At 37.2% G+C, this 115,122-nt stretch overlaps 13 protein-coding genes and 1 pseudogene across 22 annotated transcripts; 7 read left to right on the top strand and 7 right to left on the bottom strand.

The window, feature by feature from the left end:
• Positions 1–12,365: 12,365 nt before the first annotated feature.
• On the top strand, positions 12,366–15,225 carry LOC119999610 (annotated as a pseudogene).
• Positions 15,226–20,078: 4,853 nt separating this feature from the next.
• On the top strand, positions 20,079–23,131 carry LOC119999609 (protein NRT1/ PTR FAMILY 2.13-like). The gene is made up of 4 exons (XM_038847276.1): positions 20,079–20,293; positions 20,421–20,638; positions 20,849–21,423; positions 22,058–23,131. Exons 1-4 carry the CDS (start codon positions 20,200–20,202, stop codon positions 22,884–22,886), a joined length of 1,716 nt encoding a protein of 571 aa, XP_038703204.1. The 5' UTR covers positions 20,079–20,199; the 3' UTR covers positions 22,887–23,131.
• Positions 23,132–28,898: 5,767 nt separating this feature from the next.
• LOC119999504 (U4/U6 small nuclear ribonucleoprotein Prp31 homolog) lies at positions 28,899–33,960 on the top strand. Of its 5 annotated transcripts, XM_038847114.1 has the most exons (4): positions 28,899–28,989; positions 29,081–29,135; positions 30,610–30,780; positions 31,259–33,960. In XM_038847114.1, exons 3-4 carry the CDS (start codon positions 30,675–30,677, stop codon positions 31,507–31,509), a joined length of 357 nt encoding a protein of 118 aa, XP_038703042.1. In that variant the 5' UTR covers positions 28,899–28,989; positions 29,081–29,135; positions 30,610–30,674; the 3' UTR covers positions 31,510–33,960. The 5 variants fall into 5 exon arrangements, 3 of the variants coding, with proteins under 3 accessions (XP_038703042.1, XP_038703041.1, XP_038703040.1); XM_038847113.1 differs by having other exon boundaries at positions 28,948–29,135; positions 30,595–30,780; XR_005468463.1 differs by lacking the exons at positions 28,899–28,989; positions 29,081–29,135 and having other exon boundaries at positions 30,516–30,780; positions 31,259–32,226; positions 32,302–33,960.
• On the top strand, positions 32,307–37,301 carry LOC120000641. Its single transcript, XM_038848766.1, has 4 exons — positions 32,307–32,409; positions 32,571–32,651; positions 33,958–34,210; positions 36,643–37,301. Exons 1-4 carry the CDS (start codon positions 32,307–32,309, stop codon positions 37,232–37,234), a joined length of 1,029 nt encoding a protein of 342 aa, XP_038704694.1. The 3' UTR covers positions 37,235–37,301.
• A 696-nt stretch (positions 37,302–37,997) lies between these two features.
• Positions 37,998–41,164, bottom strand: LOC120000487 (equilibrative nucleotide transporter 1-like). Its single transcript, XM_038848583.1, has 2 exons — positions 40,531–41,164; positions 37,998–38,992 (listed from the first exon to the last, which is right to left on the bottom strand). The coding sequence occupies exons 1-2, from the start codon at positions 41,075–41,077 to the stop codon at positions 38,265–38,267; spliced, it is 1,275 nt and encodes a 424-aa protein (XP_038704511.1). The 5' UTR covers positions 41,078–41,164; the 3' UTR covers positions 37,998–38,264.
• A 1,075-nt stretch (positions 41,165–42,239) lies between these two features.
• On the bottom strand, positions 42,240–45,774 carry LOC119999292 (benzaldehyde dehydrogenase, mitochondrial-like). Its single transcript, XM_038846777.1, has 11 exons — positions 45,512–45,774; positions 45,263–45,397; positions 45,007–45,149; positions 44,764–44,917; positions 44,438–44,667; positions 44,036–44,125; positions 43,716–43,889; positions 43,499–43,636; positions 42,985–43,122; positions 42,826–42,887; positions 42,240–42,748 (listed from the first exon to the last, which is right to left on the bottom strand). The coding sequence occupies exons 1-11, from the start codon at positions 45,585–45,587 to the stop codon at positions 42,475–42,477; spliced, it is 1,614 nt and encodes a 537-aa protein (XP_038702705.1). The 5' UTR covers positions 45,588–45,774; the 3' UTR covers positions 42,240–42,474.
• Positions 45,775–56,278: 10,504 nt separating this feature from the next.
• Positions 56,279–58,351, top strand: LOC120001036 (5-amino-6-(5-phospho-D-ribitylamino)uracil phosphatase, chloroplastic-like). The gene has a single exon (XM_038849250.1). It carries the CDS (start codon positions 56,932–56,934, stop codon positions 58,078–58,080), a length of 1,149 nt encoding a protein of 382 aa, XP_038705178.1. The 5' UTR covers positions 56,279–56,931; the 3' UTR covers positions 58,081–58,351.
• Positions 58,352–61,183: 2,832 nt separating this feature from the next.
• On the bottom strand, positions 61,184–67,648 carry LOC119999893 (RNA-binding protein 25). 4 transcript variants are annotated; one of them, XM_038847694.1, is made up of 8 exons: positions 66,979–67,017; positions 66,559–66,636; positions 65,422–65,678; positions 65,145–65,297; positions 63,976–64,393; positions 63,082–63,765; positions 62,408–62,994; positions 61,184–61,672 (listed from the first exon to the last, which is right to left on the bottom strand). In XM_038847694.1, exons 3-8 carry the CDS (start codon positions 65,644–65,646, stop codon positions 61,421–61,423), a joined length of 2,319 nt encoding a protein of 772 aa, XP_038703622.1. In that variant the 5' UTR covers positions 65,647–65,678; positions 66,559–66,636; positions 66,979–67,017; the 3' UTR covers positions 61,184–61,420. The 4 variants fall into 4 exon arrangements, with proteins under 4 accessions (XP_038703622.1, XP_038703619.1, XP_038703620.1 ...); XM_038847691.1 differs by lacking the exon at positions 66,559–66,636 and having other exon boundaries at positions 66,979–67,648; XM_038847692.1 differs by having other exon boundaries at positions 65,422–66,636; positions 66,979–67,144.
• Positions 67,649–70,154: 2,506 nt separating this feature from the next.
• On the top strand, positions 70,155–70,802 carry LOC120000640. The gene is made up of 2 exons (XM_038848765.1): positions 70,155–70,481; positions 70,578–70,802. The coding sequence occupies exons 1-2, from the start codon at positions 70,155–70,157 to the stop codon at positions 70,800–70,802; spliced, it is 552 nt and encodes a 183-aa protein (XP_038704693.1).
• A 417-nt stretch (positions 70,803–71,219) lies between these two features.
• LOC119999677 (dual-specificity RNA methyltransferase RlmN) lies at positions 71,220–74,736 on the bottom strand. Of its 2 annotated transcripts, none has more exons than XM_038847379.1 (9): positions 74,420–74,736; positions 74,248–74,327; positions 74,021–74,123; positions 73,726–73,823; positions 73,429–73,559; positions 73,218–73,326; positions 72,745–72,936; positions 72,521–72,657; positions 71,220–71,986 (listed from the first exon to the last, which is right to left on the bottom strand). In XM_038847379.1, exons 1-9 carry the CDS (start codon positions 74,685–74,687, stop codon positions 71,695–71,697), a joined length of 1,410 nt encoding a protein of 469 aa, XP_038703307.1. In that variant the 5' UTR covers positions 74,688–74,736; the 3' UTR covers positions 71,220–71,694. The 2 variants fall into 2 exon arrangements, with proteins under 2 accessions (XP_038703307.1, XP_038703308.1); XM_038847380.1 differs by having other exon boundaries at positions 74,248–74,324.
• Positions 74,737–74,863: 127 nt separating this feature from the next.
• LOC119999888 (pre-mRNA-processing factor 17-like) lies at positions 74,864–80,813 on the top strand. 2 transcript variants are annotated; one of them, XM_038847679.1, is made up of 2 exons: positions 74,866–76,780; positions 80,397–80,813. In XM_038847679.1, exons 1-2 carry the CDS (start codon positions 75,027–75,029, stop codon positions 80,401–80,403), a joined length of 1,761 nt encoding a protein of 586 aa, XP_038703607.1. In that variant the 5' UTR covers positions 74,866–75,026; the 3' UTR covers positions 80,404–80,813. The 2 variants fall into 2 exon arrangements, with proteins under 2 accessions (XP_038703608.1, XP_038703607.1); XM_038847680.1 differs by lacking the exon at positions 80,397–80,813 and having other exon boundaries at positions 74,864–76,784.
• A 248-nt stretch (positions 80,814–81,061) lies between these two features.
• Positions 81,062–83,540, bottom strand: LOC119999887. The gene is made up of 5 exons (XM_038847678.1): positions 83,392–83,540; positions 82,486–83,354; positions 82,190–82,387; positions 82,015–82,106; positions 81,062–81,900 (listed from the first exon to the last, which is right to left on the bottom strand). The coding sequence occupies exons 1-5, from the start codon at positions 83,447–83,449 to the stop codon at positions 81,192–81,194; spliced, it is 1,926 nt and encodes a 641-aa protein (XP_038703606.1). The 5' UTR covers positions 83,450–83,540; the 3' UTR covers positions 81,062–81,191.
• Positions 83,541–90,446: 6,906 nt separating this feature from the next.
• On the bottom strand, positions 90,447–91,262 carry LOC119999400 (transcription factor bHLH168-like). Its single transcript, XM_038846937.1, has 3 exons — positions 91,144–91,262; positions 90,702–91,058; positions 90,447–90,627 (listed from the first exon to the last, which is right to left on the bottom strand). The coding sequence occupies exons 1-3, from the start codon at positions 91,201–91,203 to the stop codon at positions 90,559–90,561; spliced, it is 486 nt and encodes a 161-aa protein (XP_038702865.1). The 5' UTR covers positions 91,204–91,262; the 3' UTR covers positions 90,447–90,558.
• A 14,606-nt stretch (positions 91,263–105,868) lies between these two features.
• On the bottom strand, positions 105,869–106,514 carry LOC120000639 (transcription factor bHLH168-like). The gene is made up of 3 exons (XM_038848764.1): positions 106,461–106,514; positions 106,025–106,381; positions 105,869–105,937 (listed from the first exon to the last, which is right to left on the bottom strand). Exons 1-3 carry the CDS (start codon positions 106,512–106,514, stop codon positions 105,869–105,871), a joined length of 480 nt encoding a protein of 159 aa, XP_038704692.1.
• Positions 106,515–115,122: the final 8,608 nt, after the last annotated feature.

Below are 115,122 nucleotides of genomic sequence, written 5' to 3'. Positions count from 1 at the left end.
TTGAAAAATATTTTTTAATAATATTATTTTTTAATAATATTATTTTTGAGCCAAATAAATTAAAAATTACAAAAATATAAAAGAGGTGGGGTCAATGGTGGGATCGGGGGTGTATAGAGAAAACAAGAAAAAAAAAGTGGGGGGTGTATAGAGTAAAAAAGTCAGTAGTGTATTTAGATGAACCCTAAGAGTGTGTTTGGATTGAGGGATTTGGGGGGAAGGGAAGAGAAGGGAGGGGAGGGGGAGAGAAGGGAAGGGAGGGGAAGGGGGACTATTTTTCCCTCTCCCATGTTTGGATAGATAAAAAAAAGAAGGAAAGAAAATTTGTTTAATTTACTAATTTATCCTTATTTTTATGTTAAAATATTATGTACAAGGATAAAATAGATATTTAACTTATAAATAACTTAATTAGTAATTCCTTCCCTCCAAATGACTCTATTTTGGAGAAAAAGAATTTTAACAAAAATTTGAAGAAATCTTCCTCCCCAATCCCCTCAAATCCCTCCCCTTAATTTTTAATAAACTATCCAAACAAGGGAATTGGAAGGAAACTCTATTTCCCTTCCTTTCCCTTCCCTCCAAATCCCTCAATCGAAACACACTCTAAATAAAACACCTTTCCATAGATTCCAGAATCTGATCCCTTTGACCCTTCCCTTCACTGAAAGAGCAAGGCATTCAGATTTCAGTATTCAATTTAAAACACACCACTGCCTTATTAAACTGCTTCTTTAACCGTATTCCCATTCCACTTGTCGTCTTAATTTGTTGATATATATATATATATACATGCCATATCTCTATGTGCCACAATCAAAAGTTTTGGAATAGAACCTTAATTACGTAGAATTTCCACATATCTTTTCCCACAAAGGATGAAGCAACACTCATTGTGCATATCTTTTCCCACAACAGATTCATCAACTCCAAGAAAGCCAGGAGGATGGAAAGCCGTGCCTTTCATCTTAGGTCTCTTCATTCCCTATTTTTCCTTTTCTTTTTTTTTTGTGTGTTTAAATGAAATACAAAGAGTCTCTCGAACCCTAGGTTCTGAGGGTTTCGGTCTTGCCGTCAAGGAGGGTCTCCCTTGGGTCTTCCAAAGGGGGTTTGTTGTGATTGGGGCTTGGAGAATAAATACAGTGTGATTTGAAGATGGGTGAAGAGATTCATCGGCTGTTGGAACATCTTGATCTTACAAAGGAAGAAACGACAGAGATTGAAATTGGGGATGAGGTACTGGAAAGGGCTCGAGCTTCTAGAGGAGCTTGTTTATATGCAACGGTGTGTACTCCTCGTCCATACAATGTACCTGCATTGAAACGCACGTTGGCCCAGATCTGGAATGGAGAGGAATTTTTCTTGCAAGAAGCTGGTCGAAACAAGTTTCTATTTGAATTCAGGAACACTAGTGAGAAGGAGAGGTTTCAGTTGATGGAGCCATGGACATTTGATGGCCACCTGATTGCATTGTCAGAGTATGACCCTCTTAAGCCAGTTAAGGAGATTCGGTTTGAATCGGTGACGATGTGGATGCAGATCCATGATTTGTCGGTGGGAAGCTTAACAGAAGAGGTGGGCAGATTGATTGGAAAAAAACTAGGTGTGGTTTTAAGGGTGGATGTGGATTGCAGAGGTCTATCTAGGACTGAGTTACTCCGGGTTCGGGTGAGGCTTCCTTTAGCCAAACCACTTTTGCGGGGTACAAAAATTCTAATGCAGGGGAAAGCCCTATGGGTTCATTTTCGTTACGAGCGACTACCCATGTTTTGCTACGGATGTGGTAAATTGGGACATATTGATAAGGAGTGCAGGGATACAATGGGTCTTAGTGGGGAGGTTCCAAAGGAGCTGCCGTATGGGGTTTGGATGCGTTCTGAACCATTAGAAAGAAGGAAGAAGAAGATTGGGAAGGATTCCATGGGAGGATCAACTAGCTATGATTCCTCTCCTGAAGAGGGGGCGAGGTCTGAGAGGTCAAATGATGAAGAGGGAACCAATAGATGGGTAACCAAGGCAGATACAATACCATCAACAAATGACCTAGGACAAGATCTAGGAATTATTCCAGTTGTGGTGGAAGAAGGGGGTACGACTGCTACGTCTCCCATACAATCTCAAGAGGAGCACCAGTTGGAGGAATCTAGCTGCAGTCCAAATAAAGTGAAAAGTGGCAGGGGCCCCTCACTAAGTACTATGAAGAGAAGAGGTCGAACATGGAAGAGATAGGAGAAGGCAATGGAAATTGAACCTTATGAAGTTGATGGGGAACCTGAAAAAAGAGGGACAAAACGCATGACTTCTGATGTGGGGGTGGAAGGTATAATGGGTAATCAGAAAAAGCAAAAAACACAAACAATGGAGGACGATCCTGTTGATATGGCATCGGCGGTGGCTGCTGGACAGCACCGCCGGGACCAATGAGTTGCTTATCTTGGAACTATCGAGGGCTTGGGAACCTTCAAGCAGTTCGAGTCCTTCGTCAATTGGTGAAGGATAAAGGTCCCGATTTTTTGTTTCTTATGGAAACAAAAAAGGAAAGAAGGCAAATGGAGTATCTTAGTCGAGATTTGGGTTTTAAGTCTTGTTTTGCAGTTAGCAGTGTGGGAAGAGGAGGTGGTCTGGCTCTAATGTGGAAGGAGGAGATAGCTGTTTCTTTGCTTTCTTTCTCACAATACCATATAGATGTTGTTATTGGCGATGGGATATTACAGGATTGTTGGAGATTTACTGGTTTTTATGGCTGTCCAGATGCAGGCCGAAGGAAGCTGTCTTGGAATTTGCTGCGTCAACTTTGAACCCAATCAGCGTTACCTTGGGTGGTTACAGGAGATTTTAATGAGATCTTATTTGATTGGGAGAAGGAGGGAGGTAGGGAGAGTCATGGTGGTCGTATGAAGGAGTTTCGAGACGCTTTGATTGAGTGTGACTTACATGGCATTCAATTCAGGGGACCTCGTTTCACCTGGCAAAATAATCGGGGTCAAGATGATTTTATTCGGGAACGGTTGGATAGAGCTGTGGCTAATCCTGCTTGGTTGTCAAAATTTGCTTCGGCCTTAGTGTATCATCTCGTATCATCTGTGTCAGATCATTGCCCCATTTTGTTGCATTACTCTAGGGCTCAAAGGCAACCTAGAAGAAGGAGATACCGTTTTGAAGCTATGTGGCTAACTCATGTTGAGTGTGAGAGTGTTGTGCGTGCGGCTTGGCAGAACCCTACGTTGGGAGATTCTATCTTGGACAGAATTGATCATTGTGGTAAGCAGCTAGCAAGTTGGAATTCTACTACTTTTGGTCATGTGGCTAGATCTCTCAAGGCAAAGCATGCACAGTTACGAAATTTGCATAATGAATTGGTGAATGCAGACTGGTTAGAGAAGAGGAATACCCTGAATAGTGAGATTAATCTGTTGTTACAAAATGAGGAAATTATGTGGAAGCAAAGATCGCGGGTGAGTTGGCTAAAGGAGGGGGATCGCAATACTACCTTTTTCCATAGGAAAGCCTCGCAAAGACAGCGACGTAACATGATTACTGGAGTGGAGGATGTGGATGGTATTTGGTGGGAAGGGGAGGAAAATATTCAGAGAGCCTTTGTTCGGTATTTTGAATTAGATATTTTCCGAGCCTCCAATGATTTATCTCTGGATCCAATGTTGAATTTAATTACTCCTAAGGTCTCTAACGCCAACAATTGTATGCTTACTCGTATGGTTATAGCGGAGGAAATCAAAAATGCTTTGTTCCAAATGAACCCAACTAAAGCGTCGGGACCGGATGGCATGAATGCTCTTTTCTATCAACAGTTTTGGCATATCGTGGATCCCTCTATTGTGACCACAGTGCAAGAATTTTTTCATACAGCTAAGCTTCCGACCAGACTTAATGCTACTAACATTGCTTTGGTGCCTAAGATAAAGGACCCGCGCAGACTAACGGAGTTTCGACCAATAAGTCTATGTAATGTTGTTTATAATATTATTTCCAAAGTTTTGGCAAACAGGTTAAAGGTGATCTTACCCAATTTGATTTCTGAGAATCAAAGTGCTTTTGTTCCAGGGCGGTTAATCACTGATAATGTATTGGTGGCTTCGAAATTAATGCACTCTATCAAAGGCCCCCATTGACGCGCTAATCCTGTGATGGCTGTTAAGCTAGATATGAGTAAAGCTTACGATAGAGTGGAATGGCCTAGTCTGGAAGCTATAATGATACGGATGGGTTTTGATTCTCATTGGGTGCGTATGATAATGGCTTGCATTACCACTGTCTCATTCTCTGTGCTTATAAATGGGACCAGTTCCCCTCCTTTCTCTCCTAGAAGAGGGTTGCGACAAGGTGACCCCCTATCACCCTACTTGTTTATTCTCTGTGCGGAATCTCTTACAAATCTGTTGAATGATGCAGTGGCAAAGAAACTTATCCAGGGTATTGGTGTGGGTCGCAGTTCTCCAAAGGTGACCCACTTGTTTTTTGCGGATGACTCCCTATTATTTTGCAGAGCAAATGCTGAAGAGTGTGCTGAGATTAAAAAGGTGCTGCATACGTATGAGTTAGCCACAGGGCAAAAGATAAATGCAGACAAGTCTAGTGTCTTATTCAGCCCAGGTGTTTCAGATCAGTTGAAAGGGACTTTGCTTCAAGTTCTTGGAGTGCAATCTTTTGTGTTACGTGAGAAATATTTGGGTCTCCCTTCTCTGATTGACCGATCTAAGAAGACCATGTTTAGAAATTTGAAAGACAGAGTGCAAGCAAAGATAAGTGGATGGAAGGAAAAAATGTTGTCTAAGGGTGGTAAGGAGGTGCTGATAAAGGCAGTAGCACAATCAATCCCAGCTTATACAATGTCATGTTTTCAAATTCCCAAATCTACTTGTCAGGAAATTTCAAGTTGCATAGCAGATTTTTGGTGGGGGCAAGTAGGAGAAAAAAAGAAAATTCATTGGCGTGCTTGGGAGAAATTGTGTTGGTCAAAGGAAGAGGGTGGATTGGGTTTTCGTGATTTGGAGTCTTTCAACCTTGCGCTTCTAGCAAAACAGGGATGGCGCCTTTTGACAAATAAATCATCCCTATTCCATCGTATTTACAAAGCTAGATATTTTCCCCATGGTAACATAATGACGGCAGTCGTGGGCTCTAACCCTTCTTATGCTTGGAGGAGTTTGTGGGCTGGGTTGGGGCTATTGAAAAGGGGTATGAGATGGAGGGTAGGTAATGGAAAGTCCATTCTATTAAAAGATGATCCTTGGCTCCCACAACCTTCCACCTTTAAAATTTTCTCTCATCTCCCAGAGAATTGGCACACAAAAACTGTCCACCATTTGATTGATGAGAACTTGGGGACGTGGAAGCATGATCTTGTTAAAGACTTGTTTGATCCACAAGAGGCAAGTTTAATTTTGACAATCCCGTTGGGAGTAAACTCGGTGGAGGATGTGATGAGTTGGCACAGGACAAAAAAAGGGTGCTACAATGTCAAATCTGGTTACAAGTTAGCTGTGCAGTTGAAAAGGGAGCAAAGCATGGTGGGCTCCTCGTCTAATCATGGTTGCGCTTTCCCTTGGAGAGCATTATGGGATATTCAGGTGCCAAGTAAAATTAAGCACTTTCTGTTTGGAGCTGTGCATGGCTGCATCCCTTGTAACTCAAACTTACATCGTCGACGAGCCATTTCTTTGAGTGGGTGTATTCTATGTGGCAAGGAGGAGGAAACTGTAGACCATATTTTGTTGCTTTGTCAAATGGCTAAGGAGGTTTGGTCGAGTGTTCTGCCTACGGAGTACAATAGTGGGGGATGTCGCTTAAAATTTATTGACTAGGCTGCCCACATTTTAGCTTATTCAACGACCTCAGTGAAGGTTATCTTCGCTGTGTTTGCATGGTTTATTTGGAAAAAGAGGAATGAATTTATGTTTGAAGGAAAATGGACCTCTTATGCTACTTTGGTAAGGCGGGGCAATAACTTCATTGAAGATTATAGGCAAGCTATGGCGACCCAGGATGTTAGGCAGGGAGATTCTACAGTTAGTACAGCGACAGTCTGGGCACTGATAGGTATGATAATACCTATTGTTTTTGGTAGAAATATCCCCCTCTTAAGCTTTCTTTTGATAAATAATGAGTGTATTTATGTTTTGATTTGTATTTCTGATAGGTTGATTGCGGTTTGGATGAAAAGTGATGAAAAAAGGGCTGAACTGAAGAAAATGTCCACCGACCTTCGTGTGTTCAAATACTTATAACTTTTTGTCACGTTATCGGAATCAAGCGAAATAAAAGGCATTGGAAACTAGACATCTCAAGCTTTCCGTAGACGCTAAAATCGTGCAAATCGGACGTCGTATGGAGATTTTGGAATCATTCCACGCCTAGGCGCAATATTTGTGCACGCCCAGTATCACTTGTGCACGCCCAGTCCAGCGAGTTGGGCGTGAATTTGAAGTTGTGCACGCCTAGGATTGCGCCTAGGCATGCGCCTAGGCGTGCGCCTAGGCGTGGTGCGCCTAGGCGTGAATACAACGCGCCTAGGCGCACAAGACAGTTTTTTGGTATGTTTTAATTCGCGAACTTGCCGAGCCGCAGGACACTTTTTAGACCTAGAATAGAATTTCTGGGGAGCGAAAGCAGAGGGGGAGGCGACTCTTGGAGCTAGGAGGAGAGATTCTTCGGCTCAACTTGGATCTACTCAACTAATTGGGTTTATTCATGATTTTCTCATCTCTCCTTTTGTGTTTTTCTCTCATTATGTGTAACTAAACCTCTTGTGCCAAGGCTAGGTTGAAGCCTTGGGTTTGATGACTTTGTTTATGACTTGATTTACATATATATGAGTTGATTTGGGTATAAATCTTGTGTTTCTATGTTTGATTGCAATTTCTTCATGCTTGTGGTGTTTGGCCAACACTTTAGGTTTTTGGATGAAATTGTTTGGAGAATTTGCTTAGACAATAATATATCAAGTAGATTATGCTTCTTGAAACACTTGATTATGAATGTGTCTCCCTTTAATTAGGTGACAATTTGTATGAATTCTAATCTCCATAGAACTCCATGAATTCCTATGCATGTTTAGACCAATAAGATGGCTAGAATGTATTTAGGAAGATCCGACCTAGACCAATAAGATGGCTAGTAATCGATTTTAGGGAGATTTGGCTTAAGTGCGCTAAAACCGACTTAGGTACGGATTCGTTATGCCCGAATTAGCAAATATGTGTGTGAATTTGTGTCATTGCAAGTCATTTCCCAAGGGGGATTCCAAAGCCTTGGTGTTCATCTCATTCATCTCATTTGCATTAGTTACATCTTTATTCTAAGAAAATACCAAAAACACTTTGCTATTTGCTTGTTTTAGTTTAATTACCAAACCAACAATCTTGAGTTGAACTTTACTTTTGATTGCATTATATATACATACATACAAATATACATTTGGATTAGACATAACACCGTCCCTGTGGATTCGACCCTTGCTTATCATTGTGCTGTAGTCGCCGACTAGTACACTTGCTAGTAAGGTTAATTTAGACCCAACCAAGTTTATGGCGCCGTTGCCGGGGATGGTAGCTTACGTTTGATCCATTTTTATTATTTGTCCATAATTTTTTTTTTTTTCTTTTCCTTTGTTTGTACATAATACTTGTACATAATATTTGTTAACTAATTTTGCTTTTGTTGGCATATGCTTCAAGATGGAATATCCTCCACCATGTGCTTATCAGGGAGCAGGTTTTTATGGGTCGAGCTTATATTTGCAAGGATATAATGCAAGGACAACTCCTCCAAACCATGCCCCATATCCACCATGCAACTCCTTCTCCAACACTTATAACTCTGGAAGGTGTGAACAACCTCAATTCCTATGGAACAACTACCAGCATCAATTTGTTCCTACACAAGCAGCACCACCACCATTGCTTGAGCAAGCACAAGACTCATCTCTACAAGACGTACTAAATGCATTGGTTACGAGTACCCAAAAGTTGAAAGCAAACACTCAAGCTTGTAGAGAGGAGATGTGTCAATGGGCTTCACCACCACCGCTTGAGCAAAGACATGAGTCATCTTTGGATGACATACTCGATTCCTTAAATGCGAGTACCCAAACTTTAGAAGAGGCAACGCATAGGATGGTATCAAGCAAGAATCAACTTTACCAACCTATGATGAAAACAAGTGAGGGGGAATGTATATGTGAGACAACTCAAGCAGTTACATTAAGCAGTGGCAAAGAGTTGGAGCTTAAAGGAAAAGTTGAGTATAATTATGTGGATGAAGAGGAGTATGAGATAATGCTTCTCACTTCACTTTCGGAGATGGATCCACCAATGAAGGAGGGCATGGATTTCGAAGAATCAAAAAATTCTCCATCAGCTGCAGAATGTGAGATAGTTTCAATCGAACAAGAAATTAGCGGACCTACATGGGTTGAGCAAGATATAGAAGAGAAAGCTCTTGTCGATTTTGAAAAAAATTTGAAAGCTGAAGATTTGGAGAACAAGTATGATGATAAGGTGGAGGAAGAATGTGATAACTTTGTAGAGAGGCATGAGGATAACACACTCCACAATCAGGTGCTATTACCATTTGAAGCACAATTCATTGACTTTATTGGAGTTGAGGAGCCTAATGTAAATCTCAGTGCTTCCATAATGCAAATCCTGGAGGAAATTTTGCCAACAAAGAAAAAATGGAAGCTTCAACAAAGCATGGAGAGCTACATTGCAAGATCATTGAAGAAGCTTCCCCTCTACTCAAAATATCTCTTCCATTGGCATGGAAAACTACAATTTCAACCAAGAGGGCCAAAGGAATTTAGAGATAGAATCTTTTTGATGGGCACATCAAAGAAGGATGTTTGTGCCCTATTTATTGAGCCACTGCAAAGTGGTGGATCTCGTCTAGCTGAAGACAAGAGGAGGGTGCATATAGACATTGAAGAATTGTGGCCAGGCCAGCACCCCAATCCACTCGATGCATGACTCCAACCCCCAGGTTGTATTGTTTCAACTTGTCCTCTTTTTAGTGCATTATTACATTGTTATGTTTTGCATTGAGGACAATGCATTCTTTAAAGTGTGGGGTGGTGGACTGCATATGGATTATCTTGTGCAAAATTTCACATGATTTTTGTAGTAGCTGAATTTAAAAAAAAAAAAAAAAAAAAAACAAAGAAATTGAAAATTTTAAAAAAAAATTTAGTGCTTGAATCTTGCATATTTATGGGAATTTTCTGTTGAATTGAGTGCTATATTGAAATGCAGCTAATCTTGGTTTGTGGAACCCATCATATCCTTCTATATGCTTGACGTCTACTCTATTGCACAATCACCGTAATTCACCTGCACGAGAATGTGTGCTTGTGGGGTATGACTTGGGTGAATAGATGTTGGATGTGGACTTTCTCTAAGATGATCTAGAACACCGTGTTAGTTATATTCTTGGCACTAGTTAATTACATGCATGTTAAAAAAAAAATGAAAAAAAAATAAATTTGATGATGATTAAAAGCATGTTCCGCTCTTGTGATCTTACCGAGTAACCGGGGCTCTTGTCTAACCAACTCGAGTTTCGCGTAAAAAGGTAAGACAATCATGATGAACATACTAGGCTAGCTTAACTTCGAAGCCTTTTCAACTCGAGTGATTGATCCGAGGCGTGCTTTATCACATAATGCCCTAAACCAACTGGTTGGGAGTCATTGGTTGAGAACTCGTTACATGGGTTGACTAGAAAGCTTAAAGGAGTGAGCATTGCACGGGCCTAGTAAAAAAAAAAAAAATTAAATAAATAAAATAAATAAATAAAAAAAAATAATAAGAAGAAGAAGAGAAGTATGTATATAAATAAAAGTGCCTTGGTATTACTACTTGACTGTTCTTGGAATTCTTGGAATGTGACTATGTTTGGCGCCTATGAACTCTTGGAAGCCAAATAATTATACATTTCTTCTTTGCACGCACTTAATGTAGACGAAGTGATTGAGTAGACGGATAATCTTCATTGAGTATATGTTTGGATGAAGTGTGGGGTCTCCACATCTTTTTGATTGCATGGCATTGATGTATATTGTTTCGATTCTAGTGATTTCCCTCCCATATGTTTGATTTGAGTTATCTTGAAACGTTTGTGGGTGTCGTTCTTGTAAGCCCTCAGGAGACAAAACTCCTCCACTAGGGACACCTAGGGGTTTAACGGCTTGTTGCATATGCTAAATGCAATCGCGATTCCTGCGTTAGTGAGTTAGGATGTTAGTTGGTAGATGTACTTTGTTTAGTTTTACTTGAGGACAAGTAAGGTTTAAGTGTGGGGTGTTTGATAGGTATGATAATACCTATTGTTTTTGGTAGAAATATCCCCCTCTTAAGCTTTCTTTTGATAAATAATGAGTGTATTTATGTTTTGATTTGTATTTCTGATAGGTTGATTGCGGTTTGGATGAAAAGTGATGAAAAAAGGGCTGAACTGAAGAAAATGTCCACCGACCTTCGTGTGTTCAAATACTTATAACTTTTTGTCACGTTATCGGAATCAAGCGAAATAAAAGGCATTGGAAACTAGACATCTCAAGCTTTCCGTAGACGCTAAAATCGTGCAAATCGGACGTCGTATGGAGATTTTGGAATCATTCCACGCCTAGGCGCAATATTTGTGCACGCCCAGTATCACTTGTGCACGCCCAGTCCAGCGAGTTGGGCGTGAATTTGAAGTTGTGCACGCCTAGGATTGCGCCTAGGCATGCGCCTAGGCGTGGTGCGCCTAGGCGTGAATACAACGCGCCTAGGCGCACAAGACAGTTTTTTGGTATGTTTTAATTCGCGAACTTGCCGAGCCGCAGGACACTTTTTAGACCTAGAATAGAATTTCTGGGGAGCGAAAGCAGAGGGGGAGGCGACTCTTGGAGCTAGGAGGAGAGATTCTTCGGCTCAACTTGGATCTACTCAACTAATTGGGTTTATTCATGATTTTCTCATCTTTCCTTTTGTGTTTTTCTCTCATTATGTGTAACTAAACCTCTTGTGCCAAGGCTAGGTTGAAGCCTTGGGTTTGATGACTTTGTTTATGACTTGATTTACATATATATGAGTTGATTTGGGTATAAATCTTGTGTTTCTATGTTTGATTGCAATTTCTTCATGCTTGTGGTGTTTGGCCAACACTTTAGGTTTTTGGATGAAATTGTTTGGAGAATTTGCTTAGACAATAATATGTCAAGTAGATTATGCTTCTTGAAACACTTGATTATGAATGTGTCTCCCTTTAATTAGGTGACAATTTGTATGAATTCTAATCTCCATAGAACTCCATGAATTCCTATGCATGTTTAGACCAATAAGATGGCTAGAATGTATTTAGGAAGATCCGACCTAGACCAATAAGATGGCTAGTAATCGATTTTAGGGAGATTTGGCTTAAGTGCGCTAAAACCGACTTAGGTACGGATTCGTTATGCCCGAATTAGCAAATATGTGTGTGAATTTGTGTCATTGCAAGTCATTTCCCAAGGGGGATTCCAAAGCCTTGGTGTTCATCTCATTCATCTCATTTGCATTAGTTACATCTTTATTCTAAGAAAATACCAAAAACACTTTGCTATTTGCTTGTTTTAGTTTAATTACCAAACCAACAATCTTGAGTTGAACTTTACTTTTGATTGCATTATATATACATACATACAAATATACATTTGGATTAGACATAACACCGTCCCTGTGGATTCGACCCTTGCTTATCATTGTGCTGTAGTCGCCGACTAGTACACTTGCTAGTAAGGTTAATTTAGACCCAACAGGCACCGCCACCAAATGGTCTTTTTAAGCTTAATGTTGATGGGGCATGCTTTAATGACAAAGGTACTTGTGGGGTTGGTGGTGTTATGCGAGATGATAGAGGTCAAGTAAGCTTCGCCTTCTCTTGTTATAGGCAAGGAATCCTAGACCCGGTGGCAATTGAGTCTCTTGCTGTTCTGGTGGGGCTACAAGTAGCCCAAGACAGAGGTTTTTGTGATTTTCAGCTAGAGTCAAACTCAGCTATAGTTTGTCGCTTCCTCTCTGACCGTTCTTTCCACCGGACCCCCGCGGGAGCGGTGCTTCAGTCGTGCGAGTTGTTAATGGATAATTTAGGTGTCCATTTCTGTTCTCATGTATCTCGAAATTTGAATCAGGTTGCCCATTTCATGGCTAGAAACTCTCATCGCACTCTAGGTACTAGAGTATGGATCGGGGAGACTCCAGCTTGGGCGATGTCTGGTTTGTAAGTTCTGTTTTCTATTGTGTTATAAAATTTCATTTCCTATGAAAAAAAAAAAATGATCTCGGGATATATATTTAAATCAACTTATAATTTGCCTTTTATGCAGGAAATGAGACGCTTGAAAGGTTGGCGTCTTATGGGATGATAGCAAACTTCATGGTTTATCTGTTAACGTTTTTTCACATGAATCAAGCACCAGCAGCTAACCTAATCAACATTTGGATGGGTGTCACAAATTTCACCCCTTTGCTTGGTGCTTGCATTTCTGATACTTTGATCGGAAAGTTCAAGACCATTGCTTTTGCATCCTTCGCATCTCTTCTGGTACATATCTACTTGCATGACAACATCAAATATAATATAAGACTAAGCTTGGGAAGACGATTCGGGGTTGTTGGAAAGAGCTGAAATTTACAAAATTTTCTATGAAATAATATTTTTCTCAATTACCGCAAATCCTCCTCCGAAAATTAGGTCTAAAAGTGAGTCGTCTCCAACGTCATTAACTGACAAGAATGAATTCATCAATGTTAGGGACTAATAACATTTACGTTAACGGCATGGCTGCCACAATTGCATCCTCCATCCTGCAACTCACTACAGCTACCACTTGGTCATCATTGCAAAGGCCCCAACAATCTTCAATTTGGTATGTTGGTCCTCGGACTCGGCTTCCTAGCCATCGGAACAGGAGGAATAAGGCCATGTAACATCCCATTTGGTGTCGATCAATTCGATCCAACAACAGAAGTAGGCAAGAAAGGGATTGCCAGCTTTTATAACTGGTACTATATCACAGCTACTGTGGTGTCCTTGATTGCTTTAACTATTGTGGTTTATATCCAGGACAACGTTAGCTGGGTCTTGGGTTTTGGTATACCTACCATTCTCATGGTCTGCTCGATTGTTCTATTCTTCGTTGGGACGAGAATATACGTCCATCAACCGCCCCAAGGCAGTCTCTTTTCGGGTATTGCTGGAGTGTTGGTTTCTGCCTATCGTAAGCGTCGGCTTCTGCTTCCTGAGGACGGAGAGAATGATGTTAGTTTCTACGATCCTCCATTGAAGAAAGCTATTTTGTTGAAGCTCCCTCTTACCAATCAGTACAGGTAGAAATTTCAAATTTGCATCACTACACCTTGCTTGATGTTTTGATGAAGTTTAATTCTTTAAAATTCTTTCTAATATAACGATGACATGCATCATTTAATTATCGGAAGCATTACGTATCCTTAACAAACTCAAGCATATTCAGCCATAACATGTAAGAACGAAATTCAATGTAATTAGATAACGTAATACTATTATAGTCGGTTATGGACGAAAATATTAGGGATATAAGTCATTTTTCGTTTAAGTATTGGGTTTACGTGATTTGAGTCAACTATACAGATCACTTGTGTGGTCCACTTTAGGTTTAGATATTATATGCAGTGTTAATATTAATAATTTTCAAGTTACTCAAATCTAGATTTGAGGATATAATAAAATAAGACGGCATCAACTTTTAGTGAGATATGAAGAATAAATTAGTGATATTCATTTTTTGTGTAAGAGTGAATTTTATTTAATTTCTATATTTGTTTGTCGCGGGTATAATCTTACATTGGTCTAGCATAACCCAAGCCGATTGAGTTATAATAAGTAAAGTCAATTCCTCTCAAATTAACAACGTGTTTTCTGGGTCTAAGACTATGGCCCATGAAGAACAAAGAAGACAATATTGGGGACCGATATATTCATACTGAACCGATAAATTCAAATACAATATTATTAGCGTGTTTGGTTTGAGAGTTTCAACAATTTATGGTGAATTTTTTGATGTTGCTTCTACCTATACTATGCACATGCCAATACCACAAATGAACCACATAAATTCTTAGCCTTTGTATTAGTTTGTTTTAGGTATTATTTACTGCATCGAGTTCAATTCCTTATGTACAGTAAACTCAGTAATTTTTTTTTTTATAAGCTACACTCAGTAATTATTAACGATGGGGTTGATGATGTCTCTATTAGGTTCTTGAACAAGGCTGCCATAATAGAGAAAAACTTACCTGTACCCTGAACGTGTTTGTGCAAATCCATGGAGGCTATGCAGCATTCAACAAGTGGAAAAGCTCAAATGCCTATTAAACATAGTACCAATATGGTCTGCATGTATTATTAGCTTCATTTCCATGGCACAACAAAGCACATTCACCATATCACAAGCTTTGATAATGGATAGACACCTCGGACCCCATTTTAAAGTCCCCGCAGGATCCATGATCATCATAACAATGATCACAATCGGGGTTTCGGTGCTATTCTATGACAGAATCGTCGTTCCATTTCTTAAAAAACTTACAAAAATTGAAGGCGGAATAACAATTCTCCAGAGGATGGGAATTGGGGCGATATTCTCAATCCTATCAATGGTAGCTGCCGGAATTGTTGAGAGAGAGAGAAGATCACGGGCCAATTCGCAGCCTCAATCGCCAATGTCGGTCTTCTGGTTGTCTCCACAACTTGTCCTCCTAGGCTTATGCGAGGCATTCAATGTTATTGGACAAATTGAATTCTACAACACAGAGTTCCCTGAGCATATGAGGAGTATTGGTAATTCAATATTCAGCTGCTCCTTTGCTGGTGCAAGCTACCTCAGCAGTTTAATGATTACAATCGTTCATCATTCAACCGGAACTCGTAACCACCCCAATTGGTTAACAAATGATCTCAATTTAGGCAGATTGGACTATTTCTACTTCCTCCTGGCCGGGTTGTGTTCTATGAATTTCATCTATTACCTGATCTGTGCCTGGAGGTATCGGTACAAAACCATTGTACAAATGGAAGATGAACCTTACCTTGATTTCGAGCAGATCAGCGCAGTCAAAGGTTGAAATTATATATTCTATGTATGAGCAGAAGCATGTGAAGGGTGTTAATGGTGTAAATTTTCTTCTGTTTAGGAAGAGATCGAGGAGTGTAAGATCCTCCCCTACAATTAAATAAATGGAACTTTGTTTGTATGGCATTCAGCTCATATGCAATTAAATTTTGCATGAACTGTTAGAAAAAATAACTGAGCTCGTACCTCGTTCAGGGCCAGTTCATGTTCTCCAGTTTGTTTGCTTCCCTTTCTTCACTTCTTCTCTCATAGATAGGTTTGTTTGAAACGTAGACTCCAGGGGTTGAGTCTGCTCTCCATGTCTCAGTCTCCTCTGTTCATGGGCCTCAAGAGATCCAACAAGTTCCTTGGGTTTCAAGACAGTGAGATCATTCGATTCTTCTATAACTGCCACTACCATATCATACATCTCTGGTAGGCTGGTTAGCCCCTTTTTTAACAATCTTCTGATAAGATACCTCTTCACCAAGGGTTCTCATTTGATTTATCAAATCTATAACTCTTGTATAGAATTCTTCCACAAACTCTACTTCCTGCATTCTCAAGTTTTCAAACGCCCTCCTCAAGTGCAAATAAATTCATTGTAGTGCAGATAAATTCACTGCAGAGCAGATAAATAGTTTTTATGCAGTGCAGATAAATCCATTACAGTACAGCTAAATTCATAGGTAGTGCAATTAAATTCATTGAAATGTAGAAAAAATATATGCAGTGTAGATAAATTAAATTTATATTAGATTTTTTCGTCTTAGAATATATAGATGAGTGATTTTGTTTGAAAGAGTTTTTCACGTTGATTGAGAATATATAAATTTTTTTCCAAATTCCTTCATATATTTTGAGAGATAAATCGTTTTGAAGTTTCATTTTAAAAAAGAAAAAAATGTCAAAAATGATGATGGCATGCATATAATTATGTTATTTTATTAAATAAAATGGGGCATATATGTCATTTAATCAACTGTGCTGTTATAATTAAATTTTTTGGTTGTCCCTATTGGAAATTGCCCCAAAAAAGAAAAAGAAAAGAAAGAAAGAGAAAAACACACAAACGGCCATCTCCGGATACTCTCAAAAGATATTATATTACACCCAGACATCGCCAGATGACCGTCAAACAATTTCGTACTCCACTGATCTACACCGGGTTACAAAGATTGAACAAAAAAAATCACATAAATTATACCTTAGATGTACATCAAGAATATTATTTTCTCCTTTAACAAGAGAGGCTGATCTCCCTCAGATCTGAGAATCTCATCACTAGAAACCAAGTATATGTCGCCGGAGCACACCAAAAATACTGATGATCAAAGATCCGTGACGGATGGAAGAGATCTAGAGCCGGAGAAGAGGAACCCTGCAAAATCCTAATTCAACACACAAACGAAAAAGGAAAATTGATATTAAAAAAAAGAATGGGCAGATCTATCCCGTGGAAGGAGGAGGAAGAGGTAGGGAGGAAAAGAAGAATTGAATCTCTCTTCCTCCTGTACTGTTGTTGAAGATGAGAGTTGAGAGGTTTTTTGATGTAGATTGAGATTGAGATATTTCAGTTAAATATTTTATTTTGGTATTTTAAGAAATCAATTGTTTGTAAATCAATTAGTATTATTTTTTTAGTAGTCTAGTATCTTTTTTATGAGGAGTAATATTATATATTTACTTTTAGATATTTGTTTCCGGTTAGAAGTGTCTAGGGTTTGATAAGGGTTTCGTTTAGTTTACTATTTAAGATTGTAACCCTCATTGAGGAATGGAGAGTCTTTGATTGAATAAAATTAAGAGACGGCTAGTTTTTTCTGATTCTTTGGTATTCTTTAGAATAAACAAAGTTTTGAAGCCTTAAATCTGGTATTTGTGTGTCGAATCAACAGATTTAAGTAGACTTGTTCCTAGTATTCGTGTGTCGAATCAACAGATCCAAGTACGTGTTCTTTCCATCACGTCGCGCTGCATCATTTTTATCTTTTAGAGAGTTTTTTTAGAGAGAGTCCGACATCAAAATATTCTTGCTGGATATCATTTATGTAAAAATGAGAATGTTGCTCATCTTGCACATATTAATCATCTAACAATTAACATATATGATTGTACATATTATCATTGTTGTAAGTAATTATAACTTAAAATGTTATATATGGCATCCAAAATAATTTGGTGGCAAGGGATCCTTTGTGGTATTTTTACATGGAAGTCAAACCTTCTATTCATGCCGGAAATGAATTCTCAATTGATCTGGATTCTAACACGGGAATGCTCAACACTGTATATAAATGGACTAGGAATGGCCAGAATTGTGCAACCAAAATTCACCATATAGTTTTCATTCTTGACAAGCACAAAGGTAGGAGGACACATTCTACCAACCCCATCACTGCCATTCCTACCAAGGAAGGAATAACTTTAAACATAACAATTTGCTTGGATAGGCTCTTTGCATCTTTCCAAAATGAATGGTGGATGAGACTAATTGCCCTGACTGGGAAGACAGCATAATTAGTTGAAGGATTGACGTAGGACTGTTTCACGTGATATCAGTCCATTATAATAAAGATAAGTAAGGAGGAATGATGGATACGACCTACATAACAAGGCACAATTATATACTATAAGAATAAATATTTATCAAACAAAAATTTTATTTATTTATTTTGGAACATAACACAATTATTATAATAAATAATTTTATGGTTAGATGTTTATTTTTATTTGTTTTGGAGCATCGAAAATGACATATAAATCAAGCTTTTGGTAGCCCAAAGCAGCCCAATTCTAGGTGGCAAGTCTAGTCAACAATCCTATGTGGATAAATTTTGAATTTTAAATATTAAACACAAATAGCCACTCTCTCTCTCTGCACTTCCCCTCACTCTCGCGTTCCCTCTTTCTCTCCTCTTTTTTCCTCTCACTGTCGGAACCAAGGCCGATCATCCAGTCACCGATCGGGGGAACCGACCTATCGATCTGAAGCGCTGGAGCTTCATAACTCATCCCCAACCTTCGTTTGTTGCCAACAATCGCTTATTTCGCCAGAATCTCGCTTGAAGTCGTGGCCAACGAAAGCTTTGGAGCTCGATTCGACCATCATAGGCCACCCATCCGCTAACCACCACCACTGTTGAACTTGCCTTAATGAGCTCTACATATTTCAGATCTTGGACGACCAAAATAGTCATGGGAAAGTGAAAACCCATTTGTGACCCGGTTTTAATCCCAGACAGATTGTTATTTCACTATTTTTAATATCAGACAAATTGTTATTCCATTCATTTAAAACAACGATTTAGTTATTTTAATTTTTAATTTTATTCCATTGATTTTGAGTGTTGATATATGATTTCTTATGGTTTTAAATAATGATATGGTGGTTAATAATGAAGACATTGCGTTGAGGGATGAATGAGGTCGTTGATGGGTTGAATAACAATAACACCAAGGTGGTTGAACGAATAAATAATATAATTCAAATAAATCACAATGGATTACAAGTAAAAAAAAATGATGATTTAGTTATTCCACTGTTTTAATTCAATGAAATAAGCATTGGTCTGGAACAAAATTGAATGGAATTAGTTATTCCACTATTTTAATACAATGAAATAATCATTGGTCTGAGACAAAATTGAGTGAAATTAGTTATTCCACTGTTTTAATTTATAGAATAAACATAGGTTTGAGACAAAATTCATTATTTTCTAAAAGCACAATCCAAAATCCATTGTTTTTTAAAAGCACAATTTAGAATTCATTATTTTCTAACTGTTTTAAGTCAATGTTTTTCACTGATACGAAATTATATATTCCATTGTTTTAATTCAATGAAATAAGTATTGGTTTGGGAAGAAATTGAATGGAATTAGTTATTCCACCGTTTCAATTCATGGAATAAACATAGGTCTGAGACGAAATTAATTGTTTTATGAAAGCACAGTTAAGAATCCATTGTTTTTTAAAAGCACAGTCCATAATCTTTTTTTTTTTTAAACACAATCCAGAATCCATTATTTTTAGTCCAAAATTCGTTATTTTTGAAATTCCATTGTATTTGAAAACAATGGAATTAAGAACGACCAATTAAAACCCATTCCTATTGACAATAGATCTTGTTGGAAAGAGCTTTATGTCATGATTCTGAATATGTAAATTTTTTTCCCAATCTAACATATATTTTGAGAATCAAAATATTTTAAAATTTTGTTTAAGAAAGCGAAAGTCAAAAAACAATGATGTCGTCCTGAGACTTAAAGCGTGTTGTTTTAAAGAAATTGGGGTATTTTTGTCACAAAAATCATATTTCAATTTTGTACAATCATCAAATGTGTCAACATGCCAAATAGATTTGGACTACCTTGAGCTACGAAGATTGGGCTATCTAGATGGAGCATACCTTCTTTTTTTTGTGACGTTTTTCTTTTTCTATTGTTGACGGAAGCATACCTTTATTCGATCGATGTCCTCCAAGAAATCTTTAGTCTCTATATTCCCTATATATAATTATAATTATCATTATGATGATATATATATATATATATATATATACGCATACACTTGAAGAATAATTTAAGAGACCTGGCAGGCACTCGAGGATGAGATAAGTGTTTATAATTGATTCTCCAGTCCCATTGCCCCAACACATGCATCTCATGGCATGATATATAAATAGGACACTTACCTTTCCATGGATTCCAGAATCTGATCCCTTTTACCCTTCCATTCACTGAAAGTGAAAGTCATTCAGTATTCAACTTGCATGCCACTTCAGACACCAGTGCATCCCTTAATTAAACTGCTCCTTTAACCGTATTCCCATTCCACTTGCATGCGGTATTTGTTGACAAACAGCCTTAGTCTCTCTCTCTCTCTCTCTCTCTCTCTCTCTCTCTCTCTCTCTCTTTCCTGTATATATATAGATAGTCATGACCTCCATATCTCTACATGCCACACCCAAAAAGATTTGGAGTAGAAGCTTAGTTACGAAGAATTTCCACATGCAGGTACCTTGAAATCATTACAAGGGACAAACAATATTTCAAGTTTGGGAACAAAGGATGGAGCAACACTCATTGTGCACATCTTTTCCTACAAAAGATTTATCAACTCCAAGAAAGCCTCAAGGATGGAAAGCCATGCCTTTCATCTTAGGTCTCTTAATTCTCTATTTTTTGTTTTTGTTTTTGTTTTTGGTGTAAATCTCCTTATATATATATATATATATATATATATATATATATATATTTAAATCAACTTATAATTTGTCGTATGCGCGCAGGAAATGAGACGCTTGAAAGGTTGGCGTCTTATGGGATGTTAGCAAACTTCATGGTGTATCTGTTAACGTTTTTTCACATGAATCAGGCACCAGCAGCTAACCTAATCAACATTTGGATGGGTGTCACAAATTTCACACCTTTGCTTGGTGCTTTCATTTCTGATGCTTTGATCGGAAAGTTCAAGACCATTGCTTTTGCATCCTTCGCATCTCTGCTGGTACATATCTACTTGCATAACAACATCAAATATAATATAAGACTAAGCTTGGGAAGACGATTCGGGGTTGTTGGAAAGAGTTGAAATTTACTTATTTTTCTATGAAACAGTCTCTTTCTCGACCACCGCTAATCCTCCTCCAAAAATTAGTCTAAAAGTGAGTCGTTTCCAACGTTATTAACTGACAAGAATGAAATTCATCAATGTTAGGGACTAATAACGTTGACGTTAACGGCATGGCTGCCACAATTGCATCCTCCATCCTGCAACTCACAACAACTACCACATGGTCATCATTGCAAAGGTCCCAACAATCTTCAATTTGGTATGTTGATCCTCGGACTCGGCCTCCTAGCCATTGGAACAGGAGGAATAAGGCCGTGTAACATCCCATTTGGTGTCGATCAATTCGATCAAACAACAGAAGGAGGCAAGAAAGGGATTGCCAGTTTTTATAACTGGTACTATATCACAGCTACTTTGGTGTCCTTGATTACTTTAACTGTTGTGGTTTATATCCAAGACAACGTTAGCTGGGTCTTGGGTTTTGGTCTACCTACCATTCTCATGGTCTGCTCGATTGTTCTATTCTTCGTTGGGACGAGAATATACGTCCATCAACCGCCCCAAGGCAGTCTCTTTTCGGGTATAGCTGGAGTGTTGGTTTCTGCCCATCGTAAGCGTCGGCTTCTGCTTCCCGAGGACGGAGAGACTGATGTTAGTTTCTACGATCCTCCATTAAAGAAAGCTATTTTATTGAAGCTCCCGCTTACCAACCAGTACAGGTAGACATTTGCATCACTACACCTTGTTTGATTTTTTGATGAAGTTTGCTTCTTTGAAATTCTTGCTAACATGCATGGAAATACTGAAATTTTGTCCAACAACGATGGCATGCATTCTGTTAGTCAGTTAGGGTTGGGTATACGTGATTTGAGTAGACTATACAGTCAACTTGATAGGTCCACTTTAGGTTTAGAATATTATATGCAGTGTCAATATAAATATAAAAATACTAAGAATCTCAGTGTTTTTTTATCCCAGTTATACCAAATGCTAGGATGAAAATACATTATTCATATGAAATTGTGAGTTCTACACGTCACATATGATCTATATGAAATCGTGTACACATCTCTCGACATTTGAGATAATTGGGCAAAAATACTATGCACGTCCCAATGGATCTGGGACTCCACAATTCATTTATTTTTTTTGATTTTTAAATTTGTCTGATTTTTTCTCTATCTTTAAATATGAATTGTAAACTCTAGGAAATTGGTGAACCCTCAAATCTTGTGCCGGTACCACATATGAGCCACATAAATTCTTAGTGTTTGTATTAGTTTGTTTTAGGTTTTATTTACTGCATCGAGTACAATTCCTAATTATTAACGATGGAGTTGATGTCTCTATGAGGTTCTTGAACAAGGCTGCCATAATAGAGAAAAATGACGAGAACCCTGAAGCTGGTTGTGCAAATCCATGGAGGCTATGCAGCATTCAACAAGTGGAAGAGCTCAAGTGCCTATTAAACATAGTCCCAATATGGTCTGCATGTATTATTAGCTTCATTTCCATGGCACAACAAAGCACATTCACCATGTCACAAGCTTTGCTAATGGATAGACACCTCGGACCCAATTTTGAAGTCCCCGCAGGATCCATGGTCATCATAACAATGATCACAATCGGGATTTGGGTGCTATTATACGACAGAATTGTCGTTCCATTTCTTAGAAAACTTACAAAAATCGAAGGCGGAATAACAATTCTCCAGAGGATAGGAATTGGGGCGATATTCTCAATCCTATCAATGGTAGCTGCCGGAATTGTTGAGAGGGAGAGAAGATCACGGGCCAATTCGCAGCCTCAATCGCCAATGTCAGTCTTCTGGTTGTCGCCACAACTTGTCCTCCTAGGCTTATGCGAGGCATTCAATGTTATTGGACAAATTGAATTCTACAACACAGAGTTCCCTGAGCATATGAGGAGTATTGGTAATTCAATATTCAGCTGCTCCTTTGCTGGTGCAAACTACCTCAGCAGCTTAATGATCACAATCGTTCATCATTCAACCGGAACTAGTAGCCACCCCAATTGGTTAACAAATGATCTCAATTTAGGCAGATTGGACTATTTCTACTTCCTCTTGGCCGGGTTATGTGCTATGAATTTCATCTATTACCTGGTCTGTGCCCGGAGGTATCGGTACAAAACCATTGTACAAGTGGAAGATGAACCTTAATTACCTTGATGTCGAGCTGATCAGCACAGTCAAAGGTTGAACTTACATATTGAATTAATTGTATGTATAAACAGACGACAAGTGAAGTGTATTAATGGTGCAAATTTTCTTTCGTTTAGGAAGCCAAACAGGAGTTCGAGACCCTCCAGTGCAGTTAAATAAATGGAACTTCTTTTGTATAGCATTGGGTATATGCTATTGGATAAATTAAGTGAGGATTTTCGGATAACTATATATGCTTTTCCCAGATCACTACCAGATCACTACCATATTCAGCAATATGTATAATGATTTATGCCACGATATTTGGAATATATTCTGATATTTTGAGATATATATTGTGTTGTTAGTCAACATTTCTCCTACTTTTTCTTGGGATTCTTTCCTTTGAAGGGGTAATAGATTTGTAAATTAGGGATAACTTCATTGTATGAAACTATTGACTATATATATTATGTTTGTATGTATTCAGGGGCAGAGTCGGGAAGTGGTGGTGGGGTGGACTACTGCATTTTGATTTGCTCGAAAGAAGTTAGCGGGAGTCACTGTCCTTGAAAAAAATTTTTAGGATTATTTTACAATAACTTATTAAAATTATAATATCGATGCATATTTGATCACTTGCCTTTTTTTTTTTCGGTAATTCACTTTGTCCCATCTCAACTAAGTAGAACCTAAAAGGGAATCAAGAGCTTTCGGATTTGTAATACTTAATAGTCCAAAAGGGGGGTGGTTGGGACTTGCTGTAATGACTCTAATACCATTATAAAATTTTTATTTTTTTAAAAAAATTATGAACATGTTTTGATCAGGATTATAAGTCCGACGATATATTTTTTGTCCTAAACAAAAATCAAATTGAAACATGAAAAAGACATGAAAATTGTGAACCATTAAATATAGACGCGAAACATCCTAAGTCTATTTTGTCATGAATTTGATTTTTGTTTGGAACAAGAAATACCGTTAAACTCATAAACACGATCAAAACTCATTTATAATTTATTTTATTTTAAAAATTTTTTGAATAGCTTATATTTATTAAAGTGGTGTCTGCTGTAAAACAAATTACAGCAGGACCCTGCACCCTCAAAAGGCGACGCGTAATAATATCCAATGAATGGACTAGCAATCAAGCAATTCTTTTCTGTGGCCCCATACAACAAGACAAAAGCTATTTATATAATTATATGTAATTTAGGGCACATTTCCAAAAAAAAGAAAAGAAAAATAAGTAGGCAAAAAGTCCATGCATGACTCACGAGGGTTCCCTATCATGTTACACGTTGTGATATTTCATATTTATAAAAAAATCATTTTAGAAAACTATTTCATCACAACTTTTTTATTTTTTTTTTCATTCTTTTACTAATTAACATTTTTTATTAATATATGTTTTTAAAATTAGAAACTAAACAACATGCAATACTAAATTATATTATTACCTGTACTTAAACTTAATAAATTATATTTTTCTTGTAACCAATAACTATTCGAATGCATATACAGTAATTTTAGCGAACATTTTTATTAAAAAGTGATAATTTTATTAATACGTATCTAGTAGATAGTGAAATTAACTAATTCAATTAACAAAATACTACACAACTCATTCAATAGTTTATAAGGTACAAACAATTGCAGTTTACCAAATAACTCACAATTTTTTATACAATTTTTTACACAATTTTTAAGCTAACGTTGAATATCAATGAAACTACCATATCAAATGGAGTCAATTGTCTCAAATAATATTATATTTCACATTCCAACCTCATAAGTCATATTTCCTACGTACATATCACCTATCAGTCTTTTCTACACATCATGTAAATTTTTATTTTTTATTTTATTAAATATTTGTATAAATGACCAATAAATCATGCATTAAGAAATAAATTCGTGATTTTTTTTGTAATATATAATTTATCAAAAAAAGAGCCATGTGTCAATCATTTACACACTCAATAATTACACTTGTCAAAATAATAAAGACTTCTAAAAAGCCAATACATAGAAAGAAAAAAGATACTTTTAAATTTCGGCCCATTTATTATTATATCAATTATCTCTTTATTAATAAAGAATAGTCAGATTTGATTTTACGTTGTGGCTTAATATTGAATCAGATGCTCTCTATCAAAATAATGGTCAATAATGAACTGTATGCTTAACTTTCATGCATTTTGAATAGTAACCCAAAGAGTCATGTAATTCGAAGTTTGAAATGCTGTCTTTCTTTCTTTTTTTTTCTTGAGATTTTGTTCAGCCGAAACTCAAAGCTTCAGAATAAGTTTCTAATACCCTCAATTATGTGATATATATGTGGAGAATATTATAATTTCTTTTATAAGCATAAAGACTTATAATTAAAGAAGAAAGAATGTGATGCTTAGAGTCTTCAATATCAAGCTTTTAATAAATGGTTAGGAGTGGTTTGAATATTGAATCAGATGCTATCTGTATATGTATATCTTTTTCATCCAACAAAATGCCCAATACTAGCTAGAATTGAGAATCCTACTATCAAACGACTTTGCGCAGGTTTAGAAGAAAAGTGGAGCCATGCTACTATTGATCCAGCATATTTTGTTGACTTAAGAGGGTAGCATCGGATTTTGTGGCATTTAGTTGGTGGTTCATGTGGTGGTTCTTTTTCTTTTTTATGATTACATTTTGTGAAGCGGTTGTATTGATTTTCAATGTCAGTTTGAAAGCTGTGGAAAAGAAGTGATCTCATAAATTGTTAAATAAGTCGTAAGGTGTTTGACGAAACTTTAAGATGATGGTAGACTATAAATTATGAAAATTATATAACATATATTATTAAAATTAATTTTTGTATAAAATAAATTTTCAATTTAATTATAATATAATAAATAAATTGAAGCTTGTAATTTGCCATCGATATCGCTGGCTTATTCAACTTTGTTTGGTGGTGCGACAACGTCCCACCAAATAGACCTATATATTCTATGGGGTTGTAAGTAAAGAGTATTATAATGCACATTATACATATATACACACACTAGTAATTAGTTCTGTGCATTGGACAATTTTTTTTTATAACTTGTTAGCTTTATATTTGATATAATTTTTAATGGTCTTTTCTAAGCTCTTTCGATTTAATTTGGAAATTGTTGAGTATAGCGCAGCGAAACCACACCAAGATATGCCACCTCAATGAATAATATCGGCAAAATGAAAAATACATAACCGCCACAAGGGTAGAATAATCAACAAGCAATAACCAAGCACACTAATAAGTAAATAAGCAAGTAGAGAAGATTAACACACGAGATTTATATGGTTCAGTGACGTAGAGAGTGGTAGAATAAAGCGATTTCAATAACAATGACATCTTCTACTACATCAATCCACTAAGAATTGAATAAAGTAGGGTTAGAGAACAATTTTTAGTCTTCCTATAATTCAACAAAATCTCCCTATCTAGTGAGAGTTTACAACCTTAAATAGTATAACCAAAAAAAAAAACCCTAATTAAATAAAAAAATTCTAATTAAATAAAAGGAAATAACAAAATTCCAAAAACATTGGTCTTCCTCGAGCTTTCCTAGGGCCTTCCTCCAAGAAAGGTAATATACCTTCAACGTCCAATCTTCCTCCAGTGCCTGCTCTCGGAAGAGCACTCTGGTCCCGCTGCATCAGCCTCCCCTTATGGGAGAAAACTCGACCTCGAGTTTTAAAGAGCTGTAATAGTGAAAATCTTGTCTGGAATAACATCATTGATACAAAAAAATATGTCTATAACCAACACCTCCTTGAACCCTCAACTTCAATTATCAAAGAGACTAAAGAATCCTCTATTTTGTTAAACCAATCCGGCATGACAAAATCAACGAATTCAATAGACACTTTAATATGGTCAAGATTTGCTACTTGAATAATGTTGTATTTCTTCTCCATTATTTCTTCATTGATCTCTTCTTGCGGTAACAAATCGTCTTCATTTGAATAAACATTGAATATTGACAATAATAGTTCCTCACCTTATTCATCTGTGAACTCCACGAAGGGACCAGGATTCATCCAAAATTGGTGTTGATGGTTCGTCTAATCCTTCTTCAATCTCAAAATAAATGTCATAGATTGGTAATCTTGCCTCCCACTGCATTGGACCAAGATTCCTGACATGACCCCTTCCCCTTATGCCCAGAGTCATCATTAGACTCAACCTTATCTATTGAGAGAAAATACTGAGAGTGTAGTTGTAATAATTTTTCACATAGTGAATATTCTCTGTTTGTCTTTGATAATACCCGTGATTTTTCTTCGATCTTTGGAGTTTTCCACGTAGATTCATGTGTTATGATTGTGCTATTATTCTCTATTTCAAATCCTCCTTTGTTCTTGATATCTTTGAAGGAGGATCCTAGTAAAATTCCCAAGAAGTGGATTTTTTTGAATCTCCCTCTTACTTGTGGGTCGAGATCAAGCTCAACAAGTGGAACCAAAAATCATACATGTACAACCCACATTCAAACTAAACAACCTTGCTCCGATATCACTTGTTAGGAAACAATAATGGACTCCCCAACCCAAACTTGACTATCTTAATAAGATATTATCTGCTTTCCCAAGCCCAATTCAAAGCCCAACTCATCACAGGGCTTTCACGGCCTTCCAGGGACTTTCAGGGCTCACGGTCTTAAAACGCGTCTTACTTAGTCAAAGAAATCATGAACTTATAACCTGTCCATTAGGATGTGAGACTTTTCTTAACAACATACATTAGCAATATTTTTTTATTATGATATGAGACAGATGTGCATTGAATAAACTCATTTATTGCGCAATAATTTACAAACCACGTATACCAGGCCAAACATGATAATTTCGATTCTTTAGTTGAAACATAAAAAATGTCAATTTTTCCGTACAATGTGACCTACAGTCATTATCATCGGGACTATTGGGCAAGCGTACAAGCCCACGAACCATGCATGCTAGGCAAACCATGAAAAGTTCATATGTGAACTCATGCTTCCGAAAAAAAATTGAACCCCAATAAAAAAAAATAACCAGCATACAATTTACCACAAAGCTAACACTATCATTGACCAAAAAAAGTGAAAATTGTTGTTATTGTTTGCCTAATTAAAACGATTTTTTTTTAACAAAACCTGAATGGGCTCTTGCCACTATAATGGGCTATCCAGATGCAAACTGTAATAGGAGCCCATGAAAGAACTAACATCTTGGTAAGCCCAAGAAAATATCACGATGCCCATTAAGTGCATTAACTTAGTTATGAGCCGGTACAAAACAAAGCCCATGACCCTGCAAATAAGGCCCATCAATCATAACTCAAATTCTTACCCTGTAGGTAAAGAGGAAAACGAAGGCCAGAAAGCCGAACTGTATCGTGTAGAGCACTCTCGTTCTTTGCAAACACTTCTCCTCTAGATTATTGTTAAGAAACAGATCAGAAACGCGCACATGCAGGTTAGATGTGCATTTCATACGCACCCAATAAGTTCATACATTTCTTAAAGACCACACAAACCCAACCACTATCCACATATGAGTTAGTTGTAACCAATAAACCCAATAGGTCACTACCCAGCTTTAGGGAGCCGACGCACACGTCAGCTGCCCTCAGTGGGGGTCTTTCACTGGGGCGGGGTCCTTACACGTACCATCAGATCCACTAGTAGCCCTTTTCGTAGCGATCCAATCCATTCTCATACCTAGATGAAGCCGATGACCACATTGACTGCACTCAATGGTCTTTCACTGGGCTGGAGCTTACCCATACCTCCAAATCCATACCACCATATCCATTGGTAGCCCTTTCTATGACGATCCAGTCCAATCTCATACCTGGACAAAGGGAGATCCAAACATGCATATCTGCAAATACCGAACACTCTGATACCATTGTTAAGAAACAGATATGGTGTGCAACTATACGCACTCAGTATACTCCTACATTTATTAACCAACCACGCCCAACCACTATCCAACCACTATCCACATGTGTGGGCTGAAGAAGCACAATAGGCTATTATCTAAAAAACTTATCAGAGCACAAGTCTCATGTCTAAGCAATCTGGACATTCGTATCAGTTATATCTGGGAGGTAATAGTAATACATTGTTCTGTCTCGATTTGGTCTATGATTTCACAATTATTTGCATAGTCCTCTCGCTGATTTGTCCGATTTCTCTCAGGGCTTTGTCTTATACGTGATTTCTGGTTGGATTTTGGGCGTTACGTCTTTTGCTGGTATGTTGCTAATCCGTGATGAGTTATTGGGTTTTTACTTCCTTCTTAACAATCCCGCTTTGTCTGTTGGGTTTCTCCCCCTTTTTTGTTCATAATCTCTGTTCAAAACGCTCTAGCTCTATTTAATTCCTGTATGTGGGTGGTAACACTTGATTTTCGCAAAATCATGTGAGCGTGATTCCTTTCTGAATGTTGCTAGTTGGACTTATGGGGTTTGGTTTTGTTTTATTTGATGAATGGACATTATGGACTTGAACTTGAAGCTTACTTAGATTAACAGGTTGCCACTATCTCCATTTGGCTTCCTTTAAATTTTCTTTCATAAATTCTAATGTAAATCAAATTATAGCAGGTCTTTTTTTACAATGGCTTGGCGAACTCTAAATCTTGGATCTACTGGTGGATGAAAATAGGGAATTCTTCACCTTTTCTCAATAATATTACAATGCTTTGGCCTTTGGTCCTAAAATTAATAAGCACCCGACTCCGTTTAGTTTGGATTGGTTTTGATATAACTTTTCAAAGGCTATTTAGATGTTGTCTAAAGTAGATTAATGTCTTAGAATCTGAAAGCTCTAGATCAGTTCTCTCTTTGATGTTATTACTTTAATTCAGACTAAGAGTATTTATGCTATGGTGTTCATGGTTCTTTGTTACTTTCATAATTTTCAAGATGGCTGAGTTCTTACCCTTGGATTGATTATTTGGTTTCTTCTTCTCCTACCAAATATTTCAATATCTTAGTATCTTATGAGCTTTGTTACTTTTACGGGTATCGATTGGTACACTTGCATGTTGGTGTACTCAAGGTGGCTCATACAATTGGTGATGCAATTAACAGTTACCTTGTTCTATTTATTATTCATCTCTTATTTACCTTTTATGTGTGTAACCGGACATTTAAATTTGCTTCCCCCCTGGCTGTATGTTGGTTTCAGTATAATGAATTTTCTTGTTTGTAAATATATGTAATCAATACTTAACCTACTGGGCCGTAGAGGCATTTATGCAGACACTAAGTGATCCTGCTGAATGTCCTTTGGGTTGTAATATCGTTTTGTTATTGTCACTGAATCTTCTCGACTTAACAAGAAAAAAAAAAAAGATAAAAGAGAAGTGATTCTGTATCTCGATTATAGCTACATCTACATCCAACTTAAACTGTGTCTTGGATCGTGACATGATATATTTTTGAATTTCTTAAATTTTTCTTCGATGGTATTGGCATCTGATACGGGTGCATGTCCATCTATTGCAATAATAACATGTCCAGCATCAATTGTGTGGGCATTGATGCTGCAAAAAATGAGCAGAACCTATGTTTCATTATTTGATGTAGCTCCTACGAACATTTGGGGGAGGGGGGGGGGGGGGGGGGTGATTTGTTTGCCGATTTGTCAACACCCACAATTCGGTTGTTTCTCCAATACACATCGTACGAGAATGGCAACTCTGGCAGATTCTTTTCTTGCAGACCTTGACGAGTTATCGGATAATGAAGCTGATCTTACTGAGGAAAATAATGCTGAGCTTGAAAACATGGAGGAAGATGAGGATGGGGACATGGCAGATCTAGAAGCTCTTAATTATGATGATTTGGACAGTGTCTCAAAACTGCAGAAAACACAGAGATTCATTGATATAATGCATCTCATACTTATGATTTCAATGGGAATCTTTTTTATCAACTTTTGACTTTCATTGTCAGTAGAGTCTAATTTGCAATGGTTTCCACGCTTTTCTATTTTGATGCTCAGTTTCATGCTTTATTGCATAAGAATGTTGGCTGTTTAAGTATATTTTTGTCATTATCATTGTCCTGAAATCAACATATTCAAATTGGCATTGGATTTTGCTTAAGAGCAAACCTTGGCATAGTGGCAAAGTTGCTTTAGCCACAACTTAGTCATCACAGGTTAAAACCCAAAAAACAACTCTCTTCCATTGTGATATGCCTTTCCCAGACCTGCTACCATTGTGATAGCCTCATGTTTCATGTTTTTCCCTTCTACGTGATTTTGCAACAGTTTAATTCTGTAATAGATTTTGTAAAACCATGTTGCTTATATTGTTATCAGTTGGATTGTTCTGCCTTCTTCTCTTTTAAAAATATGCTTTTAAATTGCAGAAAGTAGAGGATGCACTTCAGAAGGATTCTGATATCTCTAATCGTGCACTGGTTTTGGAAGATGATCCAGAATACCAGCTGATTGTGGATTGTAATGCATTGTCAGTTGACATTGTGAATGAAATTGTTATTATTCACAATTTTATCCGTGACAAGTACCGGTTAAAGTTTCCAGAGTTGGAATCGTTGGTGCATGATCACCCAATTGATTATGCTCGAGTTTTTTGCTATCTTCTGCTTGATTGAGATGAAGAAAAGAGAGAGGTGGAATACAAAAGAAAAGATTGGTCCGTGAATGTTGATTTCAATGTAATTTTTAGTATCTACGTCTTTGTATGCAGGAATGGCATCTGGTCGTGATGATTTTTGTACACATTTGTAATTGCAACCACAAAGCAGTAGAAATTTTTGGTCATTCTGATTCTAGTTGCCTTAGGATCACTTGATTTCTAGCAAGTGTCCAGACAAAAACGAAAAAGGGCCATTCTGATCAGTTGTTGGATCATTAACCATGTTGAGATTCTCCTAAGACCCTACCATCCCCACCCCCATCAAATGAAGAAGAAAAAAAACACTCTGAAACAGAAGAGGAAAGAGAAGGCAACTGTCAATTAAGCCACTTGAGTTGTGGATATTTTATGATGATACTTTTTCATTTGTTTGTACAATTGTATTTTCTCTTAGTTCTGTTTTCCACATGCAGGGAATTGAGCTCACAAACCCACAGGCTCATGCACATCAGCTTGGGAGTGGAACTCAGAGTACCTACTTCTCTGAAACAGGAACGTTTTCGAATATTAGGAGGACCTCATCTACAAGCAAATTATGGTTACGATAGGCGTCAAGTGAAACTGCAGTGATTTATTCAGTCGGGGCAGTCTTAACAGTTCATCATCTCCATTTTGCAGACTATGCATATTGAAATTTGAGAAGTAATTTGCCTATATAAATAAAAAAAAAGAGGTGATTTTTATCAACAATATCTAAAATTTGTGATCTTTTGTTTTTCGTAAAACAAGAATTTTGTTACCAAAACAGGCAAAATGCATCAAACGGACTTATTGCCCAAAACTACCAAAATCCCAACGATCTTGATCCTTGCGAAAATACTCCCTCTTGAGAGACCGCGTCGCCCCACGAGCCAGTGTAAGTCTTTGGTGTCTCCCTCACCATCGCTCCGGTAGTCCCTTCCACGCATCAATTTTTGCTTCTTGCAACATCGATCATCTCTTTGGATTTGCTACTCCGACCATCTTTCTACTTTTTGCAGAGGTAATTTCACTGTTTTCTCTTCTTCTTTATGCTAGGTCTGAAATTGATTGGTAATGTTGATGCTGGTGTGTTTGATAGGTTATCTATAGTTGACGAGTTTAGATATTCCATTTCGGGTGTCTGATTTTTGGGAATTATTTTTTTTTGGTGGTATTTGTAGTTCCAGTGCTTAGCTTCAGGGTTTAGCTTTGTAAGTTCGTTTTTGTTTCTCTTTTGTGGTTTCTTCTTGTATTTTCAGGTTGTGGTCTCGTCTAAAATTGTTGTATTGTTCATTCTTGTACTTCTCTAATCTCTCTCTCTCTGTTTTTTATTTTTGGTAAATAATCACACTCTCTCTTGCTCTCCTCCTATCAAATTTTGCCGTAATTATAATTTCCTTTCTACATTTGATAAACGTAATTTTCATGCTGCATAAAAGTTGATGCCGAAACCGGCTGAGACTCTATTTGTAAAAATCTGATCTTTTTTATGGAAGGTCTGGTTGTAACATCATAGTGAAATTTCACTGGTATTATGTTACTAGATCATAAAAGTTTCACATGATGTAAATAAAGGAAAGGCATTGATAGTTTTATTTTAGCTCTGTTTACTTTTGGATGTGTATATAGAGTTGATGTTTTGTTGGTTTTTAGAAACACTGCTCTTTGCGTTCTTGGCCAACTCTCTACTTCATAAATTCTTTCTCATGCGAATTATGCCATCTCCTTGCATTGAACACCCATATTTTTCTCTTAAATGTACAGAATTAGACAGAACTCAGACTAGATGTGTAGACTCTAGATATGCTTCATAGAAATTAGCATTTTTTTTTTGGTTTAGTTATTGTTTTCATTGGTAGGATAACTATATAATCATGCGGGTTGCAAGGCCTATTTTAAATTCTTACGGGCTGTCAGTATTTGATATATGCTACTCAACATTTTCGTTTCATACTACAAGAGTATCTGATATTTTCCGTGCTTTTTTCTTCCTCTGCGGATATGAAAAGTTGGTTGAAAATTAATTAGAATGATACCAAAGTTTAAGCACAAATAATCCAGTTTTTTGCTACAAAATTTGGCATTCTTTGTTACATGTCTTAGAGCAATACATTCAATGGAGTTAATTGTGCTTTTATAACAACTTCGCCATTTTTGGTGCTTGAAAGTTGTGTTTTTAAGCCTTGATTTGATTTTTTAGCACGTGCTAGTTACCTAATGAAGAACTTGTACCTATGGTTATTTCCATGCTATTTTATCTGTGGAAGAGATAGATATGCTTTGCTAAACGTCTTTTGTCCTTGTATGAAATATGGTCTTTCAGCAGGCCTAGAAGAAGATTTGTTTGTGGGAATCTGAAACTATTCAGGCTTAAGTTTAATTATACCAGCTATTCAGTGATAAACCAACCCCATATCTGTGTTAAAAATCCCATGGCTAAAAGAGGGACAATCTATATCTCGCAATTCAATCACATTGAGAGAAGAATCCAGTGGCAAGAAGCAACAAATCAAAGGAGGAGTTGGCACACACAAATCCAAGTCCCTATTAAAGCTTGATCACTTGCAAAACCTTGCAGTGTGGGCCAGCAGCAAGGGTGCTATCCCCTCTTTGGGCGCTTTTTTTGGGTACCAGTTTGCTGCTAACAGAGAGGCACTTGGGGCACTACCTGATCCTTCCCTGTTCGCTTGCCAAAGGTGTGTCTAGACATTTTATTTACCAAAAGTACTTTAGATTGTCTTTTGTTGTTTGATGAGTTTCTGTTAATCGAGTGGAAAAACATTGATCAAGGTATATCCTTTGTGGGAAATTATTATCTGTGATGTTACTGTTGCATGATGGTTGTTTTGTGGATTGTGGACTGATTATGTGTGCCGACTGTCAGTCATAGGTTTTGGATAGCTTGAATTTTGTGGTTACTTATTTCTACAAATTTTTAGCTTTTATTAACAGATGTGAAATTGTTTTTGCAACTTCATGTCAATGTGTTGTTAACTTGAAAAAAAAAATTTACAGTTTCTTAAAATTCATGGGAATAATCAAGTGTTTACCTGGCCATTTAGCACCTCGATCCAGGTATATAATGACAAAAAATTCCAAATATACATCCAGTGTTGGATTTATTTCTTTGCTAAATACCTTTCAACCTTAAGAATTGGTTGCATTCAATTTTCTATCCTAATAACTTCTATCCATGGCTTTTGTAAGTCTGCCCTTTTGTTTACTTGAATTTCCTGTAATTCAAATGGATAATTTACATGTTTGTGTTGTAGACATCTTAATCATCTTAGACTTACACAATTATGCAATATCTTCAATTAATGCTACCCCTGCCTTAGATCAAATATCTTAAGTTTTTATTTATATTTTTTGTGTTACAAAACATTTCCCATGGCATTTACATTTCCACTGGGTGTACTTTTTTCTGAAAATATTTCTCTTAGCATTGAAACCTTCCGTACCTGAGAGCATTAATGGGTGTGCCATACAATTTATAATTAGCCTTCTGGTTCTCCTTCAATGACATGATCCATATTATGCACTTATTCCAACTTGTTATATTTCTAAAGAAATATCCTCTTCATTTGTCACCATTACCTGAATTTTCTACCACATACATCAAAAAATTTCCTTATTCAGTAGTTTTTCTATCTTAAAAAGATCACCTCTTTTCCACTTTTGTTGTATTTTCATTTTATATATTCCAGTCTTAATTTGGCTGCATGTGCCAAGACGAGGAATGGTTCAGTGTCCTTGATCTTGAATGACTGAAGCGGGTTGCTCCATTAAAACATGATGAGAAGTTAACCTATGAGCTGGGAGGGGCTCTAATTTTTATCTACGTTTCTCCCCCAAAACCATGTTAAATCATGGTTTTGTTTGTTTGAAAATGACATATTAGAGTTTAGGATCTAGGAATTAGTGTTTAGGGTTTATGATTTAGGGTTTAGGGTTTAGATTTAGGTTTTAGATTTTAGAATTTAGGATTATTTTTTTTAAAAAAATATACTATATTCCAACATTATGAACACCAACTCAAAAACACATTTTAATTTATGATTTAAGATAGTTTTGGGGAGAATTGTAGCAAATAATTGGAGCCCCCCTATCAAAAACCTAGTGTGATATTTCCATGAGGTCTTACCAAACTTCTCATGTTTTCGTAATCTTCTTCGTTTTCTTTACCTTTTTTAAAAAAAAAATTCATCTCATATATATATATCTATATATATATATGGGGGCCACACATTTATTATGGGGCCCACCACATCTATGGTTGAAAAACAAGTCCACAAACTTGGTCCACACTTTTGGTCCACATAGGAGAATTTCTGTATATATATATATCTATATATATATATATATAATGGATGTATGTAGTCTAAAGATATTAACTTTGAGTTGAATGTAGATGTAGTCTTATATACCAAGTCAAGGGACTTTTTTATATTGGAAGCTCATCCATGCCAATTGGAATGGGAGATTCTCCCCTGCAGCCTTATTGGCCATAACATAATACAAAATGTTATCCTTGATACAATTATCATAGCTTCCAGCTTCTTTTTGACAAGATCCTGTGAGAAATCGATTCGGTTGTGGGTAATTTACGTGTTGTTGTTGTCATTTATAATCCTCACTTATGTCCTCTAAAAGATCAATCAAAGAGATGTATTACATTTCTGGTTCTTGCAAGAGCTAGTTGGCATGAATTGTCAGTTGGAGAGATTTTAAAGGTCTTGCGTGATGGTTTTGACATGAAGTCAACACGATGACATGCTGTTCTTTTTTTTACTTTGGCCATCTTATGTGTTTTTCATGGTCAAATGAGTCTTCAGTGCGAGGTAAGATTCAGCCCTGTTATGTTTATACAAAGTTCAAATGATTATACTGTTTCACAATCCATATTCGAAGGCTGTCAAATGATTATGCTGTTTTGTGTACTATGTGGAGACTCAAATGATTATTTCCTCATGTAATTTTAGACTTTTTGGTGGTATGATGAAAATACTGGCTTCGAGATTTTTATTGGTATCTGTTTGTTTCGTTTAAATATTTACCTCTAGGACTTTTTTATCTAGAGAGTTTTTTTTTCTGTCTAATATTGCAAATCCGGATTTCTTCTCTACAGATGTGAGTCAATTCTTCAGCCTGGCTTTCATTGCACTGTTCGAGTTGAAAAGAATCGAGCCAAGAAGCACCGTAGGACCAAGAAACCGGGCACAATGATGCAGAACAATGTGATTTATGCATGCCACTTTTGTTCACATCGGAATCTGAAGAGGGGGACTCCAAAAGGACATATGAAGGAGATGTGCCCTCCCACACCAAAACAATGTTTAGAATCCAAACCTGTCGAGTTTGTGCTTCAGAAGCACGCTATGAGCTCAGAGGAAGCACTGGAGAAAGACAAACACCAATTACAGATAGACCTAGACAGAACAGATGAGATAACTTTGCCAGAAATAGCTGCAAATAATAATCCAGCAACTCCAGTAAGAAGCGATATTAGTTTGTTGAATGGAAAGAGAAGGAAAAGAAGCAGATCAGGATCAGGACTTAAAAGATCTGATGAATCTGGAAGCATTTCCACCGTAAAAAATGAAGAAAATACTACAAGTGCATCGGGTAAACGGAGGAGAAAAGCTTGGACAAGCCTGAAAGAAATTGCTGAGCAAGGTAGCAATCAGAAGACGAACATTGCAGTCCCTTTCTTTCTATGAAACGTAATATACTCTCAATTTTGGGTAAGTGTTGATAATATAAGAACAGTGGTATTGTTTTTCCCTTCTTGTGTTAGTCACTTTTGTCATTTCCATTCTTCCAATTGCGTGGTTTTATGTGCTCCATCCACCCCAGTAGTTCTATAGAATTATAAATTGTTCCACATATGTCTAACTCAGTCGATTATCAACCGAGTCACCTCTCGTTGGTAATCGTTCCACTTATTTAGACCAGCAGTTTTATAATTACATATCATCTGATGAAAATAGAAACAGGAATCTTTGACCATCTCTTGTTATCCAAGCCAGAAGTTGGTGTCATGATCGATTAATTTGAACTTTTATATACCTCCAACCACAAATTTATAAATCATTTTGAAATTTGCAACCAAGGTGATTAGGTTTGAAATGCTGCTTCGTTGCAGCCTGGGATACTTTTTCATAAAAAAAATTTCCGAGGCAACTCGTTAAATTTTTTCAAACAAATCAAAATGTATTAGCCCACTTCCATAATCAATTCCTGGCTCTGCCCAAACAAATCAGAATGTTAAATTTTTTCAAACAAATCAAAATGTATTAGCCCACTTCAATCATCAATTCCTGGCTTTGCCTCTGAATGAATCCTTTCACTTCCTGGCTTTGCCCCTGAATGAATCCTTTCACGCTTTTGAGTTTTGACAATGAACGAAACCCATGGATGGCATGTCTCAAAAGCTTTCCTGCTAATTTATCAGAGAAGCAGAATCTTTGACTAACACAAGAATCACAAGAAACTGGATAAACCACCAGCTGACCATATATCTAAATTTGTGTTCGCTTTACATTAAAAATAATTTTCAAAAGATAAAAGGTAGACGTTTCAGCGATAAAAGAAGAATGCATTTAAGTTTACAAAGTTTTACAGATAGCAAATACACGTTGGGGAATCCATGGGTCTCTGACTCTGGCTTCGAGCAATGTTTATCCCCATCGAATCGTACATCTCTTTTTCTTTCTTTGAGACTCGGGCAGGTTTTCTAATGAGCATTACTCAGATAACCCAAAACCAAGATAAAATGGACCCAACAGCCAGTCCAACTACCATAAACAACACGATCACAATCCCTGCAATCTCCGCATGTTGTAGTGAGACAACTTTAGGAGCCAAGATCATCAGAACACTTGTCAAGTAGCCGTTAGTTAGGCCTAAAAGGCAAGTCAAGATAGTGACCGGAATCTCTGTTCGGAAGAATTTGGGACCATGCAAGCACCCCAAGAAAAGAGGGAAAAACAGAAGTCTTGCAATACAACCACCAATTGCTACTTTTGCATTTTCTAGCATGTATACTGCAGTTAACGACTTGCCAACAAGGTCGAACACATTGTAGCCAGTGATAAGGAGAATTGGGTACCAATCCTTCAGAACCTCAGAGTGGACATCCTCTGTAATATATCCCGGAAATATCGACAGTGTCACAACGTAGATAATGAGTACCCCAAAGCCATACCATTTAACCCTCCCCGCAGTTTCCAATAAGGTTGATCTCCACACAGATCCAGTCAATCCTCTCTCCTCTTTCTCTATATTTACAGCTTGATTTTTCAAATCTGTGTAGTACCTAATCACTGGAAGTTTATGCCCAACATTGTGAAATATCACACAAATTACCATAACCACAATCCCAACAGAAAAGTAAAGATTTGCACTTTTTCTCAGGCCACTGGCATCTTGAGCATATACCGATTTAGTTACAATCCTTAGAAATGAAACAAGAACCCCTGCAGTCAACAATTCAGAGATTTTAAAATGTTCCTACCAAAGACAGTCTGATGGGAACTTAGTATGTAAAGTAAAATTAGTTTTTGCATGTCAAATTAGGAGTTAGGGCCCCATAAAAGCTGATAGTAACCTAGGAATAGTGTTAAGAGTTCGTAACAGAAATTTCAAGAAACAACTTACTTACAGCTCATGCAAAGCACCTAGAAGAATGGATTCTACAACATACAGCCATCTCCTTGAAGTTCAGGGAGAAAAATATTAAGTGAGAGTATGATTACATCAACTTGCTTTCCACAAAACATCCATTTTCAATCTCTCTCTTTCAAAACAAAGACGCACAGAAATTAGACTATAGAACAAAGATATTTTTTCCCAAGCGAACAAAGAAATTATTTATGTTTTCTTTAGTGTGGCTAGAGAAATTGCATATGGATTCACTTAAATAACAGTATTTTAGAAGTACTCTTTAAGCTAAAGGAAACGGTAAGGAACTAAATGCGACACTGGACTTCCTTTTCTCAATAAAAAATAAAACACTGGACTTACCAAAAAGAAAAGTTGCGTAATTAGTTCAACACAATCCCACATTTTACAAGCACGTTAAGCTTTATTTGCAAGAATTTGGATGAAAATCACATTCTCCTTTTGTTTTAAGACTGACGATTTGCATTCATGAGAAAGCACCAAACAGGCAACTAAGAGAGGAAGAAAAACAGAGAAACAAAAGCCCTCAAATACATCTGTTTGAATCTGAAAGGCTAAATTGATTTTCAGAAATCATTGAGAAAACAAGAACTCAATACCAATTCTAAAATTTAATTTGGATCTGACAAAGGCCAAACGTTTTCAGTATTCATTGAGCAAACAAGAATCTTGATAACACCAGAAAGCAACACCAAAACAAGAGCCACATCAAAAACAGACTTGATTAACAAATGCACACAAGATCACAAGTACTTCATAAAACCCAAAAACAAAAATATGCCGACTTTATATCCACTTAATCAAGTCAAACAAGAAAAAGAGATGATTACCAAGATCACAAGTACTTCATAAAAACCAAAACAAAAAGAGGCGACTTTATATCCACTTATCAAGTCAAAAAAGAAAAAAAAAATATGATTAACCATTGCGTATACCAAACTTGACCAAGACACCAAGGGAAGGGAATAATATGGGCATGGTCAGGAGGATGTCTATGTAGTTTTCTCATCACATGTTTCTGGCTTTTAGTTTGCACATAATTGATGGTTTTAGATTTTGTTCCACCAGAAAGCAAAACCAACACAAGCCCAGCTCCCGTGCACAGAAGCTCGTATGAATTCTAAATTGATTTTAGAATCTCTTGTACTTTGATTTCCAAATTCGGTGGGACTTGCAAAACTTGCCAACGGAACAGTGAGAAGTCCTCTCAATACGACAAAACCAGCATCCAATCAAACTAATAGAGATACCATTCAAAAGGTGCGTTCACGTGAATCTAACTCCATTTTATCGTACTGAAGAAAAATAGCAGTGAAAGTACAAGAAAGTTTACCAGAACCCGCAGTGCCTGCAACGACAGCTTGCATATACCGCTCAGGCAACTCGCCCGCGGAACCAATTAGCCCACCCTGAACAAGAGCGTCCGCCACACCGGAAAGCGTGACTGCCCCGACCGACACATAGAATCCGTCATACAATCCGACCCGGCCCTTGATATAAACGGCGTCCATGACTGGGATTACCAGCAGAGACACCACGAATAGGACCAATCCAATGTTGATCCGCACATAGGCGTCCGATTTGTGAGCATAGTAGACAATGATAAGGAGGCAAACTAGGCAGACTAGCATGTAAGAGACGGCGAAGATGCGGTCAACTGAAACGTCCGGGTAGAGGTAAGAGAAGTAATCGATGGCGGTGATGAAGGCGTTCCATGGGAGGAGAAAGCCCAGGCCCATGGTGAAGTAGATGATGTAGGCAAAATGGAAGCTGTCATTGGGGATCTTTTGGGGGGGAATCGTGGGGTTGGCTGCGGCGGAAAGGAGGAGGACGGAGGACTCCGAATCCATTTCTTCATTTTGGGCGCCCGAGAGCGCCATGAGGATCAAGCTTGTAACTTCCTATTCGCTGGTCTGTGTGGCAGAGAACCAAGACCAAGAAGCGAAGCGTGGTGGACTCTATTTTGGCAATCTATATCCTCCCCGTAGAAGATATTTATGACCTGGATACTCAATTATTAAATTTATATTTGTAATTTTGTATAATAAGTAGGGTAATTTGTAATTACCAATAAATACACGATTCAAAAGATATATACCAATAAGAAAAATTTTATTTGCATACACCTAAAGTACTAACTTTACATCATTTTTAAAGTTTTTTTTTAATTTTACATAAATATTTTGTTATCTTTGTTTAGAATGACATATTAACTCTTAAATTAAAAATAAAAAATAAATTTATATTTACATATTAAATTAGAAAGTACTAAGTCTACACCACAATTCTCCACAAAAAAAAAAGAAAAAAAGAGTTTACATAGTAAGAAATTTTTCAAAACAATATCGATTTCATTGAAAAATCGTAGAAGACAACACATGGAGTACAATTATACACACCAACTAATGCTATGTAACAATTACTTTATTGATTTTGTTCGATTTAAGAGATTTTCAGAAGTAATATACATATTAGAGAGATTTACAAATCAATGATCTTTCATCTACTCAATCTCCGATTGTTTGATCTCGATATTGGACGTCTTTTTGGTCAGAATTTCATCTACTCAACCCCTAGTCATATTGAAGCAGATCCACCTTTGCACGTGCCGAAGTTTCTCATGTAGGACGTGCTCCATTATGACCATGTCTTGAATGAGTCTCGTAAAAGAAAAATAAAGAGATGTATTCATTGATAAGAAAAAGAAAAACGTGAACGGTGACTGAATTTCATCCAAACCAGATGGAATAGTTTAGGAATTTTTTGATTTGTTCAAAATTTAAGGATCAAATAATTTATCCTATAGGTTGGGTTAAGTTATTAACAAGATGGATGTAAGTTACTGTTTTTATGAGTTATGACATGAAGGGGAAGAAGAAATTTGGTATTTCATATCGTGGTTAAAAATTAGCGTTGAGTTCATCAAGGGCGATCTCTTTCTTGAGATTTTTCTAATGGTTCGAGAGGATAAAACGCGATAAAGAAAGTGGACATTATAGTTGCTTTGTCATCATTTCTCTGGATATTTGTAATCATATTCCTCACCTAATTTCATCTTAAATTTGATAGGTTCAAAATGCCAGGAACTAGAATGCAGCTTATTGTCTGAGTATGAAAAACCCTGTTGCAAGATCATCAAGAGCCAAGTTGTAAAGCTATGGGACTCCATAGCCAAAAATGATAGAATCAGCTATGGAGACGACCATTATTATGACAATGAAAAATTGTTTCAAATTGTTTCAAATCAAGAACTGAAAAGGAAGAGTCATGAAGAACCCTATAGCCATGCTGGATTTGTCAAGGGAGTGACAACAGCCTTCACTTGCAAGTAATTGCTAAGACTGTAAATGCCTTTTTCCCTGCCAATTCCACTCATCTTGTACCCACCAAAGGGAATAGCAGCATCAAAGACATCAAAGCAATTTATCCATACCGTGCCAACTCGCAATGCACGCATCAGGGTGTTTGCAGTGTCTATGTCCTGGGTAAATACCCCAGCAGCCAAGCCATAGTTAGTCGCATTTGCCCTACGTATGACTTCATTAAGGTCCCTGCAATAACCGCGATTGTTAGTGCAAACTATTTTCATATGCAACAAAATCTCTGAAGAAGATCGATCATCACTCACTTGAATTTCAAGATGGACTGAACTGGACCAAATATCTCATCTTTTGCTATCAACATGTCATCCTGATCAATAAGTTATAGTGTTTCAGTGTAATCATAATCATATATCAATCTTTCTAAGTAAAGCAATTACTGATTCCTACTAAAGAAATATATATACCTGAACATTTGAGAAGACGGTGGGCTTGACATAGAAGCCCTTGTTGCCAAATCTCTCACCACCGGTCTCAAGGGTTGCTCCATTGTCAATACCAGATCTAATATACTTCATTATCTTCTCAAATTGTTCTGAATCAATCTGGATTTTTAAGTAGGCCATCATTATTAGTACACGAACAAATGGACAGTTCATGAAAAAATATAATTTAAAAGCAGCAAGAAAGCAGCAGGTGCAGGACATATTCCAACATTTGCTAAAAAGTTTGATTGTTCTGATAATTTTGACAGACAAACGAGAAAAGAAATAAACACTGTACAGGTGATTCTGATTATTTCAAGGCTTGGGATGGCAGACCTATCAAAGTTACCCGAATATAGCAGCCATTTTTGTGACATGAACTTATGATGATCATAGCACACCCCGCCATACGGTAACGAAAATATAAAAGTTCCAATTATGGAGTTCTAAGATTAATCCATACAAATAATCCCTTGCATATGAGCATCACTTTTACCTGTGGACCTTGTTCAATACCCTGCTTAAATGGATCACCAACAGTGCGTTTCATAGCCAAAGCCTTTGCTTTCTCAACGAACTCATCGTATACACTCTCATGTACAAACGTCCGTGAGCCAGCACAGCAGCATTGTCCCTGCCAGTTGCAAAAAAGTTAAAAATTTATTTGAACTTGTTCTGGATTGCCATTATGTTCAACCTTATTGTGAACATACCTGATTAAAGAATAAAGCCAAGTGTGCCAACTCAACAGCCTTATCCACATCAGCATCATGGCACACTATAAAGGGGGATTTCCCTCCAAGCTCTAAAGTAACTGGTTTGAGATTGCTTTTTGCTGCCAGCTCAAGAACTCTTTGTCCTGTAACAGTTGATCCAGTGAAAGCAAGCTGCAAGAAGATTACAAATCATTCAAAGGGGAACTACACCAATAGTCAACAACCAATAGTCTGTCACAAAGAGATGAAGCTGCATCGATCTTAGCTTGTAAATATCTTAAATATTTCTTTGATGTACAGTTTAAGATAACAATTACCTTATCCACTTCCATATGACTGGCAAGAGCTGCACCAGCAGTTGGACCAAAGCCAGAAATAACATTAAGAACACCTTCAGGAAGGCCAGCCTGCCACAAAGGCTAATCTGATCAGAAGACAAGAATGGCATTTGCACACAAGTCAAGAGGAACAACTTGACAGCTTGTTAATTAGTAGAGTATATTACTATACTCAGAATATCAGCTTAACTAAGCCCTATATTATATCTTGCAACATTATATCTTGCAACACTAATTTCAGCTTAACAACCTTTTAGATTTTAAAAATTTAGAGCTAGACATCCCACGCTTTCTAATTCGGGAGATCAAAAGTCCAGAATTCAGGCATTATTATATCCATGGAATATTCAGGAGAAAACAATAGATGTTTTAAAAGATTACCTCATGAAATAACTTTGACATATAGAGAGCAGACAAGGGAGTCTGTTCTGCAGTTTTAAGAACAATGGTGTTGCCACAAGCTAATGCAGGCCCAACTTTCCAAGCAAACATTAAAAGTGGAAAATTCCATGGGATAATTTGACCAGCAACACCAATTGGTTCATGCAAGGTTTGCACATGATATGATCCATCAGCTGGAACCGTGAGACCGTGAATCTTATCAGCCCAACCTGAATAATTAGTAGAATACAAGAAAATTTCAATTATTCGATCCAAGTATTATACAAAATAGAAGAAAAGTTCATGTTCCTTTTCCTTTTACCCACCTGCATAGTAACGTATTAGACGTGTGATCATTGGTAATTCTATTTTAGCAGCCTGCTCATAAGGTTTTCCATTATCCCAGGTCTCAAGAGCTGCGAGTTCATCATTGTGCTTTTCAACTAGATCAGCAAAACGCAAAAGTACTCGTTGCCTTTCCTGGATAACAGAAGAGCAAAACAAATTGTCTTTGGACAATACGACAGAACAAGTGTTAAATCAAGAAGCCAAAAATAAGAAGTAGTTACATAAGCTGACATCTTTGGCCATGGTCCTTCATCAAATGCCTTGCGAGCAGCAGAGACTGCTCGATCAATATCTTCAGAATCCCCTTCAGCAACTTGAGCAATCACATCCCCTGTCCTCGGATCCAGTGTTGGAAAAGTTTTCCCTGTGACCAAAGGAAAGATTGTCTGAGATTTTCCCTTGGCTCATAAAATCAAAACAATAGCACAAATGTATCTGAATATCAATAAAACATAATAAAAAAAAATATACGCTTACCTGATGCTGCATCAACAAATTGTCCATTGATTAAAAGCTGAGTATAATTTACATTGACATTTGGATTAATTGGTTCCTCAATATCAGTGGCAGTGCTATATCTGCATATTCTTCTGCTTAAGCCAGAATTCTTCCCTGAAAGAACGATATCAAAGGAGAGATTCAGTAGGAAGCCAATTTCTTTTTAAAAAACAAAGGGTATTTTGGAAATAGAGGATTAGGTCATTTCAATCACCGATAAAGTCGTACCTTTGGAGAGCAGGGCAGAAGCAGAAACCGAATTGAATGAACGAGACATCAACGAAGATAACCTCCGAGCCGCCATGTCAACCGCAGTAACAGTACTAAATCCTCTACCGATCGATCGATTGTCTCTCAGTTAAGAGTCTTTCCAATGTATATAAATAATGCTTGTTCCTATATATGTATATGTATGCATATTTTGCGGTGTGAATGACTAGATGGAGATTTGTTTTGGATAGCAACAGGTCAAACAACTAGAGATTCATACATGATATTTGAAAGGACCACCATGTTGCTTTCCTTTTTCTACCCTTCTTAGGTGGAAAAGTCCAGCGATTGCCAACTCCGGAATCAACCTTTCTTCTAGTGTATCACGTGCATGACATGACATGACAATTAGTCATTAAACCTCTAGATGTTGACTTTTGTTCTGGCGATCACGTGCATGACATGTCAATTAGATCTCTGGTTGTTGATTTAGACGATCGGATATAAATTCAAGTTCAAAACATGAAATGAATGACATGAACTTGATTTTTGTTTTCAAATAAAAAATGTTTTATTGGATTTGATAGACCAAATATGACACATGTATGATTTTTAAAATTAAAAAATTAACCCTCAAATATGCTATAGAAGGATTTGTTGTAGTAAACCCGGTCTTCAATTCTTCATCAGCCCAAGGTGTGTAGACTGGAGGCCTCTTCGTGAGCTCAATATATGTGAAATTTCAATAACGATTAAATTGAATGAACGAATAATTAAGGGGATGAAATTTAAATTTTGAATAAATTGAATGTTGGATATCATAATATAAAAAAATAAAATAGGAAAAAATATATATATAGCATACCTTGTGTTTAAACAGTCGTGTTCACCAGCACACCAACTCACCAAGTATAGCATACCTTGGTTTAAACAATAGTGTAGACCCGCACACCTTTGTTGAAATGTGATATAAAAATATATAAATAAGCTGACTAGCCCAAATAAGAACAAGTCTAAGCCAAACACTTCTTAGAGGAACATCGACCCGAGCTAGGGACTAACAGAGAAATCAAAGATGAACCAGAAGCTTTGAGAGCACCAGGAAGAAGTCAAGAGGAGATGAAGCAAGCAGAGAGAATACGAGCGTGAAGAGAAGCTCATTGAATCACTGAAGCATTTTAACATACAACGTATTCTAAAGCATAAATATAAATGTTTCGTTGTATATGTGGTCACACGAGAGAAGATAGGATAATAAATAAGAACTTAGATATAAGATAGAAGTAGCACCAATTGAAGATAAGTTGTGACAAAATCAATAAAGATGGTATGGACATGCACAACATAAAGATAACAATGTGTTGATAAGCATAATTGAGAGAATATGTATAGGAGATAATAGGAAGTCAAGAAGACGACCTAAAAAAACATAAGTTGAGTAGTAATAAAAAAATGGATTTTATAAGATTTGATGAAAGTACTATAATGATGATGAAAGTGCTCCAAACATGAATGAATGGGCATAATATATTAATATGACAAAACTAGTTAAAGTTTAATGTAGTCTAATTGAGTATAGGTGATTGTGATCATTTTAAATTCTTTGAATGTGACAATTGAAGAGTGACTGAAATCAACATCCATTGCAAGTACAAGTTGTTGTGATCATTTCAAATTCTTTGAATGTTACAATTGAAGAGTGACTGAAATCAACATTCACTACAACAGTGATGTCTATAACCACGCTTTAAAAGTGCCGTGAAAGAGTAAAAAAGCGTCGTAAAAGGTAGTTTGCGGTGCTACAATAAACGTCGAACAAGCGTTGTTGTTGAAGGTACCACTAATGATCTTACAACACTTTTTTATAAATGTAGCTACATATAATACTTAATGGCACTTTTAAAACTATCGTAAATGAGAAAAAAGCACCGGGATCTCGACGACAGGTTTGGCCTCCATTGACACGAGAAAGTGCTTACGACGCTTCTGTTAGCATCGTAAATATTTTATTCTTATACCGATGCTTCAAAAGCACCATAAATGTATAAAAAAAATAACTAATTTAGACATATACGATGCTTCTAAAGTATCGTAAATGAATAGTTGAGAAAATAATTAAATCTAAATTCATTTGTAGCGCTTTGCAAAGCGTTGTTAAAGCTATAACATATACCAGAACGACTATAACATTTAACGATGTTTTGTATAAATGTCGCTAAGTAGAAACTGAATTACGGAGTTTTCTTCTTGAAACGTCGGATGATTGACGACGTTTTTATTCAAAGTGTCGCAGTGTAATTCCCGACAACGAAATTGGTGCGAATTGTTTTGAGTCAACGATGCTTTTTTACAAAAGCGTTGATATAGGGACATTTGTACGACGCTTATAACTAGCGTCGTGTATGTGTTTCATTGTAACGACGCTTGTTTATAAAGTGCCGTAAAATAAAGTAAAGCATCAACGCTTTTTGATAAGCGCCGCGCCAAAGTGTCATAAATAAGGTAGTTTCTTGTAGTGATCTATCTCCCCATCTATGTCTAATATTATTGAAACACAACATCAAGAAGATACATATTGTCTATTTGGTACAACTTATAAGTCTGCATATTAGATAGGGACATATGCTCTACCAAAACCGTACAGTGCATCAAACCGTATAGGTTGAAAGTTCAAGGTTTTCGGGGTTCAACCGGTATGACGAAGATCAAACCGCTAGTTTATAATATATAATAAATTAATATATATTTACATATATAGTATGTAAATATAGCTATGCTAGTTAGGTCCTACTATATATTATATAAATATGAAGTTTATATTTTTCTTAGGGTAGAGTTTATGTTTTTGTAACTTTATTTTATATATTATATTTATAAAATTGTCTTATCAATCAAAAAGGAGGCACACCTCCACATAACACTTCACTTGACCAGCTTCACCACTACACAACTCCACTCCTTTTTGCACTTACTCCAAGAACCAAAAAGGGGTCAAATATTTTTTCAAATCTCTCTCCTTCATAGCTACTACAGACCCCAACTCATCCAGGATTGAGGGGGGAACCGGTGCACTTATGTACCGGTTTATTGACCTGTTCACTTTTACACCGTCGGATTGTGCTATTCTAATCTGATGGTCCAAAATTTTTATTTTAATTTTTGTTAGTTAAAAGAGTATTTTTCACTTCTTAGTTCTCACCTCTCTCACAATCGCGTTTCCATCTCTCCTCTCTTCTTGTCGACGTTGCTCGTCCTACTCCAGGGATATCTACACAGTCACAAGACCCACATCTTTTATCAACTGCTTCTCTTTCTTAGTAGTTTTCCATGGTCAATTTTGGAAATCCTTGTTGGATTTCGCCTAGATCTAGAAGCACAGCTGGGCGGGAGTAGAGACAACGACGGAGAGAAATTAAATTGCAGAAGCAAGAGAAAATCAGCCAATCAAGAAAGTCCTCAGGATGCAATCAGCCATGGAAATCAGAACAAGCAATCTCTCAAGAGTAAAGAGGAGAAAGGATTTTCACTTGTCAGATTCATACAAGAAAGAAGAGGAAGAAGTTTCAGTCAATCCCTTGCAGAAATCATAAAAGGAAATCAGTCTTCATGGCTATTTTCATAAAGAAGAGGAAGAAGTTTCAAGATCAAGGAGATATCATTTACTTTCATAAGAGAGAGATAGGAAGAGGAAGAAGTTTCGAGATTTACTTTGATAAGAGAGATGGGAACAGTTCAATTGACAAAAAAAATTAATTAATAATAAAATAATTATTATGAACCATCAGATTAAAGTGACTCGATCAACGGTGTATAAATGAACAGGTCAATAAACCGGTGCACTTATGCACCGGTTCCCCCCTCAATCCATCCATCCACTCTCCTCCTCTCTCGCTAATGTTCTTCTCTTCATTTAATCTCCATTCTCAATCGTTCTATCAATTTCTCTACCTCCCCATTTTCATCACCAACATTTTTTCTCCAAAACCATCGGTTCACGATTTTCTCCAAAACCACCTGTCCAACCTCTTATTGCCCAATCCAACCTCTTAGACGGTATTTTATTGGCAAAAAATCACTGGTGATGCCGATTCACGTTTTTTGCAATCGGACCAATGACACGGTAGGGTATTAAAACTATGGATGAAAGTATTATAATGATGATGAAAGTGCTTCAAAGCATGAATGTGTTGGACCAAGACTTAGTGTTCAGGTCAACATTGTGTTTTTGATGATTGTGTGCCAAAATGTGTGTGAGCATGCTTAACTTGAATATGTCTTAAAATGTAAAAAAGTATGTTTTGATGATTGCTTTCCAAAATACATGTTTAATGTTCCTACTATGATTACATCTTGATTCAACGATTCATTTGCTAAATGCTTATGCTTATAATACTCTATGTGCAAAGATAGATTATTTGAACTATATTAACCTATAGTTTCAAGCATGAAGTTCAAACAAGATTACAAGCATTCTTAAGTTATTTCATGTTCAGATTTTCTTAAATCTCTTCGGCAGTCCAAGAATGGTCTTGGAAGACCTAGGATGTGTTAAGAAATACCTAAGCACCTTGCTAAATCCACTAGAAGAGGTTGTTCTAAAATTAGAAAGTTCAACCTATTTATGAAAGGTGCCAAGTTGGTAAAGTCTAGGGTTGTGCACGGTCCGGTTAACCAGACCATTAGGGTCAAACCATTAATCGGACCACTAGTAATAGTTTTTCATATTATGAAACCAAACCATAAACCATCAAAACCGGTGATATGGTTAATTGGTATAGTCGGTTCGGTTTCGGTCTGGTTATGGTTTTATAGGTTATGCCGTTATGGGCCTCAATGTTGGGCCTCTAGTTATTAAGAACAAAAACCCAACTATATTTAACTAAATACAAACCCAACTCAAATTAACGTTTTATAAAAACTCAAGGCCATCACTGATTCACTAAAAATGAAACAAAATAAAGAAAAATTCATAGTTTGAAATGACAAAGTTCAAGCAAAATCAAGCAAGAGAGAAATTCAAGCATTAGTATTTAGTACAGTCATCCAAAACCAAAATTATGGAGGTGTTACATGAATATTGATGTAAGTGAGTCCATAAGGTGGAAGTCCCATTTATGGAGGTGTTGCATGAATAATCCTTCTTACAATAGCTGCATACAACCCTAAGTCCTTTATCCTTTACCACCAATTTGTCAACATATTTCCATACCTCTGATTTTAGTTTACCAGCACATGGCAGGAGTGTTGTAGCTTCTGCCCGTGTTTCTCCAGCTTCTGCTTGCGTTTCTGGCTCTGCAGCTTCCATTTCTTCTGCCAGGTCTACTGTACTATCAACTAAACTCAGATTCATGCTTTCATTGGACATAGGTGTTTGAGTGGATGGGGTTTCGGTACTACTTTCCCCTATAATGGTCATCGTACAATGCATGAAACATCGAAATATCAACATGTGACATGGGAATTACAGAAAGCAAATAGAATAATTACAGAAAGAAAAGAGAATAACTACAGAAAGCAAATGGAAAAAACTAGGAACACATAAGAGTGTTGACGAAATCCTCAAGAAATCCTTGACGAAAACCAGGAAAGAGATCTCAATAACAAAGAGTCAAAGAAAATAATTATAGAAAGCAAGAGAATCCTTGACGAAATCCTCAAGAATCAAGACATATAATAGTGTCGTGCTGGATTTGCGATTCGCGAAAGTAAAGAGTAAAGTAGTGATTCGCCAAAGTGAAGCAGTGAGTAGTCTACCCATTAGATCGAGAGGAAGAGGCGACCCGCGATGAGTTGACAGCTGGAGCTGGGTGCTGTGATGAGACGGTGGGGACTGGGAAGTGATATTTTGTTTAGGGCTAAGACATGAAACACGATTTGGCCTCTTCTGTTTTGTTTTTACTTTTTAGGTTTTCAAATTTCATCTATTTAGAGTTCTAGACATAGAAATATTATTAATTAGTTAATATATAACTACTTAAATAATTATATAAAATGAATGATGAATATACATTTACAATTATATATATTTAACTATTATTTATATATATATGGTTCGGTTCGATTAATCGTGGTTTTCAAAAATATGTAACCATGAACCCGTCCAGTAACTACAGTTCAGTTCGATTATTCAAATAGTTTGACCAAACTACGGTCAGTTGACCAAACCAAAACGGACCGACCGGTTCGGTTTATGGTCCCATTTGCACATCCCTAGTAAAGTTAAAGGCGAAATGCATTTATTGAAACGGCGTGATCAAGCTTCAACTAGAGATTATTTAATTCAACAACCATTAAAGTTAGACTTACCTTACATGGTCAATACATGCACTAAAAGAGATTCTATTGTCTTATTAATTTTAGAGACTTGAAGGTATCTTGAAGAATTAAGGAGAAGCTTTACTTGCCATATTCGAGTAGCCAATTTTCAAGGGATTAAAGGGAGCCAGCCGTTTGAATTTTGAAATTAAAATAGAAGACTTCTTGAAGATTATGTCAACTTGATTTGTTTCCTTACATGCTTGGACAAAATTACTTGAAGATACTATGCAAAGGAGATGATCTACTTGCTATATGAAGAGATTTGACATTGGAGACTTCTTGAAGATTACCAAGATGATTTTCTTACCAAATAAAGAAGGAACCGATTTCTTTACATTAAAAAGCAGGAATTTCCATCTTTGCAAGACCTAAATCATGGCAGTTAGAATGCAAATGGAGAGAAAATTAGCACAAGAAGAATCAAAGAAAATCATGAATGACTATTTCCATTATTAGAGAGAGGACTTGCAGCCGATCTTGCTTCCAATTATGCAATGCAGAATCAAGGAGATTTCCATGTTAAAAAGGAGATGATTTTCGTGCCTTTGATGATGCCATATGTGTCGACTTTGACATACAAGTTTGAAGAGAAAATCTACAACAAGTTTCATATTTTATCAAGAGCTGATTTTCAAGGTATCTTCTCTACTACATTAAGTGACCAAAATCTCAATTTCAAAGAGAGATCATTCCTAAATGATTCTCATGATTCTATGGAGCCAAGACTCAAAGTCACAAGAAGAAATTCAAGTAACCCTAGCCGGCGGCAATTGAATACAAAAGAAGATTTTATGTTTCTTATTTCATCAAGGAAAATTGTTGAATTCAAGGGAAGCTTTTGAGAAGACTTTTGTGTCAAAATATATGAGAGATCATATACCTTATTTCAAGGAGGAAATCATGGGATACAAATTCTTGTCTCTCACCATAAATGGGTGTCATGCATCATTTGGAGTGTGAGAACTTGGGCTGCCGATTCTTTCGTCTATGTTGTTCTTTCTAACCTCATATACTCAAAATTCTTATCGTACCCAAGAGGTATATTTGTTGTATTGAGAGAGTTTCACATCTCATTAGCTTAGTGCTATTCTTGTGAGAACCCATTTGAACCCTATTTGTAAAAGTCCATTTGTTGGGCATAAACCTTGTTGAGATTGAGTTTGAGGGAGTTCTTGAAACCCTTGGTGAGTTTTAAGGATGTATTGAGTTTTGTGGAGCTCTTGTGAAAACCACAACCCTGGTGGATTGAACTTCTAAGCAAGGATGCTTAGGGAGTGGACGTAGAAGGACTTGGTGAAGTCCCCGAACCCTACTCTTTATATTTATTTTATCATACTATACTTGCTTGCTTGACATATACTTGCTTGTCATATACTTGTCACTTGTTTCTTAAAATTAGTTTGTGATATATTTTGAACTTCGGGTCACTTTGATCACATATTGCAAAATTAATTTTCTGCCCTTTCTTGATGGATAGTGCATGAGATTGATTCATCATTGAGGCTTAGAGGATTATAGGATTACTTGATGCTTTGAATTAATTCAAATTGACATTTAAACATTGAATACCAAATATGCCTTGAGCTTGCATTAGAGTCTTTATTGATCAATCTTGATTCTATTATGTTATAGAGTATCATATCATCATCTTAACTTGATAGTAATCATTCACATCATATAAATTCAGATTAGTTGAAATCAAATTAAGACACACGGTGAAGGACCAAAACTTGAGTGTTTTGTGCATTTGATTCGTTACATGTTTCAATTTGATCTAAGAGGATACCTATTGGAATTTGGGGACACAATTCACCCATGTGTGGCCTAGGTCCTTCAATTGGTAGCTAATTCTGGGTTTAACCACCTTAGCTATGGCTTACACAAGTATTAATGTTGAGGTTGAAAGCATCTCTATAGATAGGCCACCTATACTTGATGGTGACTATCCATTTTGGAAAAATAGAATGAAAGCATTTCTTAGATCTAGAGGCTTAGATGTATGGAAGATAGTTAGTGATGGTCCTCATTGTCCTAGTAAGAGTAGAAATGAATGGACAAATGATGACATGGGATTAGTGTGCTTAAATGCTTATGCTATTAATCTCTTTCATATTGCTCTTAGTCAGTAGGACTCAACCACATTTCCGGGTGTACAAATGCAAAGGAAATTTGGGAAATGTTGGAAAGAAAGTATGAAGGGCAAATGTTGATGTGTGCCTAGTGACAAAAGTGGAGGAGACTTCAAGTGATGAAGAGGTAGAAATCAAGACCAATCTATGTCTTATGCAAAGGAAGGAAAATCATCATCCACTCCAGCTGATATGGTAATTGGTAAATGATTCTACACTCCTTACTTATGATGAATTATGTGATGATCATGGTGCTTTAATTTCTAAATACAAGCATGCTAGAAAAGAAATATATTTGCTTGGTAAAATTGATAAATCACACTTAGATGAGATTTGTAGTTTGCATGCTAAAAATGTCGAACTAAATGCAAAGCATGACGATATGTGTTTGTCACTTGATGCGTTAGTGAAGGAAAATGAATCTCTTAGATAGCAATTGTCGATGCATGCTTCTAGTAGTAATAGGGAAGATTGTAGTACTTCAAAGATACATGACTTTGATACCTTATATGCTAGGGTGCATGAGTTAAAAGAAGAATTGAAACATGGGATGAACACGAATGCATAATTTTGAATAACTCTACTTCTTTGCAACTTGAGTTTGATGGGATGAAACAAAAGAATATGATGTTAGAAATTCAATTTTCTAAATTTTCTATGAGTTCCAAGTCTTTAGATTTATTGTTGGCCTCACAAAGACACTACTTGGATAGGAGTGGACTTGGATATGATCCAATGAAACTCAAATATACTTTGAGTGGCACAATGGCCACAAGTGAAGTAGTGAGACCCAAGGGTCACTATATATACTTACCCAAGGGCCAAACATGATAATGCTAGTTTTTCACATCCTTGGCTTAAGAGAGCGTACTTAAAAGAAGTTTTATGTTATATCCTATTATTCACTATGTTTTTAATTTAAAATATTTCAATGCTGGTTTGGTAGAGAAAAATTAATTAATTAATTAATTAATATTGTAAAAGTTTTAAAGTTTAGGAAGGAAAAAGGTAAATTGCATTCTATTTTTATATATTTATGAATGATATTATAAATTTTTTTTGTGTGATTGAAAGGCTTATTCAAACCAGACCTTTTTTTTTTGCTTTTTTGTGTGTGGATAAACTAGCCAAAAGGAGAGTTCTCCACCTCAAAAAATAACAATCCAACCTTAGTTTATAATTGGTAATAACTTATAAGTTGTGAAAAATCTATTTTATATGTAATTTCTAAATTCTTTTGTAGATCGCTAGTGGTGTTGCCACATGTTTGACACCCCTGTACTAAATAGGCAAATAACATAGAATGGTGGAATTGAAGGGTTTTTTTTTGAAGATTTTATCATCACTTTTGAGTGTGCACGATCATCAGCTTAAACAATAACCCACAAATCACATAGTCGAACAAGTATATGAAAATTCGAGAGCATGTTTATGTGCTTTCCCATGATTATGGTTTAAATAGATTTATTTTTGTTGCAAAATGTCAATTATATAGTTTACCAATTGTAAAACGTTTTAATTACTCGAATGGATGAACAAAATCATTTTATTTCAACTAATTATTCTATCCAAAATATATTATTTAAATGCAACAATAATTTATATGATATAGGGTTTCTCAGTTGTAAAACAAGAATCCTACCTTCTTGGGACTCAATGCAATATGGACTCCTGAACTCCAATCCTTCAATAAAATATAAAAATTTCACTTCAATTCTTGATCACCTGCAACAAGAAGGTCAGCTTGTCTGACAGCTACGATGATGATCGAGAACGCTCCAACATTCAGTTACAATCTTGTAACAAGTGTGAGTATTTTTGTAAATAGAAAAAAAAAATCACATACCTTGAGCTTTTTTCTACTCGTATGCCTATTCTCCTTAAATGAAGGGATTTATTCCCTTAATGACTAATTGTGAAATCTTCTTCATGGTATCAGGGTTCAGATTGGAACGTCTAATCCCTTGCCTTAGTCGTGAGCTCCAAGCCGATCCCCTAGTTTGGACATGAGGTCTAGGTCGATCGCCTAGCTTTGGCGTGAGAATGTGGGATCATGTAATTGATCCCACGTTCTACTCTTTACTTGCATAACACGTGCCATTAGCCCATTGGTCCCTTAGGTTGACTTTTCAACGTGGATTAATGTGTGGCTCGTGCATTGTCTCTAGAATTGAAGCTTAATTGGAATTATTGTGCAGTCAAAAAGGACCGGATTAAACATGAAGAGTTGAACCTAGCGAAATCCGACCCGTCTGCGCCACGAAGGAATATGTCACCGACACGTGTACATGCAATCAGTTAGGTGCGCCGGCATCGCCGGTTAAATATACACTCCTCCAGTTCTCCAAAGGAACTATAAGCCACAGAAATAAAAATAAAAATAAAGAGAAGAAAATACGAAAGCACGTCTTCTTCTCTTCTTCTTCAAGAATCAACAAGAAAGAGAGAGATTCATACCAATCCTTTCCGCGAAGAATCTAGCTCCTTGTCTCTTTTTCAATCATCTCAGCTGTTCAATCTTTAATCAACGCTTGATTCCATTCCAGGTTCTTCGTTATCCTTTCGTCCCTGTATATACAAACCTCTAATTAGGATTTTATTGGTCAAAAATCAAAATCGTTGGCCGGTATATACTTTGTTCTACTATCTGGGTTTCGGTTTGCTTTACTTTTCCTTGAAAGTTGGGGCTTTTGATTGGCGGGGTTTTCTGGGTTATACCTGGTTTGGCTTGAAAGGGATACTTATGGTGGTTTCTTGGTGATAAAGTTGGGGGTTTGTGGTAAGAATACTGGTTTTGTTCTTCATCTTTCATCGGTTCTTGTTTGGAATTTGGTGTATGTATATTGAGTTTGATTATCTCTTGCGATTGGGCTTTTAGATATTAATATAGGCCAAATTGGGCTGGTTGTGTTCCACAACTCCAAGAGACAGGATAGAGAAAATTGAATTAGTTGTAAGTTGAATTTCTAGTTGCTGTTGTCACGTTTAAACATGTTGGGCTCAATTGCCACGACATTACTTATTGGGTATGGGCCACTGTGTGGTGGGATTCCTTCTAGGAATGCGACTTGCAAGAAGAAATCTTTGGATAGTTGTGGGTTCCTTTTAACAGAATTAATAGGCAGAAAAATTGTTTCTCCTCTGCATTCTGTACCTAGACTGAAAGTCAAGGTAGTGAATGCTCTTAGAGTCAAGGCTCTTGCTACGGAGCTGACAAAGGAAGCCTATTCATCTAGAGAGGAAGATCAAATACGCCAAAGTTGGAACTACCAGATTGACACTGATGCGGGTGTTGATCGAAAACCAGGGTTGTGGCCAACAGAGAACAAAGCAGATGACCCATCATTACATAATCCATTGCTTCGACAAGAAAGGATGGGTTGTGGTTGGTTAGGTGCCATATTTGAATGGGAAGGAGTTATTGTTGAAGAAAATCCTGATCTTGAGAAGCAAGCATGGCTGGCTCTTTCCCAAGAAGAAGGAAAATCCTCTCCTCCCACTTTCATTTTGAAACGAATAGAGGGCATGAAGAACGAGCAGGCAATTTCTGAAGTTCTTTGCTGGTCAAGAGACCCAGTGCAGGTGAGAAAAATGGCTGCTCGGAAGGAAGAAATTTATCAAGCTTTGCAAGGTGGAATATACAGTCTACGAACTGGGTCTCAGGAGTTTGTGAATGTTCTGATGCATTACAAAATACCAATGGCGCTAGTTTCTACTCGCCCTCGAAAGACTCTTGAAACTGCAATTGGGTCGATTGGAATTGAAGAGTACTTCAGTGCAATTGTTGCAGCAGAGGATGTTCATAGGGGAAAGCCTGATCCAGAGATGTTTAGTTATGCAGCGCAGCTTCTAAAATTTATACCTGAACGCTGTATTGTGTTTGGGAACTCTAATCAAACAGTGGAGGCTGCCCATGATGCGCGTATGAAATGCGTAGCTGTTGCTAGCAAGCATCCTGTGTATGAGCTTGGGGCGGCAGACCTGGTGGTCAGGCGTTTAAATGAGCTTTCTGTGGTTGATCTGAAGAACCTTGCTGACATCGAAACAACTGAATTTGGGTCTGGAGAGCCAGAGTTGGAGCTAGAGGAGGAGGAAGATAACCCATCAATCGCTGTGGGAGTTGATGACAATTTCTGGTGACGATCACAATCTGTACAGTCTTACTTGTGCTTCATCAAATTCTTTGTGATAATAATCTGTATTGGCTTTCGTAGTATTATTGTGAGCCATTTGATCCCTGCTTTGTACAACATGAAAAGAAGAAGAAGGGAGGGGTAGATTTTATAGAGAAGGAAAAGGCCAGTCCACATTGGACTGTGATGGACCTGATGGTGTTATCATGTATGTAAATGTGTAAATACAGATAAATGAATATCCGAGTACCCATTTGGTGTTGCTTTTCTTGCATAAAGCCACAGATATTGTCCATTCCTAGGAATCAACAATTACTTTGAATGATCATAACAAATTACCAACTTGGCCTTGTGGAAATTGTGTCATATCCTTTATGCATTGTTTGATAATATCTAGAAATGTACTCTCTCTTATACTAGCTGGTAGTGTTTGAATTTCTGAAAAAACTATATTTTCACATTGGTTCTCTATAATTTCTGTATATTACAAAATGCCATACATTTTTTTTTTTGAGCAGCAGAAAATGCTTAAGAGAGTGAGTTCTCAACTATTACTTAGGTTCCCTTGAGGCTCTTTTATTCCTTCCTTCCATACATTTTAAATGATACCTAGTGGGATTGAACTCATTGAACCGACCTGCCTATTATGTCCTTTGGGTTCTCTCCACTGGTTTGCTACTGCCCAATACTTTCCTACAGAGATGAGAACTGTGTTCCTCAAGGCAGTTGGCCCCTTGCATTACAGCATTAGGTTGTGGTTTCGTCCCTTTCTTTGCACAAGAAGCATCTATCTGTTATAAGGAAGACTCATTTTTGCAGATTATCCATTGCCAAGATTCTTTCTCAACTGTGTTGCAAAGCCAAGAAAGCAACCTCAATTGAATCTTGCTTGCTATTCTTGCTCCAAGGGAAGTTTACCTCTCTTCTTATATTGTATTGTTTTCTAATTTTCACTTGTGATGGCAAGCATTGAAAGACTACTTGATCAAGTTTGAATCTTTTGATACGCAATCGCGGATCGTTTACATATACTATGTTGTTTGCATTTGTTATATTCGAACTTTTTATTTATTTTTAATTGCGCTAAAATAATTGGTTAGGCTATCACTTTGTGTATCTTCCGTGTGTTGAGAGTGGTTAGTTTGGATTTAGTTAGACATGAGTTATATGAAGAGAAATGTAATACGTGAATGAATGAAGTGAATAATATTTTTTGAACAACTAGAATCAAATTTGCCTATGAAAGTGCTGTTACTCTTCTCTCTAGGTCTTACTGGGAATCAATTCATGCGCATATCATGTCATTGTCCTATAGACAACTTCTAACTTTCACATGCATTAAGCTTCATAATTTTGTTACTACGTGCTTGTTACAGTGTTTCACAGATTGTGTTTCTGGAAATTCCAAACCAGAAAATTTAATGGAAGCCTAATTATCCTGAACCTTTTTTTGTTTATCTAGAGTTGAACATGGTGTTACCTGGATAACCATTCTAACCATTCAAGTTGTCTAATTCATTACTCAGGCTTAGACTATTGAAGCTGGTAATCAAGCTAACTGACATACCAAGCTCATAGCATTGAGGACCATTCAAGTTTTCCTTTTTCTCTCTCTTTTGTTTGACCCTGTGATTTTTTTTTCACCAGCCTTGTAGGACTGAAATTTCTTTCCGGAGTTGTTCTCGTTTCTTATTTCTTTTTATGATTGTTTTGGTCTACGTAAGTTAAAACACCTTGGATTAAGATCTCTCTTTGCCTTTGCATATATTTCTTTACCAGGAGAGAGCAGACATTTGTCTGAGTACACAGGATATACGGACAACTGAGAGGTCGCAAGTTTGGAATGAGCATCTTCAAAATTAGTGACTGGTATTGCAATGAGTAATATTCCGTGCTTGATATTGTTATTGCTCTTATGTTATCAATGGAAATTATTGAGTGGTATACTGGTATTGCAATTTCTGTTTCTTAAACTAGATATGATGTTGCATTAAAAAAAAAGGATGGATATTTTATAACTTCTACTCGTTCCTCTTTATTTCTCTTTTAACATTTTCTATTAAGAATTGAGTAGTGTGAAGTCTGTCTTTGTTCTTGATTTCAGGTTTGCAATCCTCAACTCTGTGAAGCTGATTTAAAATGCTTATTTAGTTTACCATAAATCCACGAGACGATTATTATTTCTTAAGGAGTACATGATGTGTCATAATTTCTCTGTGGGCTCCTTTTGAGATTGTTTGATGTTTCTTTGTACATGATTCTCTGCTTTGGTATTGGAAAAAAAACCAGTCCTAATACTCCTTTTGAGTAGTATGTCTTGGTTTTTATGTTTTTTATTCTGTTATGAAGAAACTAATAGCATAGTTTGTGCAAATTTTTCTTTTTTTTGTTCTGGTGTTCTTTTGTATTTGATTTAATAGTACGTATGACTTTTCTTTAAGCATCTTTTTTCTCTTTCAACAAAATAGCTGATTATATAGTTCTATAGGGAAAATATGTATCATTCTGGTAATGCCTGCGATTTTAATTTACAACTTTTCTATTTGTCGCGATGGATAGGCAAATGTGGTGAAATTAGTGGTGGTACGGGGTGAAGGGTTTGGAAAGGGTGGTAGAGTTTGGTGGAGGTGGACTCTTTGGGCAAGGTGGTGACAATGAGAGGTAAGAGTAGCAAAGGTGGTGGTGTTCAATTGGTTTTTTACAAAAGTTTTGTAATTGGAATCCCAATATGTTCGAAATTAATTTTTTCTTGCTTAAGCCCTCACTCTTATGAGGTGACTCATATTCGCCACCAATATGAATACAATAACTCTATTTTATTTATCGACGTTTAAGAGAGTTAGCCTGCAAAGATTGATGTTTTAAAGAGTTAAGCAAAGAGGGTTAAGGAGGAGTAACTTACCTTACTTGGATTGTAGACGAGGTACTTAAAATGGATAGAGGAGCTTAGATTGTAGAAGGGATAGTTAAATGAAGGAGTTCTCCGTCCCTGAGTAAAAAATATGTTATTATTCTCAACCATTATGCTCTCATATATCTTTGTTTTTAGCATGTAAAATTGATTGATATCAGTTGTAGTTGAGATGATGCAAATATATACTCATAGATAAGAGACTCGAGCACATGAATTAAACTACAATTATTACTTTGTTTTGACAAATGAATACAAAGATCCAACAAACTATTAGCAGCTTTTGATACAAGAACCAGCGGAAGATGCTTATGGCAAGTGAAAGGCAGCAAAAAATGAGCTCCATACAGTCTATTGTCTAACCAGAAACTAGGCCCTTGAAAATCAATGGTTATGCATCATTTTGTGTGCAGGACGAGAATAAGGTAGAGTTCCGCTACCTTCTTGACTTCGCAGAAAGACCTGTCTCCACCTTCTTAATTTCAAAAATGAGCATCCTCCACATCTTCAGGACAAACATTTCAGCTTCTTCATCTAATATAGACTGAAGCAGCTCCAGCATTTGGGATGCCTTCACATGTTCTTGAGTACTCGATACAATGTAATCTACGAGGGTGGTTTCTTCCTCTCCCAAGAACTCTGTAATTTTCTTGGATATCCATGGTCTCATCCTCTCGTGCAATTCATGCTATCAAGGTGCACAACAAAACAAGCATAAGCAAAAGCTTATATAACCTTAACCCAAAAAAGAGTTTGGTAATTTTCCTACATTTTCTGAAAACAAAATCAAATTGTAAGTAGCCGTTATAATAGTAAAATAAATACCTTTATAAATGTTATTTTAAGTACCAACTCCATCACAGTTTCAGCTCTACCTCAAGAGCTTGCAGCACAAATAAATGTCACGAGACTACCATCATTTTCAAAACTTTAAGCCAATTAATTAAACACGTGAATCACATGCATATCATGCATTATAAGCTCATTTAACTAGGTAGCTGGACTGCTGCTTGTGAGATGAGGGCGGTTCAGCCCCCATACCCCGTAAGAAATTCATATGCTAGGAGAAGGATATAATAAATTAAAAAACCAGGGAAATACATTATAAATACAAAAAAAAACCTACTGCTAAAAAAATACTTCAAAAAGATCATAAAAACCAACTGCTAAACCAGATGCATGAGGTGTTTGGTGTATGAAACTAAAAGCTAACCAGCAAAACTCATAGTAGTTAATACACTTGAGCATTAGTAGGTGTTTGGTGTATGGCACACAAATAAATAAATGAAACGAGTAAAGCCATGACATTCACCAGAATATTCATCTGCAATTCTTTTTATTTTAACCCCTTAAAAGGAAAGCACATGCACTACATCTCAAATCAAAGTTGTTAATATACTGAAGTATCAGAAGAATTACTTACCTTGTCATACACAGCCCAATTTATTTCATAAGAGAATAATTCCTCCTTGGTCTTTGGGATCATATCAATCAGTTGTTTTGCATCCAAGAGCTTCTTAGTATCCGGTGTCTTCGCCTCTCGGTGCCTCTCTCGGTCATAAGTCTTCCCTTTGTCCTCATCTCTGGTGCGACTACTATCCTCATCATTCCTGTCTCTATCCCTCTGACCTGAACGATCACGAGAACGTCTGCTTCTTTCTTTTTCTGCATCAGGCTTCTCTTCTTTGGAAGCAACATGTGAAATGTGCTTTGCAAATTCTGCCGCCGCAGCCAGATTTACAGGTTGTGCTCCAGAAACACTAGGTTGGACAGCCTGCAGTTCATCAGTTGAATAATCAATGGGAACCAGGGGCCTCATCTTTTTATCCTTGTGGGCAGCATCATCATCTTCCTCATGGAACACAGAGGGAACAGCAGTTCGTTTTCCAGACCCAACCAAACCAAATCCCAACTTTCTTGCAGGGGCATTGCCACTCTGCCGAATTTCTGATTCCGCATTCGACACCGTGGCAGAATCATCACTAGTACCATTCTGTAAGGCTCCGTCACCTGCCATGTAATACCATTAAAAAAATGAAAAACGTTGTATATTTTGTAATGGTGGTACAACATATAAAATAAGACTTAAATATTTACCTGGAAGCTGTAGATTACCTCCATCCTGGTAATCCTGCTCAATTGCTTTATTTTCGCCTCCAGAACTGGTTTCTTCAACCATTATTTTTTTCTCAATTTCATTAATAACACATCCGGACAAAAGTTTTAATGCATCTCTCTGTAGTTGCTGCTGCTGTTCTTCTTCTGCCCTCTTCTCGGACTCGGCAATTTCTTCCTCTTCTTTTAGCCTGTCAGCCAAGTCATCTTCTTTTTCCCGCTGTCTCCTCCTCCTCTTATCCTCCAGCGCACTCCTTCGCCACCTTTTCCTTGAATCATCATCCTCATCTTCTTCATCATACAAAATCTCCTTCTTGCGTTTACGTTCCCTGTCTTTCTCTTTCTCCTTCTCACTCTGTCGCTGCTTCTCTCGTTCTCGCTCTCTATACTCCCAGTCTTTAAGACGCTCCACATACTCACGCTCAGCCTCCTCTATCTTTCTTCTTTGTTCCCTCTCTTTCCTTACTCGTTCTCGCTCTGCATCTCTTTCGTATCTCTCAATTTCTCGTTCCTTGTCTCGTTTTACGTCTCTATCTCTATCCCTATCTCGGTTTCTTCTGTCATATCTTCTACTCCTTTCAGGTGAGCTTGTTTCAGGCCTATCATGCTCACTTGTTGCTTTGTTGTCGCTAGTTGTCTCATCATCATTTCTATCATCGACTGCATCTGCAAAATTTGAGAAAGCAATTATATCAGATTCAAAACATCAGCACTTCACAATCAAACTTTTTAAGCCTGCTACAAGTAACAATCACAAATGTTTGTCAATGTCCAAATCAAATAAAATAAAGTAATCAATAATTTTCGCTGTTGGTAGCAGCTTACTTTCACCATATAAAAAAGCATAAACGTAGATCCAATTACTTTGAAACTTACCATTTCTAGTTACATAAACATCAGTGTCTCCCTCCCTCAATTTAGACAGCAATTCTGGGTTTGCATCGCCAGAACCATCAGCAGGTATTTGTGCAGGAGGTGGAGGCAGCGGTTTGGTCTTTAATCTCTCTTCTATCATGTTTGTAAGCTTCTCTAGGGCATCTTGATCACCTTCCCTGTCTTCATCAGTTACAATCGCAAAGTTGGAAACATTATTATTACCTTTACTCTCCGCATCATTCTCCTCCTCCAAGTCTTCAACAGAGGATTTAAGAACTTCATTCTTCTCAACACCTGAAGCACTATCCACTTCTTTCCCATCCTCGGCAGCTTGACCTTCCTTTAGTTTCTTCGCATTTTCAGTTTTCTTTTCCACATATCGCTTGAGATATTCTCTCGTTCCTTGATTAACATTTAACTGTTTTTTTTTCATTAAACAGAAGTCCAAGTAAAAGTCTATACAAATTCGAATGGATAATAAGCATTCAATGGTAAATGCTAAACAAACTCCCGCGCACAAGGCTCCCGCAGTGGGCGGGTTGGGGAATGACATGATGTATGCAGACGTTACCCCACATCGTATGTGAAGAGGCTTTTCCAAGAATTGAAATTGTGACCTCTAGGTTGCACCTTTGAAAATCTACCATTGAGCCACGCCGTAAAAAAGGTGAACACCACTCGTTACCCTGTACACAAGACTCCCGCAATAGGCAGGGTCAGGGACAAGCAAGATGTATACAGACATTACCCTCACATAATATATGGAGAAGAAGTTTCCAAGAATTTAACGTGTGACCTCTAGGTTACAACCCCTTTTTATGTGGAAGCACGTTTAACCACCAACTTATGCCAGTCAATTCCGCTTCTCTAAAAATCACCATCTAGTTCCATGTTTTCAGCTCGTACGTTCAATTAAATTTCAACAAAACCCTTGTATTTATCAATGGAGATTTCAATAGACACATATTTTATATTTTATGAAAAAGAGTATCACCCCTCCTTTTTTGTCAGCATGTTCTTGAAAATCAGAGATAAGTGAGAACACTTGCGAAAGGTATCCAAATTTGAAGCTAATCAAATTTCATTCAATTCAATCAACCAATGCTGCAAAACCAAAAGAAAAAATCGCAACAAGATTTGTTTGGGTAAAATTTGATATGCATACGTACCACCAGCTCCTGTCCATCAATATTAAATTTACTAAGCAGTCTTAATGCACGTAGAACCCCATCAGCTGACTCAAATTCACAGAATCCAAATCCTCTAGGAGTCCCATCTGTAGGATCTGGTGCTCGTTTCCAGCTCTTAACAGGTCCACATAACTACACACCATACAAAAATGAGAAATTACTAAAAATCCTTCGATAATGGATCCTACTGGGCCCATTGGTATGTGTAAAATTATGAAGTATGAACAGATAGAATCGAAAATCATTGCCAACCTACCCGAAGGAGAGAGAGCATAAAATCATTATCCACTGTTGGTGCTATCTTGCCAACGTATACCGTAGTCTGAGGTTTCTCTGCTGGTGTAACAGAAGGAACAACTGGCCTCACAATAGGTGTGATAATTGGTCGAACCCCAGGGATACCTGGAACATGGGGACGTGCCACTCCTGGAAGCATGCCAACAGCTCCAAGTGGTTGTAGAGGAAATGAAGGCCGAACCATAGCTGGGTACGGAGAAGGATATCGAGCAAGTCCTGCACACAAAAAAACAAGCATCTATGCAGATATGTCAGTGCATGGCTACAAATTAAGTAGTCAAAAATTATTTTTCCTCTGATAGACAATACAAGAAATTAATAAAATGTTGTTACCACACATAAAATCATATTAGAGATGGCATCAACAGGCATGGCAACTATCGCCAGCTGATCAGACAACCTGAAGGAAACATTAGGAATAAAGCATCGAATTCATAAACATGGACATGTAAAGCTGGCTTACCTCATCACCCATTTCATCATCAAACTATTCCATCCACCAATTGCAAAAAATAATTTTGAGATCATGTTGCATGAGACTTCAAGTATCTCATGCTCAAAAGTGTCTGCAAAATTGCTTCTCTACGAGCCTACAAGCTTAGATTTGGTTTAGCTTCCAACTAAGGTTAAGGGAGTTCTTTCCCCCGGATTGAGTCTTGCCATCTTAAGTATACAAAACTGAACTACTAGATATTGTCACTTTAACTTATCTCAATTGTTAGCAAACCAATGTGGAGCAAAAATAAAACAAAGAAAAAAAAAAAAAAGCAGATAGGAGGAATAAAAATAGATAGACTAACTGAAAGGATAGCAATACCTTACAACATAAGGATGAGCACTCAGGTTGTAAGATGATCTGCTGCTTGTAAATCATAGACCCGTGAAAAGGGAAAGAGGCCTTATAACTACCACAAAGTAGCCTACTAAAATGAACCCAGACATAATTTAGCAATAACACTGAATTGTGTCGTATCCTTTAACTTGAAAGTTAAAGTGAAAGTTACAGGGCTGGTATAAGTGCATAAAATAAAAGCATTCATCAAAACTAGCTTTATTCTAAGGGTAATCAAGAAGAACCAGGTGAATATTTGCATACCAAAAAAGGAGTTGTAGAAGTGGATCTCTTAAGCAATATGTAGCCTTCCAACCTCCCCCTTGGTATTCAATCAAGACACTGTAGGAGAAAACATCATGTCATCGATGCTCCTATTCCAAATTTTCTAAATGTTTCCCAACTCCCCTTTAACAAACTCGTCCTCACTATTACATCAAAACATTAACCTAATTTATAGTGACCTAATTCTTTACAAACGAATAATATCTAATCAGTGCGTATAAATAGAACTATCACCTAGATTGAACATCTAGTTACAAACATACATCCAAATCTTATAAATAAACGTCATGATAAATTTACATTGTGAAAATTAGAGAGATATATACATATAGAAGAATTTGAACGACGTGAAATTAGAGATAGAGATATACATATAACATAAAAGAAAGAATAACCCACCGGCAGGAGTCATGGTCCCTTGCGGAGTAGCCACATAACCATTCGGTATTGGAGCATAAGGTCTCATTGCCGGATTCATAGCCTGGCCGGGAGGAACTTGATATGGCATCATGGGCGCTGGCACCGAGCCAGTCACCATCGATGGCGCGGAACTCACACCAGGCGGTGGCACGCCAGGGTTTTGGTAATTCCGAATAGACGAGAACTGCGGAACCGGACGGAAAGACGGAACACCAGGAGGGATGGTGACGGTTGCACCAGAGATCGGTGGTGGCCCATAAGATGCCATTGGAGGGGGCGGTGGGGGCAATAGAACCGGACTTGGATTCGGGTTAGGGATTGGCGCTACGGGTGTTGAGGACTGCTGTTGCGGCGGAGCTGGCGCGACGGATGCGGACGCGGAATCAGTTCGTGAAGATTGCGACGCTGGGCTGTCGGATTGCGATGGTTGGGAACTGGGGCTTTCTGTTGCTGGAGGGGCTGAGGCGTCAGCCATGGAAATAACAGAGAGAGAGGGGACTGCGAATCCTGCAGAGCGTGTTCGATTTCAACTGGGTTTTTGTGTTCTGCTACTTTGTGCCCTAGAACAAAGGTGAGAGCTTGGTCCGCTTTAGTGCTGTCAGAAGCATGGCCGGGATCTTCTGCATTTAGTTTAGATTACAGAACAATCGTCCAACTTATGCGTGTCCGTGAGGCTGGGGGGACGTAATCTTGTATGGAGCTGTGTCCTGATGGGCCTTGGAGTTGGGCCAGACCGCCACTTGTAATGGGGAAAATTTTAGTCACCCAAAAATTTATTATGCATATCGCGATTTTTGTTGACGATATCTATTTTTAGGGGCTAAAGCTCCCAACACCCCAAACACAACGGTGTTGTTTGAGAGTGTTGTCAATTGTTATGAAGTGATGTGCGGTGCTGTGAGTTATAACACTGTGGTGTTGTGAGGTGAGTTGGAATGCATAAAAGTTGTTTGGCGCATCATTTTTAAAACTGTGGTGCGGTGTGGTGGGGTGTTGTGAGGTGCGTTTGGCTTATCTAAATTACGGTTATATTAGATAATTAATAATATTAATATAAAATTACTTAACATTTACATTGTACATTAATCTAAAATAAAATAATTGACATAATTTGATTATGTGGGACAATTCAACATATATTAAGCTGTTTGAGAGTGCTGTGAGGTGAGGTGAGGTGCTGTGAGGTAAAAAATTGTGGTGTTGTGAGGTGAGTTCTGTTGACAAAAAGCGTTTGGCGTGTCACAAAAAACTGTGGTGCTGTGAGGTGCGGTGCAAACACATTGCCAAACTTATACAATGTATTCAAAGAAGAAAACAAATTGTCGTTCCTCCTTCACCACAAGAAGGCTAGGACGCCGTGGAGGACGGAAATGACTTTCTTTCACCTTTAGGAAGTTGTTGATACTTGGGTGATTGACACATTACAATGGTGAGTTCTTATGGTTGTAAGGACAATGGAAAGGGCAAGCGGGTTGTAAAGAGAAGGAAGTCTTCAACAAAGAAATGTGATTGTCGATTTAGGTTGAAAGCGCAAATGGTTGACACGACAACAAAGAAATGGGCACTGCATGTCCAGAATGGCCAACACAACCATGAACTATGAGGAAGAGAAGATTATTGTTGAAAGACTTGGCAAGACTAGAGTTAGGACCAGATAAATCCTTTATCATATTAAATTGAATGACTCTACAAATGCGTCAACTATCAGGACAATTTACAATGGCATAAATACTATGAAGATCAAAGAGATGTGTGGCAGGACACATATGCAACAACTGTTTAACATGTTGACAGAACTTGGTTATGTCATGAAGCATCGCAGGGAGCCCACGACGAATGTTGTGCAGGATTTATTTTGGGCGTGCTCTCCTTCTATTCAGTTGGCTAGGGCCTTTTCGTATGTGTATATGCTTGATTGATTGTACCTATAAGACGAATAAGTATTAACCGTCGTTGCTTGAGATAGTTGGGGTGACCTCTACAGATAAGACTTTTGCTTTGGCATTTTATTATATGCATTCAGAAAAGGAGGACAATTATGAATGAGCACTGAATTGTCTTAAGGAGTTGTTCGATACTAAACAACTTTTAGGATTGTTTGTCATGGACCGTGAGCTTGCTTTGCTTAATGTTGTGGAGCATGTATTCCCCCTTGCAAAGAGGTTGTTGCGTCGTCTTCATATTGAGAAAAATGTACTTAGTAAGTGTATAGGTTTATTTAAGAGGAAAGTTGATTTTGATGAGTTTATGTCACAATGGGCTACTGTCATGCACTCACCTAAGATGGAGGCTCATGACAACAATATTAACCTGTTGATTCAGAAATTTAAAGACTGACAAGCTACATTGACATATGTGATGGAGTCCTGGTTGGGGAATTATGAAGAGTTATTTGTTTGAGCATGGATTAATCAATAATTGCATATGGGAAACACTACTACCAATCGTGTTGAAGGCAGTCACACAAAGTTAAAGCGACATTTGACGAACTATGTGCATGGTTTTGTTACATCTCTTGAAACCTTTCATTTATTTTTAGAGGGTTAGTTACTTGACATCACTGCATCTTTTGAAGATAGTTTGACTAGAGTACCACTGCTATTTAGAAATAATTTGTATAGGAACTTGGTTGGGGTTGTATCAATTGCTGCATTGGTGAAGATAGAAACTGAAGTAATTGTAGCTCAGAAAATGGGAGTGGATCTAACTGGTTGTAGTCACAAGAATTTATACACTCTTGGCTTGCCTTGTGCACACATGATTGGGGCATATCAACTAGAGGGTAGGAGCATACCAATGACTAACGTGCACCACTTATGGAAGAAATTAAATTTAAATTCGCATGTGAAAGATGCAGGGCAAGAGGTGACAATAGACACAGAAATTGAGGAAATTTACAAGAGATTCATTCCTCAGAAGCTTGAAATGAAGAAACAATTACAAACTCTTGACAAACCAATGATCTCAAATGCATTAGAGCCAACAAAAAAGGTAGACGTGAGGGAAAGGAAACAACGTGCTAAGAAGCCACAGTTAGCAGACTCTAAAGATACAAAGAGTGAACCTTCTACCTTTGAACATCCTTAAAAAAAACTTTTGAAGATGTTCCAGACACACAACAGTCTCATGTATCAGTTGGGTCAAACACTATGAAGATGAAGCTCCATTGCACTAGAAAGCCAAATACTGCTAATTGGGTAACTAGGTTCCCAGAATTTTTGCGTCCACACATTAGACAGATTATTGATGTGCCAGGAGATGGACATTGTGGATACACAGTTATTGCCAATTATCTTGGTTTAGGTGATGATGGTTGGAAGAAGGTACGTCTTGATCTTTTAGAAGAATTGAAGAACAATCACGCTGAATACAATAAGGTTTTATCTCTCTTGACATCCACTGAAGAGCTTATTCCTAGTGTGGATTGTGTGAATACTTATGCAGATGTGATGCATTGGATGACCATATCCAACATGGGCAATGTTATTTCATATTGCTATAATATTGTAATTGTTCACATTTTAGACATACACAATGTTTGAATATTTTTTCCATTATGGGATCCACCACCATTTGAGGCCAACAAAGACATCCTCACAATCGGGTATATCAATGGGTCTCATTTTGTAAGAGTTGAGCTAGTTGCTGATTCACCATTACCGTCAATTTCGAAGATGTGGCTTAAGTATAGTCATAGAAGGGCTAGATATTGGCGTACCCAATATATTGCAATGATAGACAAGTTCAGGAGCATCATGGCTACAGGGAAGATGAGCATGGCTACTGTTGAGATCATTGATTGATCAGCTGTGTTGTATTTTGCTGTAATTTTATCATATTTAGCAGGTTGTGCTCTGTTTTGTACTCCTAAAAACATATTATAGGCAGCCCCATCCCCCTTTTTTTGCCATGTGTTTATGCTTAGGGGTTCATTTCTCAAATGCATGAGGTTTTGTGTACTTTTGGTACCTTTATAAAAATTTAAAATTTTCGAGAAGATTTTTAACAACGGGTGTATATAATAAAATTTCGGGTGTGATTAAAATTTTCTTTGAAATGGAGGTAGTGGGCCAAGCTAGGTCAACCAAAGTGGGCTTATGGTCTCACTAGTGAAATCCTTGCCTATGGTAAACGTATCTTGTCCACAAGCTCCATTATACATAAGGCAAGAATTGACTACTCTTATAATCTCTTATAGCCAAAAAAAAAAAAATTCTCAATGATAATAATCACACTCAACTATAAGCTTGCAATATAAAATTTTCAAAATCCTTAAATTATACGTCTAATGAAAAAAAAGAGAACAATGAAAAGTTAAGGCCATAAGATCTAAAACCTAGATTGTCACAAGACAAGCTCCAAAACCAGCTCCAGCAGACGACACTCCTAGGCCTCTGGCGTGCCATGCTATGATGACAGTGAAGTAAATTGACCTCAAGTAAAGGCCTAGACAAGAAGATTGCTACAGAATGCAACTGCAAAACGATGCATAGGCGTCTCATACACAGTTCCCTAGATTGGTTGTGGTCATGATATTCACACTTCCTTCAGGGAGACTCTCTGAACTATACCAGTTACATTGAATCTCATAGCAATATTATAAGAAGATATCACCAATGCTTACAGGTCCCAATCATCAAATTCACAATAGACGGCTTCCATATCATCTTAGACAAGTCTGCTGCATTATTTAAGCTATCGCGGTGATGCATTTACAGCCATTTGGAATTTCTCTGGAACACGAAATAGGGGAGCCTGGACAGGACCAGGTTTGCCAAGTTGACCACAGGCTGCCATCTGATCGTCACCTCTACTGGGTCGCAACAAAACAACACATCCAGCCTCAGCCAAAATATTTCGAAATTCAATCATCTTCTCGTCACTTGTTGGTCTAAATTGGGATCCACAATGCGGATTGAACGAGATGAGATTGATCTTACATGGAATTCCCTGAACAAGATCAATAAGCCTCTTCGCATCCTCAAGGCTATAAGTATAAACAAAAATTGAAACAGATAAGAATTATATTTTAATAATATAAATTGATGCGGTCCACTAAGTCAAACTATGGTTTAGTATAAATTTAGTAATAACAGTGAAAAAAAAAATTAAACTCTAGCAAACAGACATAATTTGCTAGCACTTCATGATGCATAACTGATACAGTCACAGCCAATATCTTAAAAGAAAATGTGTTTAAAATGCCAACGACCAGAAAAAACCAGTCAACAGTATGTTAAGGAATTTGGCTCAAGAGTTGACAGTTAGGTTGCCTATGTCGCCAGAGTCTAAACAGAATCTTTCCAAGATTGTAATTATTCTCTCAATTCTGCAAATAAACTTCCTGAACACTAACACAGCTGTAGACAGTAGACCTAGATTTTCAACTTTCAAGTCATCTGCCTGAGAAAATCTAAGTCTCCCTGCAATAAATGGGGCGACAAGTAAACCAAAATTGACGCAAAGTCATGCATACAATATGCTTCAAAGCAGCAGTATACAAAGAAGGGTTATAATTAACCTGTCATTAACTCCTGCAAGCATCACATACTCAAATAGAACTTTGTAGTTGTGCTTTGAGCAAAGTTCCTCACGAAGGGTTTTGAGAAGCAAGCCTAGTTTATACTTACGGTTGATCGGCATTATCCAGTTCCTTACCTGCATATTTGTTTTCATAAGAGTATGATCAATCTTTTGGGTGGGATGCACATCCAGACAATCAAAATAAGGATAAAACCAGGGTACCTCATCAGTTGTAGCATTCAAACTAACAGCTAAAGCACAACTGGATTCACGGAGAAAACGTTTCAGCTGGGGGACAAGTCCACTGGTAGAAATGGTAACCTTGCGAGGGCTGAAGTGAAGTCCCTGGTCATGCACCAAAATCTCGGCAGCTTTTATTACATTATCAACATTGTGCAGTGGCTCTCCCATTCCCTTAAGAATTAATTTGCATGAAAAGTTAGGAAGCAAAGAATGCATTTCTTGATATTTATTTCATACTTAAACCAAAAGATAAGCTAATAAATCCATCTTCAGCAGAAATATAAGAGTACTTTTTCATTGGTCCTCAACGATAAAAAACTTTAACTATCATAACTAAGTTTTATTGGTGGGAGACCGCAATCATGTTACAAGGTAAAACCACACGATTTTGTCATACTGGCTCACCAGTAGGGTAACTTTACTGGACAGATATGTTGAGAAAAAAGCCCTACCATAAATACAACATTTGTTATGGAGCCAACTTCACTTGCTAATAGAGATCGTGCATATACAGCTTGTTCAACTATCTCAGCCGTGGTCAGATTTCTCCTCAGTCCCATCCTGGAAAATGAAATGATCCAAAATGAAGACCCTGCTTAATTGGGCATCTAAATTCTACAAGAAATTAGAATGCACAGTTTTGACAATAAAAGTAGAGCTTGCCTGCCAGTGTAGCAAAACTGACAATTCATGGCACATCCCACCTGACTTGAAATGCAAACTGTATTCCGGCCTCTATCACAAGGTATGACAACTGTTTCAATTACCAGGCCATCTTCTAATGTGAATAAAATCTGCAACCTTTTGTGAGTTTCAAGATCAGTGAGAGAATTCTTAAAGTAATACGAGTCATAATGTCAGAAAATATGCACGCAACAAGATTTTATTATGTACCAAACATAGCCAGCCAGTGACGTAACATAGGGAAAATGAAAGCAGCAGGCAAAAGAATTTTGTTACCTTCCTAGTTCCATCAGATGCTGTTAAAATAGTTTTTAGAGATAACACCTTCAGCTCAGCAGTTTCACTCAACATTTTCTTAAAATCTTTGTTCAGACCTGAAAAAATATCCATAGAAAAATATAATTAACTACCATAAAAAGAAGAGGCACAATGAAGACACAATTGCACAGTTCACTTAAGAGAGATCAACCTTGAATATACATAGTATAATTTTTCTTTCTCTATAAACATATGATAAAAGTGAAATGTTTTGTATTTACAGGAATATAGTAAACAACGGAGAGAGATGAACCTTCTAATTCATGGACACAACTCGTCCAAACTTGGTTCCCATAGAGGCGCTTCCATAGCATCATAGCTTGTCCAGGTCTAAATCCCTTAGACTTAACCCATTCCTGCAATGGCATAACCACCAATTACTCAATTAACTACAAAATTCACAACTTTCAGCCAAACAGAAAAATCGAAACAAAGCAAAATCAAACTCAGCTATTAATAAAGAACAGTTGAAATGCATACTTCAAGTTCAACATATGTCATTCCTTTGAGTAGCACCTTGAAGTCACTGGGTGATCCTTGTTTTTGCAATTCTACCTCTTCTATATCATCCCCCAAAAAAGAACAGCAAGTCAGCCTCAAATTGGCACATCTTCCACACCCTTGCATAAAACATAATATACTATGCACATACCGAAGTCAGAGCAGTTGCTGTCGTCAATGGAGAGAAGAGGAGCTGGAGAATACGAAGCGGAGGTGTTAGAGACCCAACGACGGTGAGGGTAGATGAAGGAAGAGACACTAGGCAGCTGTGACGTCTTTAGAGGAGGGAAGCAGAATGTATGATTACGTTGACGTTGAAGTGACATAGAAATCATTGCCATTGAATTCGAAGGTTTAATCGAGAGCATGGAGTTGGCTCCCAGCCACAACCTCCCCGTCCACAGACATCCAATCTCCATTTCCGATTTTCCGTCGCGAGTCAAACCGACTGCGCCTTTACTGAGACAACTCAATCCCTTTTCATTGAAAAGCAAAAAGCCATTTAAACGACGTCGTTTTTTTACGTTTGCTTTATTAAAAAAAGCCCGGTAAGGGGTGAAGATGTAATTTGCAATTATAAAACTATTTCTTCTAGGGCACGTCCTGCACTCTTGAGTCTTGATTTTGCAGTTGCAGAGGAGTTCCATCACCACGAAACTCGGGTCATCGTAGGTTTTCCGTCAACCGGCTAGTCTCAGACTTAGAGATTTCTCCACGGAGAGGGCCAATTTCGCTCCCTCTCTTTGTCGATACCACTGATGGATCTTATTCAAGCGTACAAACAGGAAGACCAACCTGACGGCGAGAAGGCAGAGCAAAATGATGAAAACCCTAATTCATCACCAGACTCCTCCCCGCCGCGCCTACTTCTAGCAAAGTCCTCAGCCCCCAAGGTGGATGACACGATGCTCGCCCTTAGTGTGGCGCAGGCTCACCAGACGCATTCTAAGCCAATAGACCCGGTTCATCACACTGTCGCCTTCAACCCTACCTACGACCAGCTTTGGGCTCCTATATATGGTCCTGCCCATCCTTATGCGAAGGACGGCATTGCCCAGGGTATGCGCAACCACAAGCTTGGCTTTGTAGAGGACGCCGCCATTGATTCTTTTGTCTTCGACGAGCAGTACAACACCTTCCACAAGTATGCCTACGCTGCTGATCCCTCCGCTTCTGCTGGAAACAATTTTGTCGGCGATTTGGAGGCCTTGAACCAAAACAACGGTATTTCTGTCTATAACATCCCACAACAGGAGCTTAAGCGTCGGAAGTTGGAGAAGAAGGAAGAGGACGAAGATGAGGGTGATAATGGAGATGTTGACGCTACAGAGGTTGAGAATCCCGCAACCGATGCGTGGTTACTCAAAAACAAGAAGAGTCCATGGGCAGGCAAGAAGGAAGGTGTGCAAGTGGAGTTAACGGAAGAGCAGAAGAAGTATGCTGAGGAGTATGCCAAGAAGAAGGAAGAGAAAGGACAGGGCGGTGACAAAGGAGAGGTCGTTGCTGATAAGAGCACTTTCCATGGCAAGGAATTAAGGGATTATCAAGGAAGGTCATGGATTGCGCCCCCTAAGGATAAGAAAGCCACCAACGATCATTGTTATATACCTAAGAGGTTGGTGCACACTTGGAGCGGGCATACAAAGGGAGTTTCTGCTATTAGGTTCTTCCCCAAGTATGGACATTTAATTCTCTCTGCTGGGTTGGATACCAAGGTGAAAATTTGGGATGTGTACAATTCAGGTAAGTGTATGAGGACTTACATGGGGCATTCAAAGGGAGTTCGTGATATTTCGTTTTGCAATGATGGGACTAAGTTCTTGACTGCTGGGTATGATAAGAATATTAAGTACTGGGATACAGAAACAGGGCAGGTGATATCTACTTTTTCGACTGGAAAAATCCCATATGTTGTTAAACTAAATCCTGATGAGGATAAGCAGAATATTCTGTTGGCTGGTATGAGTGATAAGAAGATTGTGCAGTGGGATATCAACAGCGGGCAGATTACTCAGGAATATGATCAACATTTGGGGGCCGTGAATACTATTACATTTGTGGACAATAATAGAAGATTTGTTACTTCTAGTGACGACAAGTCTCTTCGAGTGTGGGAGTATGGGATTCCTGTGGTTATAAAGTATATTAGCGAGCCTCACATGCACTCTATGCCGGCAATTTCTCTTCATCCCAATACAAATTGGCTTGCAGCACAGAGCTTGGACAATCAAATTCTTATCTATAGCACCAGGGAAAGATTTCAGCTGAATAAGAAGAAGAGATTTGCTGGGCATATTGTGGCTGGATATGCTTGCCAAGTCAACTTCTCACCTGATGGACGTTTTGTTATGTCAGGAGATGGGGAGGGTAAATGCTGGTTTTGGGATTGGAAGAGTTGTAAGGTTTTCAGAACTGTAAAATGTCATGAAGGGGTATGCATTGGATGTGAGTGGCATCCACTGGAGCAGAGTAGAGTGGCAACATGTGGCTGGGATGGCTTGATTAAGTACTGGTGAGTAATCTTTCATACCATTAAAGAAAACATGTTTTATTTTTCTCTGATCACTTATTTATGAATGCTGCTCTTATATTGGCATCTGAATTCAGTGCTGATATACCAAATGCCTTAGTTTACACTTTACAGACTTGCTCAAAATGCTCAATGAATTTATATAAATGTACAGAATGACTCTTTTGTGAAGTCATTGAAAATTTATCTGGATTTTAGGTATCTGGTTTGGCCTTTTAGACAGTGTCAAATATTAGTTGGGTGCTACTTAAAGCTAATATGTTGTTAGATCGAATGATGTGGTTACAAGCCTTTGGAGTTGACTCTTTTCTGCTTTATGTGGAAGAAAATAATTTTTAAAATGTATCCATGCCCTAATGTTCTGTCTATTTGGAAAAGCTATGTTGTTATTGGACTTAAATTGAAAGTTTTTTTTGGGTGAAATTCTTGGGTTACAAGGAAAAATCTTTTTGCTGCTCAAAATTATGAAAAAATATCTGACACTAGTGGGGCGATAAGAGGAGAGTTGGTAGCAATGATTTCTCAATAATGTGCTTCTTTTCCCACTTAAAAAAAGTATCTTATTTGTCAATAGCAGTTTCAAGTATCTTTCATACAATTTGCATAATATATTTAAGAATGAAACACGTAGGAATCCAAGTTTATGTTGGAGAAATAAAAAGGCTGGGAAGTTATTTTCTAAATTTTAGCAATTTTTTTTCGTTTTGTGAGTTGTGAATTGCTTATATAGAAACCTACTTAGTTTTGGAGCCAGAACATTCCGTGGCTGGACTAGGTCCCAATTTAGTTGATGGAGTAAGCTATATCTTGCTGCTCTAGTGTTGAGATTTTTTAGAAGGTGTCGGTAGTAAAAAAAAATTTGTGCATCTTTTTTGTTTCCCTTTTTGGTATGGTTAGGTTCAATTCCTGGAAACCAGCTCTCAACATATTATATGAGGGTAAGGTTTGTGTACATCTTGCCTGTTCCCGACACCGTCCACCTTCATTGTTTATTGCTCATTTGTCTGCTGTTTCTTATGTCTCCAACTCTTCATTCTAGCACTGTTCTTTGAATAATAACTGAAGTGATAATTAATATAAGCATGTAAGCAATTTGGAATCTCATGGTGTTCGCATTCGGATGGATTAAACCATATGGTGTAGTATAAGATTATTTGTTGACTGTGAATATTGTTTATCATTGGGCACGGGTCTTCTGTTTCTTGCCATTTTCTGCTAGTTTTTACCATAGATAGTTATCCATTGCCCACAGGTTAATGGATCCTCCATTCCTCTGCATCTTCTTTTATTGCACTTATTTTTGTAGTAGTAGGAGTGGCCTGAGAAATGGTTGTAACGGTAGCATCAGAACCAACCTTCAAACAGTAAAAATTACTTCTTGTCGGTGAATACTTATCTAGACTTTGCCCTCAATTTTCCTTTCCTCCTGTACATATCCTTTTATGGTACTCATATTTTTATGCATGGTTTCTTTGAATAATTTCAAGAGATATTTACCACTCCTTGTTACCAAAAAAAATCCCTATCACCATGTTGATTACTTGATTTTCCAACTTTACTTAAGTTGGGAAGCTTATACAGTAGTGAATTATTGGGGGCACCACCCTTTTATCTCTTTGTTATGTGGACCGAATGAGGTTAAATTATGAGAAATTGAGATATCTTGTAGCGATGTTGAGGTAGTTTTATTTTCTATATAGTTACAAAGTGCCGCGTTATTAACTTATTATGTGGATAATTTGTGGAGTTCTTGATGATATGTGATTATGTATGCATAATAATGCATTTTGGTCATGCTATCCTACAAAGTGTCTTGAGTTCTTGAAATAACTAGAGAAGTTGTATCAATTATTTCAGCTTTGGCTAACTAGAATTATTTTTTATTTGGTTACCCATCTTCCGCAATGTTTGTCAAACATTGAGGGAAAGGCATAGGACTGGAGGCCTCTTGGGGTTTGGCTTAGTAGGGAGAGGGAGGACTGAGTAAGGAATGTTGAGGCACCAGTGGAATCATCGTAACATTTAGAATTTTGAATCTTTAAGTAAACAGAACATATAAGGAGAATTAGCTGTGGTGTTAGGAGTACCAATGAAATCTGACTAAAATAGGAAAGAATATGTACGTAATAGGAGTGATTTTCTTTTGTCATGATTGGAAGTAGTAAGAAAGAATATGTACGTAATAGTAGTTGTTGAGAGTATGACCTTAAATAGGAAATAGGAATGAATGGTGGAAGAGAATCCACGTAGCAGGTTCACAATAATTTCTCCCATAGACTCATGTAGCCGACTGCCGGACCCCAATTAATTTGGGGCTCGGATGATGATGGTGATGATGTTTTCTGCAAAGAAAAATGAAATGTCGGTTTTCATAAGTTTTTTGTTGTGCACGGAGCTATATTCTAATCTTCTTAGACATCAAATATGTAGTTGTTTTATTTTATTTGTCTTCTTTCATTTTATACAAATTGCTTGAAAAATTCCCTTCTAAGTTTCATAGTTGTCTCCAAATTCATGAGCAAGTTTTTTTACCTTTGTAAAGGTGGGTCTATATTTTGAACCTATAGCCATGGAATAGCTTTTAAAACGCCAAAAAGGGAGTTGATCTAGTAATCGACCTCGTGGCTTGGATGTAGCCTTGGTTATGATTTAGGCTTTACGTATTTCGGTGTACCCTTGTTGCTTTATACTCTTTATTATCGTATGTCTCCTTTTAAGCACCTACTGGACAATTCCCCTTGGCCCTCTAAATGGTCTTTATTAAGTATTAACTCAATGAAAATTTTGCTTTATCCAAAAAAAAGAGTTCTGGAAGCCACTGAATTGCTTTCTGTTGGGCAATTTAGTGTTCTTTTCCACCAATGATAAACAAACCTGAATTACTAATAATCAATATGTAGATTTATCATAATAATGGAACTGTTTATACATCTATAATGAAAATTGGAGGGTCAAAATCAAGAGCCTCCCTCTTTCTTTTGTGTGTGTGCGCGTGCGTATGGGCCCTTGCATGCAGGGGCATGCATCTTAGCTATGTGACTTAATTCATTCTGGCCTTGTAACTTTGGTGGACATGGTTGACTTGTGTTGTAACATTTGTTTGTTTCACAGTTGTACAATTTTCTTGTTTCTAGGTCTCTTCTTCCTACCATGGTTTGAATACAGCCTTTTTACTATGTTGAAAGATGCAAAGCCTATATACCATATAAGGCCACCCCAAAGAATGTAGTTTCATTAGTCAATTGTGTTCTTACTTTCACTATTCGTGTTTGTCAAAGAAGACGGAATACTAGAACAACTGATAGTTTTTATAGGATAATGCTTGAGACCCTCAAAAAGTGACCCCAAAAGACCCCCATTTAATGTGGAGTGTTGGATGTGAAGTAGGCCCTATATGTGTGTTTTTAATCCATAACTATTTTAATGCCACATAGATTTGGGGGATTTTTGGGGGTCACATTTTGAGGGTCTCTAGCATTGTCCTTTTTTTTATTAGTTCATCCATATTTCTTTACCCTGTCAAGGTTATCCGATTTATAATTTCTTTGGTAAATCCTCATTATTATGGAAGCTCAATTTATATGCATTCGTCTTTCAGGGACTAGCTGCTGATGAGCTTGATATGGCAAGGGGTTCCCACAAAACAGTGTTACCGGAGGTTTCTCATGACTTGGATTTCATTGTTGAAAAGTGTGCTTGGTCCAGAATGCAGAAATGTATGAGATGCAACTGCAATTGCGGCAATAGCTCCTGTGAGTTTATTTCATCTTAGTCGTCGTCAATGCTCCAATGCAGGAAACATGTATCACACATTTTGTAGACGCTTCAAGATAGGTGACTTTAAGGAACTTAACGTATTGAGGTTCTAAGCAGTTTCACTGTCAATGGTTAGTTTTTTCCCCTAATACCCAATAATTGTTGTCGCCTTTGCTGCGTCGTAATTGTTTTGTATCTAATAAACTTAATCAAGTTTATGCTTAATAGCAACCAAAAACTAGCTTTTCTTTGTTTTGTATCTAATTGCCCCCTCTTTGCCGTATTCTCTATTAGTGATCACATAGGACTTGAGAGGTGTCGTGGAAAATTTGAAGCAGCCAAACCCATAGCCATGTTGCATGGTGAAATGTGAAAAACAGGGAACAAGAATCCAGAGCCTCACAATTTTGTGTCGAGACCAATAGATCACTCTCGTTTCCCTTCCTCTCTTTAGACTGGAATTGCAGAATACTTTGATATTCTTGTGAGAAAGGATGACTCCAGAAATAAAATGCATTATGTTATATTATGGAAATAACATGGTACAAATAATGCACACATGAAATATATTTCAGAACAATAGAACCATTGAATTTTAGTGTTAATATGACTTGTTTTTGATACAACAATCCCATCATCAAGGGTTCTTCATTTTGATTCTCAACTTCCGAGCTATTTGTGCTGCCTTAGGATGAACAGCCCGCTTACTGCTATCACACTGTTCTACCTCCACCCAATTGATAACCTTAAGTATGAGAGACTGAGGAACTTTTCGAGCATCCCCATCCGCTGCAACTTTCGATTTCTTCATCCCTGCTTCCAAAGCTTTCTCAAGAAACTCCATGAACCAATTTCCAGCTTCTGTTTGAATCTGCTTGCCCAGTTTAATGGTATTGCTCAAGCTGCTAAAGGCTGGTTTTTTATTCTCATCATTCTCAGTAATTGCTTCAAGGGACAATTTCCCATGTGGAGTGGATAGTGTTTTTCTTTCTGATGAAGTTTTTGCGTTAGCATATGATCTCAGTAGTTTCTCTGAGTTTGTCTTCTGTTCCTTTCTTTCAGGAAAGGCAGCGATTGATTTGTACAATGCACATCGTCTCTTGGATGAATTTAGCTCTGAGTTTCGGCATTGATCATATGAATTGTGCGTAATTTCGTTTAGGATTTGTGACTCTTCTTCTGGTGGTTTATCTTTCTCACTTTTCAGATTTGCAACTTCAGTTGCTGCTTGAATGGACACCATATCTGTCACAGCTTGCACAATTTGGTGATGAAATTCCAGGAACTTGTCAAAACAGTTTGCAGGTGACTCTGTTTTGGCTGATTTGCTCAAGTTTGAGAATAACCTATATGATTTGCAGCCAGATGAATGATTCGTATTCGACATTTCTTGCTAAACAATCAAGGTCAACGATGAACTCGACTAAAGAAAAAGTAAGTTAGCAGAAGAATTATCATACTTGAGTGATCGAACCACTGTCTCAGTGGCCGTAGCATCTCTCAGCGCTTGAAGAGCCATCTTCTGAGCTGTTTCTCGCTGCTGGACAGCTTCCTGTTGAATATACGGTTATATAATGTCTCTGCATAATTCCATCAATCTGGTTGAAGGAACTGTGGGTTTCGAATTTTTCTTACCTTCCCCAATACACTAAGCTTTCCAGGCAAATTCATAGGCAGACTGGTACGTACAGCAGGGGCTGAATTACCAGACTGGGACTGTGCCTCTGAAGCCATCCTTGAATTGGCAGACTCTTGTGCATCTGAATTCATATTGAGGGAAGCTGCCACTCTTTTTTTTCCTAGACTTGGAGGTGGGGTTGCACTTTTCTTTTCCTACAGTAGACAGTAACAACTCAATATCCAGTCAAGAAAAGAAAATTATTCTGATCACTATATTGCATTATGTTGGTAAAGAGGGAAGATGTACCTACAGCTGAATTGAATGGACTAATTGGAACTCTTGGCTCCCTCTCACAGACACTCTTGCACCGTGGGAATTTCGAGGTAGAGGATGCAACACAGCTTTTCCTCAGCAATGCAGGGCTTTCTCCCTTCGAATCCACCATCTTAACAAGCAATCCACCACCAAATGAACACCTAACTCCAGCACTCCCAATTCCCTCCTTGTTAATTCTACTATTTCTTATCATCGGAGACATTGGTGGATTGTTCCCAAGTTTCACAGAATTAGCACTAGAACGATCCTTCACTGGTGTGCACTGATCGAAATCTAAAGGCACTGGCTTCAAAACCATGGGAGAAGAAGGATCTGTCCCAGTTGGTCCTGTTCCCCAAGAACCTCTTCTGTGACTTGAAACCTTTGAACAGGTCTTATGTTCACATCTCTCCCCTTTCTCTCTGAGACCCATTATTGGTTCTGGAGTTCCGATTAATGGGTGCCGGCCAGGTAGTGGTTTGACGCCCTTAACAATCGGGACAGGGGATCCTGGTTCCAGTTTATCAACATACAAGAACTGGCCCAACTGCATCTTGTTACTAAGAACAATGTCATCTTGCTCTGAGGGAAGACTGACATAAATTGAATGTGAAGAATCTGTCACCTTTATGAAGAATCCGTGTTTAGGGAAAAGATTCTTCTCATCCAGATCGGCAGGGACGATGTCCGTCACCTGTAACAGAGAGCTCCGGTGCTCCCCGGTTGGCTTGACCCCTGTGTTCATTCCATTCAGAAGCCTTAATATAATTCCAGGTGCCAGCGCCGCCATTAGCCTCTGAAGATTTACAGAATCGCGAAGACGAATGAAATTTTCGACCGAGAGAAGTGGTAGTGGTTTAGATATTGAAGGAATCCATTGTTGGGTACGTAGCGAGCGATAAGGGGAAGGGCAAGGGGAAGAGTGGGGCCCTTGTGGGCAACGGTAAGTACGCACACATAAAGCCAACTTTTTTTTCAAGATTTAGAAATTTTTGAACGTTTGGCAACGGTCATATATTAAATCATTTTTGAATCCTAATTGGCCACTTCTACTCGCTTTGTGATTTAAAGAGTCAACGGTCAGGAACAGTCTTTATGTTATCCAGAACGACATAGTTTTAAAAATTTTCTATTCAAACTCAAAGTCCTCATGAATTACCTAATTAAAAATAACTGAAAATTCCTCACCAGATTGTTCATTGATCAACAGCTATGCATAAACCTTGCCCCTTTATAATTGAATAAGTACATATTGCTTAATTCGTTAAATTGGAGAAAGTTCTAGGTTTGGCAAGTAATTAGGCGACTAAAATAACATAGTATGTAAAGACGAATAAAAATAGCAAAACAATTTAAAGACAAGCAGAGCAGAAGAAACACTCAAAAAGGAGCCTGATTAATTTACCACCGAAGAAAAGAATGTGTCGCAATAGTCAATAAATACTAAATTTGCAACCAACCCCCCTAATTTTACTGAACAGATTAAGAAATAGAATGTACAATAATTTTCAATGGGGATCTGATTAAAAATCATTGGGGGCCTGGTATAATATTTTTTTTTGTAAAATATCGCGGGGGCCTAGCCCCCAGTGATTCTACTACAGATTTGTCTCGCCTCTGGTGAGAAGAGTTGGGAGTGATGAGCGAAGAGAGATTTGAATAAAGAATTCTCATGCGCATTCTTCGGGTCTCCTCTTTCAATCTTTTGTACTTTGCTCTCATATGCATCTTCTACTCTCTTTGGTTTGTTAATTTGACAATGGTTATGTTGGATTGTGATTTTAAAATTTCATGGACCTATTTTGGATTGTTATTGCAATGTTATTTGAGATTGTTAATATTATGCTTATCGTGATGGATTTTTTTAATAATTTATTTTGAATTTTCATACTCTTTTTTTTTTTTTTTGTCAACCGACCGGTTGAACTTTTACTTGAAAACTTGGGTCAAAAATACCACATCGATTGATTCAAGTGTGTGTAGTATATAAATCTAGTAAACCAAACATCTTTTTGCCTTTAGGGGCGGTGTTTGGTTAGCTAGGTTTATTGCTGTGTGTGTGTTTGCTTCAAAAAAACTAAGCTTCGGCTGTTTGATCTCGGTGTGTGTATTTCCAAAATTGTTAGGTGTTTCACTTGAAAACTTGGGTCAAAAATACCACGTCGATTGATTCAAGTGTGTGTGTAGTATATAAGTTTAGTAAACCAAACATCTTTTTGCCCTTAGGGGCGGTGTTTGGTTAGTTAGGTTTATTGATCTGTGTGTTTGCTTCAAAAAAAAAAAACACTGCGGTCTCACCAGTATTATTGCCATCCCGACTCTTAAAACGTTGGGAAATTTTCCATGACACGGAAACCATTTTCGTCTTCTCTTTTTTGAATTGCGGTGGAGACCCCACCAAAAATTATTTCATAGAATTTTCTACAACGTGGACCGTCACAAAATTCTAACTTCTTCTATATAAGAATAATATTCAAGCCTGCAATTAAGATTCTTCTGTAGAGCTTTTTCAAAAAAAAAAAAAAGACTCCTGTAGGGCTGATATTTTAATTAGCATAAAACTAGCATCTTTTCTTTTCTTTTTTATAAAAAAAATATTTTTGTACAATTACTTCTTAAAGAAAAAAAGAGAAAACCTAATAAACTACTTATTATTAAGCTAATTTGTCATCCATGATGTCATTAGGAAGAAAGTGGCCTAAGGACTATTTTTCGGCGTGAAAAGTTCTACTCTTATTCATATCGATGAATTAGGAGATACAATTTTTCTTTGAATAATGTTTAAAACTTTTAAAAAGTGACTCCAAAAGACCCCCATTTAATGTGAAGTATTGGATATGAAATAGACTCTACATGTCTGTTTTTAATCAAGGACTATTTTAATATCACATATATTTGAGGGACTTTTGGGGTGATATTTTAAGAGTCTCTAGCATTTTCCTTCCTCTAAATTCTACCATTTTTGCAACTCCCAAAGTGACTTAGGTGTGGAGATAAAATCTTCAATACCTCCAAAGTCAATTGGAAAGGATACAATCGAATAGATTAACAGTGGAAATGAGCCAACTACAGGGCGACCGTAAAGGTCAATACATTTTCTCGTCTCATTGGTACGGCAACTATATTGAGCGCATTTCTATATGCATGGGCATGTCAATTGATAAATATTCAAACAATTTATTTGAATTGACTAACTTGAGAGTTGAACTAATATTATTATTGGCCGCAAAATGAACAATAGAATCATGTTATTAGCTAGGTTGTTTGTGTTAGGGTTATGGACCACACATCTCTACATTGGAATAATATTGTCCACTTTGGACCTAAGCCCGCACGGATTTGTTCTTGGGTTTTCCCCTAGAAGCCTTATTCCAATGGAGATAGTCCATATTTTATATACTCAACTATCTTCCCATGTTTAACCAATGTGGTATTTTTTTTTCTTTTTTTTTTTGTTCGCACACAACAATCCTCCTCTCGAACAAAGGACCACAATGTCTCCCCTCAAATGATATTCACCCGTCCATCTTCCTCACTTAGGAAGGGTCTTGCTTAACCGAGGTCAACAACTCCACTCCACGCGTTGGAGGCATATGCATTACATGAAGATTCAGAGTGTCACCAGCTTCGAGCAAACATGAAGACGAATCCATCGCGAGCTAACAGGGCACCACATTCGTGAAGCCATTCGAGAATTTATCCACATGGCTAAGCATTTTGGGTAGCATTTAGGCTCGTCTTTAGCATAAATGCTAAGACGCAACCAAACGACAATTTCACGCACAAAATCTGTGGCAATTTTTGTAGCATATTATGCTACTTTCAAAATGCTACCAATTTGAACAATTTTACTAGTATTTTCATTTATATTCTTTTATGTCCTTAGTATTTCATTGTTATTCCCATTCTACCCCTCACCCTATTAATTAATAAATTATCTGTATTTTATAAATTAAATAATAAATTATTTTTATTTCAGAAATAAATAACTAATCTTTATTTTTATAAATTAATTAATAATCTTTATTTATAATTAATAATCTTTATTTTATAAATTAATTACTTATCTTTATTTTATAAATTAATTAATTATCTTTATTTTATTTTAAATAATAATCATTAATTTATATTTATTTTTACATTTATATGCATATGTTGCACTCAAATGCATAATATCCCTATACGTAATTTGTTACTAAATGCTACACAACATAAATGTTACTAACAAAAGTTGAACCAAACACTACCAACTATTCATGCAGCATATCTGCTACTAAAATTATCCAGCATTTCTGCTAGTATATCTGCTACTTTCAATATGCTTAGCCAAACGGAGCCTTTATATACGCATCTATCTTCTCATGTTTAACGAATGTGGTCTTTTGTTTCTTTTTTTTTGTTCGCACACAACAATCCTCCCCTTGAACAAAGGACCACAGTGCCTACCATATTCGCCCGCCATCTTCCTCACTTAGGAACGGTAGGGTCTTGCTTAACTGAGGTCAACAATTCCACTCCACGCGTTGGAGGCATACGCATTACATGAAGCTTCAGAGTGTCACCCGCCTCGCGCAAATATGAACACGAATCCATCGCGAGCTAATAGGGCACCACCTTCGTGAAGCCATTCGAGAATTCATCCACATGGCTAAGTTTCAGGCCCGGCTTCGATACCAATTGTTAGGGCTATGGACCACACACATCTTCACATTAGAATAATATTGTCCACTTTGGGCCTAAGCCTGTACGGATTTGTTCTTGGGTTTTTCCCAAAAGACCTTATTCCAATGGAGATAGTCCATACTTTATATGCTCAACCATCTTCACATGTTTAATCAATGTTGTATTTTTTTTTCTTTTTTTTTTGTGCGCTCACCACAGTTTGATCATGTATCGTCACGTTAGAAATATTTGTTAGTAAGTATTGCAAGTCAAATGGTGGGTAATTATGGGTATATTTAGAATATCTTAGAAAGTTTTTTTTAAGTGTTTTCAAAAGTGAAATAATAAGTGTGACCCATATGTTTCAAATCAATAGTGAGATTGAGGTGCGTAAGTTAATATAATTTGCGGGTGTCCACATAAAAGAATTCTCGTGTATATATATATATATATATATATATATATGTATGTATTTATATATATTTGAGACGAGTTTTTTAACTCAAGTCGAAAGGATTGTAAATTTGTGACTAAACCCAAGCTCAAAAGATTTAATTGAACTAAGCCTGTAACATTATAATCAAGTCCCTTTTTGTCGATGAATGAGACTCTTTTATTGATAAAGTTTCATCATTTTGTAGTGAACATAGAGTCAGTGTTCCAATCATGGAAGAGTCTTATCAAGTTGCACGAAGATCAAGATGTGAAGGACAAGAATTAACCATTTATATCATTATCGTGTTGAATTATTCTATAGTGTGTTAGCTAGTTTCGTATGATGCCTTTGTTAATTCCATGCTATATTGGGTGAACTCAATCTCCTTGGTCGATGTCAAGAAATCTTTGAACTCAAAAGAGTTAAGAACCAAGTTAAATGGTAAGGGTAGTGGTGATCAGATTAGTTGGTCTGTTAGTTAAGGGCAAGAGCGGTTGAGGGAAAGGCTGTGGTAAATAAAATTATAGTGTTTAGTGTTTTATTGCCATCAATTTGGACACTTCAAGTCAGAGTGTTCGAACCTCAAAGATCGAGGGAACGCAGATGCAGGTGCAAATATTGGAGATGAGAATGTTGGCTTAGATAAAGACTCAATTTTTGCTCTTTCTGTTACAATTCCACAAGTTTGCTCCAAGGAGGAGTGGATTTTTGATTCAGGTTACACCTATCACGTGTCATCTTATAGGGATGCGTTTACTACCAATGATTCAGTCAAAGGTGGCATAGTGTTGGTGGGTAATGATACTTCTTGCAAGATTGTTGAGAAAGGCTCAATTCGAATCAAGTTGCAAGGTGGAGCTCTTAGAACTTTGACGGGTGTCTGTCATGTACCAGATTTGAAGAAGAATTTGGTGTCTTTGAGTAGTCTGGATTTCAAAGGCTGCGGGTTCTCCATAAAAGGTGGAATTTTAGATGTGAGCAAGGGTCCAGTGATAGTAATGACGTGGAAGATGATTGGAGGTCTATATGTTCTTCATGGTGGTACAGTCGATTCTATAGGTATTTCTGGATCTCAAAAGCAGTTGGAGCTTTAGATGAGAAAATCAGGTGGAGTGCAAGTTTATACTCCAATTTAGCCTGTGACAGAGAACTCTCAGAGAAGACAAAGTGGTTGTTCTCGGATGAGAAGCATAATTTCGAAAGCACTTACAAATACAGAGAATATGGGGTTCCTTGTTCTAGAGTTGTCAAACCAAGTGAGACTGGTTGACAGACTTTTACTACATCAATTGATGTTGTGAAACTGGTGGACAAGTTCAAAGATCGTTTGGACTTGGTCGTAGTTAATCTCTAAAGTTTGAGATTATGTTGGAGAAGGCAACATGAGGAACAATGTTCATAAGGAAGAATGAAGATCTTTTGGATGGACCACTTTGTTTTTCGAAAGTTTGTGACGATCAAATTTGATCCAATGTGGAGATTTGTGAAGTTTGGCTCAAAGTTGAAGTTTTTTCATTCAGACCAGATTGCCCTTCCTCGAGGAAGGCCTAGGCCCTTACTCGAGGAAGGCACGAGCCTGACTTGTTTTTTAGTTGTAAAATTATAATTCCATTAGGTTTTGAGTTGGAGTTAGGAGTTCCTTCTCTTTAATTCATGTAAGCTATAAGAGTTAAGATTTGTGTAACTTTCTAGGTGTGAGATAGAGTCGTCTACGATTTTGAGAGTGAGAGTGCGAGTTCGAGAGAAAGAGGTTTGGGTTAATTCTTGAGTTCAAGAGCTCATCTCTTTTGTAATCTTATTCATATTAGTGAAATTCTTCGTTGTTTTTTGCCTGAGGATGTAGGCAAGTTGTGACGAATCTCGTTAAATCTTGTGTCTTTTCTCTTTTATTTATACAGATTTTCTATATTCGATTTTGTTCGTTAATTCACAACGTACTTCCTTAGAGGAAGGTTGTGTATGGATATAACTAGAAACAATAGTTCATCATTCCTAGGATTGGTTTTATAGAATTTATTTTTATTGCATATTATTTTTTACACATTTTAATACATAATTAGAAAATACATAATTGATAATTATATTAAAATAATAAAGTACATAAATTAAAAAATTAATTTTACACAATCATTATTCTGAAAATTAAATTGACATTTGTTAAAAATAACAAAATTAGTGACGAAATTTTTTCGCTAATTCTTTTTTAAATAGCAACAGAATTTAATAAAAATTCTATGGCTAAATGTTTTAAAATTTTAATAATTACAATTATCAAAAAATTCAAATTTAAAAAATTAGTGATGGAATTTCACTATATTTTCTTCGCTAAAATTGAATTCTAATATTATAAAATTTTAAAAAATTGCAGGTGCATATAATTAGAACCTCTCTATAAACCTAGTCCTATATGACTTTTATCAAAGAACCCCCCGGTGCTGCCATATTTTACAAAGACAGCCAACCACACATGGATAATATGACAAAACATATGGATAATCCAAGACATATAGATAATATGACAAAACATTTATATTTCATAGATCATTTTTTTTTTTATTAATCTCATACATGTAAATGACATTCCATTTCCATTACATTTAATTTAATAGCTAAAATAGTTTATGCTTACTTAAGAGTCATCGATAATATCATTTAAAGTAGTTGTTAATCCAAGACATATGGATAATATGACAAAACATTTATATTTCATAGATCATTTTTTTTTATTAATCCCAGACATGTGAATGACATTTCATTACATTTAATTTAATAGCAAAAATTGTTTATACTTACTTAAGAGTTCAATCGATAATATCATTTAAAGTATTTATATTATTGCATATAGCTCTAGATTTTTTTTTTCTGGGGATGTTGTCCTCGGATCCCGCAAAAATCTTTTGAGGATATCAATGTGATCATTTTAAAATGATCCTATCGCAACATTACTCCATGCCTCCACGCGTGTTGATGTCAAGAAAACAACATCTTCAACCTCTCATGTACTCTTGAAGTGTCTATACCAATTCTAGGGATTTTAGCCTGCATTTTAAATGACAATGTATATCATATGTTTGCATTGCATATATGACTATAAAAGTGAAGATACACAATACCTGTGAATAGATGGTATAGAAAACCCTGTCACCCTCTTTGTGGCACGCAGAAGTGATGACTACTGCTCCTTCTTCCTCAAGAACCCTAATAACTTCAGTCAACTTAAACATGTTCTCTGAACCACAAATCAAGTTCACTTCCAAAGTAGACTCAAATGCTCCAACTTCAACGATGGGTACTGATCTTGACGATGACGATGACGCAACATTTGCATCCAATAAATGATTTTGATCACTTGTTATGGAAACATCTTCGCCTGTCAAAATTGCTTCTTTTGTTTGGTGTAGTTGTTTAACTCTCGAATCCAAGCCCTTTATGTAATCCGTGGCCCTGTCCACCAACTCAGGCACCGGCACCTACAACAGCAAATATAACAATTAGTCTTCCTCTCTGTGTCAATGTTTATCTGCGTGTTTGAGGGGGGAGAGAGAGAGAGAGGACCTGAGAAGAGTTGGGAGCAATGAGTGAGGAGAGATTGGAGTAAAGAACCCTCATGTGCATTCTTCGATTTCTCTCAATCAAACTTCTATCATGTCTTGATGCACTACTACTACTATTGTTTCGTGGCATGATTATTAATTAATTTTAATTGTTTCTCTATATGTATGAACTATATATATATATATGTATACATGGTTCGGATGGCGAGTTCTTGGGGAAACACAAACGAAATTTCCAATGACCCGGAAACTATCTTGGCCTTGGTTTTGAATTGCGGCGGACACCTACCACGTGCCCTATTTATTTCATAGAATTTGATCTTTGACCATAAATAGACTCTTAGGTACAACATCCAATCAATATCCATCCCAAAAAAACCCTAAAGAATGGAATTTTGTAAAAACAGGGTGGGGCTAGGAGCCTAGCACCTAGTCTTGATCACCATGTCGATCCGAGTCACCTGATCGAATTTCGTGCAATTATGACAACATGACGATTTTCAATCCTTCCAAACCGTTTTATTATATATAAATATAGGAAACTAATCTTATATCAACTCACCACACCTAATGAATGAGTGTCCTATATATGGATGCAATTATGACAAATTGTCACGTTAAAAATATAATTGATTTGAGACTGGAGGGTTCAACTAATTAATAGTGTTCTTGGCCTCAAAAGTAAGCACTGGAATCATGTCTTGTGACGTTCAAAAATAAATATACCTGCAAGTCAAATAAATATATTGCAAGTCTGCATGACTGCATGTGCCGTTCAGACCCAAGGAGTCGTTAAAATAGAATCAATACCAAAAGGGGTTGGACCCCAAGGAACAATGTTCGCTGAATCCACTACTACGTACGAAAGATATTTATTTATTGCAAAATACAAATCATGCACAAAATTCCCCCAGTATACAATAACATAGTCAACTGGACCTTCGCATCGTATAACGACTTCACGTTTTATTTGATTACTTGTACGGATGCCACTATTTACACACATAATTGGACTTATTAGGGCACTTGCACCGTAATGGTGCAAGTGCTAATGTCCCCAACAAAATTAATCCTCGATCCCACATCTATCACATCTATTACACAAAAAGTCCAGTCAAACACGTATTCTGATACAACTACATCACTAAAACACATCTTTCAATACAGCCACATCAGCAAAACACAAATTTTTATATACTTTTTCTTCCCACCCAATATGGAGGCCAACAACATTTCATTCCTTTATATTATCCACAATAAAACTACACCAAAACACAAAATACCAATACATCCACATCAGCAAAACATTTTTCCTAATACAGCCACATAAGTAAAACACGATTTACAATACAACCATATCAACAAAAGACAACATCTTTATTTCCCCAATAACACTTTACTAGGGCTCGGCATAAGGCGGGGCCGGCTCGATTTTTTAGGCCCAGGCCCGATTTTGATCTTCGGGCCTCGGGCGGGGCTGGGGCGGGAAAATGAGGCCCAGGCCCATAAAGAACATATACACACACAGAACATATATACACACACAGATAATATATATACATGGAGAACATACGTATACACACACATATAGATAGATGTAGAACATATATATACACACACATATTATATATATACATATAGATGTAGTACATTGATCGGGCCTTGGGTCGGGCTCCGGGCTCGTGTTCGGACCGACTGAGGTGTCGGGCTTCGGGCAGGGCTCAGCCCATGAAATGGAGACCAAGCCCGCCCAAGGCTTCGGGCCGAGCTGCCCAGGCTCGATGTAATTTTGGGCCGGGCCGGGCTTGGGCCGGGCCGGGCTTGGGCCGGACCTAGGCTCGCAGACCAAATGATGACCCCTAAACTTTACCATTGCAAGTGTCCTTACACTCATTATTCCTCTTTAGGTCATTTCGTTTGATCAAACACACTCTCTCAACACTGTCAAAATGCACATCTTTGGTCTTATCTAATCTTCTTTCTTTCTTTTATACAGTATATATGTGAAGCCTCTGTATCAGTGCAGTGCAGAGTGAAAAAATAACAATAATAGAGAACAAGCAAGCGGGAGGATCTTGAAGTTCCTACAGAAAGTAGCTTCTGCAGTGAATTTCTATAACCCTCCATTCAGTCCTGAGAGAGATCACAAAATCATTCAGAGCTCAGACAACATTAACAAGTTTCGCACAAAGGGGTTTTTTCGGTCCCATTGTGTCAATAATTTCGGCCGAAGCTCGCCGAAAATCAAAGAATGATAGACATGTATGAAACACAAGATGAGGCGACATCTCGGAAGATCTCGTGTATGGGTCAGCTCAAGCACTATAAGCACAAGAAAATGACAAAAAATGAGAAGAAAAATAACCAAGCCTCGGGAATAAATAAAGAGCAGCACTCTGTTTTCTCACAAGGCACATGCGCGTCGAAGATTAAGAGAATTTTCAACGGCTGCGCAAAGCCTCCTGGGATATCCGAAACACTGAATAGTGCGTCGTTATTGAGTAAAATGAAGATGGAAGCTGTCCAAAAAAAAATCCAAAAAACATGGCTTGAATTTGACTAAACCCAACACAGAGTGTGGGTAGGGTTGCTGGGTAGATAATAGAGAGACATGAGTGGAAAGGGGTAATTTCAGAGAACTTAATGTGTGTATTAGAAAGAAATTAAGGGTGTGTTAAGTAGGTGTGTGTATTGAGTCCAATCATGTGTGCAAATAACTGCTCCCTATTTGTGTGCAAGAGCGGACTTAATGGGAGCCAATTGCCTTTGTTTTTGCCCACTAATAAATCATTTGGCCTATCCGCCCAGCTTTTGTCCACCTTGTACCCCAATCATTCCGCTCTGTCTCTCGTATTTCACTCCTAAGTTTTAGCTAGCCTCAACTCTCAAAGAATCGAACGTTAGCCAATTGACTTGTTAATTGTTATGCGCGCCTTAAGGTATATTTTTCCTCTCTCGGTATCTCTCTATTTGTTCCTTTATTTTCTCTCAACATATGGAACAACGTCAACCAAAGGCGAACACATTCATGGGCAGCAAAATTTCTATTAACCCAAGTATGAGCTTATGTGAAGCTTCCTCAGCCAAAAAGAGAGGCCCCCAATGGCATGAGTAGCGATAGATATTAATGAATTTTTGAATATGTGATATATATTCATGAATGTGAATCCATAACATAAATAACTCTAAATAAAAATAAGGACATTGCCTCTAGACCCTCACACCGCTTGTGTGCCCCCAATGATCCTAATTCATGGGTCCGCCACTAATGTCAAGATATGAATCATCGAGTACATTTGTAAATTAATTTTCAATTATTACCTATCGTTATTTTATAAACTTTGATTTTTAATATTATTTTCCATACTCGTGAAGGCATAACTAATAAATATTAACCCACACTTAATTTTATCCACCATGACATAAAATATTGCGTGTGTCCCTGCTTGTAGGAATGATGATGACCAAGACCATGCAAACAACGAACCACCTAACCACTCTCGAGGGTATAGCAGACGTATGAAATGGCTTTAAGATTAACATCGACATTCCAGGCCATTCAAAAAGGCCAGTATCACCAAAAAAAACATTAATCATTATGTTCCTCGAAGCTATCATGCCAATATACCTTCAAAGAGTGTGCTTGAGAAAGCATGATATCGAGAATCGATTAAAAAAATATAACTGAAAGCCATTATTACAAATTGTGTGGAATTTTCTGAAGCAGGAATCGCAAAATTTGCTCGGAACGGTTGGATTGATTTCAATGCTAGTTTAACAACGGTAATAAAAATTGTGTAATATGTGTGAGATGTTTAACGAACTAAAAACTTATGGTGGTTTACAAATTGTTGAATAAAAGTATTATCTTAAACTTTATAATATTATATTTTATTATTTTTATAATAAATTTTGTTATTAATCTAATAAATATAATTTATTATTAAAAATAATTTGAAGTATAAAATATAAATATCTTTAAAATTATAAATACTTTTAAAATTATTTTTTTTTATGTATTATGATATCAAAAAATGTTAAGTAAAAAAAAGGTTAAGGAGAATACCGATATAAATTTTTCCAAATAAAATTAAGAGTTAATTATACTTTACATCACCAAAAAATAGGACTTGTTACGTAATAGTCATCAAAAGAAATTTTGTTATAAAGTCGTCATCTAAGTTTCAAAATAAGACAAAGCACTCACTCGGGCAGAATTTATACAATCTCGGTCAAACTCCATGCTTACGTGACATTTAGTCAATAATAAATAGTTATGTGGAAATTTAACATGTGACATGTCATTAAAAAAATCTATCAAAAAAAAAAACTTACAAGAAATTCTACCTTCCTCGCTCATCTGTCTCTCTTACCTCTCCTCTCTCATCATCGGCGATGGTACGACCATCGTCAAGCTGCAATATTCGAGCATATCCAGATCTACTACACACCTTGACAAGCACAGAACCGGTACAAACATTAATAAAAAAATAACAGATGGTTTTCGGAGTTTGGTGTTCTTGGATTTGAGTTGGATTATTCAATAGATTTGAGTTCTTGGATTTGCACGTGGAATTGATGTTTGACTTTGAAAAGCACTCAGAGGCTGCAGAGACAACCACTTCCTTGTCTCCAACTGCCTGCTTCAAAATTCTAGAAGAAGGTATACAATGTAATAACACCAAATTCAAGTTGAATAGCTCCACCCACTCATACCCCAAACTCAATTCTTTAGTGCTATCCAAATCTTCACAGAAAGCCTTTTCTGTTAAGGCAGAGAAGTGGTCGAAGTTCGCTCACCGATTCTTGAAACTCTATGCCGACGCCGGAAATGTTTTGGGAAGTGGGGTTCTGGTTTTGGCATTGATGGACCTAGAGGATGAAGAAGAATGATTGCCATAATATAAAGAATAATAATGCTTGAGAACTTTAAAAAGTGATCCCAAAATACCTCCATTTAATGTGGAGTGTTAAATGTGAAGGGAGTTCTACATGTGTATTTTTAATTCATGGTTATTTTAATGCCACATAAATTTGGGGAATTTTAGGGGTGATATTTTGGGAGCCTCTAGCATTGTCCTATAAAGAAATGTTACTAAAAGGATAATATAAATTATTTTTAAAGTAAATGATTAAGTAGAATAATAATATAAATATGGGCCCACCATGTTTTTATTAAAAAAAAATTTAAAAACTTTGACATGCTTAAGCTGAAAGAAAGAGAAGCTTCTTTTGCCATAATGAAGTTTCTTTCTCCGCGAACCGTAGATTTCTTTGTGGACCAAGTTTACAAATAAAAGGCTTCAAAAATAGCCCATAAGAAGAATTTCAATTAGCCATGAGCAATGCTACATCTTAAAATGTGACCCCAAAATATCTCAAATCTATGTGACATTAAAATAACAATCGATTATAAACAGTAAACACGCATGTAGGCTCATTGCTAATATAGGAAGAACACGGGCCCGTCCTCTGGGCCCATAGCCACATTCTGTTGAGTCCTACTAAATGGGATTTGGTGATACAAATGGGCTTAATTTTTATGGCACCACGAATTAAGTTATAGCAGCGACACACATTACATATTTCTCTTCTTCTTTTTTGGTTCTTGTTGGTAAAGGGGCATTATTCAATTCATCAGTATTTACGTCTCTGTTCATCTTTCAGCAAGTTCGTTGCTCAATAACTGCAATTACTCCTATTTTCAGGCTAAAACTTGATAGGGCTTTGACAAAGTTATTTTTCATGCTATCCTTATAAGAACTGCATCACCATTGCTAAGTTGTTCAAAAAATGTACTAGGTATTGAGTGTTTGGATATTACAGCTAACTCATTTAATTCTAAACATACATATACATATATATATATATATACACACACATATATTTGAAATGATGCTTCAAAGTTCAAATACTCTTCCACAGTTCCACTTGGGGCTCCGCCACCATATCATAAAATTTACTGCTACTAGTACTAGGGCCTCCAAACTCAAAAACTCTGCCTAGTGGTGTGTGTATATATATATATATGTATGTATGTATGATTTTGTCGCAACAGGTCAACATGGATGGTCTCTCTGGACCACCTCATCTTTTTTATGCATAATGTTCTTTTTATTTTTATGTGGATATAGATATACTGCTTCGGTACTTGTTAACATCAACAGAGACACCTGAACAGTTCTTGAAGGAATCTGCTCCGCCGCGCCGGTCAGTGCCATAGTTCGCGAAGTTTCGTTCAATATAAGGGTCGTAAGCTCCAAAGTTGGAGTCACTGTCATGCTTTTCCAGACTATTAACCAAATCGGGGAAGCAAAACAGCTTTGCAGAGGAGCAGAAAGAGGGGAGGTGAGTTGAGAGCAGCGAGTCTGGCAAAATTAACGGCGTCAACACTGTTCAATGGAGACGCCTTGGAGAAGGGAAAATTAGACTGGGGGAGATTGTTGTGGATCTCTCTGCTCCAATCCCGCATCAGATATGCCTTGGGCGAGAATGGGTTCTCTCCGGATGCATCGCAGCTCCGGCAATATGGTTCACCTGCATTGCTTCAAAAACAATAATCAATTCACAATAACAGCATTGATAATCCTTTCTTCTAGAACAACAAAGACAAACCGAGAGAGAGGGAGTTGGCTTACATGATTAGAAAATGAGAGAAAGAAGAGGCAGAGGAGGATGAAGAGGTTCATGGGTATGTGATTTTGGTTCAGCAAATATTTTGTTGGGAATGTTGGTGGGTCTCTTGGTTTTGTGTGTATATATAAAACAAGATTTGTTCTTTTTTCCCTTCTGATTTAAAGAGGGAGAGAGTGGGAGAAGATTGGGGCTGAAAGGCAGTTATGGATTTTCAAGTTTGAAATCTATCTGGGTGTGAGTCGGAGTTAATGAGGTTTGACAATGAAGTTTGACAAAGCTCGTGAACCCATCGATGGCTAGGCACCATCATCAAAAACGCGTCTCGTATTTTTGGTTGAAGACAAGTATGTTTGTTTTGGATGTTGGTGACCATAAACAAAAAGGCATTTATGGGCCTGTTTGGTGCACCATATATTGTTCACAAAGCATCTATTGTAGAGAGGCACCAAACAGTAATATTAGGGTCCAAAATCGTTGGCATTTTTTGGACAATTACTCTTAACATTTGTGGGATGGAGCATGTCTCGATATCAATCCAACTAGAGGCAACTTGGCTTCACAACATGTGCCGTGTGACCAGTGTTGCCCTTTGTGTGGTTCTGGATAAGATACTTCCATTCATGCCCTATTTCAATGTGCTTTTGTTAAACCTGTTTGGAAGGATTGTGGAAGCTGGGAGTTTTTGAAGTCAGCACTGTATGATAGTTTTCTGAAATGTCTTGGTCGTCCAAGGATGACATTAACCAGCTCTGCTATGAATTTGTTCTTGATGTCGGTGTGGGAAGTTTGGAACTTTCCGTAATCGGATGATTCATCAAATCAAGGGTTGTTCAATAGAGGAGGTATGTTTGCATGGATCTCTAGTTTTTAGGCTGATTTTGCTTCATGTAGAGAAGGTCGGTTAGACAAAACCCAGGAGTACTGGACAAGTTGCTAACATAGGTGCCAACTACTTATGCTCCAACCCGGTATTCCACTCCCGCATGAAACACATTGTCATTGATTTTCACTTCGTTCGTGATCAAGTTGCCAAGAAAGTTTTTCGCGTATCTTATGTTCATACAACAGATTAGTTAGCGGACTCGTTAACCAAACCTCTTGCTCGAAAATTGTTCACTTATCATCGGTTCAAGCTTCATGTCCTCCCTGGACCCATACGCCTGCGGGGGCATGATAGAGATACTCCATGATTCAAGTGATAGTGATACTCCATGATTTATGTGATAGGAATATCCCATGATTATGTACACTGATTGATACGCAATATTCTTTGTAATTACTGTAATCAATAGGTTCCCGCTCTAGGTACTACATACAATGAAACAAGTCATACATCTCTTGTATAAATCGTTGAATGTTTAGTTAATGAATTACACAACATTATACACAATTCACAGAATCTTTTAGTCGTAAGGTGAAACTCTTAGAATTTTGATGGGTGTCTGTCATGTATCAGATTTGAAAAAGAATATGGCGTCTTTGAGCATTCTGAATTCCAAAGGCTGCGGGTATTTCGCAAAAGGTGGAGTTTTAGAAGAGAGCAAGGGCGTAGTGACAATAATGACGGGGAAGATGGTTGGTGGTTTATATGTTCTTCAGGATGGTATAGTTCGTATTATAGGTGTTTCAGGATCTCAAAAGCAGGTGAAGCTTCATATGAGAAAATTAGGTGGAGTGTAGGTTGGTACTTCAATTTGGTCTGTGGCAGAGAATTCTCAAAGAAGACAGGGTGATTTTTCTCATGTTAGAAACACAATTTCGAGAGCACTTACAAAGGCATAAAATATGGGGTTCTATGCTCCTGAGTTATCAAACCAAGTGAGACTGGTCGACAGATTTCTAGTGCATCAGTTGATGTGAACTTGCAGCACATATTCAATTCCAAAGTAGACTCAACTGCTCTTAATATCAATTATACTGGTCTTGACAAAGATACTGATGATGGGGTACTGATATGTTTATACCTCAATAATTTATGTTTAAATTTATATTTCTTTGTTGAGATTAATCATGATATTATAAAAGTTTCATTTATGCTGGTTTTTAAGAAATTTTACATAGAAGTGGTGAACAAAGCTCAATCATTAACAAATGATAAGGGAAGACTCTTTGTAGAATTTGAAGGAAACATAAAGACGAAAGAAGCAACATGACTTTGTACAAGGGAATAAAATGTCAAAACTAGCTATTGAAAAAATTATTTAAATTGTTTTGGAAATTATGATATGTAAAATCACAAAGTTGAAAACAAAAGATTAATCAAAACATTCAATGCAAGTGATAGAATGTGAAGGGCAGAAATTAAAGCACACAAATGATTTGTATCGTGGTTCGAAGCACTCTCCTACATCCACTTCTTAAACATCTTGCTTAAGCTTTTAATCCATTAGGGTTGTTATTTTCATAAGAGCTTCACAAAACTCAATACACCAAGGGCTTCAAGAACTCCCTCAAACTCAACTTCAACAAGGTGTGTGCACCCAATAAAGGGACTTTTACAAATAGGGGTTCAAATGGATTCTTACAAGAATAGCACTAAGCTAACGACATGTAGAACTTTCTCAATACAACGAATATACCTCATGGGTAGGATAAGAATTTTGAGTATAGGAGCTTAGAAAGAACAACAATGGATATAACTATAGTCTCACGACTTGAAGAACTTATTGTATGTGTCGATGCAATTTTCTACACGACCTTAGATCACCAGCTTGGGTCCAGGCTGTGACGAGGATGGTGAACCTCGATACTCACAAGGATGAGAATGGGCGGCCCTTCGTGGCCCAGGTGCACTCTAACGCTCAAGTCTCGATGAGCATACCTGGGATGAGTTTGGTCATCCTCCTTTTATAGGTGTCGTAAATCATGTGTGTTGGATTTTCATATCCCAATTGTTCAGTCTCTTGAGATGTTGATGTTGAGTTTGTGATACAACAATCCATCTTGATCATCCGTTGTGATATGAGGATTCTTCACATAATCCTGACATTGAGATTGTTGAAATTATTGCAATATGAGAATTTGTCCTCATCTAACATTCTAGTTTGAGCTTAAATACTCTGTAGGTTGTCGTTAGGAAATTCTCTGTGAAGTCTTCCCTCTTGGGTTGACTATAGATCATGCATGTTTTTATCCTGGGATTACATGACTGTTGGGATTCTCACGTCCCCTCTCCTTGGTTTGACTTCATAGTTTTATTGTTTCTTGTAAGTCATTATCATATATGTCACCTGTTCTGCTGAGTAGGCATGACAATTTTTATTCATCCACAATATCTGTAACGACCCGTCCCGACAGGACCCGACAATCGTTACAGGCACCATGGGCCACTACCCCCAACCCATCACCAACTGGACCAGCCGCACTGAAATCCCCCAGACTGGTAGGTTGTTGGTGGGACTAGAACACATCACCTCCCACCCTTTAACATAGGGCCCAAGGCACCATATGCTACCAACTAAGCCATGGCTTAGTTGGTAGCATATGGTGCCTTGGGCCCTATGTTAAAGGGTGGGAGGTGATGTGTTCTAGTCCCACCAACAACCTACCAGTCTGGGGGATTTCAGTGCGGCTGGTCCAGTTGGTGATGGGTTGGGGGTAGTGGCCCATGGTGCCTGTAACGATTGTCGGGTCCTGTCGGGACGGGTCGTTACAATATCTAAGCTTGCTTAGTTGAAACTTTTTTTTTTTGAAATACCATCGAGAAATATGCTTAGTTGAAACTTGAAAGTGAATAATAGATTAAAGAATCGGCTAGCACAAGTTCCTGAATAATCTCTTGGTTCCCGGCCTCTTAAGAGGGTGGGAGATAGAGTTTCTCAATCACTTGATCTCATCTTCAATTCTCTGATTTTGATGTATCAATTTAGCTCCACAATTTTCTCTCCAAGATAATCTCCCAATTTGACTTAGCTTGCAAAGGTCTCCTTTTCCTCTCCCTGAATTTCAGCTATGAATTTTGAAATATCTTCATCTCCGTAGAGAGTTGACCATAATGACAATCTTCACCTTTCAGGAAACTGGTTTCTTGAGTTTGAAATTCAAACTTTGCGCCTAGGATCTTTGTATTGAATCGGTTCCAACATAATAAAAGGCTTGACTTTTGCTTTATGATAAAAATCTCTCTATGATGTTTATGGAAACAAGAAATTATTCTCATTGATGTTTATGGTAACAAAATCAACTTCAAATATCAAAAGTCTTCTCTCCAATTTCCATTCTTAATTCCCACAATCTTAAGTCTTCAAAGTCAACTTTCCTTCCTCACAATGATCTCCTTGATTCGGCCATTCAATATGGTAAGTATTTCTCTTTTTAATGCTTGAATATCACGTGGTCAAGTATCTCCATATGGCAAGCAAATTTCCTCCTTTGCATATTTTCAACTAAGACATATGTGGGAATGAAATCATATTGAAAAAATCTTTTCTTCTCCATTTAAATTTCAAACGACTAGCTCTTCCCTTGTCTCTTGATTTTCGGCTTTCAAATATGGAAACTAGATCTTCTTTCACAAGCTTGAATCACAAGGTTTGCATAGATGACAAAAATTCCACGATTCATGTTCTTTTAAATTTTCTTTCCTTTTTCATTTCAACTCCAATGACAAACTGACATGAATACTTGATGAAAATTAATGGAAACTTGCTTTTATTCTCCAGCGGACTTGTATGGAAAGACTCCATAATCTTCTCTCTTTTATTTGGCTACCTTTTTGAAATTCCATCGGTTACCTTCCCTCAATAACTGAGTTTGCCTTGTATATCCATCAATTTCAGATCACTTCATTTATGCAACTCAGTTTATTGGCCACTTCACTTGCATGCCAACTTGGCACTTTCCATAAATAAGTTGAACTTGCCAAAATTTCTTCAACTTGTTCTAGTGGATTTTGCAATAGTGCTTCGGTATTTCTTAGGAAGCCCTAGGTCTTCCTAGACCATGCTTGGCCCATCGGAAAACTTAGATAAAAATTGAATCTTTAGACCTAACTTGAAAAACTTCAAAATGTTCTTGTAAGCTCATTCGAGCTTCATGCTTGAACAATAGGTTAGTTGAGTTCAAATAATCAATCTGTGCACATGGAGCATTTTAAGCATGTAGCATCTGAATCTTTGAAGATAGGCATGTAGCATATGAATCTTTGAATCAAGATATAATCATAGTTCATACTCAAGATTATGTATTCAAAACATGATTTAATTAAGAAAAATTGATGCACAAGCGAGTCGAAATATTCAACATATATTTTGGCATTAAAATAAGCTTTCCCACATTTTAAGACATATTCAAATCAAGCATGATCACACATATTTTGACACACAATCATCAAATATATAATGTTTACTTAGACTCTGCGTCTTGGTCCAACATACTTATGTAACAATTTGGTATTCAAGAGTTATAACATCCACTATAGTTAAATCATTGAGATAAAAAGAGGTAAGATGGATAATTTTTTTCTTATTAAAAACTGAAAAATAATCACTAAGATTCAAACATGCCACACAATTAAGCAACTTAGTAGTCGTCCTAGTGAATCAAACATTGAGATATTTAAGTTGCCTATCTAACACGGTATATAATAATTCAATACGATAATGATATAAATTGGTTATTTCTTGTCCTCCAAGTATTGATCTTCATGCAACTAGATAAATGTCTTCCATGATTGAAACATTGACACCATATTCACCACAGATGAAACTTTATTTGTTCATCAGCTGTAACCTACTCTCGAAAAAATAAATTAGCCTTGTTGCAATTCACAACGTCTTGGTATTTTCTTTTTAATGCTTGGCAGAACTCACTCCTTATTGTCAATATTGATTTTTAGCATATGTAGGCTGAACATAAAATCAAACTGATACATATTGAACAAAAAAACTCTTGTTGCACCTGTTTGACATCCTTGCCCTTCATCATGTATCAATTCAAGGACATAAATTACATATGCAAACATCTAGATCAAACTCACCGAAGTTATATAATCTAATTCCAACATTTATCAGAAGCACATGCAATAGTAGTTTCTTAATTTAGACCTTGCCCACTTGAAAATTTCACCCATACTTATTGTTTCAAACACTTTCTTTGTTCAATCGCAACAAGATTCGGGTATGTAGTATTTTTCAAAAAAATATGGGGCACGTGCCCCTCATTATATGTTGGCTCCGAGCCTCGCTAGGGCTATTGTTTTGTCGCATAATTGATTAATGTCGTTTCACTATACCTTTTTGTTTAATAGGAAGTCGTTTCACTATACCTGACTCTCACGTTTTAATTTCCCAAACACAATTAGAGATGCAGTCATGCAGATATATCATATGGTCTAGTTATGTGGTTTTGTCAATGTGAACTACATATTTGAAGAAGACATCTATATTATGATGATGAGGACCACAAATAGGCTTCAACAAAAATCTACGTAAAAAACATGTCTACTTTCCTATTTCTTAAAAAAGTCAGGCAATCATCCTAGATATTTATATCTAACACTTTTTTTGACTTGGCTCTCTCAAGTGTGGAGATATTATGATGAATACCCGCCACATGGGATGGGGGTTCAAGTCTAGCATCACAAGTTTGGGCATAACTCTCTATTGAAAACTTAGGTTGACAATAGGAGATTTGTCCTCCCTTGTAAGCTAGACTTCAAACTCACAATCTTCCGATGTGGAATTCTCATCAATCCTTCCCCCTTGGGAGCATACACGACCTCGTGCATGACCCTGACTGTACCATTTCGACATATGGCCCATTTACCGTCCCAAGCCTTGCGAGCCATGGTCACGTAGCCTTGCTAAGTCTAGTGGATCTAGGGTTTTCCTAGTTACTTTTTAACGACATTTTTTTTCTCTCTCTTTTTTTACGGCCTTAATTTTCTTTTCCAACCCGTCTACAATGGACATGACCCACTGTCTGCTAACCCAACTCCACAAAGGAATGGGTTCTGGGGCAGGCCCGTCTATGATAGTGCCAGCCCACGGGCTTGCACGCAGGCGCGTGCACTCTCAATGAGAGCACCAATGATAAATACCCACCACATGGAATGGGGGCCCAAGTCTAGCATCACAAGTTTGGGCCTAACTCTCTATTGAAAACCCAGGTTGACAATAGGAGGTTTGTCCTCCCATATAAGCTAGACTTCAAACTCACCATCTTCTGATGTGGGATTCTCATCATATTGGCTCAACGGTGCTGTTTTGGGGGACAGAGCTTAGATATCCAAACAGAAAATGGGATTGTCCGGACAGAATGGTTAAAAACCAAGACAGATTAGAATCTATCCAGACAGGCCTGGGATCTGTCCAGATAGATATCGCAAGTCTGCATTTATCTTATCGGGATAGCCATTTAAATAGAATTGTAGGGTTTTGACTTTTGACAACCAACTTGTAGAGAGCCGCATTTTGAGAGAGAATAACATAGAGAGAGCACTACACAAGGGTAGACACTTGTGAGAGAGTGAGGGGATCCAAGAGATAGATGAGAGAGTGGCTCTTGGGGTTCCGGTTGTCTTGTGTGAGGTTGGTTCTTGTCTTGGCAATCTTTTCCACTTGGTTTCTTGTAGAGAGAGCTTGAGAGAACAAGATATCATCTATAGTGGATTTGTTCTCCTTATATTGGTGAGTCTCTCGATTTGTAACTTCTCCAAACATAGTGAAACTGGATATTGTTTGAATTCTTTACCGCTTTGATTTATTGCTTGATTCTCTGCATTATTTAGGGAGTTCAAAGTATGTGAAAGTGAGTTTAAGAATTCACTTCTAAGAAGTTGTTAATCCAAGACATATGGATAATATGACATTGCACTTATATTTCATAGATAATTTTGTATTAATCTCAGACATACGAGTGACATCCCATTACAATATTTTATTTTAATAGCTAAAATTGTCTATACGTACATAGGAGTTGTTCATCGATAATATCATTAAAACTAGTTGTGCTACTGCAAATAGTTCTAAAAAATATTTCTGGAGATGCTGTCTTCTGATCCCGCAAAAAGTCTTTCGAATAGATTAATGTGATATTATTTTAGAATGAGCCCATCCCAACATTACTTCATGCCTCCGCCCGTGTTGAATTCAAGAAAACAACATCTTCAACCTCTCATGTACTCTTGAAGCGTCTATACCAATTCTAGGGATTATTGCCTGCATTTTAAAAAACAATGTATATATATATGTTTGCATTGCATATATGACTATAAGTGAAGAAAACCAATTGAAGATACACAATACCTGTGAATAGATGGTATAGAAAACCCTGTCACCCTCTTTGTGGCATGTAGAAGTGATGATGACTGCTCCTTCTTCCTCAAGAACCCTAATAACTTCAGTCAACTTAAACATGTCATCTGGACCACAAATCAAGTTCACTTCCAAAGTAGACTCAAATGCTCCAACGTCAACGATGGGTACCGATCTTGATGATGACGATGACGCAACGTTTGCATCCAATAATTGATATTGATCACTTGTTATGGAAACATCTTCACCTGTCAAAATTGCTTGTTTTGTTTGGTGTAGTTGTTTAACTCTCGAATCCAAGCCCTTTATGTAATCCGTGGCCCTGTCCAGCAACTCCGGTACCGACGCCTACAACAACAAATATAACAATTAGTCTTCCTTTTTGTGTCAATGTTTATTTGTGTGCTTGAGGGGAGAGAGAGAGGACCTGAGAAGAGTTGGGAGCAATGAGTGAGGAGAGATTGGAGTAAAGAACCCTCATGTGCGTTCTTCGGTTTCTCTCAATCAAACTTCGATCATGTCTTGATGCACTGCTATTGATACTGTTTCGTGGCATGATTATCAATAATTTTATTTGTTTCTCTATATGTATGGACTGTGTGTGTGTGTATATATATATCACACATAGTACATACGTATACAGAGACGAAAATTACCCGGAAACCACTTTGGTCTTTTTTTGAATTGCGGCGGACACCGACCATATGCACTATCTGTTTCATAGAATTTGATCTTTGACCATAAATAGAGTCCTACAACATAGACAATCACAAAATTCTAACTTGTTGGATTTACACGAACAATATTCAAGTCTGCAATCAAGACTCTTCTGGAGAGATTTTAATTTAATTAGCATAAAAACTACATTGCTAAAACAACATTACCACACATCCCATCAATATCCATCCTAAAAGTATCACAACAATGTGTGACACTCATGACGCATGCGAAAACAACAAAGAAGAAGATCAAACCAATGTTTAATCAACAATAGAACACTAGAATCCACCAGATTTGAGAGAAAACCCTCTAAAGTCTAGGGTTTCAATATATTTCTCAAAATCAAAGTTAATGACCACTAGGGTCGGCTACAACTCTAAAAGGATGAAAAATTCAAAAGGCAAATTACTACAATATCCCTGAAACATAAAATGGTTCATTTAAAACCCTAATCGATAGAGTTTCACAAAAATAGGGTGCATGTCATTTATAATGTCATTATTATGCTTTACTAATTAAACTATTTATTAGTAAAGTAATTTGTCATTTATGATGTCATTATTATGCTTTCACCATTGATAAGTACACATGTTTTCACCATTGATTTAAAACATGTAGGACCCAAAATAGTGGGCCCCACTAATCATTTAACTTAAATCAATGGTCAAAAAACTGTACTTATTTTAAGTCCTTACTTTGTGTACTTATAGGAGATCCTAGATCTAATCACCACGTTGATCCTAGTCATAGTGTTGAATTTTGTGCAAGTTTGACAATGTGGCGATTTTCAATCCTATTAAGTGGTTTTATTGTAAATATAGCAAATTAGTTCTATATCAACTCACCACACACCTAATGAATGAGTGACACACACAGTTGGGAAACTTTTGAGATAAATGTTGTTGGGATGTTTATCATTTTCCTAGTAACTACCTAACATATACAAGTACTTTTTTTTAAAAGATATTTTTTCTTAAAGAAAATAAGAGAAACCTAATTAAACTATTTATTACTAGTTAAGTAATTTGTCATTTATGATGTCATTATTACGCTTTACTCATGAAGTGCAAATAGTCATGAAGTCATGTACTAATTGTCACGTTAAAAATATAATTGATTGAGACTGGACAGTTGAACTAATTAATATTGTTCTTGGCCGCAAAAGTATATAAGCAATGGAATCACGTCTTGTAGTTGTCACGTTAAAATATACTGGTAAGTCAAATATATTGCAAGACTGCATGTCCCGTTCATACCCCATGATTCGTTTTAATAGAATCAATAGGAAAAGGAACAATATATGTTCGCTGAATCTACTACTAGGTACGCAAGCTCGACTCCGACTCAGTTGCTGCTGATTTTGAATTCACAATTCCGCAACTGTCAATTCAAGATATGTATTTATTCCCAAACGCGATTTGCTGGAGAATTGACCTAGGCTAGGTTACTAAATTTGGGATGGATGGTGAAGGATCGAAGGTGTGGTCCGTGTGGATGTGGAGTGGCAACAAGACTCATAAGCCCATAATATAAGCCCATTTGGCCATTAGTTATTTGTCCATTAACCTATTGTTTATAGCTCATAAAGGGATAACTAGCTCACTTATTCAAGATCGTTGAAATCGATATAATCGGTAAAATTGTTAAGTAAAATCGAACAATTATGTCATATTTGCAATTTTGTTACGATTCGAATAGAATTCTTGACCTAAGATTGTACAATTTTACGATCAAAATCGGGATTTTGACAACCTTGCCTCTAGGTAACCTACAATCAACATTTGAATTTAACTAGGTTTATTCCACTTCACATCATGCAGTCATAATGCAAGATTTAAGGTCATGCACTGTCACTGCATACTTTCTACGCCCAAAAGTAGTGCAAAAGGAGGTGGGAAACTGATACTTCCACTGCCTTACAAAGCACATCCATTTGGCAAAAGAAAACCCCTTCTTTTTAAGTTATCAATAGTAACAATTTTCTTATCCAAAGCACCCCAAGGTGGGGCAAGAGGTGCTTGTTGGGGATTTAACAGCAGAAATAACACAATCATACATAAGAGACAGTGATTTACGTGGTTCAGCAAAAAATGCCTACATCCACGGGAATGTTGTTGGGTATTCACTATGAAGAATTCTCATTGACGAGATACAAAGGAATACAAGGGATTTCTCTGATTTTACTTGTCTTCCCTCACACTATCAGTGAGGTCGAAGTCTCTGCTGATTTAACAGCAGAAATAACACAATCATACATAAGAGACAGTGATTTACGTGGTTCAGCAAAAAATGCCTACATCCACGGGAATGTTGTTGGGTATTCACTAGGAAGAATTCTCATTGACGAGATACAAAGGATTACAAAGGATTTCTCTGATTTTACTTGTCTTCCCTCACACTATCAGTGAGGTCAAAGTCTCTGCTGATTTGCAGGTACGAGTTTTTTGTAAACTTTTTCAGAAAATTGGTTTATTTTTGCTGAGAATGATGTTGTTTCAGTGTGGGTCACGGTTTGTTAGTGCTTTTTATGCTATTGTTATGGCTTCTTGTGTGAAGGTTCAGTGTGGGTCATGGGTAGGTGTGTTAGGGAGGCTGGTATGCAATGATGCCTGATTGAATTTTAGTCTTGCTTATGCAAATAAAAACTATTTTCCTTCTGAATAATCGTGGTAAATTTGTCACGAAATATTTCATCGCAGCATTAATATATTATTTTAAATTAATTTTAAATTTATTTATATTTGGAATTTTTGCTATTTTATTTTAAATGTAATTATTAATAATATAATTTGACAGTACATTGTAATTAAAATGCATCACAAACATTTGTAATAAAAATATTTATAGAAAACTTATGTTCAAGCTAAATTGTCAAAAATATTACAACAAACTGTAACCCCATAATCTAAATCCCATCAGAATCGTGTTTCTCATCGTCGACGTCATCATTTGGCGGTTGCATCCCAAACCGAACAAAGATTTGTTGCATCATTTGGTCTTGTAGCTTAGCTCTCTTATCTGCCGCCCGCAAATTCTAGTACGCCTCTGCACGCATTTGAGCCACATCCACCTACATCCGGGCCGCCTCCTCCTGCCTTCGATCCACCCTCGACTCGAGGGAGTACGAGTGCGCTCACTCAAATAGTCACCCGACATCTGCAAAACCATATAGTAAGTGCTAGAGGGGTTGAGCTTAGTAACATCAACAATACCATATACACACTTCCTACCGAGAATCTCATAATCTTCACAAAGAACTATTTTCCAGCAAATACAACCATTCAAGAGATTAGAGTATAAGCAAACAATTGCAATATCAATATCCCCAACTTGTCTCCACTTCAGAACAAGGATTCGCAAGGAAGCAAAAAGAGATGATTCAAGTAAAATAAACTAAGCTAAGTTGATATATACAATTACAGAATCAAAACTATGCCAACATTTGGTTAATTAGAAACTTAAATTTAAATTAGTACTAACACCTCATGCTTGTAATGAGAGATTTTTAACTGATCCACCAAAATAGGGGCAGGAGAAAACTAAAAAGAAATATGCAATGAAAAGCTTTCTTTTAAGTACAGATCCACATGGAAAAAACTGAGTTCTTTTGAACATGGAAAAACATAATCTCACCTTTACCTATATGAGATCTTTACAGTCAATGAAAGAACACATCAAGCCTATCTTAACATGCTAGTGTTTGAACAATTCTCTCATTAATCCTACTATATGAACAATGTTGATGGATTCTATCACATACTTTCACAAAAATCATAGTAGTGGTATGCCCAATAAATAATCCAGCTCAGATAGAAAAAAAAATCCTTAAAAAATCCAAGAAAAGACCACACAAAAAAGGAAGGATTCGAACTTCAATAGAAAATAGAACAGGTCACCTATCAACATTGAAATTTGAGGTTTAAGAAATGTATAGATTTCATAACGAGAATCAGGGGAAAAATAGTCACATAACCTGAGAGAAGATTTGAGAAGAAGGAGAATAGGAGATGAGCGAGTTCAGGAACCTCCTTCTTCTTTTTTATAGGAGATGAGCGAAGAAGCTAGCTCAACCGAATAAAGATCTTCAAAGCTAAAAATTGCTTCGAACGCAAAAAGAGTGAGTGAGGAATCGTAAGAAGAAAATTCAGAAAGAGTTTGTGAGGAAGAAGGGAATACACGGATCCCCTTTTGTTAAAGATTAACCACGAAATGTGTTCATGGCTATTCAAATTAGCGACGGAAGTGGAATTCTGTTGCTATTTTCAATGATATAAAACCCGTCATAAGTTGACATACAGCCTAACAGGCCTATTGGTAATCGAGATTTAGTGATGGAAAAACTATTCCGTCACTAAACATCAATACCTGCACCAGGCTCTTTGTAATACCCGGATTTTGTCTGGGTCATTTTTGCTTCTATTTCTTATTTCATTAAAATATTTTCTTTTTAAATATATTGTGAAAAATCCAAATTTAGAGCCCAATTGAATTTTTGCTAAAGTCCAATTAACTTTACCTCAAACCAAATTTGTGTCACAATTCAAATATCCAATTAGTTCCTTGCCCATACCTACAAACCCAATTCTCAAACCTATCCAAATGCCAACAAATAAAACCAACAAGTCCATGACTCAAGGCCCACAAGTCAAACCCACAAAAAAAGAAACCCTAGAAAAAAGTTGAAATAAAAGGGTGGTGGTGGGGCGCACAAGGGGGAGAGAGCAAAAAAAAAGTGGGGGTTGGTCTTAGAGAGGGAAAAATCGGCAGAGAGAGGAGGAGGTTTGGGGAAGAGAAGTCACAACAAAAAGAGAGGGGAATAAAAGGAGTGTTTCGGTCAAAGACAATAAGGGAGAGAGGCTGCAAATTGGGGCGGGGTAGAGTGAAAGAAAGAAGAAAAAGAAGAGAGAAAGAAAGGCAAAAAAGGGAGAGAATAAAAGGAAAATAGCGAAAAAAAAATAGAGTGGAAGGCGTAGCAAAGGAGATGTGCAAGAGTAGAACAATAAATGAGGGAGTGAAGGTGGTAAGAGAGAGGAAGGAAAAAGAGTTTGGTGAGTGGGGGTTGCTCGGGTAAACAAAAAGGAGAGAGGAGGGGGGCTGCCGGTAAGGCAAAGAAAGAGAGTTAGGGAGGTATAAGGGAAATACAGTTTTGATTTCATTGAAAGTCCTTTTTCTGGAATCATTCTTCGTGACGCTGTATCTACTAATTTTTTCTCAACCTTTGTCTGTCATCCTTGTCACTAAATCTTGATTCATTTTGTTGTCTTGGCATACCTTTCAATCTTCTCTTATTTTTCTTTTTCTATCTCAAGTTAATCCTGTCTGATGTGAAATGAATATTTGTATAGTTTTCTATTGATATTTGTGCATGATATGAAGTTGGTGCGTTTGACCGCAATGTGACTTATCCACAAGAAGACCTGAGCTCGTAAGTTCTTTCCTTTGAGGGATTCTGTCCCCATGCAGGAAGAACTTTTGTTTTGGAGCTGGGCCTGTGGAAAGTTGAGCCTTGTTTACTCTTTCCTTCCCCACCGTTTTTTGGTTGTTGGATTTTTATTTTGTTTTGGGCCAACACTTGATTTAATATTTGTTTTAATTCTACAATCGGGATAGCTGTCGTCCCGAGATAAAAATGATTTTACCACCCACTCGTGAAAAATGACTTTAATCTTAAAAATGATTATCGTTAAATTTAAAAGTGGGACATTCATTTCATTTATTAAAATTCATTTTTTCTTTCATAAATATTATTTTTGATCATCTCTTAAACAATAATCCTTTTTTAATAAAATTATACAAGTCCGCGTACTCCTTTTTCGAGGGATTTGTCCCCACGTAGACGGAGCTTTTTTCTAAAAACCCTCATTCTCAAAAAAGTCATAAATATCTTATCGTTAGCTTGCGTACTTCTACTTCGAGGGATTCTGTCCCCATGTAGACGGTGTTCTTCTAAAAGTTCTTTTTTTCTAAAATTCTTATAAATATTTTCATTAGCTCTTGTTCAAGTATTGATAACCGCGCAAGTGGGTGTTGTAAGTACTAACGCATTCCCTACGCTCAATCGATCCCCCGGACCCAATTCTAAAAATGACAGATCGGTATTTTAATAGGTGATCAATTGCACCTCCAAAACAATTAGATAGGCCTTGGGAGAGAATGGGTTCTCTCCGGATGCATCGATCCCAGCTCTGGCAAAATGGTTTACCTGCATTGCTCCAAAAACAACAGTCAATTCACAATAACAGCTCCGGCAAAATGGTTCACCTGCATGGATATGTGATTTTGGTTCAGCAAATATTTTGTTGACAATGTTGGTGGGTCTGTTGACTTTCTGTGTATATATGAAACAAGATTTGTTTTCTTTTTTCTTTTCCCTCTGATTTAAAGAGGGAGAGAGTGAGAGAAGCGTTGGCAGTTATGGATTTTCAAGTTTGAAATCTATCTGGGTGTGAGTCAGTGTTAATGAGGTTTGACAAAGAAGCACACCGCTTGGCTTGGGGGAGCCTGTTCTGTTGAATGTGTGTGTGTATATATATAGGACCTGCAATTGCGAAGTGGATTGATGCAGCACGACACACGCACGCCACGAGCCCAAGCGAAGGGTGGCAATCCACAAAGTCTGAGCAGGCCCACACCAGAGGGAACTGACAAACCAGCCCAGCCCAAACAACAGCCGCCAAAGCCCAACCGACACCCATGCGAGCATGGGCCGGCTGTAACCAAGGCCCAGAGGGCAAATCCCCCTGAAAACCTTGGCTACTAGAGTAAGGATTGCTCCTTACTATATATTGCGGTTTGAACCTATTCTTACCCAATGTGGGATTCCGCATCATACTCCCCCACTTAGAACTCGCTCATCCACGTGCGACCGTACTGCCAACAACCCACCCGAGTCCACGGATGGGGGCCTCCCGAGTCCACGGGACGAACCTAGGCTCCGATACCAACTGATGCAGCACGACACACGCACGCCACGAGCCCAAGCGAAGGGTGGCAATCCATAAAGTCTGAGCAGGCCCACACCAGAGGGAACTGGCAAACTAGCCCAGCCCAAACAACAGCCGCCAAAGCCCAACCGACACCCATGCGAGCATGGGCCGGCTGTAACCAAGGCCCAGAGGGCAAATCCCCCTGAAAACCTTGGCTACTAGAGTAAGGATTGCTCCTTACTATATATTGTGGTTTGAACCTATTCTTACCCGATGTGGGATTCCGCATCATGGATGGAGCATCAAATTGTAAATAATCAGTTCAACCATCGAGTGTTCTTGAGTCTGGATATAGATTTCAACAGGGTTTAGGTGGTAATGGAGTAATTGATTGTAGGTTGGTGTGTGAAGATGGTAGAATCTTGACGTGATTCCTGTCTTTTAAACAAAAAATGAATGATTTACAAGAACAGTTAACATTTTATTCAAAGCTCGTGAACCCATCGATGGCTAGGCACCATCATCGAAAACGCGTCTCGTATTTTTTTGGTTGAAGACAAGTTTTGTTTGTTTTGGATGTTGGTGACCATAAACAAAAAAAGGCATTTATATGTCTATTGCGGTGGAGGTATGGTTATGCAAATGAATGAACGTATTACTATCATGATAGGATTTGTGAATTGTAATAACTTCGTTCAATTGACATTACCCGCTTTCCCAAGTCGCTCCACCAAATAGGATTAAAAGCTAGGCATTATTGCCAGCAAAATGAGGCGGTAATGCCCCAAAACAACAAGCTCCATTTTGAACTTGTTGTGCAGCGGTTCTCAACCGCTGTAGTTTTTTGTCGTGGGCTGCAGCCCTATTTTTTTAATTTATTTTGGTGTGGGTCCCATACCTTTTGCATTATTTAGTATTGTTAGATAGGTCGTGGGACCCACCCAAAAATTACAATTTTAACTTTATTTAGTATTTTACTTAATAACTTTTTAATAAAAATTATGTTTAAACGTAATAACTTTATAAAAAATTATAATTATAAATTAATTATATTGATTCTTTTATAATTATAATAATTAATATTAATATTGAAGTAAAATATTTAAAATTAAAAATACAAATAAAATATATTCTAAATTAATAATTATACTTCTAAATTAATAATTATATTTATAAATTATTATGTTTATTCATTCATAATAATTATAATTAGAATGAAAATAAAAATAAGTTTTTTACACAACTAACCACCAACAGTAAAATTTCCACCAAACACTTCACAGTTTATTTCAGAGCTTTAAGCTCAGTTTTTTTTCTCACAACCACTCTCCCAAACACACATAATTACTCTATGCCTCCTATTATGATTCAGTGGATTAGATACATGTATGATTATGCAAATAAATGGGTCACTTCGTACAGAAAACAACTTGCATCATACAT

The sequence above is a fragment of the Tripterygium wilfordii genome, chromosome 6 (assembly GCF_013401445.1).
Source record: "Tripterygium wilfordii isolate XIE 37 chromosome 6, ASM1340144v1, whole genome shotgun sequence".
Classification (NCBI taxonomy): Eukaryota; Viridiplantae; Streptophyta; class Magnoliopsida; order Celastrales; family Celastraceae; genus Tripterygium; species Tripterygium wilfordii.
Note: the sequence above shows the minus strand (reverse complement) of the source record. Positions and strands in the feature narration are given on the sequence as shown.

Bases quoted from the DNA above. Each gene is read 5' to 3' on its own strand.
- LOC119999609 (XM_038847276.1), top strand. From the start codon at position 20,200: ATGGAGCAACACTCATTGTGCACATCTTTTCCTACAAAAGATTTATCA. The intron at 20,294-20,420 runs GTCTCTTAATTC...GTATGCGCGCAG, and splicing joins AGCCATGCCTTTCATCTTAG to GAAATGAGACGCTTGAAAGG. The intron at 21,424-22,057 runs GTAGACATTTGC...TGTCTCTATGAG, and splicing joins CCGCTTACCAACCAGTACAG to GTTCTTGAACAAGGCTGCCA.
- LOC119999504 (XM_038847112.1), top strand. From the start codon at position 30,579: ATGGCAACTCTGGCAGATTCTTTTCTTGCAGACCTTGACGAGTTATCG. The intron at 30,781-31,258 runs TGCATCTCATAC...ATGCTTTTAAAT, and splicing joins ACAGAGATTCATTGATATAA to TGCAGAAAGTAGAGGATGCA.
- LOC120000641 (XM_038848766.1), top strand. From the start codon at position 32,307: ATGCATCAAACGGACTTATTGCCCAAAACTACCAAAATCCCAACGATC. The intron at 32,410-32,570 runs GTAAGTCTTTGG...TCTTTATGCTAG, and splicing joins GCGTCGCCCCACGAGCCAGT to GTCTGAAATTGATTGGTAAT. The intron at 32,652-33,957 runs GTGTCTGATTTT...CATGGCTAAAAG, and splicing joins GTTTAGATATTCCATTTCGG to AGGGACAATCTATATCTCGC.
- LOC120000487 (XM_038848583.1), bottom strand. From the start codon at position 41,077: ATGGCGCTCTCGGGCGCCCAAAATGAAGAAATGGATTCGGAGTCCTCC. The intron at 38,993-40,530 runs GTAAACTTTCTT...TGTTGACTGCAG, and splicing joins TGCAGGCACTGCGGGTTCTG to GGGTTCTTGTTTCATTTCTA.
- LOC119999292 (XM_038846777.1), bottom strand. From the start codon at position 45,587: ATGGCGGCTCGGAGGTTATCTTCGTTGATGTCTCGTTCATTCAATTCG. The intron at 45,398-45,511 runs GTACGACTTTAT...TCGTTCTTTCAG, and splicing joins TTCTGCCCTGCTCTCCAAAG to GGAAGAATTCTGGCTTAAGC. The intron at 42,888-42,984 runs GTATATATATTT...CTTATTGATCAG, and splicing joins CCGTCTTCTCAAATGTTCAG to GATGACATGTTGATAGCAAA.
- LOC120001036 (XM_038849250.1), top strand. From the start codon at position 56,932: ATGTTGGGCTCAATTGCCACGACATTACTTATTGGGTATGGGCCACTG.
- LOC119999893 (XM_038847691.1), bottom strand. From the start codon at position 67,474: ATGGCTGACGCCTCAGCCCCTCCAGCAACAGAAAGCCCCAGTTCCCAA. The intron at 65,679-66,978 runs GTGGGTTATTCT...TTTTGTGTGCAG, and splicing joins AGGGACCATGACTCCTGCCG to GACTTGCTCGATATCCTTCT. The intron at 64,394-65,144 runs GTACGTATGCAT...AAAAAAAAACAG, and splicing joins TTGATGGACAGGAGCTGGTG to TTAAATGTTAATCAAGGAAC.
- LOC120000640 (XM_038848765.1), top strand. From the start codon at position 70,155: ATGAAGCTCCATTGCACTAGAAAGCCAAATACTGCTAATTGGGTAACT. The intron at 70,482-70,577 runs GTTATTTCATAT...CCACCATTTGAG, and splicing joins CCATATCCAACATGGGCAAT to GCCAACAAAGACATCCTCAC.
- LOC119999677 (XM_038847379.1), bottom strand. From the start codon at position 74,687: ATGGAGATTGGATGTCTGTGGACGGGGAGGTTGTGGCTGGGAGCCAAC. The intron at 74,124-74,247 runs GTATGCATTTCA...ATGCCATTGCAG, and splicing joins TGACATATGTTGAACTTGAA to GAATGGGTTAAGTCTAAGGG. The intron at 73,824-74,020 runs GTTCATCTCTCT...ATATTTTTTCAG, and splicing joins TTGTGTCCATGAATTAGAAG to GTCTGAACAAAGATTTTAAG.
- LOC119999888 (XM_038847679.1), top strand. From the start codon at position 75,027: ATGGATCTTATTCAAGCGTACAAACAGGAAGACCAACCTGACGGCGAG.
- LOC119999887 (XM_038847678.1), bottom strand. From the start codon at position 83,449: ATGTGTGCGTACTTACCGTTGCCCACAAGGGCCCCACTCTTCCCCTTG. The intron at 83,355-83,391 runs TATCGCTCGCTA...GGATTCCTTCAA, and splicing joins CTTCCCCTTGCCCTTCCCCT to TATCTAAACCACTACCACTT. The intron at 81,901-82,014 runs GTATGATAATTC...CAAATCATATAG, and splicing joins ACAGTGGTTCGATCACTCAA to GTTATTCTCAAACTTGAGCA.
- LOC119999400 (XM_038846937.1), bottom strand. From the start codon at position 91,203: ATGCACATGAGGGTTCTTTACTCCAATCTCTCCTCACTCATTGCTCCC. The intron at 91,059-91,143 runs GTCCTCTCTCTC...TTGCTGTTGTAG, and splicing joins TTGCTCCCAACTCTTCTCAG to GTGCCGGTGCCTGAGTTGGT. The intron at 90,628-90,701 runs GTATTGTGTATC...TTTAAAATGCAG, and splicing joins TCTATACCATCTATTCACAG to GCTAAAATCCCTAGAATTGG.
- LOC120000639 (XM_038848764.1), bottom strand. From the start codon at position 106,514: ATGAGGGTTCTTTACTCCAATCTCTCCTCACTCATTGCTCCCAACTCT. The intron at 106,382-106,460 runs GTCCTCTCTCTC...TTGTTGTTGTAG, and splicing joins TTGCTCCCAACTCTTCTCAG to GCGTCGGTACCGGAGTTGCT. The intron at 105,938-106,024 runs GTATTGTGTATC...TTTAAAATGCAG, and splicing joins TCTATACCATCTATTCACAG to GCAATAATCCCTAGAATTGG.